General features: G+C 43.3%; 11 protein-coding genes across 24 annotated transcripts; 4 read left to right on the plus strand and 7 right to left on the minus strand.

Annotated features, from left to right (window-relative positions):
* Positions 1–1861: 1861 nt before the first annotated feature.
* On the minus strand, positions 1862–7872 carry LOC121395192 (gastrula zinc finger protein XlCGF26.1-like). Its single transcript, XM_041568162.1, has 3 exons — positions 7719–7872; positions 7499–7609; positions 1862–4903 (listed from the first exon to the last, which is right to left on the minus strand). The coding sequence occupies exons 1-3, from the start codon at positions 7858–7860 to the stop codon at positions 3435–3437; spliced, it is 1722 nt and encodes a 573-aa protein (XP_041424096.1). The 5' UTR covers positions 7861–7872; the 3' UTR covers positions 1862–3434.
* Positions 7873–11549: 3677 nt separating this feature from the next.
* MGC115334 (uncharacterized protein) lies at positions 11550–29557 on the minus strand. 7 transcript variants are annotated; one of them, NM_001095869.1, is given in 7 exon segments: positions 11550–11885; positions 13985–14098; positions 18628–18732; positions 21569–21670; positions 26541–26651; positions 27286–27367; positions 29406–29476. In NM_001095869.1, coding segments are annotated over 6 exon segments (615 nt in total). In that variant the 5' UTR covers positions 27308–27367; positions 29406–29476; the 3' UTR covers positions 11550–11724.
* A 3187-nt stretch (positions 29558–32744) lies between these two features.
* Positions 32745–42248, plus strand: LOC108695520 (gastrula zinc finger protein XlCGF57.1-like). Its single transcript, XM_041568146.1, has 5 exons — positions 32745–32884; positions 34999–35066; positions 35755–35859; positions 36469–36573; positions 40450–42248. The coding sequence occupies exons 2-5, from the start codon at positions 35015–35017 to the stop codon at positions 42081–42083; spliced, it is 1896 nt and encodes a 631-aa protein (XP_041424080.1). The 5' UTR covers positions 32745–32884; positions 34999–35014; the 3' UTR covers positions 42084–42248.
* On the plus strand, positions 32844–104883 carry LOC108695504 (oocyte zinc finger protein XlCOF6-like). The gene is made up of 2 exons (XM_041568133.1): positions 32844–32884; positions 101737–104883. Exon 2 carries the CDS (start codon positions 102001–102003, stop codon positions 104467–104469), a length of 2469 nt encoding a protein of 822 aa, XP_041424067.1. The 5' UTR covers positions 32844–32884; positions 101737–102000; the 3' UTR covers positions 104470–104883.
* Positions 48545–55609, minus strand: LOC108695529 (gastrula zinc finger protein XlCGF57.1-like). 6 transcript variants are annotated; one of them, XM_041568169.1, is made up of 8 exons: positions 55325–55603; positions 53707–53751; positions 53420–53522; positions 53163–53276; positions 51373–51462; positions 50882–50986; positions 50004–50077; positions 48545–49973 (listed from the first exon to the last, which is right to left on the minus strand). In XM_041568169.1, exons 3-8 carry the CDS (start codon positions 53439–53441, stop codon positions 48813–48815), a joined length of 1566 nt encoding a protein of 521 aa, XP_041424103.1. In that variant the 5' UTR covers positions 53442–53522; positions 53707–53751; positions 55325–55603; the 3' UTR covers positions 48545–48812. The 6 variants fall into 6 exon arrangements, with proteins under 6 accessions (XP_041424103.1, XP_041424102.1, XP_041424100.1 ...); XM_041568168.1 differs by having other exon boundaries at positions 50879–50986; XM_041568166.1 differs by having other exon boundaries at positions 48545–50077; positions 50879–50986; positions 51394–51462; positions 55325–55609.
* On the plus strand, positions 58828–60860 carry LOC108695579 (histone H2B 1.1-like). Its single transcript, XM_018224171.2, has one exon. The coding sequence runs from the start codon at positions 59347–59349 to the stop codon at positions 59725–59727; it is 381 nt and encodes a 126-aa protein (XP_018079660.1). The 5' UTR covers positions 58828–59346; the 3' UTR covers positions 59728–60860.
* LOC108695577 (histone H2B 1.1-like) lies at positions 61597–62157 on the minus strand. Its single transcript, XM_018224170.2, has one exon. The coding sequence runs from the start codon at positions 62028–62030 to the stop codon at positions 61650–61652; it is 381 nt and encodes a 126-aa protein (XP_018079659.1). The 5' UTR covers positions 62031–62157; the 3' UTR covers positions 61597–61649.
* On the plus strand, positions 62395–62891 carry LOC108695576 (histone H2A type 1-like). The gene has a single exon (XM_018224169.2). It carries the CDS (start codon positions 62455–62457, stop codon positions 62845–62847), a length of 393 nt encoding a protein of 130 aa, XP_018079658.1. The 5' UTR covers positions 62395–62454; the 3' UTR covers positions 62848–62891.
* Positions 63227–64135, minus strand: LOC108695575 (histone H3). The gene has a single exon (XM_018224168.2). It carries the CDS (start codon positions 63686–63688, stop codon positions 63278–63280), a length of 411 nt encoding a protein of 136 aa, XP_018079657.1. The 5' UTR covers positions 63689–64135; the 3' UTR covers positions 63227–63277.
* On the minus strand, positions 70190–77001 carry LOC108695588 (gastrula zinc finger protein XlCGF57.1-like). 3 transcript variants are annotated; one of them, XM_041568190.1, is made up of 5 exons: positions 76254–77001; positions 75457–75597; positions 74571–74672; positions 73528–73641; positions 70190–71340 (listed from the first exon to the last, which is right to left on the minus strand). In XM_041568190.1, exons 2-5 carry the CDS (start codon positions 75527–75529, stop codon positions 70424–70426), a joined length of 1206 nt encoding a protein of 401 aa, XP_041424124.1. In that variant the 5' UTR covers positions 75530–75597; positions 76254–77001; the 3' UTR covers positions 70190–70423. The 3 variants fall into 3 exon arrangements, with proteins under 3 accessions (XP_041424124.1, XP_041424123.1, XP_041424122.1); XM_041568189.1 differs by having other exon boundaries at positions 70191–71340; positions 73528–73644; positions 76662–77001; XM_041568188.1 differs by having other exon boundaries at positions 70191–71340; positions 73528–73644.
* Positions 79280–86215, minus strand: LOC108695528 (gastrula zinc finger protein XlCGF57.1-like). Its single transcript, XM_018224094.2, has 5 exons — positions 85837–86215; positions 84589–84675; positions 82183–82287; positions 81665–81724; positions 79280–80927 (listed from the first exon to the last, which is right to left on the minus strand). The coding sequence occupies exons 2-5, from the start codon at positions 84605–84607 to the stop codon at positions 79462–79464; spliced, it is 1650 nt and encodes a 549-aa protein (XP_018079583.1). The 5' UTR covers positions 84608–84675; positions 85837–86215; the 3' UTR covers positions 79280–79461.
* Positions 104884–110959: the final 6076 nt, after the last annotated feature.

Genomic DNA, 110959 nt, shown 5'->3' on the forward strand with positions numbered 1-110959 from the left:
GGGCTGTTCTCTTTCCCATGGTCAGGCAGCCGTGTCATTCACCCATAACTATTAAAGCATTGGACCCTGTTTATGTATAATGGGAGGTTGCTAAGCATTAGGCCTAAACTACACAGAAGATATTGTAAGAAGGTGCTGGATCAACAATTCGTATCTTACAAGTCGGATGCTGTCACATGGGTCAATATATAATGGGACTAAATTGGTGGGATCCTAAAAAAACCTTGCATTGTTGTGTGACGAGATTCAGATAAAGAAAATCTCCCATATAGTTTAGCACTTGTATTTATTTTTCTTAGCCAAAATGTTGCATTTGGGTAATAACCCTAATATCACTGGCCACAGAGATCCCATTGAGGTCCCCATGAAATGTCAGCTCAGGGGCCAACATCATCTTTCTCATGCAATATTAGGGTCCAATCTTATGGGGGGCTCTATCTCCATGGCTACCACATGACAACAGGGGCCTATAGGTATTCCCTCTCCAATTACCAATGTTAGCCTAAATACATCCACACTTGCCAAAAACTCACCAATATGAATCAGTGGCCCAGGATCTCTAGTAGGGATGGGCGAATTTGACCCGTTTCGGTTCGGCAAAAATTTGCCACCGCCGAAATGATGCCGATGCCCATTAAAGTCTATGGGCGTCAAAAAATTTGTCGCACGGCAAAATTTTTTTGACGCGCATCTTTTTATTTTGACGCACAACGCCATACAAGTCTATGGGCGTAATTTTTTCGGAGAACCAAGGCGAAAAAATTCACCCATCCCTAATCTCTAGCCTCAGGCCCTCAGCTCAAGGGAGCGAATGACCAGTATCTATAGTAACAAGCAGGAGGTATTGGGCACTCTGACAATCCACAGGCAGGCCAAACAAAAGAAAGTTAAAAAATCTGGAAAAAAAAAACCCTTTATTGGATAAATCTCTGGAAAAGCCTTACGCGTTTCTTGTCCATCTGACAATAATCATAGGCTATGGTTGAGTGTGATTGGGAGGCCCATTTATCAAAGTTCGAATATACTTACAATTCAACTGAAAAATGATTATATCTAATATTCAATCGGATGGTTCCAACCCGAAAATTCGAATCGTATTTGATTCATACAAATCAAAACTGAAATGTCAGGAAGGCTATTAACATCTCCAAATGGCTCCGCGGACCTCTGCCATTGACTTGTACGTCAACTCGGCAAGTTTTAGGCGGCGAACATTCGAATTAGGATTGTTTCCAGGGTCGAGCTGTGATAACGCTCACATTCTAATTTACATTTGAATACACGGATTAAAATTTGAATGTGTGAAATTTGAAATTCGAAAATTAGAATTTGGATTATCTATTCGACCCTTGATTAATCTGCCTCTAAGGGGCAGATTTATCAAGGTTCGAACTTCGAAGTGTAAAATACTTTCGAAATTCGACCATCGAATTGAAATACTTCAAATATTGAAGTCCAAATTTGGCCATCGAACGATTGAAGTAACATCGTTCGATCATCCGATTAAATTGTTCGAATTGAACGATTCGAACGATTTCAGCGTACCATCGAACGATTTTACTTCGACGTGTGAAGACTTAGAAAAATGGTCTAGAAGGTCCCAATAGGCTAACAAAGCACTTCGGCGGGTTTAATTTGGCGAAGTATTGAAGTCAAAGTTTTTTTAAAAGAGACAGTACTTCGATTATCGAATGGTCGAATATTTGAACGATTTTTACTTCGAATCGAAGTTGTAGTATCCTATTCGATGGTCGACGTATCCAAAAAATTACTTAGAATTTCGAATTTTTTTACTTTGAAAATTCCCTCGAATTCACTTCGAACCTTGATAAATCTACCCCTAAGTGTCAGATGGACAAGAAACGCGTAAGGCTTTTTGACATGATTATTCAATAAAGGTTTTCTTAAATTTTTTACTTTCTTTTGTTTGGCCTGCCCCCACCCACCCACCTAATTGCACTGTACAGTAGAATTGGAGGTTTCACATACAGATTAGCCTTTAGGGCAGTGGCACATGGGAAGATTTGTTGCAATTTTTTAGACAAAGCTGTGGGCGACAAATCTTCTGAAAATGCCTCTCCGTTGACCATAATTAAAATCACTAGTGGTAAGTCCAACTGATCGCTAAATCACCCGAGCATGCCTGCAGAGGAAACTTTGGGTGATTTAGTGATGAATTCGACATCCCGCCAGCTATTCCTATTACCGGCAATGGAGAGGCATTTTCTGGAGAGTTGTCGCCTGCAGCTGCGCCTAAAAAAATCGCGACAATCTTTCCGTGTGCCGCTGCCCTTAGCAGAGACACCAGCCTTCAAAATGATTTTAAAATGAATGTGTATTGTAATTGGATTGTTGCTTAGAAGTGCACTTTTATTGGACATAAATCATTTGCCAGGGGTTCCCTTCCCCCCACAGTGAGTGAATATCAGTGAAAGATACTCAGTATACATATATAATCTACCAGTCTGGCAGCAGTGATCCCAGGGGTGGAGTAGCTCCAGTGTGCGGCATAGGGGGTATATTTATCAAAGAGTGAAGTTCATAGTGAAGTTCCGCCACTAGAGTGAAATTCCGCCACTTCCCATTCATTTCTATGGGGTTTTTAAAGGCGTATTTATCAAAGGGTGAAATTTCACTTTCACCCATTGATAAATACGCCTTTCAAAATCCCATAGAAATTAATGGAGAGCTGCGGAATTTCACTCTAGTGGCGGAACTTCACTCTTTGATAAATTTACCCCATCGAGTTTCTCTTATTAGTGACAGGGAATCTTTGGGAGCGGAGGAAGAGTTTACTGCCCCAGTCCAATACCCAATCCTAACCCGCAATGATTGGTCTCAACATGAACCCACCCAATCGATGATCAATCTGCGGCTTTTGGTTTAGCCCACACGTCACTACATCTTATTAGTGAGAATGAAGCTGGAGTATTGCTGGGCACTTGCAGTACCACTTCTCACCACATTTACAGAAAGGCAAATATTTTGTGTGTCTTTTATAGAGCAGAACCCCCAAGACAGGGATTGGTGCAACCTTAGGCCTTTATCTAACGTGGGCAATGGTGGGACACTTAGTATTTGTCAGCTCTTTTTGCATTAAATGGGTGCATTTCCCCTTTAAAGAAGAAGTTCCTGTCTGTATAGTATGATGTAGCCATTGGTATATATTGTGACTCTTTGCAGTTGGACGTCTTTATCTGGTTTGAATGATTTGCAATATAAGATGCAGTCTCTCATTCCAGTTCATCACTGGTTGCTAAGAACAGAGAGACCCTAGCTACCAGATGACTGCTTACATTTCCAACCGTTGAACATCAGTACAAGAGTCGAGATTAGTTCAGAATACCAGCGTAATGGTTTTTGGTGAAACTTCCCCTTTAGATATGATTCTCAGGCATCTCCTAGTGTTCAAAAATATATTCCTTTAGGCCTCGCTATTTGTGAATTTTCTGGTGTCTGACAAGTTTGTTCCTCAAGGAGAAGCTTTTGCCGCATTCTGTGCAGGTGAATGGTTTCTCCCCGGTGTGGATTTTCTGGTGGCTGTGCAGGTTGGTGCTATGAACGAAACTCTTTCCACAATCATTGCACTGATAAGGTCTCTCCCCTGTGTGAATTCTTTCGTGTATCATCAGTGTGGTCTTCTGAGCAAAGGTTTTCTGGCACTCGCTACAGGTGTAGGGTTTCTCCCCCGTGTGGGATCTCTGGTGCATCAGAAGCATGGGCTTAGCAGAGAAACTGTTTCCACATTCCAGACATTTGTAAGGTTTTTCTCCGGTGTGAATTCTCCGGTGTTTGTTGAGCCGATCCTTTAAAGTGAAACTTTTCCCACAATCTGCGCACACAAACGGTTTCTCCCCAGTGTGAATTCTCTGGTGTTTCTGAAGTGTGTCTTTAAAAGAGAAGCCTTTGCCACATTCTGTGCATTTAAAGGGTTTCTCCCCTGTGTGAATTCTCTGGTGCATGAGGAGTCTGTGTTTTAGAGTGAAGCTCTTGCCGCACTCGGTGCATGGGAATGGGTCTACGCCCGTGTGAGCGCTGATATGGGCCCGAAGCTGATAGCTGTGAGAAAAATGTTTGTTGCATTCGGTGCAGGTGTAGGGTTTCTCCCCTGTGTGCACCCTCTGGTGGGACAATAGGCTGCTCTTTACAGTAAAGGTTTTGGAGCACTCCATACATGTGAAGGGTTTCACACCCGTGTGAATCCTCTCGTGCGTCAGGAGATTACTCTTTTGGGAAAAGCTCTTGCCACATTCTGGACATGTAAAGGGGGTTTCAGCCGTGTGAATTCTCATGTGCGCCAGGAAGGTGGCCTTATGATAAAAGACTTTGCCACACTCTCTACACGGATACGGAGCCTCCGCCGTGTGTATTTTTTCATGTGACTTCAGGCTGCCCTTATATGAAAACATTCTGCCACATTTCGTGCATCCGTATGGTTTCTCTGCCTCGGGACCCTTTTTCTGGCGCTTCTCAGACTTGTTACACATGAATGGTTTCTCTGCCTCGGGACCCTCTTTCTGGTGCTTCTCAGACTTGTTACACATGAATGGTTTCTCTGCATCGGGACCCTCTTTCTGGTGCTTCTCAGACTTGTTACACATGAATGGTTTCTCTGCCTCAGGACCCTCTTTCTGGTGCTTCTCAGACTTGTTACACATGAATGGTTTCGCTCCTGGGCACATATTGCTTTTCCTATATGAAATAGAGACACTACAAGTCAGTAGATGTGCTTGTGCCTCATAGGAGGACATATTGTTTCCACAAGCAACGCAAACAAACTCCAGTAGGTCAGGCCTTGCACCGCACTCCTCATATAGAGTGTCAGACTCTGAGCCAGTCCTTCCTTGTTGTCCTTGGGGCAGGTCATCTGGGTGGAGTCTGGGTATTTGACAGCCGCTCTGATCTGATAACAGAATCAAAATGAAAATTATTGTCCCGCTTAAACCTCCCCATGGAGAAGTTAATGCAACCCCCACCTCAAGAGTTTAGACAAAGAGAGAGTTCCAATTATTTGGCCTTCCTGTACCTGAGATGTTTTATTTCCCATGGTCATTCAAGTGTATCCAACCTCCCACAGTACTTATCTTGGTACAAAGCCTCATTCTCTGCGCATCCTACTCCCACACGCATAATTCGCCCAAATAAAGTAAAACTCGACAATCCGCTTACTAAACAAGCAGTTATCCCCCGATATGAGTCGAATCAGCAATAAGATCAGATAAAATAGATGTTTATTGCAAAAATAGGGTTAACAGCATTGCCTTACGCATTTTGGGAAAGGCATACAAAAAGATATTCCTCACTTCCTTAAATAGTTAACCTCACAGTGGGGCTCATTTATCAACACTGGGCAAATTTGCCCATGGGCTGTTTCCTATAGCAACCAATCAGATTGCTGCATTCATTGTTCTTCTTGCAGCTGGCTTTATAAAGCTAATCACGGATTGGTTGCTATAGGTAACAGCCCATGGGTAAATTTGCCCAGTGTTGATAAATGAGCCCCAGTGACTTCTGCTGGGCTCTACATAAATCAACAGCCCATAATGTTACAATTGCCAATAACAATATTATGTATCCAATTTTAAAACCACCTTTTATTAGTTATATAAAAGAAACAAGGAAGCAAAACCACCCATAAAAGATGAAAAGGCTTATAATTAACAATTCCCCTGCTATATTTAAAAGAATTACCCTTTTGGGAAATTCTCAATTGTGCTGAAAAAACCATAAGTAGGAAATATAAAGCAAAAAACGCATGGGCCCATTACTCACTCGAAAAGAAAAATCATTTGTATGCCTATGATTAAAGGGGAAACTCCACAAAAACAGCTTTTTTGACAAAATAAACATAATTTCAAGCAACTTTGCAATATACATTAATTAAAATATATGCAGACTTTTCACGATTTTTAATGGTTTCTGACAGTTCCCTAAGCCTCCCCCTGCTCTCCTGCTGATCTGTCTGACTACTTTGCTGAGCTGACTGACTACTGTTACTTTGTATCAACATCTGTCCTCAGTCTGCATCCTCCAAACCCCACAATTCCCTGCACACGTGATTTCAATAAGGAAAGGCATTTCAAATGATGCAGAAAGAGAAGAACTGTTAAACTACTGGATTTCAGCATAGAAAATGGCATTTATTCATACGTTTTGAAGAAACTGTGATGGGTATATTAGGGGTTTCTGTGTTATGTGGTCTCTTTATCAAATTTTGGTTTGGAATTCCTCTTTAAGGGAGTCTTTCCCAAAATGCATAAGGCGATGGTGTTAACCCTATTGTTGCAATAAACTTCTATTTTATCCGGAGTTCTGATAAGTGCTGATTGGACTCGTATTACAGTTGGGACACTGGTGGCTGAGCACATGGAGTTTCATGGAGCTGAACGGAGGGCCATAGTGTGGTGGGGTGAGTCTAGAGTGGTCATTTTCTGTTGACTTTCATGTATTCCCCAATATGCCCACCTTGGCCCCAGAACAATCAGTCACAACAATGGTAAATAAAGGCCGTTGGACACCAATTTCTGGCCACATATCAGTAAAGGTGGCCATACACGGAGAGATCCGCTCATTTGGCGATGTTGCCAAACGAGCGGATCTCTCTCCAATATGCCCACCTTGAGGTGGGCAATATCGGCTGATCCGATCATGGGCCCTAGGGCCCAACGATTGGATCCTAACGAATGTGAAGGGGAGTCGGATCGCGGGACCGCATCAACGAACAGATGCGGCCGTGATCCAACGGGATTTTTTGTCCCATCCGCGACTTTTGGCCAGATCTCGATCGGGGAAGCCCGTCGGGGGGCCCCATACACGGGCCAATAAGATACTGACTTGGTCTGTCTGCAACTTTTATCGGCCCGTGTATGGGCACCGTAAGGCAGGGCCACTGGAGGTAATATCCAATGTTGCGCGCACTTTCACGGATCAGCAGACAGCGGTGGTTTTAAAAGGCTTTATTTCCCCAACAGATCACCACTGGCTGGCCCTGGTGTCTATACCCGGGATTAGAAGTGCTTGACTTGGTCCGGAAAGACGGATTCTCCAATTTACATCAGTCCATGTATGACCACATTAAGGGCAGTTTTTCCTTTCTTTAAAAAAAAAAAAAAAAAAAGACGACATTCTGCAAGGTCAGTTTTAGATCTTGTGATTTTAGTTCTTAAAGACGCAGTGACATAAATTAAATATATTCAGTATGTGAACACACAAACGAGATGATTCCAAAATGAGAAAACTGCAGTCAGCTTTCAGCTGGGTCCAATCTGTCCCTCTGGCTGTCAATGGGAAAGAGAGCAGCCCAGGGACATGAAGTACAGACAATCATCTGGGTTATTCAGTGCAGCGATATTCCCTAATATCTGGGAATCAACTATAAAGAATCTCTCTAGATGGAGATGAGACAGATGCTAATGTAAATGTGCACCTTCAAACAAATGTATCTCCCAAATGACAGTTGAGCTCATAGATGGGGAAGATCACAATCCCTCCTACTTACCTCCATCACTGATCGGAACGCACAAGATTTCCATTGGGTTCTGATCTTCTGAGTCCAGTTCTTCTTTCTCAATCTTTATCTGTAATATTTCTGGTTCTGCATCTGGGGAACCTGCCAGTAAGTAATGGGAACTGGGAATTATGTCTGTGCCAAACTCAGTGTTTTCTTATTAACCCTGAATCTCTCTGTGGCACCTTATTAATAGAGAAACGTTACTCACCGGCCCCAGGAACGGGATCCATTTCCCTCTTTATTGTGTCCAGAGGATCCTCAGTGTCCGGCTCTTCATTCTCCCATTTCCCCTCTAACCTCCTTGTTTCCATCTCTGGAGAACCTGACAGCAAGGAACACAAACCCACCATATAAAGCTGCCTGTGGGGATCCCCCCTCTCATATCACTACAATAAATACATGTTGTACTGGAACCAGTTTATCCCCCAGTCCCACAGTCTCCCCTCTCTATCAGTCCCTGCAGCAGGATTAACCCCCAGTCTCCCCTCTCTATCAGTCCCTGCAGCAGGATTAACCCCCAGTCTCCCCTCTCTATCAGTCCCTGCAGCAGGATTAAGCCCCAGTCTCCCCTCTCTATCAGTCCCTGCAGCAGGATTAACCCCCAGTCTCCCCTCTCTATCAGTCCCTGCAGCAGGATTAACCCCCAGTCTCCCCTCTCTATCAGTCCCTGCAGCAGGATTAAGCCCCAGTCTCCCCTCTCTATCAGTCCCTGCAGCAGGATTAAGCCCCAGTCTCCCCTCTCTATCAGTCCCTGCAGCAGGATTAACCCCCAGTCTCCCCTCTCTATCAGTCCCTGCAGCAGGATTAAGCCCCAGTCTCCCCTCTCTATCAGTCCCTGCAGCAGGATTAACCCCCAGTCTCCCCTCTCTATCAGTCCCTGCAGCAGGATTAACCCCCAGTCTCCCCTCTCTATCAGTCCCTGCAGCAGGATTAACCCCCAGTCTCCCCTCTCTATCAGTCCCTGCAGCAGGATTAACCCCCAGTCTCCCTCTCTATCAGTCCCTGCAGCAGGATTAACCCCCAGTCTCCCCTCTCTATCAGTCCCTGCAGCAGGATTAAGCCCCAGTCCCACAGACAGTACAGGAGGAGGAGGAGGGAAAATGACTTACCCAGTAGATGAGGCTGGAGATGTGAGTACAGGGGATGGGAATGTCAGGGACACAGTAGAAGGGAGTTACAGGGAGCAGCAGGGGACAATTCCCAGTCTGTTCCTCAGTGAGTCCCTCACATTTACCTCTAATCAGTGCTGCCTGTGGGGGATGAAGAAGCATCTCTTAGCCCCGCCTATTAAAGAGGCAGCTGGACTATTATTAAAAAGGCACCATCTTCACTAAGACGATGTACTAACAAATAATGTAGAAGCAATAAGTTAGTGTTTTAGAAATAATCTAGTTTCTAACACTGTCTGTATAAAGAGAAGCAGCTGCTGACTGACTGTTCCTTCTGCCAATCCCCTCCCCCCTCTCCAGTGCAGGCAGTGGGTCACATGTTTCCTGCTACCTATATATATATATATATCTTTACTGGCAACGCTCAAATCTCGCACATGCTCAGTTGAAGTGATTTGGTTGCCTAGCGACCTTCAGAAGGTTTCTTCCAGCTCAGCCAATCTCTGTTAGCTGCTGTTCAGTCAAGTTTGGCTGCGTCAGGGGAAGCCTCACACCACACCTCCCAACATTTTGGAAGTAAAAAGAGGGACAAAAAAAAATTTCCGCACGAAGTGCAGCAATTTCTTTGATCACACCCCATTCTGTGGCCACACCCCCTAATTACCATGTTTGTTTTACAAAATTTGGCAGGTTATTAAAGTTTGAAAATATTTCTCCTTATCTAAACTTGGTTTTTGTGTCTCAAAATTGTTACAAAGTATCTTATTTGCACCTGTTAGCTGTTCTGGGCTCTCTGCTAAAAGCCAATTAAGTGAGAAACTTTGTTTCTTTTTCTGGCTGTTCAGTGCAGAGAAAAGAGGGACTTTCCAGTACAAATGAGGGACTGCGGGTTGAGCTGTCAAAAGAGGGACTGTCCCTCCAAAAAAGGGACAGTTGGGAGGTATGCTCACACTCCTGTTCTATGAACCTGTGACAGGGCTCCCAACCTTTTTATTTTGTTTTACACGTGAGCCACATTCAGTTCTAAACTGAGACTTGGGGAGCAGAATGAGCGGGAAATAAAGTACTCGGGAGCCATTTCATATCAGGGGCTCCTCCGTCCAATCAGTCAGTCTATTGTTCAGAAGTGAAGCCGGGGGCACAAGCATCATGATAGGGGGATGTTTCTCAGACTATGGAGTTGTATAGAGTCACTCCCTGTTTGGGTTTGAGTTTGACTCGAGCAGTTCAGTTTTCCTTAAGCTCCCCATAGACGCGAACGACCGATTTTAGGGAAGTCCGGCCAATCCTTCGAAATTATTGTGCGGTTAGTGGGATTCGAACGATCGTACATCTTACGATTTTTCGGCCGACATCTGTCAGGAAATTGATCAGCCAGGTCAAAAAATCTTTGTGGGTCCCAGTGCAATGTATGTATGTCTGCAGGGCCCAGCAGCTCCCCTTTGTTTTCCTGCCAAATTGGTCTTTTTAGTTGATGGTAAATTCGTACGATCGTTCCGAGAAAATCGTGGTCTCACGATGAGGATCTGATCTTTTAAAAATCTCAACATCTATGGCCAGCTTTAGGCCTGTTCACGTCTAAACTTTCTGTTGGGTTTTCATTCTTGTGAAACCTGAACAATAATCTGCCCAATAATGAAAGCCGTAAATACTACTTGACTCACTGCAACGTGTTATTCAGTTAATATTAAGTGCAGTTCAATTCTTATTATAGAAGCAACAAATGAAATCAATCGAAAAAAACAAGAAAATGTTATTTTCTAAATTGGCCATCGCTGTATTTCAGAGCTTTCGGGTTAACGGAGTTCTGTTTAATATAATAACAGAGTAGTAGAGTAATAGAATAATTATCTCATACCTGTAATTTAAAGGAGACATATTGTGTAAAAAATAAGAATGTACCAGTGCATTATGCTTATTTAGATATAGAAGAATTGTGCTTAAAAAGTAGTGTTTCAGGCTGATTTATTGAATATTTCTGCAAAAACCCTAATAATCCCTCCCTTCTCTTCCACTTGCTGCTCCCTGAATTCCCAGGCTGTGCACTCAGCTCACTGCACTGTAGGACAGGAACCAATCAGCAGCTAGCAGGACCTGATAGGGAACTGAAGCCTGTCTGTGCTTGTGTGACTGCAGGGCTGTGATTGGCTGTCCCCCTCCTACTGTGCTTCTGGCAGGGAAACGCCCACCCCTCATTAGAAACACAGACAGGGACCAGAGAGCATCTATAGGGAGCGCTAATAAAGGGGATATTTTTAAAGATAATATTAATTTTTAGCAACACCATATATTACTTATAATTACCTACTTCTAATTTCTATCATCCTTTATGTCTCCTTTAAGGGTTGGGTTTACTCATCTGGCAGAATATAGATGGAGATAGGGTTGCCACTTGTGTGGATTTCAACTGGATATCTCAGTTTTTCAGTTCAAAATTTCCTGTCCAGTTTAAAATATTGAGAAAACTCACTGGTGAGGAAGGCTACATACAGTACCTGGAACTCCCATGAGTGGGCGGGGGAAAGGCACATGCGCCGCTTCATTTTCTGAAGTCGCCTTTGAGGCAGTTTGGGGAGATTGTCACCCCAAAGAATAGATTTGTTGCTGGGGCGACTAATCTCCCTGAATCTGCTCATGTGGCCAGACCCTTAAAGGAGAGGGAAAGGCTAAAAGTAAGTAAGCTTTATCAGAAAGGTCTATATAAATACACCAGTAAAGCCTCAAAGTAATGTTGCTCTGAGTCCTCTGTCAAAATAAACAGCACATTTCTTTCCTTCTATTGTGTACTCATGGGCTTCTGTATCAGACTAACTGTTTTCAGCTTAAACCTCCAGGGCTAGGGCTTGAGCATGCTCAGTTTGTTCCTTTCTCGGTGTAACCATTAAGGTATGACCAGAGCGTGCCAGGAAAGGGCACAGAAACAAAACATGAAGTTTTTAACCATTTATTCCAAATATCCAATAATACACTGGCGATAGCAATCACTCCTTGTGAGCCCGATACCATTCAGAAGTAAAACAATTAAATTTTTCTAGATTTATTATACCCGATGCTGCTAGCAGTCCAAATCGGAAAATACTCAAACCTGCTGAGGTCATGTAGAAGTCAATGGAAGATATCCATTTTACAACTGGAAGATATCCTGATCTGCACTGGGTTTGGTGTGATAATCCAAAAAATCTGTGGATGATTGAATTTTCTCGCCTGGCCTGGATTTGCAACAAAATTTCTGCACTTTGCCATCTGTGGATTTTTCTGTGAAACTGCTGCAAAAATCAGACACGAAACATTTTGCTGCAACAAAAATGTTACCAAGACAAAATTTTCACCAATATTATAAAGTCACCATAAAAAAAAAAAAAAATATTCCGATTGACTTTAATTCATTTGGAGAAAAAAAGTCACATTGACTTTAATGCATTTGGAGACAAAAGTCGCAGAGACAAACATTATATGAATGCATTTTGAGTGAGAAAAAATTGCTGCACGTGTAAAAAATTGTTGTTCGACAGTTTTGGGAATTCTTAGGCAAAAAGTCTTAGTTTTTGGGCATCAAATAGAAAAAAAAGTCTGAAGTTTTGGGGCATCAAATCCGAAAAAAGTCATACATTTCTAAATTTTTCACAATTTTTATTGAAACTTTTCCTGCCCCAAATTTTTTGTATTATTTTATTGACAAATAAGGCAAAATTGTGAAAGGGAGTTTGGTCAAAGTTGTTTTACTAAAATAATGAGAACATTTTGTGTTTTCGTTAAATAACTCCCTTATTGTTATTGCTAATTTGTATTACTCATCTTTCTATGCAGGCCTCTTCTATTCATGTTCCTGTCTCTTATTCAAATCAGTGCATGGTTGCTAGGGGAATTTGGGCCCTAGCAACCAGATGGCTAAAATAGCAAATTGGAGAGCTGCTAAATTGTTCAAAAACCACAAATTAACAAAAAATGTGTAGCCTTACAGAGCATGTTTTTTAGATGGGTTTAGTGACTCTATTTGAAAGCTGGAAAGTCAGAAGAAGAAGGCAATTAATTCAAAAACTATTACAAAAAAATGAAGACCAATTAAAATTTTGCTTAGAATAAGCCAATATACCTATAACATGCTAAAAGTTAATATGAAGGTGAATCACACCTTTCAAGGATAAGTAAACCTTTAAAATAAGTGAATGTAAAATTGACGATAGGGCTATTCTAAGCACTTTTGTAATGTACATTCATTATTTATTTATTTTTATTCCAAAATATTACGGGATACATATACTGTTAGCATTAAAGGGATTCTGTCATGATTTTTACGATGTAGTTTTTATTTCTAAATGACACTGTTTATGCTGCAAATAATTCACTGTACAATATAAAATTTAATTCCTGAACAAGCAAGTGTATTTAGTTGTAATATTGGTGTGTAGGTGCATCTCAGCTCATTTTGCCTGGTCATGTGATTTCAGAAAGAGCCAGCACTTTAGGATGGAACTGCTTTCTGGCAGGCTGTTGTTTCTCCTACTCAATGTAACTGAATGTGTCTCAGTGGGACCTGGATTTTACTATTGAGTGCTGTTCTTAGCTCTACCAGGGAGCTGTTATCTTGTGTTAGGGAGCTGCTGTCTGGTTACCTTCCCATTGTGCTTTTGTTTGGCTGCTGGGGGGAAGAGAGGGGGTGATATCAGTCCAATTTGCAGTACAACAGTAAAGAGTGACTGAAGTTTATCAGAGCACATGACTGGGGGCAGCTGGGAAACTGACAATATGTCCAGCCCATGTCAGATTTCAAAATTAAATATAAAAAAAAATCATTCCGTGTGAATGGTCTGGTGGCTCTCCAGATCGCCTTTTCGCGAGAATGTTTTCCCACATTCTGTACAGGTGAATGGTTTCTCCCCCGTGTGGGTCTTCTGGTGTCGGTGAAGGTGTTTGATGTGAGAGAAGTTTTTCCCACATTCTGAACATGTACAAGGTTTCTCCCCTATGTGAGTCTTCTTATGACTATTTAGGGAGCTCGTTTGGGAGAAGCTTTTGCCACATTGTGAACAGGTGTATGGTTTCTCCCCCGTGTGAACTCGCTCGTGACTTTTCATATGGTTCTTAAAAGAGAAGCATTTGCCACACACTGAGCATGTGAATGGTTTCTCCCCTGTATGGACCAACTGATGTATCTTGCAATGTTCTTTCCGACCAAATTTCTTTCCACATGTCAAACATAAGTAATACTTCCATTCCGCGTCCTCTATACAACGCATATTAGACGTGTCGCAGAGGTGGATGAGAAGGTCACTATGCCTTTCTAAGCTTTTCCCACATTTACTGCAGATAAAACCTGATATATCAGAGCTGGTTATGTAATTGTCATATGTAGAGCCAGACTCACACTCCTGCAATGGCTTCTTGGTGGTTTCCAATGGATCACTGGCTTCTTCAACTAAACCATTGTGGTGTCTTTGCCAAGATGTGGGGGTCTTATAGTTCCAACCGCTGCCGTTATCTGTGTTAAACATAAATCAGACAAGGCAGGTGAGAAAAGAAATGTACTTCATCAATAAAACAAAAGATACGAGATTTGGGATACGGGAATAATGTAGACCTGATACCTGAAAACAACACACAGATCCCAGGCACAGGTGTTCCTATGGGACGTTCATAGACACAAATATAAAGTTACATGAATCAAAGTCTCGTACAATTCCTGGGTCTTGTGTGGATTGTGCCGACCTTTCTCGTACCATGGTGATCGCTCGTTTAGTCGATGGGACAGGTAAGAAGATATCTCTGAATGTATTGCCTATCTGACTATATCAATGGGTGACTGTCACTTCTATCTGTCAGACATAACTTTCATACAATTGCTGTCACATCCAGAACTTTGTCTGATTTGTTCTTTTACGGCTTTATTTCATGGTTAGTGGCAGGTTGGAAGACAAATACAAGGGTATAATCTGCATGTCTGTGGCCAACTTAAAGGAGAAGGAAAGGCTGTATTTACTTAGGGGTGCCAAATGTAAGGCACCACCAAGTGAAAGTATTTACTTACCTGAAACCCTGGGTCGCTGCTCCTATCAGCACAAAACTGCACCGGCCTGGGGTTATACCTGTGAGCACCACGGAGCCATCCTCTTCTGGCTTCTACGGTCTTCTTGCCGGTGCACATGTGCAGTAGAGTGAAAAGCCAAATTTTAACAAAAAAGCCACAATTTCATTCTATTGCGCACACATCTGCCCCGAGAAACATGAAGAGAGAAGAAGAAGGAAGCCGATCGCTCAGTTATTCTCACTGCAAGAACTCCTGGACCAGTGCAGTTTTCTGCTGATAGGAGCATTGGGCATTCAAAGCTGAAAAAGGAGAAAAGGCACAGGATACACAGCCATTAACAGATAAGCTCTGTAGGATACCATGGGATTCTTCAGAACATATCTGTTATCTACTGTGTATCCTGTGCTTGAATGGCTGCCCCCATGGCTACACAGCAGCTTGTTTATATAAACTATAGTAGTACTTATCTGTTATCTACTGTGTATCCTGTGCTTGAATGGCTGCCCCCATGACTACACAGCAGCTTGTTTATATAAACTATAGTAGTACTTATCTGTTATCTACTGTGTATCCTGTGCTTGAATGGCTGCCCCCATGGCTACACAGCAGCTTGTTTATATAAACTATAGTAGTACTTATCTGTTATCTACTGTGTATCCTGTGCTTGAATGGCTGCCCCATGGCTACACAGCAGCTTGTTTATATAAACTATAGTAGTACTTATCTGTTATCTACTGTGTATCCTGTGCTTGAATGGCTGCCCCCATGGCTACACAGCTGCTTGTTTATATAAACTATAGTAGTACTTATCTGTTATCTACTGTGTATCCTGTGCTTGAATGGCTGCCCCATGGCTACACAGCAGCTTGTTTATATAAACTATAGTAGTACTTATCTGTTATCTACTGTGTATCCTGTGCTTGAATGGCTGCCCCCATGGCTACACAGCAGCTTGTTTATATAAACTATAGTAGTACTTATCTGTTATCTACTGTGTATCCTGTGCTTGAATGGCTGCCCCCATGGCTACACAGAAGCTTGTTTATATAAACTATAGTAGTACTTATCTGTTATCTACTGTGTATCCTGTGCTTGAATGGCTGCCCCCATGGCTACACAGCAGCTTGTTTATATAAACTATAGTAGTACTTATCTGTTATCTACTGTGTATCCTGTGCTTGAATAGCTGCCCCCATGGCTACACAGCAGCTTGTTTATATAAACTATAGTAACTTATCTGTTATCTACTGTGTATCCTGTGCTTGAATGGCTGCCCCCATGGCTACACAGCAGCTTGTTTATATAAACTATAGTAGTACTTATCTGTTATCTACTGTGTATCCTGTGCTTGAATGGCTGCCCCCATGGCTACACAGCAGCTTGTTTATATAAACTATAGTAGTACTTATCTGTTATCTACTGTGTATCCTGTGCTTGAATGGCTGCCCCCATGGCTACACAGCAGCTTGTTTATATAAACTATAGTAGTACTTATCTGTTATCTACTGTGTATCCTGTGCTTGAATGGCCTGCCCCCATGGCTACACAGCTGCTTGTTTATATAAACTATAGTAGTACTTATCTGTTATCTACTGTGTATCCTGTGCTTGAATGGCTGCCCCATGGCTACACAGCAGCTTGTTTATATAAACTATAGTAGTACTTATCTGTTATCTACTGTGTATCCTGTGCTTGAATGGCTGCCCCCATGGCTACACAGCAGCTTGTTTATATAAACTATAGTAGTACTTATCTGTTATCTACTGTGTATCCTGTGCTTGAATGGCTGCCCCCATGGCTACACAGCAGCTTGTTTATATAAACTATAGTAGTACTTATCTGTTATCTACTGTGTATCCTGTGCTTGAATGGCTGCCCCCATGGCTACACAGCAGCTTATTTATATAAACTATAGTAGTACTTATCTGTTATCTACTGTGTATCCTGTGCTTGAATGGCTGCCCCCATGGCTACACAGCAGTTGTGTTTCTCAAGCAAACGCACCTGTTTTATCAGTGCAGTACAACAATACATTGTATTGTTATTTATTTTATTTTTAAACACAGAGCTGCAAGTCTGGATCTGTCTGTAGTTGGTGCCTGAATTAGGGCAGCAGAGTGGCACAATGGTTGGCATTGCTATACTACCCATTCAGTCACTTTCTACAGAAGGAAACACTTCCCACGTTCTTTATACGGGAATGGTTTCTCCCCAGTGTGAATCTTCAGGTGGCTAAGAAGGTTTTCATTGTGAGAGAATCTTTTCCCACACTGTGAATACTTGAAGGGTTTCTCTCCTGTGTGGATAATATGGCGTCTGAGAAGGTGACTCTTTTAGGAAAAGGCTTTGCCACACTCTGTACATGTGAATGGTTTCCCCTCTTTCTGGTTTATTGGATGAAGGTGACTATTAGATGTATGACTGGTGGGTTCCTTTTCGGCATCCTCGGTCTTTGGTTCATTATTATCCCCACTCTGTTCACAGACATGATTGAGAAGATCCCTATTTCCAGAGACGCTTTCACCACATTTACAGCAGATAAAACTGGATGTTGTGGGGATTTCTGAGCAATCATCATATCTTGTCAAGCAATACTCCAGCCTCCTGTAATGGCTCCTTGGCGGCTTCTGGTACCTTAAATGCCCAACGTCTGGGGGTTCAGAGTCCTAATTGTTTTCATCTAACAGAAGAAAAGAAACGAGACCTGTCTGATGAGAGCTTTAACGGACAGGATTCCCCACAATTCATCAGACTTTCAGATGTTATGGAATCTTTTTATTGTCCCTCTGATTGACTATCTGGTGGTAGCACAGACCTCCAGGAATGGTTTGCACTGTCCCTTCCATATCAGGAGGGTAAATGTCCTTCATGGCAACTTAACGGCGGCTCTGAAGTGAATGAGAGAGGGAAGGCACTAAACAACCAAAAGATGCTCTTGTTGAAAAATCTTTGGATTTGGAACAGTTGGACATCACTGCCTAACCATATCCAAAATTACTTTTGAGTGGAAGAAATCCCGGAGATGGCAGGTCCCTTATTTTACTAAGCGGGATGAGCTCTACAGAGTTGCTACAAAGAGATGTTCTAGTGAAGCAGTAGTGTGGTTGTCCATGTAGAGGTGGTCTGTGAGCTTCTTTTGCTTATTTTCCAGTGCTGAGAAAACATGAAACTGTTTGCAGGTTTCTCTCACCCCTGAGTTGGAGCAACTATTAGGTGGCCTCTCAACTGAAAGTCGTAGAAATTGCACTGATTTTAGAGTTTTGATGGATCTCAGTTGTCTTCTTATGCCGTCTCCCACCCAGCTATACCCACTTACATGGAAGTTGGCCTATTTATATGGCTGCAAAGTAGTAAAACAAGAAATCATTTGCAGATTTTTTCGACTATTAAAAAAAAAAAATAGTGATGTGTGGGCTGGTCTGAAACCCACAGGTTCAGACCAACTTCTGTAGAAAATGCGGGTCTATAAATAGAGCAGCAGTGCCAGGTCTTTGGGTCGTTTTGTTTGTCAATCCACACATAACAGAAGTTAAATTCCGAAAACAATTTTCGAGAGTTCAGCACAATTTCACTAAAAGTGCTTCCCAGAGCTCAAACTCAATATTTTTGTTCATCATCAATGCCACCTAATTAAAAAAGTGACATTTCAATAACATTTACGGAACAACATGTCATCGATACTACTTGTACAATACGTTTGCCTTTTGCAAGAGTCCTAAAGGGTAATTGTTTCCTAAAGGACGGGACTTCTGAATTAAAATATTATACAACAGTTTAGCAGGTAATAAAGCAAATATATGGCTCTATTGTCTGTTACAAACTCAGAAGCCATCCGGCTTTCTTTCACTGACATGTGCAGATACACTGGGCCCCCCAATTCAGCATTTCCATTGGTGAGTGGGGGACAAATAATATTAACATGACACAGGCAGAGAATTTCACCCAAAGCAAGATGGTTCCTGTGCTACAGACAAGTTACTCACCGGCCCCAGGAACAGAATCAATTTCCCTCTTTATTACAGTCACATGGTCTTTAATGTCCGACTCTTTGGTTTCTGATTTTACTTTAGTTTTGATCTCTATAGAACCTGACAAAAAGAGGATGAAGCAGTTAAATTTATTTAAATTATTACCCACAGTTCCAGCATAACTGCATCTTCCACGATCAGACTCCATTTTTTGCACCAGACGCAAAAAAGAAAAAAATCTGCGTTGTTTAGTAAAATAACTGCATTTTGTCCTTGGAAGCAAGAAGAGGCAGGTCACACGTGTGACTAAAATGGCACAATATCAGGGTCTCTTGATAGAACTCTTAAAGGGATACTGTCAGGGGAAAAAAAAATTTTTTTTTTCAAAATGAATCAGTTAATAGTGCTGTTCCAGCAGAATTCTGCGCTGAAATCCATTTCTCAAAAGAGCAAACAGATTTTTTTATATTTAATTTTAAAATCTGACATGGGGCTAGACATTTTTTCAATTTCCCAGCTGCCCCAAGTCATGTGACGTGTGCCTGCACTTCAGGAGAGAAATGCTTTCTGGCAGGCTGCTGTTTTTCCTTCTCAATGTAACTGAATGTGTCTCAGTGGGACATGGGTTTTTACTATTGAGTGCTGTTCTTAGATCTACCAGGCAGCTGTTATCTTGTGTTAGGGAGCTGTTATCTGGTTACCTTACCATTGTTCTGTTGTTTGGCTGCTGGGGGGAAAAAGGGAGGGGGGTGATATCACTCCAACTTGCAGTACAGCAATAAAGAGTGATTGAAGTTTATCAGAGCACAAGTCACATGACTTGGGGCAGCTGGGAAATTGACAATATGTCTAGCCCCATGTCAGATTTCAAAATTTGAATGTAAAAAAAATCTGTTTGCTACTTTGAGAAATGGATTTCAGTGCAGAATTCTGCTGGAGCAGCACTATTAACTGATTCATTATGAAAAAAATCTGTTTCCCCATGACAGTATCCCTTTAAGGGATCTGAGTACTTACAGCTTGGTTATTGCAGCTGTTGGTTCCTTTTGTTTTGGGGTCATTTCTTTGACCTATTTGTGCAAAGAACCTCATGAATACAGAGATCCCAGCAGTAAGATTATACACAGCCTCCATTACGAAATAAGTCTCATAAAGTATCCCACTGCTGGAAACTAAACCTTAAAAATAAGTGAATGTAAAATTTAGGAGGGGGCTATTCTAAGCACTTTTGTAATTTACATTCATTATTTATTTTTAATTCCATGATATTAAGGGATACATGTACTGTTAATATGAATGAATTTTGTTACAACAGCGCCACCTGCTGGTCAGTTTCCCACCAGTCTGACCAGCAAGTAGTCAAGGAAGTTGTCAGGAGAAAGAAAGAGGCTGCTCTGATGTTCTTCAGACCCCCCATAAGTTAAAAAAAAAAAAATTGGCGCCAGAGCCCCTCCATTACAAGTTAAAAAGAAACATTGGGGCCCTAGAGATTATTTTTATAAAAAAAAACATTGGTGGCAGAGGCCTATAGAGTATTAAAATTATAAATTGGTTGCTGGGGGTTTAATAAAATAAAAAACTCATTGGTGTTCAGTAGAACTGAACTTGTGGCTTCAGGACTTAAACTTCGACTCCTTTCATTGCTTTGGATATTTTCACGGCTGCAGGACTTTAACTTCGGCTCTTCGGCGGCTCTTTGGGACTTCGCCAGATGAGCCATGGCTTTGCGCTGTCAAGGGGGGCCCAGTTATTTTGAAGTGCAGCACAGCCGGGCCCTCCTTTAGGCCTGGGCCCGGTACAAGAGTGCCCCCTGATGGCGGCCCTGACTGATTATATCAGCTTACCACCATATGCAAATTGCAGCTCAATACAATCAACTGCAAACACACAGAATTTTCATTCACATCAGCCACCAATGCATTATTGCCCAGTTCAATTTTAACAGGCCAAAATCACCCAGACACAAAAATCTGTATAATAAAAGTAATTTTCAAATTAAACATGAAATCCAATTTCTATTGTTATTAAAGCAATCATAGCTGTTGTAAACTCATTTAAACATCTCAGCTGTCAATCAAATATTATCTGCCCCTCCTCTATGCAATTACTTTCACTTTCCATTCAGTACTTCCTACATGTCACTGCTCTCCCCATATTCCCCCCAATCTCTTCACCATTTAATTGTGTAGCCAGGACATGGGGATGGACATCAGGTCCCCCATTCTGGTGCACAAACAACATTCTGAGATGATACAAGTCTTGTCTTAATAACAGTGTCCACAAAATGGCTCCTGCCTGGTTGTTATAAATATGAATTCCCAGACTGAAGGAAACAAGATTCAAATAATTTATATAGTGTAATTATAGTTTAATTTGATTGACTAATGTGATAAATTAGGATATAAATATTTTTTTAGGGGTGACAGGTCCCCTTTAAAGGAGTTATTCACCTTTAATTTATCTTTTAGTATGTTATAGAATGGTCAATTTTCTTGTGACTGTTTTCAGCTTTCAAATGGGGGTCACTGACCGCATCTAAAATCAAATACTTTATAAGGCTACACATTTACTGTTATTGCTACTTTTCATTATTTATCTTTCTATTCAGGCCTCTCCTATTCATTTTCCAGTCGATTATTAAAATCAATGCATGGTTGCTGGGGTAATTTGGACCCTAACAACCAGGTGGCTGAAATTGCAAACTGAAGAGCTGCTGAATAAAAAGCTTAATACGTCAAAAAACACAAATAATAAAATATAAAAACCAATTGTAAATTGTCTCAGAATATCCCTCTATACATCATACTAACAGTTAATTTAAAGGTGAACAACCCCTTTAAATAACCGCTTTGCAACAAACCCATAATGTGCAGTTAACATTTCTCTTTTATAAAACCCAGAACCCCGTGAAAGCCTGTTCTCTGCAGAACAAGATGGTTCCTGACAAGTTACTCACCGGCCCCAGGAACAGAATCCATTTCCCTCTTCATCACAGTCACATGGTCCTCAGGGTCCAACTCTTCATCCTCAGATTTTACTTTAGGTTCCCTCTCAGGACCTGACAATGTACAGGGGATGATACAGTTACACAAAGACCACAAAGAATTTCACTTGTTCACATCTGTCAGCTGCATTCGATCATTTATGAAATGTGCGAGTTTGAGTTTAGTTATCGTTTCCATAAATCACATGTGGGATGCTGCGCTTCTTTCCTGAATTATTTTCTGTTTTGCAATGAAGGGCAGTCGAAGAAAACAAATTCACAGGGAACCAGTGGGCTGGATAATATTGAGGTTCTCTTGTATAAGAGGAATCCACTGAGCTGTATCCATACAAATGTCCACTCTATGCAGGATTTTTTTAACATAACCAACTATATATATATATAATCATACCTCCCAACTGTCCCTTTTTTGGAGGGACAGTCCCTCTTTTGACTGCTCAACCCGCAGTCCCTCATTTGTACTGGAAAGTCCCTCTTTTCTCTGCACTGAACAGCCAGAAAAAGAAACAAAGTTCCTCACTTAATTGGCTTTTAGCAGAGAGCCCAGAACAGCTAACAGGTGCAAATAAGATACTTTGTAACAATTTTGAGACACAAAAACACAGTTTAGATAAGGAGAAATATTTTCAAACTTTAATAACCTGCCAAATTTTGTAAAACAAACATGGTAATTAGGGGGTGTGGCCACAGAATGGGGTGTGGTCAAAGAAATTGCTGCACTATGTGCGAAAAAAAATTTTTGTCCCTCTTTTTATATATATATATATATATATATATATATATATATATATATATATACACATACACACACACACATACACACAAACCAATAGAATTTTCTCTATACAAGAGTAATGTTTTCAAGAAACCAAAATCACAAGTTAAACACTACAGAAGCTTTAATGATAATATGAGCTGAGAATGTTGTCAGGATCAATCCGTAGGTATATTTCAAACATACGTTTATATAGTTAGTTCAGTGGTAGTGTGTGCAATAAGACTGAACTAATGTAGTTTGTATTTGTATAACCTGCTTGTTAGTTAAACCACTAGTGTTTAAAAGTGAGCTGCTTTACAACACTGTAATTATGTGTTTAATTGAAAATATAAATAATATTGAGAATATCAGCACATAAACATAAAACGGAATATAGTGTCACTGTCTGACAGACACAAGCAGTGAGACCCCTAAACTCCAGTGTTACTGACCCACAGACACAAGCAGTGAGACCCCTAAACTCCAGTGTTACTGACCCACAGACACAAGCAGTGAGACCCCTAAACTCCAGTGTTACTGACCCACAGACACAAGCAGGGAGACCCCTAAACTCCAGTGTTACTGACCCACAGACACAAGCAGCGAGACCCCTAAACTCCAGTGTTACTGACCCACAGACACAAGCAGCGAGACCCCTAAACTCCAGTGTTACTGACCCACAGACACAAGCAGTGAGACCCCTAAACTCCAGTGTTACTGACCCACAGACACAAGCAGTGAGACCCCTAAACTCCAGCGTTACTGACCCACAGACACAAGCAGTGAGACCCCTAAACTCCAGTGTTACTGAACCACAGACACAAGCAGTGAGACCCCTAAACTCCAGTGTTACTGACCCACAGACACAAGCAGTGAGACCCCTAAACTCCAGTGTTACTGACCCACAGACACAAGCAGTGAGACCCCTAAACTCCAGTGTTACTGACCCCCAGACACAAGCAGTGAGACCCCTAAACTCCAGTGTTACTGACCCACAGACACAATCAGCGAGACCCCCTAAACTCCAGTGTTACTGACCCACAGACACAAGCAGTGAGACCCCTAAACTCCAGTGTTACTGAGCCACAGACACAAGCAGTGAGACCCCTAAACTCCAGTGTTACTGACCCACAGACACAAGCAGTGAGACCCCTAAACTCCAGTGTTACTGACCCACAGACACAAGCAGTGAGACCCCTAAACTCCAGTGTTACTGACCCACAGACACAAGCAGTGAGACCCCTAAACTCCAGTGTTACTGACCCACAGACACAAGCAGTGAGACCCCTAAACTCCAGTGTTACTGAGCCACAGACACAAGCAGTGAGACCCCTAAACTCCAGTGTTACTGAGCCACAGACACAAGCAGTGAGACCCCTAAACTCCAGTGTTACTGACCCACAGACACAAGCAGCGAGACCCCTAAATTCCAGTGTAACTGACCCACAGACACAAGCAGCGAGACCCCTAAACTCCAGTGTTACTGACCCACAGACAAGCAGTGAGACCCCTAAACTCCAGTGTTACTGACCCACAGACACAAGCAGTGAGACCCCTAAACTCTAGTGTTACTGACCCACAGACACAAGCAGTGAGACCCCTAAACTCCAGTGTTACTGACCCACAGACACAAGCAGTGAGACCCCTAAACTCTAGTGTTACTGACCCACAGACACAAGCAGTGAGACCCCTAAACTCCAGTGTTACTGACCCCCAGACACAAGCAGTGAGACCCCTAAACTCCAGTGTTACTGACCCACAGACACAAGCAGCGAGACCCCTAAACTCCAGTGTTACTGACCCACAGACACAAGCAGTGAGACCCCTAAACTCCAGTGTTACTGACCCACAGACACAAGCAGTGAGACCCCTAAACTCCAGTGTTACTGACCCACAGCCACAAGCAGTGAGACCCCTAAACTCCAGCCCAGTGTTACTGACCCACAGACACAAGCAGTGAGACCCCTAAACTCCAGTGTTACTGACCCACAGACACAAGCAGTGAGACCCCTAAACTCCAGTGTTACTGACCCACAGACACAAGCAGTGAGACCCCTAAACTCCAGTGTTACTGACCCACAGACACAAGCAGTGAGACCCCTAAACTCCAGTGTTACTGACCCACAGACACAAGCAGTGAGACCCCTAAACTCCAGTGTTACTGACCCACAGACACAAGCAGTGAGACCCCTAAACTCCAGTGTTACTGACCCACAGACACAAGCAGGGAGACCCCTAAACTCCAGTGTTACTGACCCACAGACACAAGCAGCGAGACCCCTAAACTCCAGTGTTACTGACCCACAGACACAAGCAGCGAGACCCCTAAACTCCAGTGTTACTGACCCACAGACACAAGCAGTGAGACCCCTAAACTCCAGTGTTACTGACCCACAGACACAAGCAGTGAGACCCCTAAACTCCAGCGTTACTGACCCACAGACACAAGCAGTGAGACCCCTAAACTCCAGTGTTACTGAACCACAGACACAAGCAGTGAGACCCCTAAACTCCAGTGTTACTGACCCACAGACACAAGCAGTGAGACCCCTAAACTCCAGTGTTACTGACCCACAGACACAAGCAGTGAGACCCCTAAACTCCAGTGTTACTGACCCCCAGACACAAGCAGTGAGACCCCTAAACTCCAGTGTTACTGACCCACAGACACAATCAGCGAGACCCCCTAAACTCCAGTGTTACTGACCCACAGACACAAGCAGTGAGACCCCTAAACTCCAGTGTTACTGAGCCACAGACACAAGCAGTGAGACCCCTAAACTCCAGTGTTACTGACCCACAGACACAAGCAGTGAGACCCCTAAACTCCAGTGTTACTGACCCACAGACACAAGCAGTGAGACCCCTAAACTCCAGTGTTACTGACCCACAGACACAAGCAGTGAGACCCCTAAACTCCAGTGTTACTGACCCACAGACACAAGCAGTGAGACCCCTAAACTCCAGTGTTACTGAGCCACAGACACAAGCAGTGAGACCCCTAAACTCCAGTGTTACTGAGCCACAGACACAAGCAGTGAGACCCCTAAACTCCATTGTTACTGAGCCACAGACACAAGCAGTGAGACCCCTAAACTCCAGTGTTACTGAGCCACAGACACAAGCAGTGAGACCCCTAAACTCCAGTGTTACTGACCCACAGACACAAGCAGCGAGACCCCTAAATTCCAGTGTAACTGACCCACAGACACAAGCAGCGAGACCCCTAAACTCCAGTGTTACTGACCCACAGACAAGCAGTGAGACCCCTAAACTCCAGTGTTACTGACCCACAGACACAAGCAGTGAGACCCCTAAACTCTAGTGTTACTGACCCACAGACACAAGCAGTGAGACCCCTAAACTCCAGTGTTACTGACCCACAGACACAAGCAGTGAGACCCCTAAACTCTAGTGTTACTGACCCACAGACACAAGCAGTGAGACCCCTAAACTCCAGTGTTACTGACCCCCAGACACAAGCAGTGAGACCCCTAAACTCCAGTGTTACTGACCCACAGACACAAGCAGCGAGACCCCTAAACTCCAGTGTTACTGACCCACAGACACAAGCAGTGAGACCCCTAAACTCCAGCCCAGTGTTACTGACCCACAGACACAAGCAGTGAGACCCCTAAACTCCAGTGTTACTGACCCACAGACACAAGCAGTGAGACCCCTAAACTCCAGTGTTACTGACCCACAGACACAAGCAGTGAGACCCCTAAACTCCAGTGTTACTGACCCACAGACACAAGCAGTGAGACCCCTAAACTCCAGTGTTACTGACCCACAGACACAAGCAGTGAGACCCCTAAACTCCAGTGTTACTGACCCACAGACACAAGCAGTGAGACCCCTAAACTCCAGCCCAGTGTTACTGACCCACAGACACAAGCAGTGAGACCCCTAAACTCCAGTGTTACTGACCCAGACACAAGCAGTGAGACCCCTAAACTCCAGTGTTACTGACCCACAGACACAAGCAGTGAGACCCCTAAACTCCAGTGTTACTGACCCACAGACACAAGCAGTGAGACCCCTAAACTCCAGTGTTACTGACCCACAGACACAAGCAGTGAGACCCCTAAACTCCAGTGTTACTGACCCACAGACACAAGCAGTGAGACCCCTAAACTCCAGTCTGGTGAATACCTGGCTACTTACCTCTATCAGTAAGTATAACTGTATGGTTTTTCATTGGGTTCTCATCATATTCAAAGTCAAACTCTTGTTTGGTCTTTATCTGTAATTTTTTTGGTTCATCTACTGGGAAACCTGGCAAAAAGAACACGGAAGCCTATGACCAAGGATAATGTGATTGTGTGTTTTTCTTACACTTTATTTATAAGATGTAGGAGTAGCAGCATGAAGATGCTCAGCTTTGGCCAGACACAACAGTTTTAACATCCGCTGGGGAAAAGAAAAGAGTATTCTGCTTTATGGTAATTATCTGTAACAGAACAGTGTGACATATGAATCCTCTCAGTGGATTATAGTTTCCAGCACTGCTGACTAGAGATGTATTAATACAATAAAATACTAAATGGGTTAAAAAAAGAAATCTAAAAGTAGCGTATGCAAAACAAAATGATATACTGTGTATATGCTCAAATACTAATATAAAGCTAAACTGCATCAATAGAAACAGCCAAATTGTGTCTTTAATTCTGTAACTTTATTTCTATGGACAACAGCAGAGGTGCAATGTAACATCGACACTCCATGTGACTAATTACTTTAACCCTTTCTTTTATTTCCCAGCGCTGCTAGTAAGCAAAAGGCACAGCGCAGATTATAGAGGAGAAGCCAAAAATGTAATATTTACAGTGCTGGAATATTCGGGGTCATAGATTTTATGATGTGCATCACTTACAGGGCAGTACAGTACTAAATAGTTAAAGTTACTTACTAGTTCTAGAGACTAGATCCATCTCACTATTTATTCAGTTCAAACGGCCCTTCATATTCCAGCGTCACTGTAGGTGCAATCTCTAAAGGATTTGGCAACAATAAACTCCATGTTAATATAATAGATACCAGATGAATTCATGGTGGTTCACCTTTAAAGGGATACTGTCATGGGAAAAAATTTTTTTTCAAAATGAATCAGTTAATAGTGCTGCTCCAGCAGAATTCTGCACTGAAATCCATTTCTCAAAAGAGCAAACAGGTTTTTTTATATTCAATTTTGAAATCTGACATGGGGCTAGACATTTTGTCAATTTCCCAGCTGCCCCCAGTCATGTGACTTGTGCCTGCACTTTAGGAGAGAAATGCTTTCTGGCAGGCTGCTGTTTTTCCTTCTCAATGTAACTGAATGTGTCTCAGTGGGACCTGGATTTTACTATTGAGTGTTGTTCTTAGATCTACCAGGCAGTTGTTATTTTGTGTTAGGGAGCTGCTATCTGGTTACCTTCCCATTGTTCTTTTGTTTGGCTGCTGGGGGGGGGAAAGGGAGGGGGTGATATCAGTCCAACTTGCAGTACAGCAGTAAAGAGTGATTGAAGTTTATCAGAGCACAAGTGACATGACTTGGGGCAGCTGGGAAATTGACAATATGTCTAGCCCCATGTCAGATTTCAAAATTGAATATAAAAAAATCTGTTTGCTCTTTTGAGAAATGGATTTCAGTGCAGAATTCTGCTGGAGCAGCACTATTAACTGATTCATTTTGAAAAATTTTTTTTTACCCATGACGGTATCCCTTTAAGTTAAGTTTTATTACGTTATAGAATGAATAATTCAAAGAAGATTTTCAATAAGCCTTCATTTGTCTATTCAGGCCTCGCCTATTCATATTCCAATCTCATATTCAAATCAGTGCATGGTTGCTAGGGGAATTTGGACCCTAGCAACTAGATTGCTGAAATTGCAGCAGGATTAAGCCCCAGTCTCCCCTCTCTATCAGTCCCTGCAGCAGGATTAACCCCCAGTCTCCCCTCTCTATCAGTCCCTGCAGCAGGATTAAGCCCCAGTCTCCCCTCTCTATCAGTCCCTGCAGCAGGATTAACCCCCAGTCTCCCCTCTCTATCAGTCCCTGCAGCAGGATTAACCCCCAGTCTCCCCTCTCTATCAGTCCCTGCAGCAGGATTAACCCCCAGTCTCCCCTCTCTATCAGTCTCTGCAGCAGGATTAACCCCCAGTCTCCCCTCTCTATCAGTCCCTGCAGCAGGATTAAGCCCCAGTCTCCCCTCTCTATCAGTCCCTGCAGCAGGATTAACCCCAGTCTCCCCTCTCTATCAGTCCCTGCAGCAGGATTAACCCCCAGTCTCCCCTCTCTATCAGTCCCTGCAGCAGGATTAACCCCCAGTCTCCCCTCTCTATCAGTCCCTGCAGCAGGATTAATCCCCAGTCTCCCCTCTCTATCAGACCCTGCAGCAGGATTAAGCCCCAGTCTCCCCTCTCTATCAGTCCCTGCAGCAGGATTAACCCCCAGTCTCCCCTCTCTATCAGTCCCTGCAGCAGGATTAAGCCCCAGTCTCCCCTCTCTATCAGTCCCTGCAGCAGGATTAACCCCCAGTCTCCCCTCTCTATCAGTCCCTGCAGCAGGATTAACCCCCAGTCTCCCCTCTCTATCAGGCCCTGCAGCAGGATTAACCCCCAGTCTCCCCTCTCTATCAGTCCCTGCAGCAGGATTAAGCCCCAGTCTCCCCTCTCTATCAGTCCCTGCAGCAGGATTAACCCCCAGGCTCCCCTCTCTATCAGTCCCTGCAGCAGGATTAACCCCCAGTCTCCCCTCTCTATCAGTCCCTGCAGCAGGATTAACCCCCAGTCTCCCCTCTCTATCAGTCCCTGCAGCAGGATTAACCCCCAGTCTCCCCTCTCTATCAGTCCCTGCAGCAGGATTAACCCCCAGTCTCCCCTCTCTATCAGTCCCTGCAGCAGGATTAAGCCCCAGTCTCCCCTCTCTATCAGTCCCTGCAGCAGGATTAACCCCCAGTCCCACAGTCAGGCCTGTGTATAACACTATATACTGCACGTCACACAAGAGGAAGGAAAAAGACACAGAAGGAAAGGTAAAACACTTACAATCTGAAGTAAAGTAATACCAGACCGGGTCCTGAAGAATCTCCCTCACATCTGCTTCACCCGGTCTAAACACTGAAGAGAAGGAACCGAGACCTCACAGCCCCGCCCCTAGAGGAAGTACCAGAGTCTCTTCCAATAAAGATTGAGAGTCTCAGGACAGCCTATGCCGTTGCTCCTTTCACTTCAAAATGTGGGAAACTAAGGAAGGCAGTTGCCATTTTGTTTGTGGTCAGAAAACAATACCGCCCTACCAGCGCCGATTCAGATTAAAACGCCACCTGAGGCGGCTCCTGCAATGCCGCCCCCCATCCCGGTTTAGCTGTTGGGAGGGGAGGCAGGAATTCTAATGTGGAGAGCGCAATTGCGCTCTCTCGCATTAGTAAAGCCGAATTTCCAGTTTAAAAACCAGAAATTCGGCTCTTAAAGGTACCAGGAGTGGCTTTTTGTCGCCCCTGGAAACATCTCCAGCGTGCCGCCTGAGGCGAGTTTCTCAACCCCTGCTCCCTACACCTTATAACCATAAACTTGCCTTTGATCCCCACACGATACTGTATATTTCTATTTGTATAGATCTCCTTGAGGGCAAAGCCCTGTACAGCAAAACAATTAATTCGTAGTAACAAACAGGGGGTCACTGCATTAATTAGTAATAATTATAAGTAACAATAATAAGTAACAATAAGTGAATTATTCACAAACAAAAATATAGTTCACTTGTAATTAATGTTCACTCACTTGTATTGCCCAATGTCAGGCTGTGTAGAGGGATATAAACCAGAATAGGGATACTAAAAACAAGAGAAAGCAGTAAAACCCCACACTACATTACTAAAATGAATTGAGATCTAATTATACAAGTGCTTAGTGCTATTATAATCATATGCTTAGTTCTCAATCAATTTAGCACCAACATACAATTAATGGTATTTGAATTGATTGTGTTATATAGTGAATAAAGTACCCCCTCATGTAAAATATAAGGATATTATAAGTTACCGAGGAGTTTCATGACTATATAAAAGTACGAGGCCAAAGGCCGAGTTATACAGGTCATGGAACTCCAAGGTAACTTTATTTATTATAATACACAAGTTTCAGTGAGTCATGTGACAGAAATGACATCAGAACTCACCGTTTATAACTGATGACATCAGAACTCACCGTTTATAACTGATGACATCAGAACTCACCCCGGTAGTTCCGCCACTGGCACTGAGCAGATCTGCTTCTCTCATCCTGCAAAAATACACCGGCTGACAACAGCCTGTGTGTCTATAGGTATAGAGATCCTAATTACAAAAAGATCCCGTATCCAGATAAGCCCAGGTCCCAAGTATTTGGCATTATAGATTCAATACCTGTATTGCCATCCATGAGATGTCCTTTTTGTTCAGCCTTTGTGAAGAAACATTTTCCCAGACAGATTTTGCAGTGACCAATGGGAGCCCTGGAATAGACTCTTATCATTCCACTAGGTGGGCCTGACTCCCTCCTGTTGGTGCTCGCTCACAAACATCCAAGTTAAACAATACCTCCCAAAATTCTGGAAATTGAAAGAGGGACAAAAAGATTTGTCACCCCCTGATTACCATGTTCATTTTACAACATTTGGCAGATTGTGAAAGTCTGAACACATTTCTGTGTTTTTATGTGTTATTACAGTTTTGCTAATGAAGGTGAATTGCCCTTTAAGCTGCAAGTCACAGTTTTCCCAAGAGACCTGCTTATCTTAAATTGTTACAATTGCTTCTTTGCTTCTCTTAAATTGTTACAAACGTATCAAAGTGCACCTGCCACGTATTTTGGGCTCTCTGTCAAAAGCCAATTAAGTTTTAGAAAGTTTGTTTCTTTTTCTGGCTGTTCAGTGCAGGAGATCAAAGAGAAAGTCGGGACATTTCAGTAACAATCCGGGACTGCAGGCTGAGCTGTTAAAATCAGGACTGCCCCACGAAAAATGGGACAGTTGGGAGGTATGGTTAAACCAAGGGGTGTTCCAATTGTAAGGGTAGGAGCTGTCCCACTGCAGTGTGTGTCAGAATGGGAGTAGGAAGAGTAGTACATGGAGCTGCCAGCAGATTCATTGTTTTCTCTGGTTAGCGACAAATCTAATTTAGATGCAAATCACAGGGGTTGACCAATACCAGAGAGCAGTTTGCAAACTATACCAGTTACCTTTTGTAGCATTGAATGCAAACTGTTTACCCCACTGGCAAGGAAATGGGATACTTACAAGAAATAGTAACCAATGTTTATTTAAAGGAGACATACAGGATACATGAAAAACACACTTATTTTGTAGGCAATTATAAGTAATATATGGTGTTTCTTTTACATGGTGCTAAAAAGTAATATTATCTTTAAAAATAGCCCCTTTATTGGAGCTCCCTATAGATGTTCTCTGGTCCCTGTCTGTGTTTCAAATGAGGGGTGGGGGCGTCCTAACGGTCCCTGCCAGAAGCACAGTAGGAAGGGGACAGCCAATCACAGCCCTGCAGTCACACAAGCACAGACAGGCTTCAGTTCCCTATCAGGTCCTGCTAGCTGCTGATTGGTTCCTGTCCTACAGTGCAGTGAGCTGAGTGCACAGCTTGGGAATTCAGGGAGCAGCAAGTGGAAGAGAAGGGAGGGATTATATGTATTATATGTAATAGAGATGTCTATATCTAATAGACAGGGGAATATCTAAAAGACAAGAGTATATGTAATAGAGTAGAGAGGGGGTATATCTAATAAACAGGGGAATATCTAATAGACAGGAGAATATCAAATAGACAGGGGTATATCTAATAGACAGGGGTATATCTAATAGACAAGCTTATATGTAATAGAGTAGAGAGGGTATATCTAATAGAGAGGGATATATCAAATAGACAGGGGAATATCTAACACATAATAAATTAATTTTATTGCTAGTTACCCAGTCAGGGACCTCGCTATAGTCAGGTTTATGGGATCTGCCTCCGGTTTGATAAAAAATTGTAACATTTTTGTTTTTCCAAAATCCCTCACATCTTACAATGTGAATATTCCAGGTTTTTTGCCTACAAACCTCCCATTCTGCTCATCTTACATATACCAGTTTTGTGTCTTAACCTGCCCATTTGTGCATTAATTTGTTTTAAATATATTTGTTATAATAATTGTACATCCCTCCCCTCCCTGGTACAAGCCAAATCTGCCAACCAAAAACATGGCGTGAGCTCTAGTCTGTACTAGATCTACGCTGAATGTCAGCTGCTTTCTCATTGGTCCTCAGTCACTGTCTTTAACCCAAACAGACTACCTCATAGAAGGGGCGGAAGAGATGTGAGCTCCTCCCTCCATACAGACCTCCGACAGAGCTGCTGTGTGAGGGGGGGACAGTGAGGAACAGGCTGGGAATTGTCTCCTGGTGCTGCCTGTAACTCCCTGCAACTCCCTTCTCCTGTGTCCCTGACATTCCCATCCCCTGTACTCACATCTCCAGCCTCATCTACTGGGTAAGTCATTTTCCCTCCTCCTCCTCCTCCTCCTCCTCCTGTACTGTCTGTGGGACTGGGGCTTAATCCTGCTGCAGGGACTGATAGAGAGGGGAGACTGGGGGTTAATCCTGCTGCAGGGACTGATAGAGAGGGGAGACTGGGGGTTAATCCTGCTGCAGGGACTGATAGAGAGGGGAGACTGGGGCTTAATCCTGCTGCAGGGACTGATAGAGAGGGGAGACTGGGGGTTAATCCTGCTGCAGGGACTGATAGAGAGGGGAGACTGGGGGTTAATCCTGCTGCAGGGACTGATAGAGAGGGGAGACTGGGGGTTAATCCTGCTGCAGGGACTGATAGAGAGGGGAGACTGGGGGTTAATCCTGCTGCAGGGGACTGATAGAGAGGGGAGACTGGGGGTTAATCCTGCTGCAGGGACTGATAGAGAGGGGAGACTGGGGGTTAATCTGATCCAGGGACTGAGAGAGGGGAAGACTGGGGGTTAATCCTGCTGCAGGGACTGATAGAGAGGGGAGACTGGGGTTAATCCTGCTGCAGGGACTGATAGAGAGGGGAAGCTGGGGGTTTCTGCTGCAGGGACTGATTGGAGGGAGACTGGCGGGTTAATCCTGCTGCAGGGACTGATAGAGAGGGGAGACTGGGGGTTAATCCTGCTGCAGGGACTGATAGAGAGGGGAGACTGGGGGTTAATCCTGCTGCAGGGACTGATAGAGAGGGGAGACTGGGGTTAATCCTGCTGCAGGGACTGATAGAGAGGGAGACTGGGGGTTAATGCCTGCTGCAGGGACTGATAGAGAGGGGAGACTGGGGGTTAATCCTGCTGCAGGGACTGATAGAGAGGGGAGACTGGGGGTTAATCTGCTGCAGGGACTGATAGAGAGGGGAGACTGGGGTTAATCCTGCTGCAGGGACTGATAGAGAGGGGAGACTGGGGGTTAATCCTGCTGCAGGGGACTGATAGAGAGGGGAGACTGGGGGTTAATCCTGCTGCAGGGACTGATAGAGAGGGGAGACTGGGGGTTAATCCTGATCCAGGGACTGAGAGAGGGGAGACTGGGGGTTAATCCTGCTGCAGGGACTGATAGAGAGGGAGAGACTGGGGGTTAATCCTGCTGCAGGGACTGATAAAGAGAGGGGAGACTGGGGGTTAATCCTGCTGCAGGGACTGATAGAGAGGGGAGAACTGGGGGTTAATCCTGATGCAGGGACTGAAGAGGGGGAGACTGGGGTTAATCCTGCTGCAGGGACCTGATAGAGGAGGGGAGACTGGGGCGGTTAATCCTGGATCCAGGGACTGAGAGAGGGGAGACTGGGGGGTTAGATCCTTGCTGCAGGGACCTGAGATAAGAGAGGGGAGACTGGGGGTTTAATCCTGCTGCAGGGACTGATAGAGAGGGGAGACTGGGGTTAATCCTGCTGCAGGGACTGATAGAGAGGGGAGACTAGGGGGTTAATCCTGCTGCAGGGACTGATAGAGAGGGGAGACTGGGGGTTAATCCTGCTGCAGGGGGACTGATAGAGAGGGGGAGACTGGGGGTTAATCCTGCTGCAGGGACTGATAGAGAGGGGAGACTGGGGGTTAATCCTGCTGCAGGGACTGATAGAGAGGGTAGACTGGGGGTTAATCCTGCTGCAGGGACTGATAGAGAGGGGAGACTGGGGGTTAATCCTGCTGCAGGGACTGATAGAGAGGGGAGACTGGGGGTTAATCCTGTGTGGGTATAGTCCAGTGTGGGAGAGCTGAGAGATATAGGGTTAAAGTGCACTTATTGATATGATCAGTCCCAACCCTACTCAGACAAGTTGTGACTGGGGACTCCTGCTCTGGATTCTGGAGAGGAAGGGGTGTAACGACAGAAGAAGTTGACCCGGCAGCTGCAGGGGGGCCCATGAGGCCCTAATTAATAAGCAATTTCAATAAATATTGGTAAAACAGGGCAACCTCTGATATGTTGGGGCCCTAAAATGAATTTGCTGTGGGGCCCAGTAATATTAAGTTAAATCACATTAAATTTTAGGGGGTAATTCTGGTATTTTACTTGCGCACCTTCGAATTCCTGTGTGTCATGTGACCGGGGGTAGCACTGACCTACTGTCATATTCTTGTTCTCTAGAGATTGTAATGAGAGAATGAAGCATCTGACTCAAGTAAAACCTGAAACAGACTCTGATTCTGACTCTGGTGAGTTAATTATTTACCTCCTGTCCCCTCTGTGTTGTCTCTTTTTTAGGGATCTCCCTGTTTGTGCCTGTGGGTAAGTTGGTGGAACTTTAACTTTGTGAGAGGTTTTGTTAAGGGGAGATTTGGGGTGAGTGTTTATTTGTACCCTGGGTACCCCTGGAACTATAGCAGGGTGACACCCCAATGTTTCTATATATCTGTAACCTTGTTATGAGCTAAGGGGGCCCAGTCTGAAGGTCAGTTAGGGGGAGATTTGGGGTGAGTGATTATTTGTACCCTGGGTACCCCTGGAACTATAGCAGGGTGACTGTTACCCCAATGTTTCTATATATCTGTAACCTTGTTATGAGCTAAGGGGGCCCAGTCTGAAGGTCAGTTAGGGGGAGATTTGGGGTGAGTGCTTATTTGTACCCTGGGTACCCCTGGAACTATAGCAGGGTGACACCCCAATGTTTCTATATATCTGTAACCTTGTTATGAGCTAAGGGGGCCCAGTCTGAAGGTCAGTTAGGGAGAGATTTGGGGCGAGTGATTATTTGTACCCTGGGTACCCCTGGAACTATAGCAGCGTGACACCCCAATGTTTCTATATATCTGTAACCTTGTTATGAGCTAAGGTGTTTGCTGATAAGGTTGTAGCTCATTTTAGTTTCAGCCTTACTTGACCCTGTTTGTTCTTAATTGGCAGATTTCCCAGAGGCAGAACCAGAAATATTACTGATAAAGATAAAAGAAGAAGAATCAGACTCTGAAGATGATCAGAACCCAGTGGAAAACTCAGCAGCTGATGGGGGTAAGTAGCCAGGGATTCTATATTTTTATTGATCATTAGGTCAAATACATATTTTGGGGTGGGGGGAGTCTTTGTCTAGACGATGTCTCTTCCAACGTGAAGTCAGTTATTTTAATGTCTTTCATATTGTGAGATACTAAACAATCTCCAGGGACAGACAGTGGTTCATCGTATCAAATAGGATTCTATAGGGTTTCATTTCCAGTTAGAGGGCAGAACCGTGATTGGCTGGTCTCATCCTACTGTACCATTAAGACATAAGGAAATACAAACAAATACAATACAAATAGGATCTATTCGACGCTCCTATAAATTTGTCCTTTAAAAGCAACCGTTATTTTTATTTCAACTTTAAATCAGGTGCCATATATATTTCAATAGGAGGGTGAGTTATGAAAATACCCTTTAATCACAGTGATAGTCCCCCTAGCAGTTCCCATGAATAAAGAAGAAACAGACACAAGAGGCTGTAGTTCTGTATCACTTCATAGAACTTTTGAGCAAAACTAATGACAAACATACAGTTAATTTCTAACTAGGTTTCTGAGCTTAGCTTGTGTCCCTGCTCGGAGGTCACATACAAACTTATTATTCCCTGTACATTTTCAGGTGCCTTAGAGATTGAGCTGAAAGTAAAATCAAAGAATGAAGAGTTGGACACCGAGGAACATGGGGCTCAAGCAAAGAGGGAAAAGGAGACAGAACCTGGGGCCGGTGAGTAACGTTCCTTCTGTGCAGAGATTCATCTTCTAGGGGATAGTTAAGGTGATGGTAAAGGCTGTTAGAATTGTCTAGTTATTCCCTGCATGGTGGGTGGGAGCCCCTTCCATTAGCTTAGCTCCTATTATACTTTATTTGTATAGCACTGATACCTTTTACCCCAGGGGTTATGGAAAGCAGCTGAGTGAGCAGTGAATGGAGAAAGAGCTTGTTAGTTTCCTTTTGAAAGATAAGTAAACCTTTAAAATAAGTGAATGTAAAATTGATGAGGGGGCTATTCTAGGCACATTTTAAATGTACAATCATTATTTATTTATTTTTAATTCCACGATATTAAGGGATACATGACGGTTAATATGAATGAATTTTGTTACAACAGCGCCACCTACTGGTCAGTTTCCCACAGTCTGACCACCAAGTACCGTATATACTCGAGTATAAGCCGACCCAAGTATAAGCCGAGGTACCTAATTTTACCTACGAAAACTAGGAAAACGTATTGACTCAAGTATAAGCCTAGACACAGCCCTGTCTCCCCAGCAGCGCAAATTCCGCCAAAGCGACCCCCCCAGCGATCAACCAGACTTCTTTGCAAAGTTGATGGTAACAGAGAATTGCCAAACGGATTACTGTGTGCATTGTCCCACTGTCCCACTACAATGTGCAAAGGGTGCTGTGTGATATTGCCATTACGGTTAATCTTTCGTATAACCAACAGAGGGCGCTGTGTGATATTGCCATTACGGTTAATCTTTCGTATAACCAACAGAGGGCGCTGTGTGATATTGCAGTCACTGTTATTCTTTCATATAACCAACAGAGGGCGCTGTGTGATATTGCAGTCACTGTTAATCCTACATATAACCAACAGAGGGCACTGTGTGATATTGCAGTCACTGTTATTCTTTCATATAACCAACAGAGGGCGCTGTGTGATATTGCAGTCACTGTTATTCTTTCATATAACCAACAGAGGGCACGGTGTGATATTGCAGTCACTGTTATTCTTTCATATAACCAACAGAGGGCACTGTGTGATATTGCAGTCACTGTTAATCCTACATATAACCAACAGAGGGCACTGTGTGATATTGCAGTCACTGTTATTCTTTCATATAACCAACAGAGGGCACTGTGTGATATTGCAGTCACTGTTAATCCTACATATAACCAACAGAGGGCACTGTGTGATATTGCCATCACTGTTATTCTTTCATATAACCAACAGAGGGTGCTGTGTGATATTGCAGTCACTGTTATTCTTTCATATAACCAACAGAGGGCACTGTGTGATATTGCAGTCACTGTTATTCTTTCATATAACCAACAGAGGGCACTGTGTGATATTGCAGTCACTGTTAATCCTACATATAACCAACAGAGGGCACTGTGTGATATTGCAGTCACTGTTATTCTTTCATATAACCAACAGAGGGCGCTGTGTGATATTGCAGTCACTGTTATTCTTTCATATAACCAACAGAGGGCACTGTGTGATATTGCAGTCACTGTTATTCTTTCATATAACCAACAGAGGGCACTGTGTGATATTGCAGTCACTGTTAATCCTACATATAACCAACAGAGGGCACTGTGTGATATTGCCATCACTGTTATTCTTTCATATAACCAACAGAGGGTGCTGTGTGATATTGCAGTCACTGTTATTCTTTCATATAACCAACAGAGGGCACTGTGTGATATTGCAGTCACTGTTATTCTTTCATATAACCAACAGAGGGCGCTGTGTGATATTGCAGTCACTGTTATTCTTTCATATAACCAACAGAGGGCACTGTGTGATATTGCAGTCACTGTTATTCTTTTATATAACCAACAGAGGGCACTGTGTGATATTGCAGTCACTGTTAATCCTACATATAACCAACAGAGGGCGCTGTGTGAGAGGGCGCTGTGTGATATTGCAGTCACTGTTATTCTTTCATATAACCAACAGAGGGTGCTGTGTGATATTGTCATCACTGTTATTCTTTCATATAACCAACAGAGGGTGCTGTGTGATATTGCAGTCACTGTTATTCTTTCATATAACCAACAGAGGGTGCTGTGTGATATTGCAGTCACTGTTAATCCTACATATAACCAACAGAGGGCACTGTGTGATATTGCAGTCACTGTTATTCTTTCATATAACCAACAGAGGGCGCTGTGTGATATTGCAGTCACTGTTATTCTTTCATATAACCAACAGAGGGCACTGTGTGATATTGCAGTCACTGTTATTCTTTCATATAACCAACAGAGGGCACTGTGTGATATTGCAGTCACTGTTAATCCTACATATAACCAACAGAGGGCACTGTGTGATATTGCCATCACTGTTATTCTTTCATATAACCAACAGAGGGTGCTGTGTGATATTGCAGTCACTGTTATTCTTTCATATAACCAACAGAGGGCACTGTGTGATATTGCAGTCACTGTTATTCTTTCATATAACCAACAGAGGGCGCTGTGTGATATTGCAGTCACTGTTATTCTTTCATATAACCAACAGAGGGCACTGTGTGATATTGCAGTCACTGTTATTCTTTTATATAACCAACAGAGGGCACTGTGTGATATTGCAGTCACTGTTAATCCTACATATAACCAACAGAGGGCGCTGTGTGAGAGGGCGCTGTGTGATATTGCAGTCACTGTTATTCTTTCATATAACCAACAGAGGGTGCTGTGTGATATTGTCATCACTGTTATTCTTTCATATAACCAACAGAGGGTGCTGTGTGATATTGCAGTCACTGTTATTCTTTCATATAACCAACAGAGGGCGCTGTGTGATATTGCAGTCACTGTTAATCCTACATATAACCAACAGAGGGCGCTGTGTGATATTGCAGTCACTGTTATTCTTTCATATAACCAACAGAGGGCACTGTGTGATATTGCAGTTACTGTTATTCTTTCATATAACCAACAGAGGGTGCTGTGTGATATTGCAGTCACTGTTAATCCTACATATAACCAACAGAGGGCGCTGTGTGATATTGCAGTCACTGTTATTCTTTCATATAACCAACAGAGGGCACTGTGTGATATTGCAGTCACTGTTATTCTTTCATATAACCAACAGAGGGCACTGTGTGATATTGCAGTCACTGTTATTCTTTCATATAACCAACAGAGGGTGCTGTGTGATATTGCAGTCACTGTTATTCTTTCATATAACCAACAGAGGGCGCTGTGTGATATTGCAGTCACTGTTATTCTTTCATATAACCAACAGAGGGCACTGTGTGATATTGCAGTCACTGTTATTCTTTCATATAACCAACAGAGGGCACTGTGTGATATTGCAGTCACTGTTATTCTTTCATATAACCAACAGAGGGCACTGTGTGATATTGCAGTCACTGTTATTCTTTAATACAACCAACAGAGGGTGCTGTGTGATATTGCAGTCACTGTTATTCTTTCATATAACCAACAGAGGGTGCTGTGTGATATTGCAGTCACTGTTATTCTTTCATATAACCAACAGAGGGCGCTGTGTGATATTGCAGTCCCTGTTATTCTTTGATATAACCAACAGAGGGCGCACTGTTATTCTTTCATATAACCAACAGATGGCGCTGTGTGATATTGCAGTCTCTCCCCAAGCGAACTGTTGCTATAGGAATGATTAAAAGTGACTGCAATCTCAGCTACTGCCCGCTGACTCGAGTATAAGCCGAGGTAGACTTTTTCAGCACATTTTGGATGCTGAAAAACTCGGCTTATACTCGAGTATATACGGTAGTCAAGGAAGTTGTCAGGAGAAAGAAAGAGGCTGATGTTCTTCTGCTTAGGAAATATTTGAGAAAGGTTTCTTTAATTTTTGTCTTGACTCTGCTTGTTTTTTATTTTTAGAGAGGTTCCTTTGTGATAAAAGAAAGCGGCACCCCAAAATTGCCAGACCCTGGCAAAGACAATCAAGCTCCCCAGTACCCGGTGCCAGTGATTCCTCTGATATTTTAGATGCAGCTGAGGAGGGTGCTGGGGTATTGCTGGGTCCAACCCAGAGCAAAGTACTGACTGACTCACGATATGAGGACTGCTCAGCAGAGTCCGATGCATCTGATTACACCTGTGAAAAATGTGGCAAAAGCTTCTCTCTTAATAGTGATCTCCTCACACACCACTGCAGCCAGTCTCACAGTCAAGAGTTCACCAAGAGACCCATGAGAAAGAACACAAAAAAGAAACCTTTCTTCTGCGCAGAATGTAACCGGCACTACTGCAGCAAACCCAGCTTCCAGAGGCATCAGTTGGTCCACACCGGGGAGAAACCATTCGAATGCACAGACTGTGGCAAATGCTTCTCTGATAAAAGCAACCTCCGCTGCCACCAGAGGATTCATACCCGGGAGAAGCCATTTACATGTACGGAATGCGGGAAAGGATTCTCTGATAAGAGCAACCTGCGGAGTCACCAGAGAACACACACGAGGGAGAAACCGTTCACCTGCACAGAATGCGGCAAAAGCTTCTCCCAGAAAATTGGCCTTCACAATCACCTGAAATGTCACACGGGAGAGAAGCCCTTCATGTGTACGGAATGTGGGAAAAGCTTCTCTAATAAGAGCAACCTTAACACCCACAGGAAAATCCACACCGGGGAGAGGCCCTACATCTGTACAGAATGCGGCAAAACGTTCCCCCGGAAGAAAAATCTCCAGAGTCACCAGACGGTTCACACACAAGAGAAACCATTCACCTGCTCAGAGTGTGGGAAATGCTTCTCTCAAAAGAAAAACCTTCACACTCACCAGAAGATCCACACGGGGGAGAAACCATTCAAGTGCAACGAGTGTGGCCAGGCCTTCCTCCGCAAGCGCAACCTTCTGTCGCATGAAAGGATTCACATAATAGAGAAACCATATATATGCGGCGAATGTGGACAAAGCTTCTTCCTGAGCAGTGAAAACCCAACGCACCTTTGCACCCAAACTATAGACAATAACACTTCCAATGGACATCGTGGTGGAAACAGCGAGCGCAGCTCAATGAAATCCGATTTCCAGCTGGACATTACCGCATGGAAACCATTCAAGTGCTCGGAATGCGGGAAATGCTTTTCTCAGAAGTGCAACCTTCAAAGCCACCAGAAAATTCACACGGGAGAAAAACCTTTCCCGTGTTCGGAATGTGGGAAGAGCTTCTCCAGGAAGGTCAACCTCAAAATCCACCAGAAAATCCACACTGGGGAGAAACCCTTCACCTGCGCAGAGTGCGGCAAATCCTTTGCGCTGAGGTTAACGCTGAACAATCACATGACCATCCACACAGGGGAGAAGCCATTCTCGTGTTCAGAATGCGGAAAGAGTTTTAGTATAAAAAACCGACTCCGCATCCACCAAAAAGTGCACACAGGGGAGAGACCATTTGAATGCACGGAGTGCGGGAAGCTGTTCTCTCGCAAGTTCAACCTCCTGACGCATGTTAGGATGCACATGCGCAAAAACACGTTACATGCGCAGGAGGAGGGGAATGGCGCTGTGTAAATAACTGTTTCTCACATGCTGATGTCCATAGAGACAACATGAGATATTGAACACTTAGGGGGTTATTTATTAAAGTCCGATGCCAAAAACAATGAGATTATAAAATATAATTTTTTGGTGAAAAAAAACTCACGTTTTTTGGGATTTATTATACCCCAAGGATGGAAAAAGTCTGAATCCGGCATCTCAGACCTGCCGAGGTTGTGTGTAAGTCAATGGGAGAAGTTATGAAGATATCCTGATCTGCGATAAGTTCGTGGTTTTTGGGCAAAATTTTTAAAAAAATCATATTTTTGGGGCTGAAAATGTATTGATAAATAAGGGGAAATGATCCTTACGGATTTGGTCGGGATATAAATAAATTCGGATTTTGATAAATAACCCCCTTAGGTTTTATTCAGCATAATTATCTTTTACCTAAAAACCAAACCAGTCACCCTGATGACAAATTTTATATGTATCCTTGGACTCAGCTGTCTCTTTTTATTGTCTGACAAAAACAATGTTTCAGTGGAAAGTCACAGGGAACAAGAGGAAATATACAGAACTGGGTTATCCATTAATCAGTGTATATCGCTACTATTCAACAATGCCGTGTTATTATTGAGAATGGCCGGTCCAGCGTCAGTGAAACTAGTCTCAGATGACCACTAGCACCAAACTGGAAATGAGCCGCATATAAGTACACACTGGGACATGTATTTGTCTCTGAAAGGATAGATCTCCTGTGGACTGAAGGTGGAAACAGTTTTGGCTTCCTACCTAATTCATATGCGGAGAGTCACATGCATTTCAAATACATCGGATACATTATAATGTTCTCTTTTGATTGTGCATAGTGTGTATATCTGTGTCTCAAACTCTCCAGCAATGTTCAGTGGACATGATCCTCATAAACCATTCCTGCTTAAAACCAGTTTGTAATTTGTTTTAAAGCAGAGCAGTGTTTCTAGCACCACAGTTCCTATCTGATCCCCATTGTAAGCAGCAGTCCTGTCCTGCTTTATGGCAGCTGAGATTCTAGCTATCTGTATAACAGAACATTCTGTCCCAGTGGCTGCACAGATCCTATCTGATCCCCATTGTAAGCAGCAGTCCTGTCCTGCTTTATGGCAGCTGAGATTCTAGCTATCTGTATAACAGAGCATTCTGTCCCAGTGGCTGCACAGATCCTATCTGATCCCCATTGTAAGCAGCAGTCCTGTCCTGCTTTATGGCAGCTGAGATTCTAGCTATCTGTATAACAGAACATTCTGTCCCAGTGGCTGCACAGATCCTATCTGATCCCCATTGTAAGCAGCAGTCCTGTCCTGCTTTATGGCAGCTGAGATTCTAGCTATCTGTATAACAGAACATTCTGTCCCAGTGGCTGCACAGATCCTATCTGATCCCCATTGTAAGCAACAGTCCTGTCCTGCTTTATGGTTGAAATTCCAGAAAAAGTCAGCACTTATACCTTAACTCCCAAGATGAGGAGAATGAGCTGCTTTAAAGGGATTGTTCACCTTTAAATTAACTGTTAGTATGATGTAGAAAGTGATATTGTGAGATAATTTGCAGTTGCTTTACATTTTTTATTATTTGTGTTTTTTGAGTTATTTCGCTTTTTATTCAGCAGCTCTCAAGTTTGCAAATTTAGCCATCGGGTTGCTAGGGTCCAAATTCCCCTAGCAACCATGCATTGATTTCAATAAGAGACTGGAATATGAATAGGAGAGGCCTGAATAGAAAGATGAGTAATACAAAATAGCAATAATAATAAATGTGTAGCCTTATAGAGCATTTGTTTTTAAATGGGTCAGTTACCCCATCTGAAAGAGTCATAAGAAGAAAGCAAACAATTCTATTAAAATATACATAATGCAGAAAAATTGAAAAGTTGCTTAGAATTAGCCATTCTATAAAATACTAAAAGTTAACTTAAAGGTGAACCACCCCTTTATAGCGATATTGACTTGATCCCATGAAAATCCTAGGACCAAGCCATTATTACTAAAGTGTTGCAGCAGCTAAATAGTTTTAGCCAAAAGTTACCCAAAGCCTCCCCAGCCCAGCGATACTGAGTCTCTACATGACATGGCTAAATCTCCTCTGCAGTCACATCACAACTATTTAGGTGCTTCAGCGCTTTAGTGAAACCTCAATTTTACCTCTTTCCAATGCTTTTTTTTAGTTCAGTTGATTTCAGACAGTTCATCAGATATAACAACTTTCTTTCAATTACTTTCACTTTTCTGTTCGAGATCGGTTTCCTAATAAAGTTTTATTTTTCACCTTCTTATGTGTTTCTGAAGCAGCTCTGGGAGTGGGGTCAGCGACCCTGTAACTAGCTTGATCCATTTCTTGTGTTTGTCCCTGCTGAGCAGAATCATTTCATTACAGGCAGCTGTTAGACTTGATACAACAGTTGCTGATATTCCCCCATGCTGCTGGAAAATGGATCAACTAATGGAGCAAATTGGAACAGAATTGGCACGTGGATCACTCAGTCCTGCAGCGGGTTTGGTACTCGCAAAAACCTGCGATACCCTGCAGGGTTGCACGTAGAAGTTCCGGGTGTGGGTATAGACGCGGGTTGGCGGTTCTGCGGGTTTACGGGTCGGCCCGTGGGTCTTCCAAAAATGGACCCGCGCAGGACTCTACACTGAGCTACCGGACTGAAACAACTGAACTGAAATAAAGTGTTTGGGAGGTGAACGACCCCTTTAGGCTTTCCCTCATTTGCACCGTTCCTTTTTGTAGTCACCCCAATATAAATTGCATAATGTGTTTCCTGATTTTACGCTATTTTTTTCTGGTCCCCTTAAAAACAGGACATGGGGGTTCTCGTGTACTAAAGAGTTGCTATGGATTTATATGAGAATCTGTCAGTCTCAGAGCAGTGTATTTGGGGGAGATATGAATGAGTTACTGGATTGAAATTGTTCCCGATCCTCCCTGCCCTTATCTAGTATGAGGGTAACGGCTGCATTGCTTGTGGTATAAGTACTACAGGTAAGTAAAGGGGACAATTGGGGGTGTTGTTTGTGTCCCCCTCAATACACAATGTGAGACTGGGGTAACATTCTGCTTGGGGCAGCTGGGAAACTGACAATATGTCTAGCCCCATGTCAGATTTCAAAATTAAATATAAAAAAATCTGTTTGCTCTTTTGAGAAATGGATTTCAGTGCAGAATTCTGCTGGAGCAGCACTATGAACTGATTCATTTTGAAAAACACTTTTTTCCCATGACGGTATCCTTTTAAGGTTACATAATAAATAAATGTTTAAATATAAGACTATACATTTTTATTCTCATAAATCAATGTTTAAGTAATATTTTCCATGGAACAGAATGCCAACAGTGATATTATGGATGTAGATCATAATGGGACAATATCACTAAAAGTAGATCTCACATTAGTAAAGTGTGGGCCCTCCTGGGGTAAAAGTTACACCAGACTTTACACAGCAGCGCAAGACTCCTCCAATTGCCTTCACCCAGGGGTTCAAGCCCTACCTCTTCTCTGACCACACGAGAGGAACATGAATTGTACAGAATATCAGCTCTGCACTCAGTTCATTTACAGGTGTGAAGGGACAGTGCAAATACCATCATTACTCTGAAGTGGAACATTTAATCTATCAGCATTATTATCCCTTTATTATCAGTGATCCTCACAGCTCCTCTGTTACAGTGATACTACTATTATTAAAACTCTAATTTCTCAGATTTATCAGATTATCAAATGAAAACCAAAAATGTTCCCATTATCAAATGAAAACCAAAAATTTTCCCATTATCAAATGAAAACCAGCGTGAAACAGCCCGAAACTCTCGACAATCATGAAGGCAAAAAACATGTTCCTATTGTAAAAGGGACCATCTGCCATTGAATTTCACATGACTTGCACAGGTTTCAGCTGGAGTATTTTCAGATTTGAATTTTTAGCATCTTTGGAGCATAATAAATCTAGTAAAATTCTAGTTCTCAAATTATTTAATTCTCAAATTTTTCCCCTTAAAAACTCGACCAGAAAAATTCAAGGCTTAATAATTAGGCCCCATAGTATATAAATCACATCAGGGATTATTAACTTATTGATTATGACCCACAAATTAGGTCTTTGTGCTGGGTTCATAAAGTAATGAAACAAAACAAGTGGCTCTAAACCTATTTTGAAGTCAGAAACCAATTCCACAACCTAAATTGGGGCCCCTATAGAGGTAAAGTCCACGAGCAGCCCAATGCTTCTAGATGTTTAGCTATGAGCCTCTCGGGGAACCTCCAATCAGCTCCTCAGATGAAGGGGTCTGCCCCCAAATGCAGGATTCAGCCTTTTTCAACATTGAACCGAATGTGAATCCTAATTTGCATATGCAAATCAGGGACAGGGAGGGAAATCATGTGACTTTTGTCCCCTTCCCACCCTTAATTTGCATATGCAAATGAGGATTTGGTATTCGGCCGAATCTTTCTCATAGGATTCAGCCGAATCCAAAATAATGGATTCGGTGCATTCTTACCCGAAACGTTACATGAGCTGATGCCAACATTCAGGGGTTTCCCTCGCTTCACTAGCCCTAGTGTCTTTGGTACAACTTCTTTGTATACAATTGGGGTGCCGACCTCTCTAACCAACACTGGGCAGTCACAATTGGAGAGGCTGGTGGGAAGAGGAATCCTGGTTCTTATGCTCAGTTTTGCTGCATGCCAAATATATAAATATATATAATATATATCTGCTGCTTATATCAGGCAAGAATGAGGTACACTCCATATTGTAACCCATTCCAGTGGGATTACATATCTATACACAGAAGTGCAGCCCACTATCAGAATTAACCAATCATTCCCACTGGCACAGATACCTTGGGGCAGATTTACTAAAGGGCGAAGTGGGAGCGTCGCTAGAGAAATTTCGCCAGAAATCTAATCCACATGGACATCGCCAGGCGTAGAGGACAATTCGCTAGCGAAAGAGACCGGCGCTAGTGTCGTTTTGCACCTTGTCGCCAGGCAAATTTTCGCTCGGGTAAACGAACATTACTTCACAAATTCAAGTGCGAATTTTACAGAACGTTACCACTTTCGCCAGTTTTCTTCTCCAGCTTAGACCTGGCGCACTGATAAGATGAAGCGACATCCTCCTCAATCTTATGTCAGTGACATCATATCCTGTATGACGGAAACTCCTTAAGTTCTAAAGAACGCTGGCGTTTTTCATATTTAAAAGTGTAACTATTAAAGGAGACGTATAGGATAAATGAAAAAACCCTAATTGTGTAGGCAATTATAAGTAATATATAGTGTTGCTTTTACTTGGTGCTAAAAATTAATATTATCTTTAAAAATAGCCCCTTTATTAGAGCTCCCTATAGATGTTCTCTGGTCCCTGTCTGTGTTTCAAATGAGGGGTGGGCGTGTCCATGAAAGAAGCACAGTAGGAGGTGGACAGCCAATCACAGCCCTGCAGTCACACAAGCACAGACAGGCTTCAGTTCCCTATCAGGTCCTGCTAGCTGCTGATTGGTTCCTGTCCTACAGTGCAGTGAGCTGAGTGCACAGCCTGGGAATTCAGGGAGCAGCAAGTGGAAGAGAAGGGAGAGATTATTAGGGGTTTTTGCAGAAATATTCAATAAAACTACTTTTTTTAAGCACAATTCTTCTATATCTAAATGAGTATAATGCACTGCTTTATAGTCTCCTTTAAAGATTTTTTGTGTTAACATTTCTTTCCCAACCATTTGAGGGGCATGTCACATTTATTTAAGGGTGGGCTCATGTCTAGGACATTAGAGAATCGTATTTGTCTTTATTTTGCTTCCTTGGACATGTGTAATAATAAGTGGCCACTTTAAACATTTGCACCAACATCCCCAATAAAGACGTGTGTGTGTGTGTGTGTGTGTGTGTGTGTGTGTGTGTGTGTGTGTGTGTGTGTGTGTGTGTGTGTGTGTGTGTGTGTGTGTGTGTGTGTGTGTGTGTGTGTGTGTGTGTGTGTGTGTGTGTGTGTGTGTGTGTGTGTGTGTGTGTGTGTGTGTGTGTGTGTGTGTGTGTGTGTGTGTGTGTGTGTGTGTGTGTGTGTGTGTGTGTGTGTGTGTGTGTGTGTGTGTGTGTGTGTGGTGTGTGTGTATATATATATATATAAAATTTGTAGAAAGAAGGCTGTTGCACGCAAGGGACTTTTGTCTGAAGATAAAAAAATTTTTATTTAGATCGACGTTTCGACCCACACGGGGCCTTTATCCCGTGTGGGTCGAAACGTCGATCTAAATAAAAAATTTTTTTATCTTCAGACAAAAGTCCCTTGCGTGCAACAGCCTTCTTTCTACAAATTTTATATACATATATTCTGTTGGCACCAGGGCATGATCCTTCTTTGAAGTGTGTGCAACAGTCTTACAAGCTGTATATATATATATATATATATATATATATATATATATATATATATATATATATATATATATATATATATATATATATATATATATATATATATAACCTATATGTACCCGCCCTATTCAAACTGACCTCAGCGTAAGTGTACTAATGACGTTTCGCTAGGCAGAATGGAACCTTGTTGGAATTCAGACTGGGAAGTTGCAGAATTACTGCAGTGACACATGGACCCGGTGGTTTCCTTTACTACACTGTGGTGTAGTTACAACTACTCAGCCAGAGTTAGTGTTGGGGGTTGACAGGGTAGAATGAGGCCCCTGACATAACCGAGTAGCTCCCAGCTAGGAAGTCTGAGGTAGAAACAACACTGTAATTAATTTGCTGTCTAATAACTGAGGGGCACTAATAGCAGAGCACAAAGTCACTGATGTAAGTCCCGCCTGTTCCTGTCCCATGAGCACATTGTGCTGCTGAGCGATGATGTTCCTTTTCCTCTGAATGGTTCTCTGCAGTGTGTGAATTTGCTGGTGCTTCTTAAGGTTGTTCTTTACGGCGAAAGTCTTGCCACATTCTGCACACGGGAACGACTTGCGCTCTCTTTCCTTTCCCTCTTCCTTTCTGTGAATTCTCTCGTGGACGTTAAGGTTGCACTTCCGAGAAAAGCATTTCCCGCACTCAGAGCAGGTGAAGGGTTTCTCCCCGGTGTGAATCCTCTCGTGGGACGTCAGGCTGTTTTTAGTAGAGAAGCCTTTCCCACATTCCGTACAGGTGAATGGTTTCTCCCCGGTGTGGATCATCTGATGTTGCGTGAGCGAGTTTTTGGTTAGAAAGGTTCCACCACATTCCGTGCAGTTGAAAAGGTTCTCCCCCGTGTGGACTTTATGGTGGTTGAGAAGCTTGCTCTTCTCAGAGTAACTCTTGCCACACTCCGTGCAGGTGAACGGTTTCTCTCCCGTGTGAATCTTGTGGTGTTTGCGGAGCTTGCTCTTCTCAGAGAAGCTTTTGCCGCATTCCGTGCAAGCGTAAGGCTTTTCTCCAGTGTGAATCTTGTAGTGAATATTAAGGTTGCCCCTTAGATAAAAGCCTTTGCCGCATTCTGTGCAAGTGAACGGTTTCTCTCCAGTGTGAATTTTTTGGTGTCTGTTGAGATCTTTCTTTAGAGAAAACGTTTTACCGCAGTCGGGGCATGTGAATGGTTTCACTCCTATGTGCCGCAACTGATGTGTTTTTAGGCTACATTTATTGTTGTAGTGTTTGCCACATTCAGTGCAGGTAAAGAGACTCCCCTGTATGGTCTCATTATTACACTGATCCAGTAAATTCTCAGTACCGGCAGCACAGAGGTGGGTGGGAGGATCCCTATTGCCAAAGAAACATTTCCCGCATTTTTCACAGATAAAAGCAGATGTGTCGGCGCTTGCTGAGCAGTCCTCGTATTCCTCAGAGTCAGTCTGTGTTTTGTGTTGTGTCCGCAACACTCCAGCCTCCTGTAATGACTCCTTAGCTGAATCCAATGAATCCAAATGAGAACTGGCTTCTACCAACAGTGATTTCTTGGGACTTATCAAACATTCCGAGGGGTCAGGATCCCAACGGCTACAACTCTCTGCAAGAAAAACAAAATATTTGCCATTCAGAAATTCAAATTCAGAAAATACAAATTCAATTCAATCAAGAATCAAAATTCTACAGAAATTCCTTAAAGGATAAGTTAACTTTAAAAATAAGTGAATGTAAAACTGATGAGGGGACTATTCTAATCACTTTTGTAATTTACATTATTTATTTATGTTTAATTCCAAGATATTAAGGGATACATGTACTGTTAATATGAATGAATTGTGTTACAACAGCGCCACCTGCTGGTCAGTTTCCCACCAGTCTGACCAGCAAGTAGTCAAGGAAGTTGTCAGGAGAAAGAAAGAGGCTGATGTTCTTCTGCTTAGGAAAGATGTGAGAAAGGTTTCTAATTGTTTTCCTAAGCAGAAGAACATCAGCCTCTTTCTTTCTCCTGACAACTTCCTTGACTACTTGCTGGTCAGAATGGTGGGAAACTGACCAGCAGGTGGCGCTGTTGTAACAAAATTCATTCATATTAACAGCACATGTATCCCTTAATATCTTGGAATTAAAAATAAATAAATAATGAAAATAGCACCTTCATCAATTTTACATTCACTTATTTTAAAGGTTTACGTATCCTTTTAGGAGTCAGCGCTCCAGCAAACACCATTCTATTACCCATAATAATAATAAATACACTGGTAAAATATCCCGCTCATTAAACCTTCATATCAGAAACCAAGAGCAAGAATAACAGATAATCAGTAGTCTGTATGAAGGGCATGTGGATTTAGGGAAACTAAAATTCTGATTACTATTCTATATAGAATCCATGGCTATTTACCACCTTCAGCAAGTGCCTCTTCTGAGCTTTCTACTGAGTTCAGATGATCTTCAGGATCTTCTTCCTTTATCTTTATCTGTAATACTTCCAGTTCTGCCTCTGAGGAAGCTGGGAGTAAGGAAGAGACAGGGGTGAGTAAAGCTGGGAGTAAGGAAGAGACAGGGGTGAGTAAAGCTGGGAGTAAGGAAGAGACAGGGGTGAGTAAAGCTGGGAGTAAGGAAGAGACAGGGGTGAGTAAAACTGGCAGTAAGGAAGAGACACGGGTTAGTAAAACTGCCAGTAAGGAAGAGACAGGGGTGAGTAAAACTGCCAGTAAGGAAGAGACACGGGTTACTAAAACTGCCAGTAAGGAAGAGACAGTGAAAACTTCACTCAACACAGATGTGCAACCAAACTCATCAACTCCGACCTGCTCAGTGTCACACACAGTAAATTCATGTATATTCACTGCAGTAGAGGAAGATGGTTCCAATCCTACACGACAAGTTACTCACCAGCCACATTCACTGACTCACATTCACACTTTACGGCAGTGACGTGATGCTTTATGACAGAGTCTTCCTCCTCACATTTAATTTCAGTGACTAAAGGGGGAAAAGCCAATTGTTATTAGTTTACATCATTCATACAAAGTTTATCCTCCAACTCTTAAAGGAACCAGTATAAAAATAAAAACTGGGTAAAGAGGCTGTGCAAAATAAAAAAATGTTTATTTTTTTATGTATTAAATTTTATTTGGTTTCAATATATACATTTACAACCATTTCTCAAAAGCCAGTGACAAAAGAATTTTACAGCCTTGTTTTGTAATGAAGTTGCAGAGAATTATATAAACAATGAAAATAAACAAAGAAAGAGAAAAAAAACACAATGAGCAAAAAGCAAAAACAGAGGTACCATGGATACGTCAACATTTTCCCTGGAGTTGGACCTACATGTAGGACATGGAACATCTCAGTGTAGATGAAAGGGGTTCCCTCCATTACAATAATAAATGTTTCTAATATAGTTAGTTAGGCAAAAATGTAATGTATAAAGGCTGGAGTGAGTGGGTGTGTAACATAATAGCCAGAACACTACTTTTCACTGATTGGTTACCAGGCAGTAACCAATCACAGACTTGAGGGGAGGCCACATGGGACATATCTGTTGGTTTTGAGTCTAAACTGAATGCTGAGGATCAATTACAAACTCACTGAACAGTTATGTCCCATGTGGCCCCCCTTATAGTCACTGACTAACTCAGAGTTAGAGAGCTGAAAAGCAGGAAGTAGTGTTCTGGCTATTATGTTACACATCCACTCACTCCAGCCTTTATACATTACATTTTTGCCTAACTAACTATATTAGATACATTTATTATTTTGCCCATACTCTCTATTTACCCAGTTTTTATTTTACACTGAACTGTTCTTTTAAAGGAGAACTAAAGCCTAACTAAAGAAGTACCGTAGGTAGAAATGTTGTACATGATGTTTTGTGCTTCTGTACCAGCCCAAGGCAACCACAGCCCTTTAGCAGTAAAGATCTGTGTCTCCAAAGATGCCCCAGTAGCTCCCCATCTTCTTTTCTGCTGATTCACTGATTCACATGCTCTGTGCTGCTGTCACTTACTGAGCTTAGGGAGCCACTCACAATATACAGTACACATAGAATAGAAATGTCACAATATAAGGCTGATTAGTAATTAATACACATAATTACTACATGGCAGCACAGAAACCAGTGCAATTAGCATCAGAATTGAATAATCAGCAAACCTGTAGCATCAGCTTATATTACAGCCAGGGAAGCTCATTTTCTGCTGGATAATTAGTGACGAGCCCTAAGCTTAGCTTCTCAACAGCCAATCAGAGCCCACTGAGCATGTGAGTGTCACAGACACTTTCCAAGATGGTGACCCCCTGTGACAAGTTTGAAGTCCTGGATCATTGCTGCTATTGACAAGCTCAAACTTTAGCCTCGTGCAATAAGTTCACTATAGAAAATAGGACATTTTTAGGGTTTAGTTCTCCTTTAACCCAGCAGTAGCCCCAGGATCGCCCCTGTGAGCAGTCAGCAAGGCAACTGTAGAAGATCCATGGGGGGCACTGGCTGTACAGACCTTGCCCCACGAGCCACAGAAATACCACATGGGGATCCCGAGCCAATAATCACAGGGACCCCCTGAACTCACTGTGCCCCTCACGTAACTTTCTCTCCGGTGTCCAATGAGGAGCAGCTTTTGGTATTTTACCTACAAACTCATTATATTGATTGGGTCCCTGCATGTCCCAGTACTTACCCACATCAGTAAGTGAGGCCGCTGAGCTTCCCATTGGGTTCTGATAATAATCAGAGTCTTCTTCTTCCTCCTTTATCTTTAATTGTAATATTTCTGTTTCCCTCTCTTGGAATCCTGCAGGAACGGGACAGAGAGAACAATTAACACTGCTGGAAAGGCTTGAGATCCGGAGCTTCCAGTCCCATCAGTCTTTACTTTCCCTTTAGTATCCAGATGTCTGTACAGTATGAGCTTTGCCCAATACAAATCTAACTCACCATCAGCAGGAGGCACATCCATTTCACTTGTTATAGAGACCTCATTATCCCCCCAGTCCGACTCCTCATTCTCCACTTTCACTTCTGCCCTTTGCTCAATCTCCTGGGGAAAAATAATAGAACGTTTTCTATGGGATTTATCTACTGCACTCGTCCAAACCATGGGGGCTGCGTTCTGCCCGGGGGGGCTCATAGAAGTAAAAAGGGGGTCGCAAGTAGCATTTTGTTCAAGTAAATAATCCTGATTAATGGCCATTTAGGGAGATATGTCTTCCTTCTCCTCTTACCTTTATAACACGAGATGCTCCTACAGGCTCATAAATGTCACATCCCTTAGTAGAGAAAAGAAAACGACATAGGTACTCACATTGTTTTATGCTGGTAAATAACCCTTGGCTACAAGGACTTTTGTAACCCACATTCACTTGCCGCTGGCTCTACCAGGAACAAAGGGGCAAACTCACAGCAAGGGCTCCCCAGTAAGTCTTGTTTCATTAACCCCCAGTCTCCCCTCTCTATCAGTCCCTGCAGCAGGATTAACCCCCAGTCTCCCCTCTCTATCAGTCCCTGCAGCAGGATTAACCCCCAGTCTCCCCTCTCTATCAGTCCCTGCAGCAGGATTAACCCCCAGTCTCCCCTCTCTATCAGTCCCTGCAGCAGGATTAACCCCCAGTCTCCCCTCTCTATCAGTCCCTGCAGCAGGATTAACCCCCAGTCTCCCCTCTCTATCAGTCCCTGCAGCAGGATTAACCCCCAGTCTCCCCTCTCTATCAGTCCCTGCAGCAGGATTAACCCCCAGTCTCCCCTCTCTATCAGTCCCTGCAGCAGGATTAACCCCAGTCTCACAGGGTCTCCCCTCTCTATCAGTCCCTGCAGCAGGATTAACCCCAGTCTCCCCTCTCTATCAGTCCCTGCAGCAGGATTAACCCCCAGTCTCCCCTCTCCTATCAGTCCTGCAGGCAGGATTAACCCCCAGTCTCCCCTCTCTATCAATCCATGCAGCGGGATTAACCCCCAGTCTCCCCTCTCTATCAGTCCCTGCCAGCAGGATTAACCCCCAGTCTCCCCTCTCTATCAGTCCCTGCAGCAGGATTAACCCCCAGTCTCTCCCTCTCTATAAATCCCTGCAGCAGGATTAACCCCCAGTCTCCCCTCTCTATCAGTCCCTGCAGCAGGATTAACCCCCAGTCTCCCTCTCTATCAGTCCCTGCAGCAGGATTAACCCCCAGTCTCCCCTCTCTATCAGTCCCTGCAGCAGGATTAACCCCCAGTCTCCCCTCTCTATCAGTCCCTGCAGCAGGATTAACCCCCAGTCTCCCCTCTCTATCAATCCCTGCAGCAGGATTAAGCCCCAGTCTCCCCTCTCTATCAGTCCCTGCAGCAGGATTAAGGCCCCAGTCTCCCCTCTCTATCAGTCCCTGCAGCAGGATTAACCCCAGTTCTCCCCTCTCTATCAGTCCCTGCAGCAGGATTAACCCCCAGTCTCCCCCTCTCTATCAGTCCCTGGCAGCAGGATTAACCCCCAGTCTCCCCTCTCTATAAATCCCTGCAGGCAGGATTAACCCCCAGTCTCCCCTCTCTATCAGTCCCTGCAGCGGGATTAACCCCAGTCTCCCCTCTCTATCAGTCCCTGCAGCAGGATTAACCCCCAGTCTCCCCTCTCTATCAGTCCCTGCAGCAGGATTAACCCCCAGTCTCCCCTCTCTATAAATCCCTGCAGCAGGATTAACCCCCAGTCTCCCCTCTCTATCAGTCCCTGCAGCAGGATTAACCCCCAGTCTCCCCTCTCTATCAGTCCCTGCAGCAGGATTAACCCCCAGTCTCCCCTCTCTATCAGTCCCTGCAGCAGGATTAAGCCCCAGTCCCACAGACAGTACAGGAGGAGGAGGAGGGAAAATGACTTACCCAGTAGATGAGGCAGGAGATGTGAGTACAGGGGATGGGAATGTCAGTGAGTTGCAGAGAGTTTCCAGCCCCTAACACTAACAGCTCTCACATGAATGTGTTGGAAGGGAAGAACAAGCTTCTCTGATCCCGCCCATGGGAGGCGGCTCTGTCCCATTCCTATGATGCACAGAGATCAGGTGTCACACAGGACCAATAGAAATGAGAGCAGAGTATCACTTCCTTATAGTCACAGTCAGAGTGACATCACCATCACATTGGTGGGCAGCTGTAAATGTTGCAGTTTGGTGCAGCTCCAATGGGTAAGAAAAACATAAACAAAACCATTCCCCAATCTCTCAGTATATAAACACACATGACTGAAATGAAGCACACAGAAATGCCTTCCAAATGGAACCCAAATAAAGTACTGAAATATATAATATAATGTATTTGTGTGTTTAATCATTCCAGCTTGATTCTTCATCTCCCCTTTTCACTACTAGTCAAACTGTAACAGCTGCTAGTTTGGGGAAAGTAATGGTAATGGGGGATTTTAATTACCCAGATATTGACTGGAGCAACATTACTTGTAGATCAGTTAACAGTTTCAACCAAGTGAACACTTGTAACACTAATTTGGTTACTTTCTCTTTAAATCACCACTTACCCTTGGCAATCCAGGGGCCCTGAGTCCCTTTTGCATTGAAAAGTACTGGGAACTGGGAATTACAGCGCAGTGCCTCCACCTAGTGAACACTGAGGAAGACACCTCAGGGGGTTACACTAGGAATAATAAAATACACAGTTTGCAATTTGAACCAATATAAACTTTATATAAACAAAAAGTAAACACTTGGGCAACTAATACACTCTGCACTCCTACACTGGGGACACGTGGGACACTCCCTAAACCACTATTAGGTGCTTAACTGTTGCTTCACACAGTCCTTGGTAGATATCACAGTCCTTGGTAGATATCACAGTCCCAATCCTCCTGAAGGGGTTAATAATCACAGTTCAAATGATTGTCCCTTCCCCAGAGCTCTTACTCCCCAGGTAGCGCTACCTTATTCCCCAAAAGTACCTCTCCCTTTTGAATGTTGGCAGCAGCTCTCTTGTAGCAGGTAAAGGGTTAACAGCTGTCTTCAGTATGGGGCCCCACGCTTGTATCCGTGCCAGTATCCTCCCTTGGGTGGCTCACTCACCGGGGTGCTCTCAGAGGAATTCACACTGGAGATCACACACAGCTCTGCAGCAGAATCAGTCTCACTAGTGGCACCTTTCTCCTTCTGAGTTTGCAGCAACTTGGCAGGGGACAGGCTGGGCTCAATCTCCCCAGATTCAGCAGCTTCTTCTCTGCACCTCACAGTCTTACAGCTACTCACGCTGGCTCTCTCAGCTCTCTTCCTGGGAGACCCTGTGCTTTTGGCTCCAAAGTCAGGAACACCCTTTCTCCCCAGGATGCACTGGGGTTCCCAGCCAATCGGGTCACTATCCAGCATGCAACTGGGCTGGATGATGTCACTGGAAGACAAACAGGGGAAGGATTCTTCCTGTCCCCTACACACTTCTGCCTGGTCAGCAGTTGAAAGTAATTGATATTGGTAACTAGTCAAATTGCTTCTGACAGTCCTATTTCCATTATTACTAAAGTTTGTCCTTAAAGAGGTGGTTCGCCTTTAAAGCAACTTTTATAATGTTATAGAACAACCAATTCTAAGCAACTTTTCTATTGGTTTTCATTATTTATTTTTTATAGGTTTATAGTTACTTGTCTTCTGATTCTTTGCAGCTTTTAAATGGGCGTCGCTGTCCCCTTCTAAAAAAAAAACCAAATACTCTGTAAGGCTACAAATATATTGTTTTTGCTACTATTTATTACTTGTCTTTCTATTCAGGCCTCTCCTATTCATATCCCAGTCTTTTATTCAAATCAGTGCATGGTTGCTAGGGGAATTCGGGCCCTAGTTACCAGATTGCTTAAAATGCAAATTGAGGAGCTGCTGAATAAAAAGCTAAATAACTCAAAAACCTTCAATAATAAAAATGTATCTCTAAGGTGAACAAACCCTTTAAAGGGGTTGTTCACCTTCAAATAACTAGTTGTTTTCTAATAGATCACCAGAAATAACGGCTTTTTCGAATTACTTTCTATTTTCTATGTGTCATCGTTTTTTCTAATTTTGAAGTGTAAAGTGTATTATTTCACATTCTAACGCAGCTCTGGAAGGGGGGGGTCGCCGACCCGATAAACTGTTCTACATTAATACATTTAGTTGATACATTTCTTATCTGTGTCCCTGCTGAGATAATTTTAGGCCAGTGTGAAACCAGATCCGTATATTATTCATAACTGGCTACAGGATTAGGGGGGACACGTGTCCTTAAAGACCAGGTCTTCCTGGGAAAACAATGAACGGAAGGGGTCGGCATTAACAAGCGCATTATCATCATTCACAGTGAAGAGAAATCATTTAGCTGCATGGGAAGCTTTCCTTGGTGGGACACGAGAGAATTCACATGGGGGAGAAACCATTCATTTGCTTCCAGTATGGGAGGTGCTTCTCTCAAAGGAGTGGCCTCTACAAACACCAGGTCATCTGCAACAAAGAGAAACCATTCGCCTGTACTAAATGCGGCAAACACATAAAGATCCAAAAAAGGGGGTAAAACAAATAGAATTCCCAAAGAGATTCTCCTGTGACAGTTCCCCTAGTCCATTTGTGTCATAACAGACACCATCACTGGGTCCCCGAACCCAAACGCACCCAGAAACAGAACCAGCGCAGACAAGCAACAGCTCCACTCAACTGGGCTTTATAGAGAGGATCTTAACTGGGCTTTATAGAGAGGATCTTAACTGGGCTTTATAGAGAGGATCTTAACTTGGCTTTATAGAGAGGATCTAAACTGGACTTTATAGAGAGAATGATCTCAACTGGGCTTTATAGAGAGAAGGATCTCAACTGGGCTTTATAGAGAGGATCTTAACTGGGCTTTATAGAGAGGATCTTAACTGGATTTTATAGAGAGGATCTAAACTGGATTTTTTAGAGAGGATCTAAACTGGGCTTTATAGAGAGGAGGATCTTAACTGGATTTTATAGAGAGGAGGATCTTAACTGGGCTTTATAGAGAGAAGAATCTCAACTGGGCTTTATAGAGAGGATCTTAACTGGGCTTTATAGAGAGGATCTAAACTGGGCTTTATAGAGAGGATCTTAACTGGGCTTTATAGAGAGGAGGATCTCAACTGGGCTTTATAGAGAGGGTCTTAACTGGGCTTTATAGAGAGGAGGATCTGAACTGGGCTTTATAGAGAGGATCTTAACTGGGCTTTATAGAGAGGAGGATCTAAACTGGACTTTATAGAGAGGAGGATCTTAACTGGGTTTTAAAGAGAGGATCTTAACTGGATTTTATAGAGAGGATCTAAACTGGATTTTTTAGAGAGGATCTAAACTGGGCTTTATAGAGAGGAGGATCTTAACTGGATTTTATAGAGAGGAGGATCTTAACTGGGCTTTATAGAGAGAAGAATCTCAACTGGGCTTTATAGAGAGGAATGAGGATCCTAACTGGGCTGTACCAGGAATCAGAAGAAAGTGCCAGTGACACTCCTCCAAATCAAGCGAATATTTATTAAAGCTAAGGGGGAGCAGGTGACATATTTAGGATTTCAATATAAAGAACTTTATTTCTAAAAGATCGCCAAGCCCAAAACCACCAAACACGATAGTCAAACTAACAGTAAACAAAACTTACTAGAATTGTACTTACTCCTCCCCCACTTGCAATTATTTATAGGCAGAGCTTAGCCTGCTTCTTCTCACAGATTGGATGAACTTCAATTCAGCCAATGTTAGAAGCGCTTTTGCCACCACCAATCATTACATTTGCTGCATTCCACAGCGCCATGTGACACAACAGGCCAATAGCAATATAGTATGTGAATACGTCATTTGCATGGGATGGGTATAAAAGCAGGAGCCCGGAGGGAGGAGGAAACACTTTACTAGTGAGAGAGAAACAGTACAATTATGCCTGAACCAGCTAAGACCGCTCCAGCCGCAAAGAAAGGCTCCAAGAAAGCGGTAACGAAGACTCAGAAGAAAGACGGGAAGAAGCGCAGGAAGACAAGGAAGGAGAGTTACGCCATTTACGTGTACAAGGTGCTAAAGCAGGTGCACCCCGATACCGGCATCTCGTCCAAGGCCATGAGCATCATGAACTCCTTTGTCAATGATGTGTTTGAGCGCATCGCAGGGGAAGCCTCCCGCCTGGCTCATTACAACAAGCGCTCCACCATCACCTCCCGGGAGATCCAGACCGCGGTCCGCCTGCTGCTGCCTGGGGAACTGGCCAAACATGCCGTGTCCGAGGGCACCAAGGCTGTCACCAAGTACACCAGCGCCAAGTAACTGCTACTACTGCCCGACCCCAACACAAAGGCTCTTCTAAGAGCCCCCCACCTTCTCCCCCAAAGATCTGTAACCGACCCTTTCCCTGAGTCTCTTGTAGGGAGTTATTTCCGCTTGTTCCACCCTGATCTCTCGGTGCAGCGCTGATAAACTGTCGCCACATTAATCGCCCATTAGTCTCGCGCTTTGTCTGCACTTGTGTCTCATCCCCCTGTACAAGCGCCGCTGCCGGTAACATTGTCCCACCAGTCTCCCTCCTACAGACACATTGTTGCTCCTCATCCCCCACAAACCGACACTTACACCTGCTGCAATGGCTTTTATTACTCGCCTCGCTGCAACAGGGATCAGTCCCGACTTCTCTCTCCTCCTGATCCCCGGGGATAATCAGAGACATCAGCTGAGATCACTGTGCGACTGAGAGAAGCAGCGGGGACAGAGGACTCTGGGGAAGTCACATCATTTCTCTATTTGTCTTCATTTTGCTTTTATACAATCACTCGTATTGTTCATTATATTAAATATAGAATCTCATAGAAATGTGGCGCCTCCGTGTAATAAACACCCTCACTTTCCCTCTTACTCTGTATTTCAAGCCAGCGGTTTTTTTGGCGGGCGATTTGAAACCATCAGCTGTTCTCCCCGAGCCAATCATTAGTAGAAAGTTATGGGCGGGGTTAAGTCAATTGATTTGTGTGGGCGGACCAGTGATTGTACGAAGCGAGAAATCTATTAAATTCCACCCACAGGCGCAGTTCCCTCTCAGGTCCTCTCATTAACACAAAGGCTCCTCTCAGGGCCGCCCACCCACTCGCTGACTTCTGTTTTTATTCTACTACTTTGTATTGCGCTACTGATGTTCTGATGAGTCTGTTGGAAGGAATGGACTGGGAAAATTCATTGTCAGGAGGGGAAATTCAGCTGCTGGGTCACCTAATTAAACCTTCTCTCTATTCTATTCGTCGGCTGAGTTACACAAGGAGCACTCACACTTGATTTGCCAATAAAATCACCGCGAAAAAACTGTTGTGTGTTGGCTTCGAATACAAAGTAAGGGGGAAACTGGGGATCCAATCAGCTCGTTTTATTTATTGCATAGTATGACGCGATAAGCCGAGACCCTGTCTATTCTACAGCTGGAGAGGACCTGAGAGGGAACTGCGCTTGTGGGTGGAATTTAATAGATTTCTCGCTTCGTACAATCACTGCTCCTCCCACACAAATCAATCGACTAATAAACCCCACCCATAACTTTCTACTAATGATTGGCTCAGGGAGAACAGCTGATGGTTTCAAATCGCCCGCCAAAAAACCCGCTGGCTTGAAATACAGAGTAAGAGGGAAAGTGAGGGTGTTTATTACACGGAGGCGCCACATTTCTATGAGATTCTATATTTAATATAATGAACAATACGAGTGATTGTATAAAAGCAAAATGAAGACAAGTAGAGAAATGATGTGACTTCCCCAGAGTCCTCTGTCCCCGCTGCTTCTCTCAGTCGCACAGTGATCTCAGCTGATGTCTCTGATTATCCCCGGGGATCAGGAGGAGAGAGAAGTCGGGACTGATCCCTGTTGCAGCGAGGCGAGTAATAAAAGCCATTGCAGTAGGTGTAAGTGTCGGTTTGTGGGGGACGAGGAGTAACAATGTGTCTGTAGGAGGGAGACTGGTGGGACAATGTTACCGGCAGCGGCGCTTGTACAGGGGGATGAGACACAAGTGCAGACAAAGCGCGAGACTAATGGGCGATTAATGTGGCGACGGTTTATCAGCGCTGCACCGAGAGATCAGGGTGGAACAAGCGGTAATGACTCCCTACAGGAGACTCAGGGAAAGCGTCGGTTACAGATCTTTGGGGGAGAAGGTGGGGGGCTCTTAGAAGAGCCTTTGTGTTGGGGTCGGAGTGGGGCAGTAGCAGCAGTTACTTGGCGCTGGTGTACTTGGTGACAGCCTTGGTGCCCTCGGACACGGCGTGCTTGGCCAACTCCCCAGGCAGCAGCAGGCGGACCGCGGTCTGGATCTCCCTGGAGGTGATGGTGGAGCGCTTGTTGTAATGAGCCAGGCGGGAGGCTTCCCCTGCGATGCGCTCAAACACATCGTTAACAAAGGAGTTCATGATGCTCATGGCCTTGGACGAGATGCCGGTATCGGGGTGCACCTGCTTCAGCACCTTGTACACGTAAATGGCGTAACTCTCCTTCCTTGTCTTCCTGCGCTTCTTCCCGTCTTTCTTCTGAGTCTTCGTTACCGCTTTCTTGGAGCCTTTCTTCGCGGCTGGAGCGGACTTAGCTGGTTCAGGCATAATTGTACTGTTTCTCTCTCACACTAGTAAGTGTTTCCTCCTCCCTCCGGGCTCCTGCTTTTATAACCCTCCCATGCAAATAAGGCAGTCTGATCTCTTATACTCCTACTGGTCAGTTCTGTCACGTGGTATAAATTCCTCCCATTGACAGATTCTGGCAGCGAGGGATTGGTATTTCTGAATGTGTTTATGTGATTGGCTACAAGTAAATTCATCCTATTACAAATAAAGGAATGCAGTTGGTGCAACGTGCTGAATGATTGGTGTATCGTAAGACTACGTTGTGATTGGCTTGCATTAGAATTTACCCAATTAGAGAAGAGAGGTGTGTCCTGTGCGGCCTACAAATACCAGTGCGTGTAACTACGGAAGTCACATTCTGTAATAGTTTCTTCGTGTTGTGTTTGAAATCTTATCAGTGATCATGTCTGGAAGAGGCAAACAAGGCGGCAAGACTCGTGCTAAGGCAAAGAGCCGCTCATCTCGGGCCGGGCTGCAGTTCCCAGTCGGCCGTGTTCACCGGCTCTTGAGGAAGGGCAATTATGCCGAGCGGGTGGGAGCTGGAGCTCCGGTCTATCTGGCCGCAGTGCTCGAGTATCTGACCGCTGAGATCCTGGAGTTGGCCGGCAACGCTGCCCGGGATAACAAGAAGACCCGCATCATCCCCAGGCACCTGCAGCTCGCTGTGCGCAACGATGAGGAGCTCAACAAACTGCTCGGAGGAGTCACTATCGCTCAGGGCGGGGTCCTGCCCAACATCCAGTCCGTGCTGCTGCCCAAGAAAACCGAGAGCTCCAAGTCGGCCAAGAGCAAGTGAAGCTGCTGATCTCAGACACCCCCAAAGGCTCTTTTCAGAGCCCCCCACATTATCTAAAGAGAGTTGTGCAGTTCTGCTGCTGAAGTGCTGGGAAGGTTGTATTCTAAATTACACTGTAGTTTGTTTCCGATAGTGACGAGGCTGAGGCAGTTTATAGAATAACCCAGAGCAGAATAGAACAGCGTGTAGTTTTATTTGGGGACCAGCGAATCACGCGCATCAGTCTCTCCAGGCGGAGTCTGGCTCAGCTACCAGCGCGGATTAGAAGTGAAAGAACGGGTTTGGTCAGAGGAAGAAGCGGTTACCAGTCACCCCCGGTGAAAACACGTTATGACTAATTAAAAACACAAGTGATCAAGCTCATTTGACTGGGGATTTAGTGGCTCTGAAAAGAACCTTTGTGTTGTCGTATGAGAAGTGGTAGCTGTATCTAAGCCCTCTCGCCTCGGATCCTGCGGGCCAGCTGGATGTCCTTGGGCATGATGGTGACCCTCTTGGCGTGGATGGCGCACAGGTTGGTATCCTCAAACAAACCGACCAGATAAGCCTCGCTGGCTTCCTGCAGAGCCATGACGGCTGAACTCTGGAAGCGCAGGTCGGTCTTGAAGTCCTGAGCGATCTCCCGGACCAGGCGCTGGAAAGGCAGTTTGCGGATGAGCAGCTCGGTGGATTTCTGATAGCGGCGGATCTCGCGGAGAGCGACTGTGCCGGGCCGGTACCGGTGAGGTTTCTTGACTCCGCCGGTAGCAGGAGCGCTCTTCCTGGCTGCCTTGGTGGCCAGCTGCTTGCGGGGAGCTTTTCCTCCGGTGGATTTGCGGGCGGTCTGCTTGGTACGAGCCATTGCGATCAACTAAAGCAAAAAGCTTCACTGGTGTCGCTCGTCTCCTGTACTCGATATTTATTGGCGCTGCCTCCCTGTGATTGGTCAGCTATAAACACGCCTCTTCCTACCCTGCAAATCTGCTTCACTCTCAAAATGTTACAGGGCGATTCATTTTTGTTAGAGAGACGGACCTTCCTGGGTTGGATTTGTGGGGACATTAATTGCTGAGCCCAATGCGCTTTCCCAACACAATCCCGGGCTGCGGAGCCGAAATAGAACAGATAAGATTGGGATTGTGAGTCACATGTTTAGGAGACAAACGCGACGTCTCATATCCCCAGATGGATTCGGATTCAGGCGAATGGCGCCCGGATCTTCTCATTGTACAACAGCGACACCTGCTGGGGACTTGCGGTTCCACAGGATCATTCGGCGGATTTATTGTGCAGCAGAGAAATAAGGGGCGGGGGATCCCAGACACGTGACACAGGGAGGAGACTTTGCTCTGGGCCTTTGGCTGCAGTGTCGTTTGCTCTGAGTTGTAGGAGCCACTCGGGACACAAGAAGTCACAGCTGAAAACTGCGAAGTCTCCACTTCACACTCCTCCTCCGGGAGTCACGTGTGGGTCCCGTGGCCAATTGGAACGTGAGAAGAAATAATTCCACTTCCATCTCTCACTGTTGGTTAAACTCACATCTTCTCCGCTTCTGATTGGCTGCGGGTGGATCCCACTGAGTAACAAAAACAGAGCAAACACCCAGAACTAGGAACAAGTAATTCATATTTATTAGATGGAAATATTAATAGTAAACTTCTTTATATGGAAATCCAAAATATGCAAATTAGCACTCAACCCCCATGTCACCTGTCCCTCCCCCCCCTCAGCTCATAACAACGTTTATAAATATTGTAAATATTCAATTCTTCCAACAGACTCAGAACATCAGGAGCGCAATACAAAGTACCGGTAGTAGAAACAGAAGTCAGCGAGTGGATGGGCCGCCCTGAGAGAATCAGCTGTAGGATCAGGGGCGTAATTAGACCCCTAAGGGCCCTGGTACGTAAATTTACAACTGGGCCCCCCCTACTCCTCGAGTCCTCCCCCACGTGTATTGGGCTGGAACCAGGTCTGGACTGGGAGCCAAAATAGGCCCAGGCATTACAAGTACAGAGAGGCCCAAACAGCTCCCGACCAGCCCACTAAATAGTGACTTTCTATGGCATCTTATGGCAGCCCCTCTGGCATTTGCCAGAACCCACAGATTGCCAGTCCGGGCCTGGCTGGAACACAGGATTACTGACCTAATGTCATAGGAGCAGTTAAACTGTTCCAGTAAAGAGAACATTATGATCAATATGGCTCAGCGTACCTCCCAACTGTCCCTTTTTTGGAGGGACAGTCCCTCTTTTGACTGCTCAACCCGCAGTCCCTCATTTGTACTGGAAAGTCCCTCTTTTCTCTGCACTGAACAGCCAGAAAAAGAAACAAAGTTTCTCACTTAATTGGCTTTTAGCAGAGAGCCCAGAACAGCTAACAGGTGCAAATAAGATACTTTGTAACAATTTTGAGACACAAAAACACAGTTTAGATAAGGAGAAATATTTTCAAACTTTAATAACCTGCCAAATTTTGTAAAACAAACATGGTAATTAGGGGGTGTGGCCACAGAATGGGGTGTGGTCAAAAAAATTGCTGCACTACGTGCAGAAATTTTTTTTTGTCCCTCTTTTTACTTCCAAAATGTTGGGAGGTGTGTGGCTGCTCATGACATACATATCTACCAATTCAGAATAATAGTTCATGTATGTTCTCAATCATTTAAGTCCACAGCAACATTACTCCTATGAAACCAGTGCAGCTTTGTACAGTAAATAACATACCTCCCAACATTTTGGAAGTAAAAAGAGGGACAAAAATTTTTTTTCCACACGTAGCGCAGCAATTTTTAGACCACACCCCTTTCTGTGGCCACACCCCCTAATTACCATGTTTGTTTTAACAAAAATTGGCAGGTTATGAAAGTTTGAAAATATTTCTCCTTATCTAAACTGTGTTTTTGTGTCTCAAAATTGTTACAAAGTATCTTATTTGCACCTGTTGGCTGTTCTGGGCTCTCTGCTAAAAGGCAATTAAGTGAGAAACTTTGTATCTTTTTCTGGCTGTTCAGTGCAGAGAAAAGAGGGACTTTCCAGTACAAATGAGGGACTGCGGGTTGAGCTGTCAAAAGAGGGACTGTCCCTCCGAAAAAGGGACAGTTGGGAGGTATGAAATAGTGGCACACGAGGAGGACACAATGATAATATATCTCTGCCTATAATATGTATGATCCATGTTCCTGTTCTGGCTGCACCGCACACACACGCGTGCAATCTGAGAAAGACAACTAGTGTTTTAGTACAGGTATGGGATCCGGAAACCTGTTATCCAGAAAGCTCTCAATTACAGAAAAGTTGTCTCCTATAGGATCCATTATAATCAAATAATCCAACTTTTTAAAAATTATTTTCCTTTGCCTCTGTAATAATTAAACAGTCACTTGTACTTGATCCCAACTAAGATATAATTAATCCTTATTGGAAGCAAAACCAGCCTATTGGCTTTATTTCATGTTTATATGATTTTCTAGTAGACTTAAGGTATGAAGATCCAAATTACAGAAAGATCTGTTATCTGGAAACCCCCAAGGTCCTGAGCATTCTGGATAACAGGTCCCATAACTGTACTCAAAGGATCTAAGCATGAGAGTCTGAAATACATTTTTAATGCATTAATGGCAAGGGTTAATCAGTGCAGCATTAAGGGGGTCATTCACCTTTACATTAATTTTAATATGGTGCCGAGAGGGATATTCTGAGAAACTTTGCAATTTTTTTTTATTATTTAGCTTTTTATTCAGCAGCTCTCCAGTTTGCAGATTGAGCAGTCTGTTTGCTAGGGTCCACATTACCCTAGCAACTATAAATTGATTTACAAATTGAAAGTGCTGCTGTTAAAGCTCCCTAATTGGCCTATTTGCACGCTGAAGGACCTCCTTAGGTGGCTGTGGAATAGCCTGGGGATTCAGGAGCCGTATTTTCCTGACGGGGCACCCCCAATAGTTACACCACTGTGAACACCACATCCATGACGGTAACGGTCTTCCTCTTGGCGTGCTCCATGTAGGTGATGGCGTCCCGGTTGACATTCTCCAGTAAAACCTTGAGGCTCCCCACGAGTCTCCTCATAGATAAAGCCAGAAATGCGCTTGACTCCCCCTCTCTGTGCCAGGCGGTGGATGGCGGGTTTGGTGATGTCCTGGATGTTGTCCCGGAGCACCTTTCTGTGCCACTTGGTGCCTCCTTTCCCTAAACCCTTCCCTCCTTTACCACATCCTCCCACAAAAGTCGATTGGCTAAACCCCGCCCATAACTTTCTACCAATGATTGGCTCGGGGAGAAGAATTGATGGTTTACAGCAGTAGTAGTGGGGGGTAGAACCAAGCGGTTGCTCTGAGCAGTGTCAGACTGGGATGCCAGAGGCCACCAGAAAACCTTAGGCTGAGGACCCACTTTCCAAACTATTATTCCTCCTCTCTTCACTCAACATCTTTATTCTCCAAGTCTTTTATCTCTAAATACTAAACTCTGTTCTCGCTGCACCGCACAGAAGGGCCTATTAACAGGTCAAGAGGAAGAAGATGAGGGAGGTGGATTCCACCTGACTGAGTGACCATCATTACTGAAACAGATTATTAAATAGAGGCTTGAAAAAAAAAATTCCCTTAAATGTGCGCCCCTTAACGATGGCGCCCTAGGCAGCCGCCTACCTCTAGTTCCGGCACTTAACCCTGCAGTGAGAACCAACCATTTGGTTTTTTGGTGTCCTATTAATATGCACATGGTCTTGCCGTAACATGGGTGTGGTTTAAAGTGGGTGTGGTCTAAAAACAGGGAGTGGCTAACACTGGCTTCCGTTATCGTCCCTCCACCATGTAGGCCCTCTGTACCATAGAAGTTGGACAGCACTGGGTTAAATGACTATGAATGTGGATTTCAATGTATATATATATATATATATATGTTTATGTATGTATATATATATATATATATATATATGCTCAGGCAGGGGTGTCCCACATAAAGACAAATACAAGAGGTTCTCTGCACTCAACCCATTATCAGTATATTTAAGACACTTTTGTGCCCTAAACTCTATTACTCTATTAAACTCACCAGACATCATGTCTCTCTACATGCAGGATTTGTGCAAAAGGCAGTTATTTTGTTACATTTTGTTTGTACTGGAATCAGTTATTTGAGTGAGCTCTAATACATCTGCTAGGAAAGGAGCCCCCCTATAAGATATATTGGATGTAACTGTCAATGAATATCTGACACCCAACTGCTGCATGAAGAGAGAATGAAGAGAAACAGATGCTGAGAGAGGAATAGTGAAGATAAACTTGATTATTTCAGAAACAATGCAGAATATTTAATTGATTGTATTTACAAAGTTTCATATTTCAGTATGAGGGAGTTTATATTAAATGTTCATGTTGGCATAAGTTCCCCTTTAATGAGATGAAAATATCTGCTAATGAAAATATTGTCTCCTTAGCTTCTTATTAAACATTTATATAAAGGGGAAGTTCACCTTCAAATGAACTTTTAGTATGTTGTTAATTGAGCCTGCAACAAGGTTTCATGGATTACAGAGATTCCCTGTAATTAGTGTAATTAGGGCTGCTCTCTTTCCTATTACCAGGAGGGGAGGGAGATCTTAAACCTAAATGAGAGCTAAACGTGTGTAACTATGAACAAGGAGTCAGTTTAACGGCAAACAATCTCGTTTTCTCTACACTGTAACCATGGCTACATCAAACTCATTTGGATCAGTGTAAGTCAAATGGCTTCTAATTGAGGAGAGCAGGCGTCTCACAGAACACAGGGCAGAAATAACGGATTCGTTGTGTGTTGGGGTTAAAGGGATCCTGTCATCGGAAAACATGTTTTTTTCAAAATGAACCAGTTAATAGTGCTGATCCAGCAGAATTCTGCACTGAAATCCATTTCTCAAAAGAGAAAGATTTTTTTATATTCAATTTTGAAATCTGACATGGGGCTAGACATATTGTCAATTTCCCAGCTGCCCCTGGTCATGTGACTTGTGCCTGCACTTTAGGAGAGAAATGCTTTCTGGCAGGCTGCTGTTTTTCCTTCTCAATGTAACTGAATGTGTCTCAGTGGGACCTGGATTTTACTATTGAGTGTTTTTCTTAGATCTACCAGGCAGTGGCGTAACTAGATATTACTGGGCCCCACAGCAAATTATTTTTCAGGCCCCCAAAATTTTTAGCATTTGACTTGTTTTAACAATATTTATTGAAACTGTATATGAATTAGGGCCTTGTGGGCCCCTATACCCCCTGGGCCCCCCTGCAGACGCATGGTCTGCTTCCTCTATAGTTACGCCCCTGCTACCAGGCAGCTGTTATCTTGTGTTAGGGAGCTGCTATCTGGTTACCTTCCCATTGTTCTGTTGTTTGGCTACTGGGGGGGTGGAAAGGGAGGGGGTGATATCAGTCCAACTTGCAGTACAGCAGTAAAGAGAGACTGAAGTTTATCAGAGCACAAGTCACATGACTTGGGGCAGCTGGGAAATTGACAATATGTCTAGCCCCATGTCAGATTTCAAAACTGAATATAAAAAATCTGTTTGCTCTTTTGAGAAATGGATTTCAGTACAGAATTCTGCTGGAGCAGCACTATTAACTGATTCATTTTGATTTTTTTTTTTTCCCATGACAGTATCCCTTTAATAACAGCACTGCTGCCTGAAGATACAGGTGACAGTTTTAATCAGGGAAGTAAGTGAGAAGCTTTTGTCAGGGCCAGAACTAGGGGGAGGCAGAAGAGTCACAGATCTAGGACATAAAGTTGGGGGGCACTGCACTCGTACCTCTTCCATCACTTACCCCTAGTCCTGACCCTTGTCCTCTAACTGCCAGCTCTTCCTGTAGCACGGGGCACTCGGTTGGCTTGGCCTGGCTTATCTGGACTAAATGAAACAAAATAAATGAATGGTTCATATGTTCAGACTGACTGAAGTAAGAATGTAATCTGTAGTGTCAAGCACAGAAAGACCCTGAATGAAAACAAGTTAATAATAAATGACAGTATCCCTTTAAGAAAGGAGCAGAAACTGTCAGCTCTGTGGCAGCAGGTCAATGGGTTTATACCAGTGTCAGGTCTCACTGTGGAAAAGAATGATGATACATCTAACTCCTCCCCCTTACAGCATAGCCAATCTGATAAGGGTATGTCTATAAAAAAAAAGGAGTGATGTCTTGTACAGGTATGGGATCCGTTATCCAGAAAGCCCCGAATTACAGATAGGCCGTCTCCCATAGACTCCATTTTATCCAAATAATCCAAATTTTTAAAACTGATTTCCTTTTTCTGTGTAATAATAAAACAGTCGCTTGTACTTGATCCCAACTAAGATATAATTAATCCTTATTGGAAGCAAAACCAGCCTGTTGGGTTTATTTAATGTTTAAATGATTTTCTAGTAGACTTAAGGTATGAAGATCCAAATTACAGAAAGATCTGTTATCCAGAAGACCCCAGGTCCCGAGCATTCTGGATAACAGGTATAATAAGTTGTGAGTACTAAGGCCCAGCCTTTTATTCCCCCCTCGTAGGCTTATCCTGACAGTCCTGTAGGAGGCATTTTCTCATATATTATTATTATTATTATATATCACATAATGTTATTGTTTTTCAGACTCCCCAGCCTCCTCTCCCACTTTCCTAATCCTGTGGGACTTCTTGTGTTTCCTCAGTTCCTTGTTGCTAGGGAACCTCTCTGCACATCGTGGGCAGCCGAAACGTTTCTCCCTTTCATGAACTTTCTGGTGGCCGAGGAGATGCGACTTCTGAAAGAAAGTATCTCCGCACTGCGGGCACTTGAAAGGCTGAGTCCTTTTCTTTCCGTAGTCGGAACTTATCTTTTCACATTCAGAGCACAGGAAGGGTTTTTCCCCCGTCTCGATTTTGAGGGAAACCTTTTGCTGGAAGCTTTTGTCGCAGCTTTTGCACCGTATTTCCACCATGTGAACGACCTCGTGCCTCAGCAGATTGAACTTGCGGGAAAAGCTCTTGTCACAGTAGGGGCAGGGGAAGGGTTTTTCCCCCGTGCTTTGTTTCCGGTGAATCTGGAGGCTGCTCTTCTCGTGTCTTATGAGGTTGAACTTTTTGGAAAAGCTTTTGCCGCATTCCGTGCAGGTGAATGGTTTCCCCCCCGCGTGATCTTTCTGGTGGTTCTGGAGGAGGAGCTTTCGAGCAAACAGTTTCCCACATTCTTTACAGGCAAATGGTTTCTCCCCCTTGTGAAGTCTCAGATGTTCCAAGAGGGCCGCCTTACGGGGGAAGCTTGTGGCACATTCGGAGCAGTGGAATTCTCCCGCGGGGGTCACATCTTGGGACTGGAAATCGTACAAAGAGCTGATACAAACGTGAGACAGGAGATCACTATCCACGGAGAAGCTTTTCCCACATTTACTGCAGATATAACTCGATTCTTTGGGAAGGACATCGCCCTGGGTTTTTGGCACCGGGGGGCCCCGGAGTTTCCTTCGTAATCTTGGGGATTCCATGTGGATTCTTCTGTCATCACTTGACTTGGACTCTAAAGAGAAAGTCATATTGTTAATGAGATCAAAGCCACACAATAAACTGGAGCAGACTGCAGTCACATACTGACGCACCTTATAGGCCAGCAGGGCCGGACTGGGAGTAAAAAGCAGCCCACGTGTAAACACACAATGGTTTTGGTCTCATCCACACATATATTGGGGTAACACTGCAAAAATGATGTGCATAAAGAGCTGCCTTTCTCTCTTAACTGTACTTAAATATTACAGTCATTAACAAACTATTATTATTACATTATAGTACAATAACATCGTTTTTACTGGCACCACACAAATCGAATGTGTCCTTATTAACCATTTTGTTGATTTGCCATTTAATTTTATCTAGTGTTGCCACCTTTTAAAAAAATCTCTACCGGCTGGTGGAGGGGCGGGAATAAAAGGGCGGGCCCTGGCTGCAAAGGGGCGGGTCGCGACAATTAAGGGGGTGGATCCATGGCGCGTAAATTGGCTGGGCCAGTCGTGATGTCAAAGGGGGCGGGGCCACAGCGCGCATTTGGACTCAAGCCAGCAGCAAAAAGGTACGTTTTTACTAAACTGGGTGCAGGCCATGGGCATTTGTTTGATGTATTACAAATTTACCGGCAGCTACATTGCCGGTAAATTTGTAATACTGGCCCCAGCCTTGGCAGGTATTTTACCGGCTAGAACAGTAAAATACCGGACAAGTGGCAACACTAATTTTATCTAATTGATACTCACTCTGCAATCCACTGATCATGTCTGCCAGACTTGCCAGCAGAGAGCGGATTATTAGGAAAAATACAACAGGAGACAGCACGGCTGCAGAAAGGTCTGTTTCACTGCTCCACTGTAAAGGGCGGGGGAAGGGGACTTGCACGGGCAGTAATCACTTAACTCCCGGTCAGCAGATCAGGAGCGGCCCACTTAGCAAGAAACAGAGCGGCCCCTCTGGCAATTGCCCGTATGGGCAGATTGTCAGTCCGGGCCTGTAGGCCAGGTTAAAGGAGAAGTAAAGCCTAACTAAAGCAGTAGGTAGAAATGTTGTACATGATGTTTTGTGCTTCTGTACCAGCCCAAGGCAACCACAGCCCTTTAGCAGTAAAGATCTGTGTCTCCAAAGATGCCCCAGTAGCTCCCCATCTTCTTTTCTGCTGATTCACTGATTCACATGCTCTGTGCTGCTGTCACTTACTGAGCTTAGGGACCCACTCACAATATACAGTACACATAGAATAGAAATGTCACAATATAAGGCTGATTAGTAATTAATACACATAATTACTACATGGCAGCACAGAAACCAGTGCAATTAGCATCAGAATTGAATAATCAGCAAACCTGTAGCATCAGCTTATATTACAGCCAGGGAAGCTCATTTTCTGCTGGATAATTAGTGACGAGCCCTAAGCTTAGCTTCTCAACAGCCAATCAGAGCCCACTGAGCATGTGAGTGTCACAGACACTTTCCAAGATGGTGACCCCCTGTGACAAGTTTGAAGTCCTGGATCATTGCTGCTATTGACAAGCTCAAACTTTAGCCTCGTGCAATAAGTTCATTATATAAAATATGACAGTTTTAGCCACATTCATTTGTAGGGTTAAGGTTAAAGGTTTAGTTCTCCCCCCAAAAACTATTAAAGGGAAACAGACACATTTTAATTTACAGAATCACAGAATGTTCTTTACATGTACAGGCACCAGACCTGGAAGTCCCAACTCACTTTAAAATCGAAAAGCAGACGGCACTTCTGAAATTGGGGTTTATTGGAGTTCCTGCTGGAAAGACCTGACGCGTTTCGGGAGTTATCCCTTAGTCATAGGAACCTATGACTAAGGGATAACTCCCGAAACGCGTCAGGTCTTTCCAGCAGGAACTCCAATAAACCCCAATTTCAGAAGTGCCGTCTGCTTTTCGATTTTTTGTTGTGTGTACAGTGGGGACACTATTTGACTGAGCACCTGGCCTGAGGGGAGAGCGGTGAGCTGTTTGCGGTCCTTTTTTTGCTCTTTTGTCTACAGACCCAACTCACTTTAGACCTGCCTGCAGTTGCTTCTTGACAGTAAATTGAAATGTAACAGAATAAAGGAAGCTCTTCCACTGAACTGTAACAATGTAGTTATTTGTCCCTACCTATTGCTAAAGCAGGGGAACCACACTGTATGGGTAAGTGCTGCTAGCAGAGCGATTACCTACTTACCCCCATCAGAAAGTGTAACTTCCACACTCTCTATCTGATCTGCATCACAATCAGCCTCCGGCCCCTCTTCCTTTATCTTTATCTGTAATATTTCTGCTTCTGACTTCAAGGAATCTACTAGTAAGAAAGAGACAGGGGTGAGTAAAGCTGGGAGTAAGGAAGACACAGGGGTGAGTAAAGCTGGGAGTAAGGAAGAGACAGGGCTGAGTAAAGCTGGGAGTAAGGAAGAGACAGGGGTCAGTAAAGCTGGGAGTAAGGAAGAGACAGGGGTGAGTAAAGCTCGGAGTAAAGAAGACACATGGGTGAGTAAAGCTGAGAGTAAGGAAGAGACAGGGGTGAGTAAAGCTGGGAGTAAGGAAGAGACAGGGGTGAGTAAAGCTCGGAGTAAAGAAGACACATGGGTGAGTAAAGCTGAGAGTAAGGAAGAGACAGGGGCGAGTAAAGCTGGGAGTAAGGAAGAGACAGGGGTGAGTAAAGCTGGGAGTAAGGAAAAGACAGGGGTGAGTAAAGCTGGGAGTAAGGAAGAGACAGGGGTGAGTAAAGCTGGGAGTAAGGAAGAGACAGGGGTGAGTAAAGCTGGGAGTAAGGAAGAGACAAGGGTGAGTAAAGCTGGGAGTAAGGAAGAGACAGGGGTGAGTAAAGCTGGGAGTAAGGAAGAGACAGGGGTGAGTAAAGCTGGGAGTAAGGAAGAGACAGGGGTGAGTAAAGCTGGGAGTAAGGAAAAGACAGGGGTGAGTAAAGCTGGGAGTAAGGAAGAGACAGGGGTGAGTAAAGCTGGGAGTAAGGAAGAGACAGGGGTGAGTAAAGCTGGGAGTAAGGAAGAGACAAGGGTGAGTAAAGCTGGGAGTAAGGAAGAGACAGGGGTGAGTAAAGCTGGGAGTAAGGAAGAGACAGGGGTGAGTAAAGCTGGGAGTAAGGAAGAGACAGGGTGAGTAAAGCTGGGAGTAAGGAAGAGACAGGGGTGAGTAAAGCTGGGAGTAAGGAAGAGACATCTGGGTACAATCCTGTCTGGGAGTTGCCGTGGGATGCAGGGAAATAGTTACCATCCAATGAAAATGAATCTGTTTCTCTCTTTATTGCAGCCACGTGATTTGCAGGGTCGGATTCATTCTTTACTTTCACATTGGAAGAAGCCACTGAATAACCTGCCAATCAGGAAACAGAACATGACAGGACATTAAAGGAGAAGGAAAGGCTAAAAGTAAGTAAGCTTTATCAGAAAGGTCTATATAAATACACCAGTAACCCCTCAAAGTAATGCTGCTCTGAGTCCTCTGTCAAAAGAAACATCACATTTCTTTCCTTCTATTGTGTACTCATGGGCTTCTGTATCAGACTAACTGTTTTCAGCTTAAACCTCCAGGGCTAGGGCTTGAGCATGCTCAGTTTGTTCCTCCCCCCCTCCCTCCTGTAATCTGAGCCCAGAGCTATGAGTGAGCAGGGAGAGACTCAGGCAGGAAGTGATGTCACACCAAGCTAATATGGCAGCTGCTATCCTAAACAAACAGAGAGAGCTTCTAGAGCTGTTACTCAGGTATGATAAAGTATTCTGCGGAATAAATATAGTGTTATAGCTTGTACTTTTGTGGCTAATCTGTTGACAATAAACTTCTTCGGTAGCTTTCCTTCTCCTTTAACTACCGATCCCTAAATCACCCACTGCTTAAAAACTAGGGCAAGATTCTGTGTGTCATTCATATACAGTTACATATGTTTATTTTGGGGTGACACCTTATGGCTACAGCTGACCCCTGGTTTCAATATCTTAAAGGCACAACAGCCATTTTATTACAATTATATCCCTATGTGTATGAATAGACAGGGAGAGAGAGGGAGGTACCAAACTGGGTGTAACATATACTCGCCCTGTACTACAAACAGTTATACAGAGATAGTATCTGCTTAGTGTGCCTGTAAGTGTCAACTCACGAGACAAGCGTGACTCCATGTTGGTAATGGGCGGGGCTTTGCTGGCTGTGCGCAGATTGTCTTGTTTCCTCATTACTTTGTTATAAGAGCTTCAAATCCATGTGGCCTGGTGCTGTGCAGGGAACAGCGGGATGTACAAGTCTGTATGAGAAGAGTAAAGGGACACGGGAATATCAGCGCCAATGCATTGCTACTGGAATATAATGTTTATTACACCTACTAAACCCACTGGAATACAAAAGCCACAGGTTTCTGTGTCTCTGTTTAAAGGATAAGTAAACCTTTAAAATAAGTGAATGTAAAAGCGATCAGGGGGCTATTCTAAGCACCTTTGTAATGTACATTCATTCTTTATTTATTTTTAATTGCAAGATATTAAAGGAGACATTTTGTGTAAAAAATAAGAACGTACCAGTGCATTATACTCATTTAGATATAGAAGAATTGTGCTTAAAAAAATTAGTGTTTCAGGCAAAACCCCTAATACTCCCTCCCTTCTCTTCCACTTGCTGCTCCCTGAATTCCCAGGCTGTGCACTCAGCTCACTGCACTGTAGGACAGGAACCAATCAGCAGCTAGCAGGACCTGATAGGGAACTGAAGCCTGTCTGTGTGTGACTGCAGGGCTGTGATTGGCTGTCCCCCTCCTACTGTGCTTCTGGCAGGGACACGCCCACCCCTCATTTGGAACCCAGACAGGGACCAGAGCTGACAGGGAAGTAACAACATAAACACTGAGCTGATTTCCCCATGACAGCCAATCAAATGCATTCAGTGTTTAACAAGCCAATGACTGACCGGTTGCTAAGGGTTACTGGCCATAGAGAAGCCGCTATTGGTGTATCCGGGAGGAGTTGTTCGTCAGTAATAAGATGGAGCTGCAGCTACACACATATCACTGGCTGCTCATATCAAACTCACTGAGCGCTCAGACTGATACCGAACCCGCTAGAGCCCCGTGTTGCCAGTAGCAGCAGCCAGATTATTATTATCCAGTGTTCAGGGCAGATTTGTGAAGAGACTAAACACCTGGCGGGACAGGAAGAAGAAGAAATCAGTGTAGGACAGGCCTGTGTGTGTGACAGAACCAGAGACAAAATGGCCTCGCTCTCAGGGCAAATGCCAAGCTGCGGACACCCGCGGGACACTATTCTAGCGGGACAACTGGGCACCGGCTTGTGGGTAATGCCTGGGAAACCTACTTACCTGTCCACGTGACCCAATAAGCAGGAAGCGAAGAGCGGTGCCCTGGAAAATACCTCCGTGCGGTAAAAACGGGACGATGAACTCGAGTTCCATAAGCGAGCGGCGCCACCTAGCGATTGAATTACTTAACTGCTCCGAAGCCTCGACGCCATTGCGTGTAGAACATAGCGGCATCTAGTGGCCGAGACTGGTAAATGCTCTTGTCTTTAGCATCACCTGTTGTATTGCTCTTTCTTCTTCTTCTTCCCACTTTTCTAGAGTATCAGAGAGCTGGGGCCTTGCTGACTTTTAATTATCACAGAGCTGGGGTCTTGCTGACTTTTCTAGAGTATCAGAGAGCTGGGGGAGCCACCAGGGGTCTATATAATCCTTATGCAAGAACTGGGGGTTCACCTTTCACTAAACAGACTGGCTGCAGCTATTGGGAAGAGATTGGGGTGAGGCAAAGTCATGTGACTGCTTGGGAAGGGACTGGCTCCCCTGATTATACTTGGGGGGTCCCTGTGTATAAGGCAAGGGAGTGGGTGCCAATAACAAGCAGCAGCAACAACAACACAGCCCCCAGCGCAACTCCCAGCACCTTGCCATTTGTTTGTGTGATTTTCCCCAGCCCAGTGTTTATTTATAAACGTGACATAAAGACGTTCCCTGGGTTTTACTTCGTGTCAGATAAAGGGGAGCGAGACGCTGGGCCTGTTACAATCTCACTCGGCCTGAGGATTCACTGGGCTCATCAGAACACAAGAGCGATTAATAACCAGCCCAACATTTACTCATTTGATTTGGATTTAAAAGAGACGCAGGAGAAGTAAAAATCCCCCTAATCCTATAGGAAATTATGTATAATATACTCTGGGCTTAAAGGAGACATTTTGTGTAAAATAATAAGAATGTACCAGTGCGTTATACTCATCTCCATATAGAAGAATTGTGCTTTAAAAAGTAATGTTTCAGGCTGATTTATTGAATCAAGTTTCGTTTACAAGTTTCAGGAGTTAGAACCAGCAGTGCGGGGATTATCAATAGACAGAATGCACTGCCTTCCACAGCAATTTAAAAATAACTAAAACCAGCGAAATCTTCCCAGTGGCTGCACAGATCCTATCTGATCCCCATTGTAAGCAGCAGTCCTGTCCTGCTTTATGGCAGCTGAGATTCTAGCTATCTGTATAACAGAACATTCTGTCCCAGTGGCTGCACAGATCCTATCTGATCCCCATTGGAAGCAGCAGTCCTGTCCTGCTTTATGGCAGCTGAGATTCTAGCTATCTGTATAACAGAACATTCTGTCCCAGTGGCTGCACAGATCCTATCTGATCCCCATTGTAAGCAGCAGTCCTGTCCTGCTTTATGGCAGCTGAGATTCTAGCTATCTGTATAACAGAACATTCTGTCCCAGTGGCTGCACAGATCCTATCTGATCCCCATTGTTAGCAGCAGTCCTGTCCTGCTTTATGGCAGCTGAGATTCTAGCTATCTGTATAACAGAACATTCTGTCCCAGTGGCTGCACAGATCCTATCTGATCCCCATTGTAAGCAGCAGTCCTGTCCTGCTTTATGGCTGAAAATCTAACTATCTTTATAACTGGCTGCAGTGAAAAAATACTTTACTTTAAACTCTCAGCAGTTTTCAGGTCACTTTCTAGTTAACATAAGAAAACCAAGTAAGGAAAAGAAACCCACACCAGAGTTAATGTAGAACATTTTATCAAAACAGTGGTGAGAGATGTAACATGAAGCAGCATTACATGAATATTCTGTGTTTAGAATGTACACAAGGTGCTAAAAACCAGCAGGTATTATAGAACATTAAATAATATCCATTGATTCATTTTCAGAGCTCATTGGTTTTTATTGCAGCGAACTGTCCCTGATTCCTCAGCAGTTGTCTCAGCAGTCAGGGAGAGATCCAGTTATTAATATATAGAAAGTATAATGATGGAGGCCCTATAGCAATGATGGCTACTGCAGATCAACAGATATTACTGGAGCACAAGCCTCAGCAGGATCTCTCCTTGCCCCATGCCTTGTGAGTCAAGCAGAGCAGCAAGTACAGACTGACAGTTTACAGTTGATGAACCCTTAAAGTGCCAGACACATTGTCCTCTAACAGGCTTTGTCCTTAAAGGGAGACTGTCATGATTTTTATGGTGGTTTTTATTTCTAAAGGACAGTTTACACTGCAATTAATTCACTCTACAATATAAAATGTCATTCCTGAAGCAGCAAGTGTATTTAGTTGTAATATTGGTGTGTAGGTGCATCTTAGCTCATTTTGCCTGGTCATGTGATTTCAGAAAGAGCCAGCACTTTAGGATGGAACTGCTTTCTGGCAGGCTGTTGTTTCTCCTACTCAATGTAACTGAATGTGTCTCAGTGGGACCTGGATTTTACTATTGAGTGCTGTTCTTAGATCTACCAGGCAGCGGCTATCTCGTTACCTTCACATTGTTCTTTTGTTTGGCTGCTGGGGGGGGAAGGGAGGGGAGATATCAGTCCAACTTGCAGTACAGCAGTAAAGAGTGACTGAAGTTTATCAGAGCACAAGTCACATGACTGGGGGCAGCTGGCAATATGTCTAGCCCCATGTCAGATTTCCGAATTAAATATAAAAAAAAGTTTTCTCTTTTGAAAAAAAAAAAAAAGTTTTCAGCGCAGAATTCTGCTGGAGCAGCACTATTAACTGATGTGTTTTGAAGAAAAACATTTTTTCCCATGACAGTATCCCTTTAACTGTTTGTGCTGGGGAAGCTGTTAGGGAAGTGCTTAGTATACGGAGCACTCAGAGACTGTTTAATCTCAGGTGGTGTTCTCTGAAACCCCCACTTCATCCCCTCCCGCCCCACCTGAGCAAGCTGCCCTGCGTTTCTTAAGTTTTTTCTTTTTTTTCGGCACCTCCCCCCCTCCTTCAGCCTCCCTGAAAAGTTTTTCCCTTTCGTGAACTTTCTGGTGAATGGCCAGGTCGCTCTTCCTGAAGAAGTCGTTCCCGCACACCGAGCACTGGAAAAGCGCTTCCCTTATGTGAACCTTCTGATGATTCACCAGTTCGCTTTTCCGAGGAAAGACGCGGCCGCACACGGGGCATTTGAAGAGCAATTCGCTGATCGGGATTTTCCTTCCGCACTTGGCACACTTGAACCTTTTCTCTCCCATCTGAACCACCCATTTTCCGCAGCCGACGCAAGTGTTCTGCACCGCGTGAATGCTCTGGTGTTTCTGAAGGTTTTCTTTAAAGGCAAAGCACTTTCCGCACTCTGTGCAAGTAAAGGGTTTCTTGGGTGGGTGAATGCTCATATGTATGCGCAGCGCGGGTTTCTGGGAAAAGCTTTTCCCACAGTCTGGACATGAGAACAGCTTCTCTTCCCCGTGGGTTTTCAGGTGCCTTTGGAGGGTGCTCTTGCGACCAAAGACCTTGCCGCATTCTGCGCAGGAGCAGGGTTTCTCCCCGGTGTGAATGCTCTGGTGATTGTGAAGAGTGGCCTTTTGGGCAAAGCTCTTGCCGCACTCAGTGCAGGTGAATGGCTTCTCTGCAGTGTGAATTTTCTGGTGGTTCAGCAGGTTGCTCTTTTTATTGAAGTGTTTGCCGCACTCTGTGCATTTGAAGGGTTTCGCCCCCGTGTGAATAGTCTGGTGACTGCGGAGTGCGGATTTCTGGGCAAAGCCTTTGCCGCACTCTGAGCATTTGAAAGGTTTCAGTCCCGCGTGGATGTTTCGGTGATTGAGCAGCGACACCTTCTGGGTGAAGCCCTTCCCACATTCCGTGCAGGTGAATGGTTTCTCCTCGCTGTGGGTTTTCAGGTGAATCCGTAGGCTGCTTTTCTGCACAAACAGTTTCCCGCATTCTGAGCATTCGAATGGTTTCGCTTTTTTGTGCGTCTTCATATGTTCCATGAGCGCCAGCTTAACAACAAAGTCTCTGCCGCATTCCCTGCAGTGGAACGTCTCTGTGCTGGCGGAATGGTGGGTTTGGGAATTACTGTCCCCCTCTCTCAGTTCTCTGTCAGTTTCACTCCATGCGCTGCTGCTGCTGCACACGTGCGTGAGGAACTCCCAGTTGACAGAAAAGCTAATGCCGCATTTATTGCAGATAAATCCTGACACTTCTGAGCTCACGGAGCCTTCTGCTTTCCTCCTGCCAGACTCGCACTCTGAGTTACTGGCTGCTTTGTGCTGCGCCGGCCCCTGGGCCACATCCATTGTATCAGAACAGTCACTGGCATCTGGGGTGCTCTGCTCCTTATTCCCCTCATCATTTATACCATTGTCTAGCAAAAGAAAAGATGAGTGAATAAGAGACTGGAATATGAATAGGAGAGGACTGAATTAAAAGAGGAGTAATAAAAAATAGTAACAATACATGTGTAGCCTAACAGAGCATTTTTTTTAATGGGGTCAGCGACCCCCATTTGAAAGCAGAAGAAGAGGGCAAATTTGAAAACGACACAAAATAATGAAGACCAATTGAAAAGTTGCTTAGAATTAGCCATTCTGTAACACGCTATGGGGCAGATTTATCAAGAGTCGAAATTAAGTTTTTTTTATGGTCAAAACTGTCAAACTCTGGCCCTTTATGAACTCGGATTTGACTATTCCCCACCTAAAACCTGCTGAATTGCCATTTAAGTCAATGGGAGACGTCCAGGGATCAATTTGGAGTTGTTTGCAGCCTTCCTGACATTTAAAAAAAAACTCTAATCGAGTTTATTAAATTCGATTTGAGTTTTCCGGCCGACTTTAAAAAATTCGATTTTTATTGATACATTTTGATCGGTCAAATTTCAATTTCATGGGAGTTTGAGAGTTTTAAAACAACTCACATGAATTCGATCTTTGATAAATAGGCCTTTAAAAGTCAACTACATTTTGAAGCACCCCTTAAAGCTCAGCTATTCAGACTCAGAGATGCATCAGATGGAATGGACATGTGCTACACTACAGCAGGTTTATATGTGTACGTACAGACAGACAGACAGACAGACAGACAGATAGACAGACAACGTACCTTCTTTAATGCAACCTGGTGATAGTCCCAAGGAATCTTCCTTGCTCTCCTCCAAATCCCCTAAAAACAAGTGGAATTATATTAGAAACGTTTAGGTCCTGCCTTAACCTGTTCACTGCCAAAAGGGGCAAACTAAGTTTTCAAAATATGCTATTTTACACTTCTGTGACAAGATATAGGCTCTAATTGCCTACCCCTTACTATAAACAGACGTATACATAAAGCATAATTAATATTATGTATTATGATACAACTTATTTGTCCCCGGCACATACCAATACCAAATACTTATAGGGGGGTCCTTACCTCCAGCCAGTCTGAGTTTCTGCTGCTCTTTCAGTGACTGATGGATGAGGGGGAGCAGAACTTGCTTATGGGAGATATAGAAGTCTATACTGTCCTGGTTAGAGCTAATAAAACATGCTACAACTGAATTGTCTGAACCCCACTATTTCCAGCACCAGACTAAGGAGACATTTGTAAGAACAAGGAATATTGTTTCTTCTGAGGCAACTTACCCCCATCAGAACCAGAGCTTTCTGTTAGGTTCTCATAATCGTCATAGTCGGATTCCTGCTCCTCCTTTATCTTTATCAGTAATATTTCTGGTTCTGGTTCCGGCTCTGCCAGGAAAAAACAGACGGTGACAGGCACAGCTGGAGTTAGATGAGACTTTGCACAATCACTTGGAAAAGAAACCTGAGCTCATCCACATTAGTGTTTGGGTCACTTGCCCAGGAGAAAATCAGAACCCCTTATTCTTTAGATCACATGATCATTTCCCTTCATGCAGATATAGGAAACCTCTAAACCACAGAGAGGACTGGATCCTAGAATGAAATACCCCATGGGCAGGTAAAGTTAAACAACATAACTCAGATCAGACACATCTAGCTGCCCGCTTACTTTTGGGCTCAGAACATGCTCTAGTTTACTACTTGTGAGTAGCCGGACTCCTAACTGTCAGCTCTACACACAGCTCACTGTCAGTGCACAAGAGGAAGCCCCGCCTCCCAACCTATTGGAAAGTCCACACTGGAGACTACAGGCTTTTGTCTATGAGATGTTGAGTTAGTTTAGAAATGAGATTATTACTTACATAGGAAATTATCCCACTTGTGGGTAGAGGGGTTTTCATATTGAGGGGTAATGCAATGTTTATACCTGGGCAGGCTGACAATATAGATCAGATGACGTGTGTATTGCCAGCAAGCACTAATTATATATATATATATATATATATATATATATATATATATATATATATATATATATATATATATACACACACACATACATATACACACACACAGTTACGCCCATAAATCTTTGGACAGAGACAATGTTTTTCTAATGTTGGTTCTGTACATGACCACAATGAATTTTAAATGAAACAACTCAGATGCAGTTGAACTGCAGACTTTCAGATTTAATTCAGTGGGTTGAACAAAAAGATTGTATAAAAATATGACCAACTAAAGACTTTTTTTTAACACAATGACTTAATTTCAGGCTCAAAAGTAATTGACTCAAAGGTTTTCATGGGCAGGTGGGGCAATTCCTTGGTTATGTCATTATCAATGAAGCAGATAAAAGCCCTGGAGTTGATTTGAGGGGGGGGGGTGTATGTGGAACAGACAACATGGGGACAAAGGAGCTCTCCATGCAGGTGAAACAAGTCCTTAAGCTGCAAAAACAGAAAAACCCATCTGAGAAATTGCTCCAATATTAGGAGAGGCCAAATCTCCAGTTTGGTACATGGTGAGAAAGAAAGAAATCACTGGTGAACTCAGCAACACAAAAAGACCTGGACGTCTGCAGAAGACAACAGTGGTGGATGATCTCAGAATCATTTCCATGGGGAAGAGAAAGCCCTTCACAAGAGCCAAACAAGTGAAGAACAGTCTCCAGGAGGTAGAGTCTCCATATCCAAGTCTACCATAAAGAGAAGACTGTATGAAGTAAATACAGAGGGGGCACTGCAAGGTACAAGCCACTCATAAGCACCAACAATACAAAGGCTACATTGGACTTTGCTAAAAAACATCTAAAAAAGCCGCACAGTTGTGGAAACTCCTTCTTTGGACAGATGAAACCAAGATGAAGCTCCAGCAGAATGATGGCAAGAGTAAATAAGTGTGGAGAAGGCTTGGGAAGATCTGATGATCCAAAGCATAGCACAGTTGTGTATAAAACATTTGGGGGGCAGTGTGATGGCTTGGGGTGCATGGCTGCCAGTGGGACACTAGTGTTTATCCATCATGTGACACAGAAGCACAAGAATGAATTGTGAGCTCTTCAGAGACACTGTCTGCTCCAGCTAAATGCACTCACATTGATTGGGAGGCGTCTCATAATGAGCCAAAACATAGAGCCAAAGCAACCCAGGAGTTTATTAAAGCAAAGAAGTGGAATATTGAGCTGATGTGAAGCCAATTGAGCTGCATTTCACTTGTTGAAGACTAAACGTGGGACAGAAAGGCCACAAACAAAGAGCAAGTGAAAGAAGCGGCTGCAGTAAAGACCTGGCAGAGCATTAAACAGGAGCAAACCCACAATCTGCTGATGTCCATGAGTCCAACACTTCAGCCTGTCATTGCAGCAAAGGATTTTCCACCAACTATTAGACATGAACATTTCATTTGCACTTTTTTCATTTGTCCGATTACTTTTGAGCCCCTGAAATGAAGGGATTGTGCTAAAAAAGTCTTTAGTTCGTCACATTTTTATACAATCATTTTGTTCAACCCACTGAATTAAAGCTGAAAGTCTGTAGTCAACTGCATCTGAGTTGTTTCATTTAAACTTCATTGTGGTCATGTACAGAAACTAAATTAGAAAAAAAAGGTCTTTGTCCAAACATTTATGGGCCTAACTGTATTTGTGTTTAAATATATATTTATTTTATTTTTAAAAAAACTCACCAGACAACTGATCCTCCATGTTGGTAAGGAGCAAGTATTCTCTGGTGCTGGGCGAATAGGAGAGACTTTAATTCATATTCACCAGGTCTGAAAGAGAGACAAAAAGCACAAGTGACTCTGAGCTCACAGTGTATTTCCTTAGGGGTGGATTTACCTTGGGAACAGGAGAATCGTGATATCCACACTGCAGGGACAGTTATGAGGAGGGGCAGGAGGGACAGTTATAAGGAGAGGCAGGAGGGACAGTTATAAGGAGGGGCAGGAGGGACAGTTATAAGGAGGGGCAGGAGGGACAGTTATAAGGAGGGGCAGGAGGGAGAGTTATAAGGAGAGGCAGGAGGGACAGTTATAAGAAGGGCAGGAGGGACAGTTATAACGAGGGGCAGGAGGGACAGTTATAAGGAGGGGCAGGAGGGAGAGTTATAAGGAGAGGCAGGAGGGACAGTTATAAGAAGGGCAGGAGGGACAGTTATGAGGAGGGGCAGGAGGGACAGTTATGAGGAGGGACAGTTATAAGGAGGGCAGGAGGGAGAGTTATGAGGAGGGGCAGGAGGGAGAGTTATAAGGAGGGGCAGGAGGGAGAGTTATCAGGAGGGACAGTTATGAGGAGGGGAAGGAGGGGCAGTTATAAGGAGGGGCAGTTATAAGGAGGGGCAGTTATAAGGAGGGGCAGTTATAAGGAGGGGCAGGAGGGAGAGTTATAAGGAGAGGCAGGAGGGACAGTTATAAGGAGGGGCAGGAGGGACAGTTATGAGGAGGGGCAGGAGGGACAGTTATAAGGAGGGGCAGGAGGGACAGTTATAAGAAGGGCAGGAGGGACAGTTATAAGGAGGGGCAGGAGGGACAGTTATGAGGAGGGGCAGGAGGGACAGTTATGAGGAGGGGCAGGAGGGAGACTTATAAGGAGGGAGACTTATAAGGAGGGAGAGTAGTGAGTGATACTCAGGACTGGCATTGACTGTAAAGCTGACACATTCCCAGGGCACAAGGCTGATGATGGGCCCAAGTCTGGAGGGAATGAAATGTTCATATAGATATATATATTATTCTCTGGGCACACACTGTGTCTCAGCCTGTCCCTATAATAAGCCAGTACAGTAGAGCTTCCAGCCAATTCCTCGGTGAATAAGAGAAATAAAGGGCAGGGAAGCAGCTCGAGCACATGAGCCAATGGGAAGAGCAGAATATCAGTCCTGTGTCAGTGAAATCCGCTAGAAGAGAATGAAAGGTGCAAATAACAAATCTTACCAAGTCTTTGGCACCAGGAAGGCAGCAAATAAAGGCGGTGCACTCAGAAATGTCTTCCCGTAACAACAGTAACAGCGTCGAACAGGTTCCCGGTCAGGCCAGACACCTCGCGATCAGACTGAGGAACTGCTGACGTGCAGTGAGAGGCGTATCTGTATATGAGCGCCATCTAGTGGTCGGCTTCAGAAATGCTCATGAGTGACAGGTCGGGTTACACTGAGGCAGAGATGAGAGAGAAGCCGCGGGCAGCCTAGTACCACGTGGTTCTCAATAATAACTTGTAGGTTTCGTTTCCCCCCTCACACACCGTTACGGGCTCTGGCCGCCCAATCAGCACTGAGAGCAGCGCTAGGTAGTACCCACGTGACCTTGCCTTAGGGCTGTGTGTGTGTGTGAGTGCGGAGGGATATACGGGGCCGCACAACTATTCTCATGTGGCTGAGATACAGCTGGAAATAGATTCAGGTTGTGGAACTGGTAGATACTACACAGCCATATTGATTCCTCTTAAAGAAAAACTATACCCCCAAAATGAACACTTAAGCGACAGATAGTTCATATCATATTAAGTGGCATATTAAAGAATCTTACCAAACTGGAATATATATTTAAGTAAATATTGCCCTTTTACATCTCTTGCCTTGAGCCACCATTTCGTGAGGGTCTGTGTGCTGCCTATGAGATCAGCTGACCAGAAATACTGCAGCTCTAACTGTAACAGGAAGAGATCACCTGACCAGAAATACTGCAGCTCTAACTGTAACAGGAAGAGATCACCTGACCAGAAATACTGCAGCTCTAACTGTAACAGGAAGAGATCAACTGACCAGAAATACTACAGCTCTAACTGTAACAGGAAGAGATCACCTGATCGGAAATACTTCAACTCTAACAGTAACAGGAAGAAATCACCTGACCAGAAATACTGCAGCTCTAACTGTTACAGGAAGAGATCACCTGACCAGAAATACTGCAGCTCTAACTGTAACAGGAAGAGATCACCTGACCAGAAATACTGCAGCTCTAACTGTAACAGGAAGAGATCACCTGACCAGAAATACTGCAGCTCTAACTGTAACAGGAAGTGATCACCTGACCAGAAATACTGCAGCTCTAACTGTAACAGGAAGAGATCACCTGACCAGAAATACTGCAGCGCTAACTGTAACAGGAAGAGATCACCTGACCAGAAATACTTCAACTCTAACAGTAACAGGAAGAGATCACCTGACCAGAAATACTGCAGCTCTAACTGTAACAGGAAGAGATCACCTGACCAGAAATACTGCAGCTCTAACTGTAACAGGAAGAGATCACCTGACCAGAAATACTGCAGCTCTAACTGTAACAGGAAGAGATCACCTGACCAGAAATACTGCAGCTCTAACTGTAACAGGAAGAGATCACCTGACCAGAAATACTGCAGCTCTAACTGTAACAGGAAGAGATCACCTGACCAGAAATACTGCAGCTCTAACTGTAACAGGAAGAAGTGTGGAAGCAAAAGACACAACTCTGTCTGTTAATTGGCTCATGTGACCTAACATGTATGGTTTGTTGGTATGTTTGTGAGTACAGTGAATGCTACGATCCCAGGGGGCGGCCCTTATTTTTTAAAATGGCAATTTTCTATTTATGATTACCCAATGGCACATACTACTAGAAAAGTATATTATTATGATAATGGTTTATTTACATGAAGCAGGGTTTTACATATGAGCTGTTTTATGCAATATCTTTTTATAGAGACCTACATTGTTTGGGGGGTATAGTTTTCCTTTAAAGATTTCTGTCCCTTTTTATAAAGCAGTAGTGCAGTCCCCAGCCTTTGTACTACTTCTGCTACTTCACCCAACACCCACACCTTTCAGAGGTTAGAAGGGCTCCAGACAGAAAGACGGGGACGAGGTGCTGCTCTTCTGGATCAAGGTGTTGGGTTGACCCTTCCCAATAAGTCCAAATAAAATCTAATATTCTGGTTCAGACAATGAATATAACTGTGTATAATTCCAAACTGATCCTAACTGTCATGTACTTCACTGGCAGAGACAAAACCAGAAATGTTTCATGTAAAGAAGGAGAAAGAAGAACTGGAGTCAACACAAGATCCTCAGAAGCAAACAGAAAGCTCAGCAGGCACTGATGGGGTTAAATAAGCAGGCCTGTAACACTGGGCTTCTCTCTGGAGCTGAGCTGCATCTTTTCTATTTTCTATTCCCTTTCCTTTACATTTCCTTCTCTATCACATAACGCCAGTATATCTGCTGGAATATTTAGGGATGCACCAAATCCAGGATTTCAGCAGGATTCGGATTCGGCCAAAACCTTCTGCCTGGCCGAAATGAATTCAAATCCTAATTTGCATATGCAAATTAGGGATGGGAGGGAAATCGCGTGACTTTGTCACAAAACAAGGAAGTAAAAAATGTTTTCCCACCCCTAATTTGCATATGCAGATTTGGATGCAGCCAAAATCTTTCATGTAGGATTCGGGGTTTTGGCTGAATCCAAAATAGTGGATTTGGTGCATCGCTAGTAATATTACACAGGAGGTGGTATGGTCTATTTTCAGTGGAGGTATGACCAAGGGGTTGTGTTTGTTCCAATGCAATGACACAGAGGAACCTCCCAAATAACTTCATATATACAGAGATAAGCCATAAATCTATACAATTCCCTTGTACCAAGCGAAATTCACACTCTAGGAAGTGCAATATAGATATAGATAGTAACACATGTAGTATATTGCCATTCTTCAATGACCCAATAACTAAATAACTAACCCCAATAACTAGACAGCAGTTAGTTGTTACTGGTCTAGGCTGAAGCTGATGGGGGTAAGTGGCAATTCATTTTGTTTAAATAAATACATTTCTAGTTTCTTGGGGTCTCACTGCTTGTGTCTGTGGGTCAGTAACACTGGAGTTTAGGGGTCTCACTGCTTGTGTCTGTGGGTCAGTAACACTGGAGTTTAGGGGGTCTCACTGCTTGTGTCTGTGGGTCAGTAACACTGGAGTTTAGGGGTCTCACTGCTTGTGTCTGTGGGTCAGTAACACTGGAGTTTAGGGGTCTCACTGCTTGTGTCTGTGGGTCAGTAACACTGGAGTTTAGGGGTCTCACTGCTTGTGTCTGTGGGTCAGTAACACTGGAGTTTAGGGGTCTCACTGCTTGTGTCTGTGGGTCAGTAACACTGGAGTTTAGGGGTCTCACTGCTTGTGTCTGTGGGTCAGTAACACTGGAGTTTAGGGGGTCTCACTGCTTGTGTCTGTGGGTCAGTAACACTGGAGTTTAGGGGTCTCACTGCTTGTGTCTGTGGCTCAGTAACACTGGAGTTTAGGGGTCTCACTGCTTGTGTCTGTGGGTCAGTAACACTGGAGTTTAGGGGTCTCACTGCTTGTGTCTGTGGGTCAGTAACACTGGAGTTTAGGGGTCTCGCTGCTTGTGTCTGTGGGTCAGTAACACTGGAGTTTAGGGGTCTCACTGCTTGTGTCTGTGGGTCAGTAACACTGGAGTTTAGGGGGTCTCACTGCTTGTGTCTGTGGGTCAGTAACACTGGAGTTTAGGGGTCTCACTGCTTGTGTCTGTGGCTCAGTAACACTGGAGTTTAGGGGTCTCACTGCATGTGTCTGTGGGTCAGTAACACTGGAGTTTAGGGGTCTCACTGCTTGTGTCTGTGGCTCAGTAACACTGGAGTTTAGGGGTCTCACTGCATGTGTCTGTGGGTCAGTAACACTGGAGTTTAGGGGTCTCACTGCTTGTGTCTGTGGGTCAGTAACACTGGAGTTTAGGGGGTCTCACTGCTTGTGTCTGTGGGTCAGTAACACTGGAGTTTAGGGGTCTCACTGCTTGTGTCTGTGGGTCAGTAACACTGGAGTTTAGGGGGTCTCACTGCTTGTGTCTGTGGGTCAGTAACACTGGAGTTTAGGGGTCTCACTGCTTGTGTCTGTGGGTCAGTAACACTGGAGTTTAGGGGTCTCGCTGCTTGTGTCTGTGAGTCAGTAACACTGGAGTTTAGGGGTCTCACTGCTTGTGTCTGTGGGTCAGTAACACTGGAGTTTAGGGGGTCTCACTGCTTGTGTCTGTGGCTCAGTAACACTGGAGTTTAGGGGTCTCACTGCTTGTGTCTGTGGGTCAGTAACACTGGAGTTTAGGGGTCTCACTGCATGTGTCTGTGGGTCAGTAACACTGGAGTTTAGGGGTCTCACTGCTTGTGTCTGTGGGTCAGTAACACTGGAGTTTAGGGGGTCTCACTGCTTGTGTCTGTGGGTCAGTAACACTGGAGTTTAGGGGTCTCACTGCTTGTGTCTGGGGGTCAGTAACACTGGAGTTTAGGGGTCTCACTGCTTGTGTCTGTGGGTCAGTAACACTGGAGTTTAGGGGTCTCACTGCTTGTGTCTGTGGGTCAGTAACACTGGAGTTTAGGGGTCTCGCTGCTTGTGTCTGTGGGTCAGTAACACTGGAGTTTAGGGGTCTCACTGCTTGTGTCTGTGGGTCAGTAACACTGGAGTTTAGGGGTCTCACTGCTTGTGTCTGTGGGTCAGTAACACTGGAGTTTAGGGGTCTCGCTGCTTGTGTCTGTGGGTCAGTAACACTGGAGTTTAGGGGTCTCACTGCTTGTGTCTGTGGGTCAGTAACACTGGAGTTTAGGGGTCTCACTGCTTGTGTCTGTGGGTCAGTAACACTGGAGTTTAGGGGTCTCACTGCTTGTGTCTGTGGGTCAGTAACACTGGAGTTTAGGGGTCTCGCTGCTTGTGTCTGTGGGTCAGTAACACTGGAGTTTAGGGGTCTCACTGCTTGTGTCTGTGGATCAGTAACACTGGAGTTTAGGGGTCTCACTGCTTGTGTCTGTGGGTCAGTAACACTGGAGTTTAGGGGTCTCACTGCTTGTGTCTGTGGGTCAGTAACACTGGAGTTTAGGGGTCTCACTGCTTGTGTCTGTGGGTCAGTAACACTGGAGTTTAGGGGGTCTCACTGCTTGTGTCTGTGGCTCAGTAACACTGGAGTTTAGGGGTCTCACTGCTTGTGTCTGTGGGTCAGTAACACTGGAGTTTAGGCGTCTGGCTGCAAAGAAAGAGGCTGATGTTCTTCTGCATAGGAAAGATGTGAGAAAGTTTTCTAATTGTTTTCCTAAGCAGAAGAACATCAGCCTCTTTCTTTCTCCTGACAACTTCCTTGACTACTTGGTGGTCAGACTGGTGGGAAACTGACCAGCAGGTGGCGCTGTTGTAACACAATTCATTCATATTAACAGTACATGTATCCCTTAATATCTTGGAATTAAAAATAAATAAATAATGAATGTACATTACAAAAGTGCTTAGAATAGCCCCCTCATCAATTTTACATTCACTTATTTTAAAGTTTTACTTATCCTTTAAGCATATTATAGGGGATCCACATCCAAAAAAATGAATTGGTTTAAATCTGTTTACATTGTACTTCTTATCACATTTGCTATTGATATTACATTTCTTTATTTAGTGACTTTTGAGATACTTAGCGGTTTTAGAGTGCTTCTACCAGCCGTTAAGCCCAGGAGCTCTCTCTTTCATTCAATGTTAGGGACCTTAATGTTAATGCATGTGCACAGACTCTCAGATTTTCAAAGAGAGCCTGCTATTAGCAGTCGAAAACTGCTAATATTGTAGAAAATAAATTTCAGTAGTAGTAATTGTGTATTAATTACTAATCAGCCTTATATTGTGACATTTCTATTCTATGTGTACTGTATATTGTGAGTGGCTCCCTAAGCTCAGTAAGTGACAGCAGCACAGAGCATGTGAATCAGTGAATCAGCAGAAAAGAAGATGGGGAGCTACTGGGGCATCTTTGGAGACACAGATCTTTACTGCTAAAGGGCTGTGGTTGCCTTGGGCTGGTACAGAAGCACAAAACATCATGTACAACATTTCTACCTACTTCTTTAGTTAGGCTTAAGTTCTCCTTTAAGCTCCTGTGCATTGTCTTTGTTTGATGTGCAAGTAACGTAATTGATATGGAATTAACGTAAATGACGTTTAAGTGTAAAATAAACTGTATCCCTAATAAATGTAAGTTCTATAGTTCAGGTCACATATATTACAAGAGATCACATGAAATGGATATTTAACCAAATGTTAGATGGACAGCCTTCTGGAAATATATATCTATATGTGTGGATATAAGTGTGTGACTGATTTGTGTGTGTGAGACAAGACGGGCCTTTGTTACTGGATCTATACACCTTCCCCCACCCATAATAAATCCCTTGTGTTACATCTTTGTGTTACATCTTTGTGTTACATCTTTACATTCCACTTTTAAGGAATACTTATCTCAGAACTGTGTAATATAATATCTGCAGCTGTATAGATTATTATATATTGATCAAGTACTATATTCATTATATTCATTAGGGAAACAATAATGCACACACAATTAATTTATACATTTATGGTAATGATAAATGAGGTAAGTGAGCGGAAGTGCAAATGGCAAGTCCAATGCAAATAGGAAACATCCTTTAGTTGTAACACATCTTTATACATAACTTGTGCAATTTGTGTAACATTTGTGACCCCCTTCAGGTGCAGATTTTACCAGCCCCTCCCCCAACAATGGCAGCCAGGAATGCGTATGGCGAAGCTCCGATTGATGTGATGTTGTGGTGGTTTATGGGAAAAGTGAAGTAGTGCAAAGGTTTGTGGGAGAGTAGAATGAATTATGGGTAATTAAGACATTTCCCTGGCTAATACACATGGGTAAAAACTCTTGTCATTACCACGGATGTTTTTGCATCACAAGTTCAGAATTGCACGTTATTAAAGTGCCATGTACCCCTAATGTAATAAATGAAGTTTGCCCAGTTGCAGTAAAGTCGGCCACAGACGTCCAGATTTTAGTCTTGTCGGATGTCCCAGTCTTCCAACCAGCCTCTTACCATTCAGATTAAATAAAGTTTCCTTCTCTAACTCTACTTCTACTACTTTCCCACTCTCTGTTGGAGTTCCTCAAGGCTCTGTTCTTGGCCCCCTGCTGTTCTCGCTCTATACAACTTCACTAGGAAAACTCATTCAGTCATTTGGACTTCAGTATCACCTTTATGCTGATGAGACCCAACTCTACTTGTCTACTCCTGATCTTTCTAATTCTGTCCTTTCCCAAGTCACAGACTGTCTCTCTGCTGTCTCCTCCTGGATGTCACAGCCCCACCTGAAACTGAACCTCTCAAAAACAGAACTCATTATTATATTTCCTCCAAGATCTTCCCCTGTCCCTCAGATATCACTCACAGTAAACAACACCACCTTTCATTCCACCACACAGGCTGCCTAGGAGTTATCTTAGACTCTCATCTGTCTTTTTCACCACACATTCAAACACTTGCAAAATCTTGTCGCATTCAACTGCGCAACATTGCCTGAATATTCAATTCAGATCAACTAAAACACTGATTCAGTCTCTCATCATCTCCCGCCTTGATTACTGCAACCTACTCCTCGCAGGTATTCCAACAAGTCACCTTTCACAACTCCAGTCTGTTCTAAACGCGGCCGCTAGACTCATTCATCTATCTCACCGCTCAACATCAGCTGCTCCCATATGTATGTCCCTTCACTGCAGGGCCAGAACTAGGGGTAGGCAGAGTAGGCACGTGCCTAGGGCACAAAGCTGGAGGGGCGCCAGGCCCGTACCTTCCATTCTGCCTGCCTACCCCTAATCCGGTCCCCTCTCTTCTGTAGAGTCAGCTTGTGCTTGCGCGTCCATTGGCGCATGTGCGCCAGCGTCCGTTCACGCGTGCACGCGTCTGTTCGTGCATGCGCGCACCAAGTCGCCGATGCGGCCAGCCAGGTTGCCTAGGGCTCCTGGCTGGCTGGGCCCGGCTCTGCTTTACTGGCTCCCAATCTCCTCTAGAATCAAATTCAAATTACTTACACTCCCATTCAATGCCCTTAATAATGAAGCCGCTCCCTATATTTCATCTCTAATCTCCAAATACTCTCCTTCACCCAACCTTCTCTCTGCTTCTGATCTTCCCTCACTTCTCCTCTGATCACTTCTGCCCATTCTCACCTCCAAGACTTCTCTCAGGCTTCTGCTTTTCTCTGGAACTCTCTGCCACAAGCTGTCAGACTTTCTCCTTCCTTCCAAACTTTCAAACTCTCCTTAAAGACCCAACTGTTTAAAGAGTCTTATTCGATGTACCTTAATTAATCATTGCTGTGTTATAAATCACAAAATTGTTTTTGAAATCCTAATGTCTCAATTGTACCCTAACCTTTAGTTTGTAAAATCTAATTTGTAGAGCCCTCTAATCAAAGTAGTAAAAGAACAACTCAGACGATGTTGTGCCCGTGACAGAAGGTCAGATGACAGATAGAAGTGACAGTCGCCCATTGATATCAGATAGGCAATACATACAGAGGTATTATCATTAGCCGACAGAAATCTTCTAACCTGTCTCATCGACTAAACAACTGATCTCCAGGGTACGAAATATGTCAAGACGATCCACACAAGGTCAGATTTATTGTGCAAAAAATCATACGAACCTTCAATTCTTACTACTTTATCTTTGTGGCAAGCTTAACTCATAGCAACCAATAGGATGTTTTCCTGTTAATGCTACGCGCTGATTGGTTGTTCTAGGTTACTGCAAACATAATGGGGGGAATTCACAAAAGTAGAGAGCATTTTTGGAGTTCAAGTGGTGTTAAACTGTAGTAAAATACGATCTTCATGTTCACAAACAGAAATCCGCCCTAAATTCCGACTCAACCGCTATTTTTCTTTTTTTTAGTGAAAGAACGACACTTTACAGACACTTTTATGAATTTATCTTTCAAACAACATAAACATTGAGCAAAAATTACAGTTTAAACAACATTTTCTCCCGACATTTTAAAAATGGAGTAAAGCTCAGTATAACGCTTCCCCATGTGTCAGATCAATTCTAGAATAAACTAAATCTTCATTTCACCCCTCCTGTAGGTGCCCCATTGGGGAATTATTCTCATATTAATAGGGATCAGCATTTTATAGTCAGGGCACAAGTTTGTGTCTAACCCTATAGTGTAAAAGCCTCAAAAACAAGTAAAACACTGATTAAACAAGAAATTCATTCTATACAATTTGATATGTAAAAAGTCACACTTGCATTATTTTACTAGTTTTAGCTTAATGAGGCAATATTAGCAATTTGAGTGAATGTATTATCTAAAGGAAAAATAATTTTTTTTTAGTTTTAGCAGCAATTAGACAATTGACCTGAGATAATAAAAACTATTTCTGATACAAATGCAAAATAGCATTTTTTGTATTTAGACCCTTATACGGAATTACACAAACATGTAGGCATGTCAAATAAACCCCTCCCCCAAAAAAATTCCAATTTAATGGCTGACTGACAGGTGTAGTAAGAGCTAAAGACAAATTCAGAAAAAATGTCTTTAAAATGATGTTGTGCAAAAGAATCTGAACACTGTCTGTTTAAAAGACAAATGCACAAAAGTGGAGATAGAGGTTTGTGAATTTGGTGGGAAATCCGACACTTTTATCTCCACTTTATTTTGTCTCAATATCATCACTTTTGTGAATTCCCCCCAATGTATTTTAACACATAAGACCACTAGAGACCTGCACCGGACCCTCATTGTACGAAAAATGTCGGGATGATCCACACACAGTCTCAAAATCGTATGAAAAATTGTACAAACCTTTAATTTGTATGACATAATCTTCCCATCTATGGCCCCAGCTTAACTCATAGCAGCCAATAGGATGTTTTCCCATTAACCCATGAATGCTACATGCTGATTGGTTGTTCTAGGTTACTGCACCTGGACAAACATAATGTGTTTCAACACATAAGCCCAATGGAGACCTGGGCAGGACCCTTGTGTGGGGCATGTTATGTATATGTGATTACTGCAATGACTTGTAGGGTTGGGAAGGTCCCATAAATACCCTCAGAAACTGAATATACAGTAAATTCAGCTTTATATTCTCTCTGTAGATCCCTATGCAGTTTATTCACATAGAGGGGGGCTGCCTCCCAACTGTACAATATCAGGGGAGGGGCACTGAATTATTGTCCAGGGAATTCACAGCCCCCAGCACTTGGAATCTGATTCCTCAATGGAACAAATTGGGAAGTGTTGCTCTGCAGCTGTCTCTCCACCTGTCCTGCACTGCTGTCTCTCTATGTGTCCTGCACTGCTGTCTCTCCCCTGGGCTCCTGGGTGAGTAATTCCCCCTATTCCCTGCACTGCTGTCTCTCCCCTGGGCTCCTGGGTGAGTAATTCTCCCTATTCCCTGCACTGCTGTCTCTCCCCTGGGCTCCTGAGTGAGTAATTCCCCCTATTCCCTGCACTGTTGTCTCTCCCCTGGGCTCCTGGGTGAGTAATTCCCCCTTTTCCCTGCACTGCTGTCTCTCCCCTGGGTGAGTAATTCCCCCTATTCCCTGCACTGCTGTCTCTCCCCTGGGCTCCTGGGTGAGTAATTCTCCCTATTCTCTGCACTGCTGTCTCTCCCCTGGGCTCCTGGGTGAGTAATTCCCCCTATTCCCTGCACTGCTGTCTCTCCCCTTGGCTCCTGGGTGAGTAATTCTCCCTATTCCCTGCACTGCTGTCTCTCCCCTTGGCTCCTGGGTGAGTAATTCCCCCTATTCCCTGCACTGCTGTCTCTCCCCTGGGTTCCTGGGTGAGTAATTCCCCCTATTCCCTGCACTGCTGTCTCTCCCCTGGGCTCCTGGGTGAGTAATTCTCCCTATTCCCTGCACTGCTGTCTCTCCCCTGGGCTCCTGGGTGAGTAATTCCCCCTATTCCCTGCACTGCTGTCTCTCCCCTGGGTTCCTGGGTGAGTAATTCCCCCTATTCCCTGCACTGCTGTCTCTCCCCTGGGCTCCTGGGTGAGTAATTCTCCCTATTCCCTGCACTGCTGTCTCACCCCATGACTCCTGGGTGAGTAATTCCCCCTATTCCCTGCACTGCTGTCTCTCCCCTGGGCTCCTGGGTGAGTAATTCCCCCTATTCCCTGCACTGCTGTCTCACCCCTGGGCTCCTGGGTAATTCCCCCTATTCCCTGCACTGCTGTCTCTCCCCTGGGCTCCTGGGTGAGTAATTCCCCCTATTCCCTGCACTGCTGTCTCTCCCCTGGGCTCCTGGGTGAGTAATTCTCCCTATTCTCTGCACTGCTGTCTCTCCCCTGGGCTCCTGGGTGAGTAATTCCCCCTATTCCCTGCACTGCTGTCTCTCCCCTGGGCTCCTGGGTGAGTAATTCCCCCTATTCCCTGCACTGCTGTCTCTCCCCTTGGCTCCTGGGTGAGTAATTCTCCCTATTCCCTGCACTGCTGTCTCTCCCCTTGGCTCCTGGGTGAGTAATTCCCCCTATTCCCTGCACTGCTGTCTCTCCCCTGGGTTCCTGGGTGAGTAATTCCCCCTATTCCCTGCACTGCTGTCTCTCCCCTGGGCTCCTGGGTGAGTAATTCTCCCTATTCCCTGCACTGCTGTCTCTCCCCTGGGCTCCTGGGTGAGTAATTCCCCCTATTCCCTGCACTGCTGTCTCTCCCCTGGGTTCCTGGGTGAGTAATTCCCCCTATTCCCTGCACTGCTGTCTCTCCCCTGGGCTCCTGGGTGAGTAATTCTCCCTATTCCCTGCACTGCTGTCTCACCCCATGACTCCTGGGTGAGTAATTCCCCCTATTCCCTGCACTGCTGTCTCTCCCCTGGGCTCCTGGGTGAGTAATTCCCCCTATTCCCTGCACTGCTGTCTCACCCCTGGGCTCCTGGGTAATTCCCCCTATTCCCTGCACTGCTGTCTCTCCCCTGGGCTCCTGGGTGAGTAATTCCCCCTATTCTCTGCAGAATAGTTAATCCTTATTGAGGTTATGGCTGGAGATTCAGGAGTATGGAGGTGATGCTGCTGGTGCCTCTGATATGCCTGGCCAGTAACAATGATTCCAATGTTATAAATAGAGGGAACAGTTACAAATATATGAAGATTGCAAATTTTTTAAGGATAGCAACCCTAAGTGTATATATATATATGTAAATGATGTAGTTTATATGAATGTGTGTGTGTCTGTGTCCCAAGCCTTTCCTCTGTCCATGAATAGATACATCCTCATATGTACCTATAAGACATCAATGGTTGTCACCCGACCAGTAAAACACCTGCCAGGGCCGGTATTAAAAATGTACCAGCAATGTAGCCGCCAGTAATTTGTAATATCATTTACAAAAGCCCTTGGAGAAAACTTACATTTTCTTCAGCTTCTGGTGATGTGGCCCTGCCCCCTTTTGGCACTACCTAGTGGCCCCACCACTTTTTCCACCATGCCCCGCCCCTTTTTGGTGTCATTAGTTTTACATTCACTTTGTTTAAAGGTTTACTTATCCTATAAGGGGATTGTGTATTTCTGTGAGGTCAGTTTGTGGGTTCATGTGAGCTTGTCTCATCTGAAAAGTCTATGTTTCCCTAGATCTGTTTTTTTATTGGAGTCTTTGTGTAAAACATCATGTATCCATATATTATTCTGTGTAAGTATTATGGTCAAATTACCACTCACCAAGGTGATAAAATATCTTTATTGTGTGGAATTGTTACAAATTATATGCAAAATACAACTAGCCAGTCAATCATACCCTTAACAGCCTAAAGCAAATAATCTCTACAAGTATAAAGTTTAAGGGGCAGATTTATCAAGGGTCGAATTTCGAGGGTTAAAAAACCTTGGAATTAGACCCTCGAAGTAAAATCCTTCGAATTCAAATATCGAATTCGAAGGATTTTAGTGCAAAATGTTCGATCGAATAAAAATCACTCGATCGAACGATAAAATCTAACGATTCGAACGATTTTTACCGATCGATCGAATGATTTTTATTCGATCAAAAAAAAACTTAGAAAAGTGCTGGGGAAGGTCCCCATAGGCTAACATTGCACTTCGGTAGGTTTAAAGTGGCGAAGTATGAAGTCGAAGTTTTTTTTTTTTAAAGAGACAGTACTTCGACTATCAAATGGTCGAATAGTCGAACGATTTTTACTTCAAATCATTTGATTCGATCAAATTCAATCTTATTTGACCAATTCGATGGTCGAAGTACCCAAAAAATTACTGAAATTTGAATATTTTTGCATTCGAATTATTCACTCGAGCTTAGTAAATCTGCCCCTTAGTGTATATGTGTGTGTGTGTCTCAGGGAAAGAGAGACCTTGTGTTCCAGAGTATTTACGTCTTTCAGTGGCTCTGTACCCACCCCAAGTATCTATATAAGGCAAGAACATATGCTCCAAAGCTCAATTCTTCCCAAAATACTTGCCAAGTATGTGTGAGTGAGTAACACAGGTGTACATACATTATACTGTGGTCAGTACTACTTTTATACTGTGTCAGGTCATTTCCTTTGTTTGTATGTTTGGAAATGGTACCTTTCATGTATAGTATATTACGTATGCTCATTTCAATGACTCCCTGAGTGTAACTCATAATCCCACCTGTTGTACATTACAACTAAGATCATTGACAAGGGCAAAGAGTAAATATTACTAAAGACAAAAGGGTTGTTTACCTTTAAATGAACTGTCAGTATGATGCACACAGGGATATTCTGTGTCAATTTGCAATCATTTTTTATTTTATATTATTTGTGGTTTTTGAGCTATTTAGCTTTCTATTCAGCCCTCAGGTTGCTAGAGTCCAAATTCCCCTAGCAACCATGCACTGATTTTAATAAGAGACTGAAATATGAATAGGAGAGGCCTGAATAGAAAAATAAGTAATACAAAGTAGCAATGACAATGCTTTTGTAGCCTTACAGAGCATTTGTTTTTAGATCGGGTCAGTGACCCCCATTTGAGAGCTGGAAAGAGTCACAAGAAGGCAAATCATTTTATACTATATATATAAAAAAAAAATAACGAAGACCAATTGTAAAGTTGCTCAGATTTAGCCATTATATAACATATTACAAGTTAAAGGAGACATAGGATTAATGTAAAAACCCTAATTTTGTAGGCAATTATAAGTAATATATGGTGTTGTTATCACTTTGTGCTAAAAATTAATATTATCTTTAAAAATAGCCTCTTATTGGAGCTCCCTATAGATGTTCTCTGGTCCCTGTTTGTGTTTCGAATGAGGGGTGGGCGTGTCCCTGGCAGAAGCACAGTAGGAGGGGGACAGCCAATTACAGCCCTGCAGTCACACAAGCACAGACAGGCTTCAGTTCCCTATCAGGTCCTGCTAGCTGCTGATTGGTTCCTGTCCTACAGTGCAGTGAGCTGAGTGCACAGCCTGGGAATTCAGGGAGCAGCAAGTGGAAGAGAAGGGAGGGATTATTAGGGGTTTTGCAGAAATATTCAATAAATCAGCCTGAAACACTACTTTTTTAAGCACAATTCTTCTATATCTAAATGAGTATAATGCACTGGTACATTCTTATTTATTACTCAAAATGTCTCCTTTAACTTAAAGGTGAACCTCGTCAGTTTTCATTATTTTCAGCTCTCTCATCCCCTCTCTTTACTGTGTCCTCCCCTCTTCTAAAGTTCCCAAGTCCTAAGGGTGCGTGGCTCAACATGCTTCCCTTTAAACATGTGCAGTGCAAAGCCCAACTTACTTTTGCTAGCAGGTTCCAGCCATGCACTGTATTTGCTTCTGTACTTTCTGCACTCCCAGCTCAGCAGAACAGTGACTGGATGGGGTGGGAGGTGCTCATTAGAGCTGATCCAGTTGCTGCAAGTGTTAAGCACAGAGAGTACAGAGTAGAATAGAACTACAGAACATATGGAGCCTGAAAAAAAAAAAGGGAAATTAAAGGATAAGTAAACCTTTAAAATAAGTGTAAAATTGTTGAGAGTGTTATTCTAAGCACTTCTGCAATGTACATTCATTATTTATTTATGTTTAATTCCAAGATATTAAGGGATACATGTACTGTTAATATGAATGAATTTTGTTACAACAGCGCCACCTGCTGGTCAGTTTCCCACCAGTCTGACCAGCAAGTAGTCAAGGAAGTTGTCAGGAGAAAGAAAGAGGCTGATGTTCTTCTGCTTAGGAAAACAGTTAGAAACCTTTCTCGCATCTTTTCTAAGCACAAGAACATCATGATTCAAGATAGCTGTGTGTTTCAAATTCTTTTCAGTTTCAGTGATGCGCAAAAGGGCCAGAAATTAGGGTAGAGGACTTTCAGCTGCCCAGTAGAGCAACTAGTGAGTGGTGCTTTATATTGGCCTTGTTTGAGGGCAAAATTCCAGGGAGGAGCAAGGGAACACTCATGCTGTAATATCCTCTTTATTTCTGTTCTTAATACAGGCCCAGACTGGCAATCTGTAGATTCTGGCCAATGTATATTTGCTCTTCCAACTGCCTTCTCTTCTAGTGCCAGCTAATCCCCATCACAGAAACCAGTGCAATTAGCATCAGAATTGAATAATCAGCAAACCTGTAGCATCAGCTTATATTACAGCCAGGGAAGCTCATTTTCTGCTGGATAATTAGTGACGAGCCCTAAGCTTAGCTTCTCAACAGCCAATCAGAGCCCACTGAGCATGTGAGTGTCACAGACACTTTCCAAGATGGTGACCCCCTGTGACAAGTTTGAAGTCCTGGATCATTGCTGCTATTGACAAGCTCAAACTTTAGCCTCGTGCAATAAGTTCACAATATGAAACATGCCATTTTTAACAATATTCATTTGTAGGGGTTAGTTCTCCTTTAAGTCATGCCCACTACTCAACTGTTATACAGACCAAAGATAATCTATAAGCTTTATTTTAGTTAATGAATGTTTTTATCACAAATATAAAGCAATTGGCTCATTATTGTTAAACGTTTGTGCGATCATTTTCCACAATTTGTATCCCCGACTTTGTCTTATGTTTTCTATATAATGTCTCTGTTCTTCTTTTATCAGGACATTGCTTCATGATAAGAGTCATCAGAATATACTGGCAGAGTCTATAAAGGCTACGTTTGGGCAACCGAGTGTGTAAGAATCTGTAAGGCTGGCACAGCCCAAACCCAGGAGTGTGAGCCAACTGTATGGAATAAGGATCACTGACTGAGCTCACAAGCCTTTTGACTTGCTGGAAAAGCTTTTCTGTGACTGGTCATCTTCTCACCCATCTCTGCGCTTGTACTGGAAAGAAAAGGCTTTGCCCGGCAGAGACTAAGGAGGATGGACCGCCAAGAGAAACATTTGGCCAGCAAGGAGTCTGGGCAGGACTTTGGTACTGAGCCCAATCCTGAATGTGAGGAAACATCATCTCTAACCAAAGACCAAAATCAGGAGCAAAGGAAAACTTCTCCAGCAGAAAAGTCTGGGAAGAGCTTCCTCAGTAGGTTCTCCCTTCTCACTCACCAGGGAATTCACACACTCGGGTCTTTCAGTTGTGCAAAATGTGACAAGATCTTCCCTCAAAAAGCCAGTCTTCTCCGTCACCAACGTGTTCACTCAAAGGAGAAACCTTTTACTTGTAAGGAATGTGGGAAACGCTTCTCTCACAAAAGTTTCCTTGTCAATCACCAGAATACTCACACGGGGGAGAGAAATGTGACCTGTACAGAATGTGGGAAAACCCTGTCTTCCAAGACCAGCCTTCTAAGTCACCTCAGAAAACACACGGGGGAGAAACCATTCACTTGTACAGAATGTGGCAAAGGCTTTGCTCAAAACAGTTCCCTTGTATCTCATATGAATGTCCACACTGGGGAGAAACCATTCACTTGTACAGAATGTGGCAAAAGCTTTGCTCAAAACATTACCCTTGTATCTCATATGAAAATCCACACAGGAGAGAAACCATTCACTTGTACAGAATGTGGCAAAAGCTTTGCTCAAAACATTACCCTTGTATCTCATATGAATATCCACACTGGGGAGAAACCATTCACTTGCACAGAATGTGGCAAAAGCTTTGCTCAAAACAGTACCCTTGTATCTCATAGGAAAATCCACACAGGAGAGAAACCATTCACTTGTACAGAATGTGGCAAAAGCTTTGCTCAAAACAGTGCCCTTGTATCTCATATGAAAATCCACACAGGAGAGAAACCATTCACTTGTACAGAATGTGGCAAAGGCTTTGCTCTAAAGCCTTACCTTGTATCTCATAGGAAAATCCATACAGGGGAGAAACCATTCACTTGTACAGAATGTGGGATCAATTTCGGGTACAAGAGCAGCCTAGTACATCACCAGAAAATTCACACTGGGGAGGCGACATACATTTGTACCGAATGTGGGAAAAGCTTTCACCATAGGCACAACTATGTCAGTCACTTGAAAATGCACACAGGGGAGAAACCATTCACTTGTACAGAATGTGGCAAAGGCTTTGCTCTAAAATACAACCTTGTAACTCATATGAGAATCCACACAGGAGAGAAACCATTCACTTGTACAGAATGTGGGATCAATTTCGGGTACAAGAGCAGCCTAGTACATCACCAGAAAATTCACACTGGGGAGGCGACATACATTTGTACCGAATGTGGGAAAAGCTTTCACCATAGGCGCAACTATGTCAATCACTTGAAAATGCACACAGGGGAGAAACCATTCACTTGTACAGAATGTGGCAAAGGCTTTGCTCTAAAATACAACCTTGTAACTCATATGAGAATCCACACAGGAGAGAAACCATTCACTTGTACAGAATGTGGGAAACACTTTGCTAAAAACGGTGCCCTTGTATCTCATATGAAAATCCACACAGGAGAGAAACCATTCACTTGTACAGAATGTGGGAAACACTTTGCACAAAAGGTCAACCTCCTAACCCACTTGCATGTCCACACTGGGGAGAAACCATTCACTTGCACAGAATGTGGCAAAAGCTTTGCTAAAAAGGGCAGCCTTGTATCTCATATGCACACCCACACTGGAGAGAAACCATTCACTTGTACAGAATGTGGCAAAGGCTTTGCTCTAAAGGCTTACCTTGTATCTCATAGGAAAATCCATACAGGGGAGAAACCATTCACTTGTACAGAATGTGGGATCAATTTCGGGTACAAGAGCAGCCTAGTACATCACCAGAAAATTCACACTGGGGAGGCGACATACATTTGTACCGAATGTGGGAAAAGCTTTCACCATAGGCACAACTATGTCAGTCACTTGAAAATGCACACAGGGGAGACACCATTCACTTGTACAGAATGTGGCAAAGGCTTTGCTCTAAAATACAACCTTGTAACTCATATGAGAATCCACACAGGAGAGAAACCATTCACTTGTACAGAATGTGGGAAACACTTTGCACAAAAGGTCAACCTCCTAACCCACTTGCATGTCCACACTGGGGAGAAACCATTCACTTGCACAGAATGTGGCAAAAGCTTTGCTAAAAAGGGCAGCCTTGTATCTCATATGCACACCCACACAGGGGAGAAACCATTCACTTGTACAGAATGTGGCAAAAGCTTTGCTAAAAAGTGCAGTCTTGTATCTCATATGCACACCCACACAGGGGAGAAACCATTCACTTGTACAGAATGTGGCAAAAGCTTTGCTAAAAAGGGCAGTCTTGTATCTCATATGCACACCCACACAGGGGAGAAACCATTCACTTGCACAGAATGTGGCAAAGGCTTTATACACAAGGACAGCTTCTTACTCCACCTGAAAATCCACACAGGGTAGAAACCTTACCCTTGTACGGAATGTGGGAGGAATTACAGGTACAAGAGCAGCCTAGTACATCACCAGAAAATTCACACTGGGGAGGCGTCATATGTTTGTACCGAATGTGGGAAAAGCTTTCACCATAGGCACAACTATGTCAGTCACTTGAAAACGCACACAGGGGAGAAACCATTCACTTGTACAGAATGTGGCAAAGGCTTTGTTAGTAGGAGTAAGTTTGAATCTCATCAGAAAACACACACAGGGGAGAAACCATTCACTTGTACAGAATCTGACCAAAGCTTCAATGAAAAGGAGATTCTTGCCGCTCATCAGGAAAGTCACACAGAGAAGAAAAGTTTCCCTTCTACAGAACAAGGAGAAAGCGTTGATCAAAAGAACCAGTTTATTAGCCATCGAGATAATCACTTGGGGGTGAAACCTTTCATTTGTACAGAATGTGGGAAATCGTACTCTAGTAAGAGAGCACTTACCTCTCACCAGAAAGTTCACATCGGAGAGGCGCCATACACATGCACAGACTGTGACAAAAGCTTCCCTATAAAGAGCCTATTGGAATTAATTTCTCAAAATAGCAAACCAATTTTTTTATATTTAATTTTGAAATCTGACATGGGGCTATATTGTCAGTTTCCCAGCTGCCCCCAGTCATGTTATTTGTGCTCTGATAAACTTCAGTCTCTCTTTACTGCTGTACTGCAAGTTGGAGTGATATTACCCCACCCCCAGCAGCCTAACAACAGAACAATGGGAAGGTAACCAGATAGCAGCTCCCTATTCGATTTGTTTTCCGAAGTCGCCCGAAGTTGCCTCAGGAGGAATCTTCAGTGACTTCGGAAAACGAATGGCCATGGCGATGGCGATTTTTCATTTTAGCCAGCGCAAGAGTGAGGGTAGGTGTTCGGGGAGATCGGTCGCTGCAAAGACGAGGCAATTAGTCGCCAGGCGGCCAAATCTCCCCGAAACACCCAGTGTGACCTTACCCTTAAGCTTCTCTGCATTGTCTGTGTTTGATGTGCAAGTAACGTAATTAAAAGTAACTAAGTACGTTTAAGTGTAAAATAAACTGTATCCCTAATAAATGTAAGTTCTATAGTTAAGGTCACATATATCACAAGAGATCACATAAAATGTATATTTAACCAAATATTAGATGGACAGCCTTCTGGAAATAACCCAAAGTGTCTATATGTGTGGATATAAGTGTTACAGGGCAACCCTTTTGAAATAAAAAAAATAACAAAAGTGGTATAAAGGTGATAACTTTATTGGCTAACTAATATAATCATAATATAATATAATCATAACTAATACAATCATAATATAATATAATCATAACTAATACAATCATAATATAATATAATCGTAACTAATATAATAATAATATAATCATAACTAATATAATATAATATAATATAATCATAACTAATATAATCATAATATAATCATAACTAATATAATCATAACTAATATAATCATAACTAATATAATCATAATATAATATAATCGTAACTAATATAATCATAATATAAAATAATCATAACTAATATAATCATAACTAATATAATAACAATATAATATAATCGTAACTAATATAATAATAATATAATATAATCGTAACTAATATAATCATAATATAATCATAACTAATATATTCATAATATAATATAATCATAACTAATATATTCATAATATAATATAATCATAATATAATATAATCATAACAAGCTTTCAGAACATTTAAGTTCCTTTCTCAAGCTGATCACAATGAAGTTGTGCTGTTCTCTGGTATATAAATATATATATATATATATATACACAACATTCAGCTCATAGGTCACATGACCAACTAAAAGGAATACTAAAAACAAGAGAAAGCAGTAAAACCCCACACTACATTACTAAAATGAATTGAGATCTAATTATACAAGTGCTTAGTGCTATTATAATCATATGCTTAGTTCTCAATCAATTCAGCACCAACATACAATTAATGGTATTTCAATCGATTGTGTTAATACAAATAATTATTTATTACCATTAATTGTATGTTGGTGCTAAATTGATAGAGAACTAAGCATATGTTTATAATAGCACTAAGCACTTATATAATTACATCTCAATTCATTTTAGTAATGTAGTGTGGGGTTTTACTGCTTTCTCTTGTTTTTAGTATCCCTATTCTGGTTTATATCCCTCTACACAGCCTGACATTGGGCAATACAAGTGAGTGAACATTAATTACAAGTGAACTATATTTTTGTTTGCAACTAAAAGGAATATCAGTGTGTGTGTGTGAGGTGTAAAGTCATTACGAGGGGATCTGTAAGAGACAATCAGATAAGGTACAACATAATGTGGGTCAATGAGCTGAATATAAATTAGGGCTGAATTATTGGAGTGTAGAATCAAAGGAATTCCCTATGATCTTAGTCCATATCCAGACACGTTGGTATTTGTGACCTGGTTCAGTCCTTTATTAGTCCATATAATTAGCCATATTCCCAAACTTTTCTTTCATTATCTGTTTTAAAATTGCCCTTAAGAACCAAAATTCTTAAATCCTTTATGGAGTGATGAGGCCATTGAAATGATTTCCTATTGGTGTGTCCAGTTTTTTATTGGTTATAGTGAATGGGTGGTGAGTATTTCTCTTTCTCAGGCTTTGCCCAGTCTTTCCTCTATACAGTCCCCTGTTATACATTTAGTGCATTGTATTAATACACCACATTGTATTAAGTACACCACATTGTATTAAATACACCACATTGTATTAAGTACACCACATTGTATTAAATACACCACATTGTATTAAGTACACCACATTGTATTAAATACACCACATTGTATTAAATACACCACATTGTATTAAGTACACCACATTGTATTAAATACACCACATTGTATTAAATACACCACATTGTATTAAATACACCACATTGTATTAAATACACCACATTGTATTAAGTACACCACATTGTATTAAGTACACCACATTGTATTAAATACACCACATTGTATTAAGTACACCACATTGTATTAAATACACCACATTGTATTAAATACACCACATTGTATTAAATACACCACATTGTATTAAGTACACCACATTGTATTAAGTACACCACATTGTATTAAGTACACCACATTGTATTAAATACACCACATTGTATTAAGTACACCACATTGTATTAAATACACCACATTGTATTAAGTACACCACATTGTATTAAATACAATGTACAAAATTGGGGGGTTGTGGAAGCACTCCTAAGGCTAAATCAAAGTATATTTAAGTATAATGGAAGCGCTACTTACAATGCACTTCCCTGGGCCCCTGTCTCATAAGTAATTCAATATAAATGCAAATGCATGTGTTTACAAAACAGGGGTTTTTTAGTTACAAAGTTATGATCATAAAGTTGAAAAGCCACCATACCACGTCAAGGTAAACCCCATATGGCGGTCCCTAACTTGTTTATTCTCAGGTCATAATATAAAAAGACAATTCTCTGCATAATAGCATTACCTGTATTCAGTGTTTGTGGAACATTGGTTTCACTCTGGAGCCTAGATCCTCCCCCGCCAGTTAAGGCTTTTAAGAGAGAGAGATTGCCCAAACCAACGCCCATATTCTTAAATCCTTTATGGAGTGATGAGGCCATTGAAATGATTTCCTATTGGTGTGTCCAGTTTTTTATTGGTTATAGTGAATGGGTGGTGATTATTTCTCTTTCTCAGGCTTTGCCCAGTCTCCTTCAGTATATACAGTCCCCTGTTATGCATTTAGTGCATTGTATTAAATACACCACATTGTATTAAATACACCACATTGTATTAAGTACACCACATTGTATTAAGTACACCACATTGTATTAAATACACCACATTGTATTAAGTACACCACATTGTATTAAATACACCACATTGTATTAAGTACACCACATTGTATTAAATACACCACATTGTATTAAGTACACCACATTGTATTAAGTACACCACATTGTATTAAGTACACCACATTGTATTAAATACACCACATTGTATTAAATACACCACATTGTATTAAGTACACCACATTGTATTAAGTACACCACATTGTATTAAGTACACCACATTATATTAAGTACACCACATTGTATTAAATACACCACATTGTATTAAGTACACCACATTGTATTAAATACACCACATTGTATTAAATACACCACATTGTATTAAGTACACCACATTGTATTAAATACACCACATTGTATTAAGTACACCACATTGTATTAAGTACACCACATTGTATTAAATACACCACATTGTATTAAATACACCACATTGTATTAAATACACCACATTGTATTAAGTACACCACATTGTATTAAGTACACCACATTGTATTATATGCACCACATTGTATTAAGTACACCACATTGTATTAAATACACCACATTGTATTAAATACACCACATTGTATTAAGTACACCACATTGTATTAAGTACACCACATTGTATTAAGTACACCACATTGTATTATATACACCACATTGTATTAAGTACACCACATTGTATTAAATACACCACATTGTATTAAATACACCACATTGTATTAAGTACACCACATTGTATTAAATACACCACATTGTATTAAGTACACCACATTGTATTAAGTACACCACATTGTATTAAGTACAGTATTAACCACATTGTATTAAATACACCACATTGTATTAAATACACCACATTGTATTAAGTACACCACATTGTATTAAATACACCACATTGTATTAAGTACACCACATTGTATTAAGTACACCACATTGTATTAAGTACACCACATTGTATTAAGTACACCACATTGTATTAAGTACACCACATTGTATTAAGTACACCACATTGTATTAAATACACCACATTGTATTAAATACACCACATTGTATTAAGTACACCACATTGTATTAAGTACACCACATTGTATTAAGTACACCACATTGTATTAAATACAGCACATTGTATTAAGTACACCACATTGTATTAAGTACACCACATTGTATTAAGTACACCACATTGTATTAAGTACACCACATTGTATTAAATACACCACATTGGAAGTAGAACAGATGTAGTGACCATGGATACTGTATTCCTCTAATGTGTCTGGAATTGGTATGTTGTCTGAAGGTTTTGCATTGTTTTTTGTCACAGGGATATGTTCCATTTTTGGTGGGGTGCAATAAGGCACTTGTTGTTATTAGTGACTTTAGGTTGGGAGTCTGAATGCTGGGACTGGTGGCTCTGGGAATGTGCTTTTGAGCCTCTCCTCATTATGAAGTGCACCTTGTAGATCTCTGGCTATTTTTCTGAGGGTCCTTAGTTGTGGGTTATATGTGACCACTAGGGGAACCCAATTTATTTCAGGTTTTTGTTTTTATTGTAGAAGGTGAGTTCTGGGAATCCTGGTGGCTGCATGAATGTATTGATATAAGTGTGTGACTGATTTGTGTGTGTGTGAGACAAGACTGGCCTTTGTTACTGGATCTATACACCTTCCCCCACCCATAATAAATCCCATGTGTTACATCTTTGTGTTACATCTTTGTGTTACATCTTTGTGTTACATCTTTGTGTTACATCTTTACATTCCACTTCAAGGAACACTTGGAGGTAAGTGAGCGGAAGTGCAAATGGCAAGTCCAATGCAAATAGGAAACATCCTTTAGTTGTAACACATCTTTATACATAACTTGTGCAATTTGTGTAACATTTGTGACCCCCTTTCAGGCACAGATTTTACCAGCCCCTCCCCCAACAATGGCAGCCAGAATTGCGCATGGCGAAGCTCCGATTGATGTGATGTTGTGGTGGTTTATGGGAAAAGTGAATTAGTACAAAGGTTTGTGGGAGAGTAGAATGAATTATGGGTAATTAAGAAATTTCCCTGGCTAATACACATGGGGAAAAACAGATGTTTTTGCATCACAAGTTCAGAATTACACGTTATTAAAGTGTCATGTACCCCTAATGTAATAAACTGAGTTTGCCCAGTTGCAGTAAAGCCGGCCACAGACGTCCAGATTATACTCTTGTATCCAGTGAACAATCTTCTAACCTGCCACTAACCATCAGGGTCGGACTGGAGGGCCCGGGGCCCACCGGGACTACTGTCCAGGGCCCCTTCCGACCCGCCCCCCAACCCCTACTGCAACGCGCTGAGCGCGCGCACACAAAGGCGCCGCTTGGCGCGCTAGCGTGAAGGCGTCTGGCGCATGCGCAGAAGGCGCTGCGCTGATCGGCGCTGCGGGAGGGAAACTTTTTTAAAGGTGTCTGGCCCGGCGGGGGGCCCATTAAGGGTCGGGGCCCACCGGGTATTTTCCCGGTGTCCCGCCGGGCCAGTCCGACACTGCTAACCATTCAGATGAAATAAAGTCGTAAAAGAACAAATAAGATGATGTTCTGGCTGTGACAGCAATTGTAGGAAAGTTATGTCTGACAGATAGAA

Source organism: Xenopus laevis, chromosome 6S (assembly GCF_017654675.1).
Source record: "Xenopus laevis strain J_2021 chromosome 6S, Xenopus_laevis_v10.1, whole genome shotgun sequence".
Taxonomy (NCBI): Eukaryota; Metazoa; Chordata; class Amphibia; order Anura; family Pipidae; genus Xenopus; species Xenopus laevis.

Bases quoted from the DNA above. Each gene is read 5' to 3' on its own strand.
- LOC121395192 (XM_041568162.1), bottom strand. From the start codon at position 7,860: ATGGTGGGTTTGTGTTCCTTGCTGTCAGGTTCTCCAGAGATGGAAACA. The intron at 7,610-7,718 runs GTGAGTAACGTT...ACTTACTGGCAG, and splicing joins GGATCCCGTTCCTGGGGCCG to GTTCCCCAGATGCAGAACCA. The intron at 4,904-7,498 runs GTAAGTAGGAGG...TTCTGTTATCAG, and splicing joins CGTTCCGATCAGTGATGGAG to ATCAGAGCGGCTGTCAAATA.
- MGC115334 (XM_041567230.1), bottom strand. From the start codon at position 27,307: ATGGATCTAGTCTCTAGAACTA. The intron at 18,733-21,568 runs GTGAGTAACTTG...TCTTTTTGTCAG, and splicing joins GGATTCTGTTCCTGGGGCCG to GTTCTATAGAGATCAAAACT. The intron at 14,099-18,627 runs GTGAGTAACTTG...TGTTTAACACAG, and splicing joins TGATTCTGTTCCTGGGGCCG to ATAACGGCAGCGGTTGGAAC.
- LOC108695520 (XM_041568146.1), top strand. From the start codon at position 35,015: ATGAAGCATCTGACTCAAGTAAAACCTGAAACAGACTCTGATTCTGAC. The intron at 35,067-35,754 runs GTGAGTTAATTA...CTTAATTGGCAG, and splicing joins AGACTCTGATTCTGACTCTG to ATTTCCCAGAGGCAGAACCA. The intron at 35,860-36,468 runs GTAAGTAGCCAG...GTACATTTTCAG, and splicing joins AAACTCAGCAGCTGATGGGG to GTGCCTTAGAGATTGAGCTG.
- LOC108695529 (XM_041568163.1), bottom strand. From the start codon at position 53,441: ATGGATGTGCCTCCTGCTGATG. The intron at 53,277-53,419 runs GTGAGTTAGATT...CCGTTCCTGCAG, and splicing joins GGATGTGCCTCCTGCTGATG to GATTCCAAGAGAGGGAAACA. The intron at 50,078-50,878 runs GTAAATAGCCAT...TTTTTCTTGCAG, and splicing joins AGAGGCACTTGCTGAAGGTG to AGAGTTGTAGCCGTTGGGAT.
- LOC108695579 (XM_018224171.2), top strand. From the start codon at position 59,347: ATGCCTGAACCAGCTAAGACCGCTCCAGCCGCAAAGAAAGGCTCCAAG.
- LOC108695577 (XM_018224170.2), bottom strand. From the start codon at position 62,030: ATGCCTGAACCAGCTAAGTCCGCTCCAGCCGCGAAGAAAGGCTCCAAG.
- LOC108695576 (XM_018224169.2), top strand. From the start codon at position 62,455: ATGTCTGGAAGAGGCAAACAAGGCGGCAAGACTCGTGCTAAGGCAAAG.
- LOC108695575 (XM_018224168.2), bottom strand. From the start codon at position 63,688: ATGGCTCGTACCAAGCAGACCGCCCGCAAATCCACCGGAGGAAAAGCT.
- LOC108695588 (XM_041568189.1), bottom strand. From the start codon at position 75,529: ATGAGGAAACAAGACAATCTGCGCACAGCCAGCAAAGCCCCGCCCATT. The intron at 73,645-74,570 runs GTAACTATTTCC...CTTTCTTACTAG, and splicing joins AGATTCATTTTCATTGGATG to TAGATTCCTTGAAGTCAGAA. The intron at 71,341-73,527 runs GTAAGTAGGTAA...CTTTCTCTTTAG, and splicing joins AGTTACACTTTCTGATGGGG to AGTCCAAGTCAAGTGATGAC.
- LOC108695528 (XM_018224094.2), bottom strand. The intron at 81,725-82,182 runs GTAAGTTGCCTC...ACTTGTTTTTAG, and splicing joins AAGCTCTGGTTCTGATGGGG to GGGATTTGGAGGAGAGCAAG. The intron at 80,928-81,664 runs GTACGTTGTCTG...TTCTTTTGCTAG, and splicing joins ACCAGGTTGCATTAAAGAAG to ACAATGGTATAAATGATGAG.
- LOC108695504 (XM_041568133.1), top strand. From the start codon at position 102,001: ATGGACCGCCAAGAGAAACATTTGGCCAGCAAGGAGTCTGGGCAGGAC.